At 48.9% G+C, this 144,179-nt stretch overlaps 1 protein-coding gene across 1 annotated transcript; it reads left to right on the top strand.

Moving 5' to 3' along the window:
- The first annotated feature begins 38,041 nt into the window (after positions 1-38,041).
- On the top strand, positions 38,042-110,125 carry LOC119953642 (cyclic AMP-responsive element-binding protein 3-like protein 3). The gene is made up of 10 exons (XM_038778115.1): positions 38,042-38,300; positions 64,933-65,079; positions 68,528-68,816; positions 90,054-90,172; positions 93,728-93,841; positions 97,557-97,663; positions 101,235-101,303; positions 105,051-105,135; positions 108,231-108,327; positions 109,234-110,125. The coding sequence occupies exons 1-10, from the start codon at positions 38,244-38,246 to the stop codon at positions 109,590-109,592; spliced, it is 1,443 nt and encodes a 480-aa protein (XP_038634043.1). The 5' UTR covers positions 38,042-38,243; the 3' UTR covers positions 109,593-110,125.
- Positions 110,126-144,179: the final 34,054 nt, after the last annotated feature.

Here is a 144,179-nt window from a genome sequence, read left to right as displayed (position 1 = left end):
GTCCAGGCCAATAAAAATGTTTCTGGATTTTAGCTTGAGTTTTCCTTATTACCAAATGACCTCCCACTGGTACCTCATGTGCAAATCGCAACACCTCCTTTCTATACCCGACTGGCAATACTACTTGATGAACTTCTGCCAACTTTTCATCCGCCTGCATATGTAAAGGTCTCCATTTTCTCATCAAGACATCACTTTTACGGTAATAACACTCTAGTGTACACACAGATTCCTCTTCTGTGTATGCTTTCTGATACATCCGTTTTATTTCTATATCTTTTTTTTGTAACTCCGCCAATTTTCCTAAACTAAAAATATCCGCCTCATCCTCCACCTGTTCTTGTTCTTTTTCAACCATCTGATCAAAAATCGTTTCTGGGAAAGGGCAGCATGGTAGCCTTGTGGATAGCACAATTGCTTCACAGCTCCAGGGTCCCAGGTTCGATTCCGGCTTGGGTCACTGTCTGTGTGGAGTCTGCACATCCTCCCTGTGTATGCGTGGGTTTCCTCCGGGTGTTCTGGTTTCCTCCCACAGTCCAAAGATGTGTAGGTTAGGTGGATTGGCCATGATAAATTGCCCTTAGTGTCCAAAATTGCCTTTAGTGTTGGGTGGGGTTACTGGGTTATGGGGATAAGGTGGAGGTGTTGACCTTGGGTAGGGTGCTCTTTCCAAGAGCTGGTGCAGACTCGATGGGCCGAATGGCCTCCTTCTGCACTGTAAATTCTATGATAAATTGTACTTCAACATCACCTTCACTCTTTGATTTCTCCTCTTGTCTTAACCTGTGACTTTGCGACATTGTCACTACCCTATCCGGAAAAATCCCAGGATATTCGTCCTTCAACACTTCAGTTATCTGATTTTCCACTGGCTTATCAACCTCAGTAGGTATCACTCCCACCTGTGATCCAGCTATATAATTACCCAAGACAACTGTATTCCTGGACAAGATAATTTCTCTATTACTCCTGCTACCACTTCAGCACTCTTCACTTGACTTTCCAACCTTACCATATATAATGGAACGCTACTCCTCTCTCCCTGAATTCCACATATTACCACCTTTTCTGGCAACATTCTTCCCAAACTACATAACTCCTCATCTCTTACCATTAAAGATTGACTAGCTCCTGTATCTCTTAAAATTGTGACTTCTTTACCTGCTCCTCCTGATACACATGAGTAAACTTTACCCACACAAGTAAATTATTTAAAGAGATCTGGCACCTTCTTATCAATCACCTCTTTACCAGGCTGTACAATCTCTCGCACCTCCTTCGCTTCACTTGGGCTTTCCTTTCCCACTTTAACAAACCCCACTGTCTTATCCTGTTTTACCACATCAGCCTTCCCAGTGCTTTTCTTCAACCACCAACACTGTGACTTTACATGGCCTAGTTTATTACAGTGAAAACATTTGAAACTTTTCATTTCTTTTCCACCCTCCTGGATTTCTTTTTTAATCTGAGGTACACTCTCCTTATTATCTCCCATCAGATCACCTTTACCTTTACCACTTGAGTATTTCTCATGTCCCCAGTTTCTATCCCTCACCGACTGAAACTGATGTCGGAAACCAAGCTTTGATTTAGGAACTAATTCAGAATCATCTGCCATTTCTGCTGCTAAAATCGCAGTTTTAACCCTCTGCTCTTCCACATGAGTTCTCACTATATCAGGATTGAACTTTTAAACTACTCCAAAAGTATAATTTCTCTGAAGAGCTTCATACATTTGGTATATTTTCAAAGCCCTTATCCACTTGTCAAAATTACTCTGTTTGAGCCTTTCAAGCAAGTACATAACCAAGTATGTTTGAACAAATTATTTCCTTAAATTTCTAAACCTTTGTCTGTAGGCTTCAGGCACTAGTTCATATGCACCCAAGATGGATTTTTTAATCTCCTCATATGTCCCAGATACCTCCTCTGGTAGTGATGCAAAGACTTCACTAGCTCTACGTACCAGCTTTGTTTCAATCAGTAATGCCCACGTATCCTGTTGCCATTTTATTTGTTTAGCTACCTTCTCACATGAAATGAAAAAGGCATCTACCTCCTTCTTGTCAAACCTTGGCAATGCTTGGACATATTTAAATAGATTCCCACCAAGCCTTCGACTTTGACGCCCTTTCTCACTATCCTCATCACTATCATCCAATTGTACGTTTCCCTTTACGTCTGCCAATTTTAACTGACTGTCATATTTCATGGCCATTTCCTGAAGTTCAAACTCTCTCTCTTTATCTTTTTCCCTGATCTGTATCTCCGTTTCTCTTTCTTTTTGTACTGCTAGGGCTATTCTTTCCTTTCTCCTTTCTTCTCTCTCCTTTTCTTTTTCCTCTCTCTCTTTTTCTTTTTCCTCTCTCTCTTTTTCGTATTCAAGCTGCTTTAATTCTATTTCATGTTCAAGTTGCGTAATCTGCAACTGGATGTTTGCCATTTCTAATGAGTCAGACTGTATCTCAGGCAACTTTAAATGCTTAACCACCTCCATAATTACCTCATCTTTTTGCATTTTGTCAGGTCATGTCAACTGCAATGTTTTTGCCAAATCTAACAGTCTGCTTTTAGTCTCTGTCCGTAAGTTACTGCGTGTGACTGTCTCCACCTCCAAAACCTTTGGAGCCTTTGAAAGAGCCATTGTCCACAACACACTCCCCACTTAAACTAAAATACCACACCTGAAAAGCAACCACAATATTCTCACGCCTCACTGTCTTTAAATTCACTAAGCCAATCCAATAGATAGACTTTTATCCCCCTCGAGCCCCCAGTTGTTATGGGCCAGGGTTTAGAGAATCCCAAAGTGTATCATGGAATTCACCTGACCCAAAACTTTTAGAAGATTGTGGTATGGGGAACACACAGCTCACTCTACAGGTATGGTACAGCAGAAAATGGACCAGTGTTTTTTAAAAACAAAACAATGTTTATTCTAGGAACTCAAGTTAACCTTTTTCAAACAAACAGTGAATAGCTTATCAACCAGTAAATCAAATACACCCCCCAAAGAATACAACATTAAGTAATCTGTATGCTGTCCTTTTAGCATCTAAAAGACTTAACAAACCTTAAAACAGGAGCACAATACTGAGACCATTTTACAATTCTGAGTTCACCCAAATGATCCATAGATAGTCTTTTGATGGTAGAGATCAACAGCAGTGCAGCTCACTTTTAACTTCAGATTCAGCTCACTGAAAAACACAGACACACCCAAGCTTTCTCAAATTGAAACTAAAAAAAAGCAGAAATAGAGCTCAGCTCCACCCACACTCTGACATCACTGCAGTAACATGAGCAGCTCCATTTCTTAAAGGTACATTTCTTAAACACCCATTTCTTAAAGGGTACTCTCACATGACATTAGTTCCAGGGGCGTCTAAAGAAACTTTATGATAACTTGCTTGGTATCTGATCGTTACCTTACCATGTGCGCATTAATAAAAATTCTGATTGGACAAGCCACCAGCAATTCTGTGGATTCCTTGCGAGATATCGAACACCGGACACAAGGATGATCCGAGAGAGCAAGCTGGCAATCTCAATAGAAGTAGAAGTCCTCGTGACCAAGAGATTTTAGTAGCTGCTAATAAATTGGAAAATAAGTTAACAAAGGAAGCCAAACAGAGATTTTAAAAGTTGGAATGAATTTGGAGTGTGTACGGAAATACCTGACAAGGGACAGTCAGCTTTATCTCACTGATGGATGTGTGCAGAAAAGGTACTCCCAGATGGCACGTATAAGGCCAAAGCAAGATTAGTAGTCTGAGACTTGGAAGAGAGATTAAGGGATCAGGATGTCAGGTTGGACTCACCTATTGTAGGAAAAGTGTGTTTGAAGGTTTTTGTGGGCTATTTTGGCATCGTACTCCTGAGAATGCAAATCTAATGACATAAAACTTGCATTTTTACAAGGGGAGAAGTTTCAAAGAAAGGTTTTTTAGAAACCACCCAAAGAAGCTAGTAATATAGAAGAAAAACAATGGAAATTGAACAAGTGTGTTTACGGATTGAACGATGCGTCATAGAGTATGATATTTTTCTGTGAGGTCTGTCCTGTTGAAAATAGATTGCGTTCAGTTGAAAGTGAACCCACAATTTTGTACTGGTACCATAGTAAGAAAATAGCTGGAATTTTCATCATGCATGTTAATTTCCGATGGGGAGACTGTTGAATTTCAGCAATGTGTAATCGAGAAGATAAAGAAGGAATTCAAAGTGGGAAGTCAGGCTTCAGGGCCTTTAAATATATAGATTTAGATATTATTCAAAATGAGTCGGGAGTGACACTGAATCAGCAATCTTATCTAGAAAGTATTCATCATATCCCATAACTCTGGTTAGGTCGTCACAAAAACAAGGATCCAGCTACCAAGGAAAAAACAACTGAAGTTTGGTTGGGCACTCAAACAAGATCTGATGCGAGCGATGATATGTTAGAGCTAAATATCATGATGAAACGTGCTTCAGTTGAGGAAATTCTGAAAGCAAATAAAGTGCTATTACATTTGGAAAGTCATGTGCTCAGATTTCCAGCTTTGGCTGGGCCAGAAGATACGAGGTTGATCATTATTGGTGATGCTTCACACGCCAACCTCCCAGGTGGGTAATCTAGCAGGACAATATTCTTGGTGGGGAAAAATGAGAAGTGTTGTCCATTGGCTTGTGAGGGCAAGAAAATAAGAGTTGTAAAAAGCACATTAGCTACGGAAACATTGGCCTTGGTCGAAGTGGCTTATGGTGGTTTATTTGTCCAATATATTGTCATAAATGTTGTATAGGAGGCAATGTGAAAAAAGTTTACCCATAGTCTTTCCAGTTGACAACTGGTGTCTTTGGGACGATGTTCATTCAACAAAGAATGTAATTGAGGAAATGTTAAGAATTGACCTATCCTGCATAAAAGAAAAGTTTGAAAGGAGATCTCTAAAATACAATGGGTTGACACAAGCCACCAGTTATTGGACTGTTTTCCAAAATGAAGTGCCTGCTCTAAGAAATTACTAAATGTATTAGAAGAGGGGTGTTGCATATTATAAAGATGAAAAGAAAAATAATTTATATTTCTCTTTACAATGGCTTATTAATATTTGATAAAGAAATTGTGGGATTAATAGGTGTAGAAATATGGCATCTTTTATTTCTGTTCAGATTCACAAGAATGTTCTTTAATTTTTTTATTTCCGAAACTTGAGGAAAATAGGGGAATCTGTCAATGTACTATTAATCAATGTACGTCAATGACCTTGTTAAGTGAATTGCTTCTTAAATATATGACATTGATTATCTTAGAAATACAGACAGGTGAAACACTTTGGTCAAGTTCAGGCAGTGGGTGACCGACGGAGCCATCCGGCCTGGTTGTCTGTCCCTCTACGGTGATGTCATTTGTGTTTAGGTGACCCAGGAGAGGGAGATGCGGTATCCACAGGCACAATTGAGGCCTTCCATGCCCACTGGGCACCACAGGGACTACTAAGGTGCCTTATTCATTCTTTACATTACATTTTAGTTTGATGTTTTCAAGTTACATTTACAATTTATTTTTGTTTAAGGCTGTCTCGCTTTAAGGCCATGTTTTTCAAACACATCTTCCCGGGTCCCACTTTTGCCAACTGGCTGAACTTTCACGACACAGGCCATGTCCGCTTACCTTTAATGCGAAAAGGGAGTCTGCTTGGTCCTCATGATCTCACTTGAATCAATTCAAAGGAGGAGAGGGCAGTGCACATATCAGATGCAGACTTCATCCAGTTCCTTTACGCCATCTTCATCTTTATGAAAACTGAAAATCCAACCTCGCATGTCTACGTCATTGTGAAGGGCAATAGCAACAAAATGCTTTTACTCAGCACTAGATACTTCTGGAAGATGCTACTCCAGAATAATGACAGCCTCATGGGCTTTTGGCGTGTTTTTAATGTGGTATCATAGGTCAGCTACAGCAGCGTAATCTTTTCATTTGGAGTCAGCTGTAAGCTAATACCCAACTCTGGGGTCTCAAGCTCAAAAGGAATTTCGCACCCACCCCTTCTCTTTCAAAATCTGAATCCAGTACTTCCCTGCGTATAACACACATGGGTTTTGCATCCTTATTTGCATTGGCACAATTGATGAAACCATACCTCAAGAAATCATCTTTACACAGCTTTGTTCCTGAGTTTCTTCTTTGTAGGCTGTTAACAAGAGGCCTACATTTCTGTACATAGTTAACACTAGTACTGCTGTGTCCTGCCCCGGACCCTCTTGAGCAACTCTCTCCAGCAGATTTTGTTGTGAGATTCTGCTGGTACACTGCCCATTTGTGTCCCTGGCCATGCCTTACTTGGAAGAAAATCATCCATCTTCACAGCCATCTTGCCTTGCTTTCCAGCATCTAGAAAATGGAAGAAGCTCTCCTCCATGATTTGGCAGCAAAAACATGTATATCGAGGACACTTGATGTCCAGTGTACATGCAGAGCATGTGACCAATTACTGCTGCCACTTCTGGCCAACCCACTGAATACAGCCTCATTTCTTTCTCTTCATTTAAAAGATAGCAGTCGCAATTCTCAATTTAAAAGCCGATAGCTGCCGTTGGGTGCTTTCCCTGCGATTGGGACCACTGTGGAAAGAGCGCGGCTGGTGGCTCTGCGACGCTCACGACACCCACCCGCGGATCGCGACTGGCATTTTGAAAACCCTGCTTTAAGGGGCTGCTCCTTTTTCATTTGCCCCTCAGTTTGTTTAATTTAGTTACTTTGGTTTAATCAAAATAGTTGGAACCCTTTTTGGTGTGAGAACTTCTTGTGGTTTACCTGGGATGAGGAAATGTCTTACGATACACCTGGTCGAACCTAAAAGACCAGACTGGAGTGATTCTTCCACCGTAATTCCTGATTGTGAGTAACGGTGCTTGCTAACTTACATTTACTCTTTGTCGAGCAATGCCTTGATGGGGTCCCGCTTACCTCCCCTTGGTCTTCCCTCTGCTTTCCATTGTTCACCTCTCCACCTTTTTTCCTTTGGTTCACAACCAACCAGTCTCTTGGAAAGTTTGTTTTTCTCATGAGGGTTCCAATCTCCACATTTGAAGAACTTGCCTCTGAATTCTCTTTGAACGTTCTCCCATTGCATGACTTCAACAAGGATCCACCTCTAGCGTTTCGATCTTGCCTTCTGAGACTTCTTTCCTCTGGATCTCCTCGAGTACACTCATCTTCCAAGTACAATTTCAGATTCTTGGTCATGCCAAGCAAAACACCACGGCTTCAAAAAACCCACTGAAAGGAGTCACCAACCTTTGGCTTAAGATCTATTGGATCTGAAGCCCGCTTTGCTTCAACCCTGTACCTTGCAGCTCTCTAACTTTGAAACTATAGCTCTGTTCCTGTCTTTTAATGTGATTACTGGGACTTCTTTCTGATTCTTGGGTTATTGTTGCCTGGGATTTTCTTCAGGGACCTCCTCCCTGTCTCCCTCCCCTTACTCCTTGGCACAGCTTCCTCGATAATGACACTTAGGTTCAGGTCACCTGACCTGCAGTCTTGCGATGTTTCACTATTTTGCTCCTGTGCAGGTGTAATCCCCCCCCCCCCCCCCCCGCCACCTACTTGTGCAACTTAAAATCCAGCCACATTTGTTTCAATTGTTTTTGGGTTGTTTTCATTTCAGAATTTCCCTTTATTAGACTCCATGCCAAAATGATGTCATTGCTCAAGTAGGTTAATCATAAACAACTAATTCTTATGTTTACAGCCTGTGTGCTGACTTAATTGGACTGATTTTTGACCATTGGACTTTGTGCTTCCAAAACCTCCAACTCCCACTCCTACCCTTCCCGGCCTATCAAAGATAAACATAGGCTTATCTGTTAGGATCCTCTTGTTCCTTGCTGCCACAATATTGCATTCTTCAGAGGTACTACTTACCTCTCAGACACACCTCACTACTCTTCAGCTATGTGAGGCATCACACACACAAACACACGTGTCAATAGACACACTCTTTCACTTCCAGAACACAAAAGCACACAACAGGCAGTAGCAGGACTTGGCTGGAGGAGGCTAACTCCAGAAGATCATTCACCTTGCGGAGGCAGGGTTAAAAGGGATGGGGAATCACTGAATCCCTGCAGTGAAGAAGGAGGCAATTCAATCCATAGAATCTGCACTGACCCTCCGAAAGAGCACCTTACTCTGGTCCACTCCCCCACCCCATTCCTGTAACCTAACCTACACATCTTTGAACACTAAGGGGCAAAGTAGCATGGCCAATCCACCTAACCTACACATCTTTGGATAGGCAGACGTGGTGGCCACAGGCAGAACAGACAACACGTTGCCTCGAGGTAGGTGGAATGCCCAGCTTACTTACAGGTGCTCAACTATTTCTCATTTTCAATCTTCCAAACCTGTTCTCACTTTCAATTTCTATATGGTCACATCACACACGTGCTGCTGTCACACTGCACACAAAGGGCGGAATTCTCCTCTCAGCGGGTTTGGTGGCAGGTGGGAGTGGAGAATCCAGCAGGAGCGGAACAATCGGAAATCTGCCGGCAGGAAAACTGTTTGCAATTCTCCCAGCGGTGAGTTTTTCGGTAGGTTCTCCTGGTGGCATGAATGCCATCTGAATTCATTTGCATCTCATGAATGTTCACTAAAATAGCTGCTCACTGAAATCTCATCAGGCCTTCCAATTTATTTTTATAAGGGGTGATGTGTTGGGTGCTCTGGATCCGTGAAACACATACACTTAAAGTAATACAATACTATTTTATTAAACTATGAACTGCTGAACATACTATTACTGTGGGTTACACGATGTTAGATTAACTAAAGACATGTGCCTGTTCTAACCAGTCGAATCACTCAGCACGTGGTGAGAATCTGTGCTGTAAACTATAAGCTCTTGTACTTCTGAAAGGCTGCATCCCGAATGAACGGGAAAAGTGATGCCCTCTGTCTTTATCGTGAGTGTGCTCTAACTATTGATTGGCTGCGGTGTTTGTGCATGTTCATTGGTCCTATTGTATGTCCATCAGATTGTGTGTCTGCACCATGATATACTGGTATATATTATGACATCCTCCCCTTTTTAAAAAAATTGTATGTATGTGTCAATAAATAGTGTGAGTATGTGGGCAATGTTCCTAACTACATGTATGGTGCGAAGACGAATTTACAGGACTATGTACAGGAAAACTAAGCTATATACAAGGGGAGGTGCCTGGTGCAGAGAACTAGTATGCAACAAAATGAACGAGAACAATACTACATACAAAACAAGAAAAACGATCAAACAAGGCAGGGAAACAACTCAGAGAGTCCATAAATTTGTAAAGTTCATAAATTCAATCTCTGAAGTGGGCAATGAATTCTGGTTGACCGCCTCAAAGGTGGGTTGAGAGCCGCCATGTCAGGAGCTGGTTGGACTGCATCACAGTCAGGAGGAGGTAGAGTGACCAGAATCTCTGCACAGTCCATTGCAGGGTCAGCAGGGGAGCGATCCAGAGGATCCCGTGTCGATCGTGGAACAAAGCGAAGGGTATGCCGATTGCGGCGCAGAATGGATCCATCTGGTAGCCGAACCAGAAACGGGCGGGAGGCCACCTGCCTAAAGACAACAGCAGTTGCAGACCAGCCACCATCCGGGAGATGGACGCGAACATTGTTGTCCGGAGTGAGAGCGGGGAGATCAGTAGCACGGGAGTCATGTGTCGCCTTGTGCTGTGCCCGAGACATCTGCATTTTGCGAAGAACTGGAACATGGTTGAGATTTGGTACATGGGTGGACGGCACTGTCGTCCTCAGGGTGCGATTCATTAACAACTGTGCGGGCGACAGACCAGTGGACAGTGGGGCTGAGCGATAGGCCACCAAGGCTAGATAGAAGTCAGACCCAGCATCGGCAGCCTTGCATAGGAGCCTCTTGACTATGTGAACCCCCTTTTCTGCTTTGCCATTGGACTGGGGGCACAGGGGACTGGAGGTCACATGGGCGAAATTGTACCGCCGGGCAAAGCTAGCCCATTCCTGGCTGGTGAAGCAGGGGCCATTGTCCGACATTACCGTGAGCGGGATGCCGTGCCGCGCAAATGTTTCTTTGCACGCCCGAATGACTGCGGACGAAGTGAGGTTGTACAATCTTATCACCTCCGGGTAGTTTGAAAAGTAGTCGACCTATAAAATTTACCATCCCCAAGAACCGGAGGACCGCTTTCTTATCTTCTGGCGTCTTCATGGCAGTGATGGCAGCAACTTTGTCCTCATCCGGCCGCACACCCAAATGGGAGATGTGGTCCCCTAGGAATTTGATATCTGACTGACCAAAAGAGCATTTAGCTCCATTTGAGGTGGAGGCCATGTTCGTGGATGCGTCTAAAAACGCGCTTGAGGTGATTGATGTGCTACTGAGGGGTGGTGGACCAGATTATTATGTCATCGACGTAGACGCGAACCCCTTCAATTCCCTCCATCATTTGTTCCATGATTCTATGAAACACCTCGGATGCCGAGATGATCTCAAATGGCATTCTGTTGTAGCAATCTCTTCCAAAGGGGGTATTGAATGTGCATGGCTTTCTGCTAGATTCATCAAGCTGGATTTGCCAGTGCCTTTTGAGGCGTCGAGCTTTCTGAAGAGCTTGGCGTGAGCCATTTCACATGTGAGTTCTTCACGCTTGGGAATTGGGTAGTTCTCCCTCATGATATTGCGATTAAGATCCTTGGGATCTAGACAAATTCTTAATTTGCTGGACGGCTTCTTTACACATGGAACTGACACAGTCGGTTGGTTCTGTGACCCTGGAGATCACTCCTTGGTCCTGGAGGTCTTGGAGCTGTTGCTTGGGGCGGTCCTTAAGGGGCGCTGGGACCCTGCGAGGTGAGTGTACCACAGGCGTGGCATTCGGCTTTAGTAGAATCTTGTATGTATACAGGAGCATGCCCATGCCCTCGAAGACGTCGTGGTACTGCTGGATCATGGCGTTGAGTTGCGCCCTGAAGTCGGTGTCTGGATAGGCAGACGCATGAATAGGAGAGAGAGAGTGAACCCTCTGCACTAGGTTCAACAGCTTGCATGCCTGCGCGCCAAGCAAGGAGGCTTTCGAGGAACCTACGATTTCAAACGACAAGTTGGCTCTGTGTGCACGATGCGTCACCTCCAGTTCGCATGAGCTGCTGGCAGCAATGGCATTTCCATTGTAATCAAGTAGTTGGCATGCTGATGGCAGGATGACTGGTTTGACACGAAGGCTTTGGAGGTCAGACCGCGCAATGAGATTGGCGGAGGCACCGGTGTCCAGGCGGAATCGTATTTGGGACCGGTTGGCCATGAGGGTGGCACACCACTCATCATCCGGATCGATGCTGTGTATCAGAATGGGCTTGATTCTGTGCTTTGGAGACATCCTATTCTTTGTTATGATGCCAACTTGAAAAGGCGCCTTCGGGTCATCGCTGTCAAAATTGGGGGACAGGTCTGGATCAGGCTCGGTGACTGTGGGCTGAATGGCCCAGACATCCCTGCGAGGCTGGCTGGAGTGACGAAAGCTAGCAGGCTGAGTTGATCTGCATAAAGCAGCATAGTGGCCACGTTTGCCACACTGCAAACATCGTCGGGACTTGGCAGGACAAATGGGCAGAGCCACAGTTGCCGCATGCCATTGTGTCAGTGCGTTCGTTGCGCCACCGCACATGCGCGGTGCAATCCGGTGTGGTGCGCGCCTGTGCATTACTTTCGTCTATGTCGCCGTCCCCTCGTTCGGTGCGCCCAAGCGCAGGAGCCCGCGAAAAGCACGCAAAATGGCCGCCCTCATCCAGGCTGAGGCCCTGGAGTGATTTGATGACTTGGACCCGTTCTGCCTTGTGGGGAGCTTGCCGCGACGTTTCAGCTGCCTGGATGTGGGAATACCGACTGGTGGCGTGCTCGTGGAGCACGCAGGTCTCAATGGCAATCGCTAGGGTGAGCTGCTTGACCTTAAGAAGCTGCTGGCGAAGGGGGTCCGACTGAACACCGAAAACGATCTGGTCGCGTATCATGGAGTCGGAGGTGGACCCGTAGTTGCAGGACTGCGCAAGGATACGGAGGTGGGTGATAAAGGATTGGAAAGGTTCGTCCTTACCCTTTATGCGCTGCTGGAAGATATACCGCTTGAAGCTTTCATTCACCTCGACTTTGCAGTGACTGTCAAACTTGAGGAGGAACGTCTTGAATTTAGATTTATCTTCCTCATCGGCGAAGGTGAGAGAATTAAAGATGTGGATGGCGTGGTCCCCGGCTGTGGAGAGGAAGAGAGCAATCTTCCTGGCGTCCGAGGCAGCTTCCAGGTCCATGGCCTCAAGGTATAGCTGGAAGCGCTGTTTAAATATCTTCCAGTTGGACCCCAGGTTGCCGGTAATGCGGAGCGGCGGGCGGACACTGTCCATGTTGCAGGATGGCTGGTGGAAGGCAGATCACTTGCAGGTAGGTCTAAGAAGTTCTAACATCCCTCACCTACTGGTACCATGATGTGTTGGGTGCTCTGTATCCGTGAAACACATACAGGCCACCAACACTTAAAATAGTATAACACTATTTTATTAAAGTATGAACTGCTGAACATACTATTACTGTGGGTTACACAATGTTAGATTAACTAAAGACCTGTGCCTGTCCTAACCAGTCGAATCACTCAGCACGTGGTGAGAATCTGTGCTGTAAACTATAAGCTCTTGTACTTCTGAAAGGTTGCATCTCGAATGAGCGGGAAAAGTGATGCCCTCCTTTATAGTAAGAAGTCTTACAACACCAGGTTAAAGTCACCTGAGGAAGGAGCCGTGCTCCGAAAGCTCGTGTTTGCAACAAACCTGTTGGACTTTGACCTGGTGTTGTAAGACTTCTTACTGTGCTCACCCCAGTCCAACGCCGGCATCTCCACATCATGTCTTTATAGTGAGTGTGCTCTAACTGGTGATTGGCTGCGGTGTTTATGCATATTGATTGGTCCTATTGTATGTCCATCAGAGTGTGTGTCTGCACCATGATATACTGGTGTATATTTTGACAAGGGGCAATTTAGCATGGTCAATCCACCTAACCTGCATATCTTGGGACTGTAGGAGGAAATTGGAGAACCCGGAGGAAATCCACGCAGACATGGGGAGAATGCACAAACTCCACACAGTCTTCTAAAGTCGGAATCGAACCTGAGGCCCTGGCGCTGTTGGAATCGAACCTAGGTCCCTTCGAATCTTGCATCACACCAACGGGAAATCACGTCAACATCAAACCCGTTTGATAAAGAATGAAGTGCACAATGCAGACCTCAGTTTTCTGGAGATCTCGAGTTGTGTGCAACATATGGTTCAGCACACGGCTAAAGAGCTGGCTTTTAAAGCAGACCAAGGCAGGCCAGCAGCATGGTTCAATTCCCGTACCAGCCTCCCCGAACAGGCGCCGGAATGTGGAGACTAGGGGCTTTTCACAGTAACTTCATTTGAAGCTTACTTGTGACAATAAGCAATTTTCATTTAATTTCTTTAATTTTATTTCATATGTAGCCTACCAGCCATAAACCGCTTTGTGCCCTCCAGCTCCTTGCCATACCACTGGACTCATGGACCCTCCATTCTAATGGACCAAAGTTTGACCGGGGGTAGCGTGTGAGGTGAGGAGGGGTGCTGATGAAGACCAGAGAGGCAATTGCAAGGAGGACTGTGCAAGGGGGAGGGGAGGGCAAGAGTGCGTGGTCGCAGGCAGAGATGCAAAGAGAGGGCGGCATGTGGCGCAGCGGTTAGCACCGGGATTGCAGCACTGAGGACCCGGGTTCAAATCCCAGCCCTGGGTCACTGTCCGTGTGGGTTTCTCCCCGTGTCTGTGTGGGTTTCACCCCCACAACCCAAAGATGTGCAGGTTAGGTGGATTGGTCACGCTAAATTACCCCTTAATTGTGAAAAAAAAAATAATTGGGTACTCTAAATTTATAAAACAAAGGAGATGCAAAGAGGTTGGTAAGGATGATGAACAATGGAAGGCAGAGAACAGACCAAGGGGAGGGAAGCTGGACCCCGACAAGGCTGCACAAAGTGCTCATAAACAAGCGGACAAAAGCTATACCTCATTGTTTACTGGAAAGGAATGCATGCAGATAGTAGATGAGGTGAGTGGAAATCCTTGCAGGGCTTGGGTGCCTTGTAGGTGATGGAAGAGGATGAGAATGTCCACCACAACAACAGCTGGATCCAGAATGTTTGCAGGGAACGTCTGGCGGATAAAGGCTACCCCATTGAATAATGGCTGATGCCACCAGTGTGTTACCATTGATACGTGCTGAAATGAGATTCAATGCGGTGCGCAGTTCCACATGCTCCGTCATAGAGCAGGTCATGGGACATCTTGATACGATTCAGAACCACTCAGGTGGTTCTCTGCCATGTGCACTGGAGAGGATTTCCGGCATTATGACAGTTTGCTGTGCACTTCACAACTTGATTATACAAAGAGGTAAGCTCTTTCCAGAAGGACCAGAAGCTGGAGTGTGAATTACATGACAGATGGATTCGCAGTGATCGGGAAGTGTCCGTGAGAGAATCTATGTCCTTCGTTAATGGATGTGTGAGATCCGTGAAGAGAGTAGCTATTTTTTTTTTAAAAATCATTTTTTTGGGATGTGGCCAGCATTTCTTGCCCATCCCGATTGCCCTTGAGAAGGTGTTGATGAGCTGCCTTCTTGATCTGATGCAGTCCATGTGGTGTAGGCACACCCACTGTGCTATTAGGGAGGGAGTTACAGGATTTTGACCCAACGGCAGTGAAGGAACGGCAAGTCAGGATGGTGGGTGACTTGGAGGGGAACTTCCAAGTTGGAGTTCCCATATATGTGTTGCCCTTGTCTTTTTAGATGGTAGTGGTCGTGGGTTTGGAAGGTGCTGATAATGAGCCTTCGTGAGTTCCTGCCGTGCATCTTGTAGATGGTACACACTGCTATTACAGTGCATCAGTGGTGGAGGGAATGAATGTTTGTGGAAGGGGTGCCAGTCGAGCGGGTTGCTTTGTCTTGGATGGTGTCGAGCTTCTTGAGTGTTGTTGGAACTGCACTCATCCAGGCAAGTGGGGAATATTCTATTGCACTCCTGATTTGTGCCTTGTAGATGGTGGACAGGCTTTGGGGAGTCAGGAGGTGAGTTACTTGCCACTGGATTCCTAGCCTCTGACCTGCTCTTGTAGCCACAGTATTAATATGGCCAGTCCAGTTCAGTTTCTGGTCAACGGTAACCCTCAGGATGTTGATAGTGAGGGATTCTGTGATGGTAATGCCAGTGAATGTCAAGGAGCGATGGTTTGATTCTCTCTTGTTGGAGATTGTCATTGCCTGGCACTTGTGTGACGCAAATGTTACTTGTAACTTGTCAGCCCAAGCCTGATATTGTCCAGGTCTTGCTGCATTTGTATGTGGACCGCTTCAGTGTCTGAGAAGTCGAGAACGGTGTTGAATATGGTGCAACCATCAGCGAACATCCCCACATCTGACGTTATGTTGGAAGGAAGATCATTGGTGAAGCAGTTGAAGATGGATGGGCCTAGGACAGTACTCTGAGGAATTCCTGCAGTGATGTCCCAGGACTGAGATGACTAACCTTCAATCACCACAACTATCTTCCTTTGTGCTGGGTATGACTCCGACCAGAGTTTTCCCATTGACTCCAGTTTTGGCTAGGGATCCTTGATGCTATACTCGATCAAACATTGCCTTGATGTCCAGGGCACTCTCACCTCACCTCTGGCGTTAAACTCTTATGTCCATGTTTGAACCAAGGTTGTAATGAGGTCAGGATCTGAGTGACCCTGGCAGGGCTCAAATTGAACTTCAGTGAGCAGGTTATTGCTAATTAAATGCCGATTGATAGTATAATTGATGACCCTTTCCATAATTTACTGATGATGGAGAGTAGACTGATAGGGCAGTAATTGGCCGTGCTGGATTTGTGTACAGGACTCAGCTGGACAATTTTCTACATTGCTGGGTAGATGCCAATGTCGTTGCTGTACAGGGACAGCTTGGCTAGGGGTGTGGCAATTTCTCGAGCACAGGCCTTCAGTACTGTTGTTGGAATATTGTCAGGGCCCATAACCTTTGCAGTATCCAGTGCCTTCAGCAGTTTCTTGATGTCACCTAGGGTGAATCAATTTGGCTGAAGACTGTCATCTGTGATACGTACATACATAAATACATAGAAGATAGGAGCAGGAGGAGGCCTTCGAGCCTGCTCCGCCATTCATCACGATCATGGCTGATCATCCAACTCAATAGCCTAATCCTGCTTTCTCCCCATATCCTTTGACCCCATTCTCCTCAAGTGCTATATCCAGCCGCCTCTTGAATATTTTCAAAGTTTTAGCATCAACTACTTCCTGTGGTAATGAATTCCACACGCTCACCACTCTTTGTGTGAAGAAGTTTCTCCTTATCTCTGTCCGAAAAGGTTTACTCTGAATCCTCGGGCTGTGACCCCTGGTTCTGGACACATCTATCATTGATAACATCTTCCCTGCATCTACCCTGTCTAGTCCTGTTAGAATTTTATAAGTCTCTATGCGATCCCCCCTCATTCTTCTGAACACCAGCGAGAACAATCTCAACCTAGTCAATCTCTCCTCATATGACAGTCCCGCCATTCCTGGGCCGGGATTCTCCCATACCCGGCGGGGGATCCCGGAGTAGCGGAGTGGCGCCAACCACTCCGGAGTGGGGCCTCCCCAAATGTGCGGAATTCTCCGCACATTTGGCGTCGGGGCTGGCTGAAAGGCCTTCGCCGGTTCGCGCATGTGCCGGTGCGTCAGCGGGCGCTCACGTCACCACCGGCGCATGCGCGGTAGGGGGGGGTCTCTTCCGCTTCCGCCATGGTGGAGGCCGTGGCGGCGGCGGAAGAAAAAGAGTGCCTCCACGGCACTGGCCCGCCCGCCGATCGGTGGGCCCCGATCGCGGGCCAGGCCACCGTGGGGGCACCTCCCGGGGTCCGATCGCCGCGCCTCCCCCCCCCCCCCCCAGGGGCCCGCTCGCGCCGCCACTCCCGCCGGCACCAGAGGTGCTCCAATTCCCGCCAGCGGGAGAGGCCTGTCAGTGGCGGGATTTCGGCTCATCGCGGGCCGGAGAATCGCCGCGGGGGGAACGCTGATCGGCGTGGGGGGCACGGCGATTGGCGGGGCGTGATTCCCGCTCCCGCCGATTCCCGGGTGGCGGAGAATTCCGGCCACGGCGGGGGCGGGATTCACGCCGGCCCCGGGCGATTCCCCGACCGTGCCGGGGGGTCGGAGAATTCCGCCCCTGGAATCAGTCTGGTAAACCTTCGCTGCACTCCCTCGAGAGCAAGATCATCCTTCCTCAGAGAAGGAGACCAAAACTGCACACAGTTTTGCACCAAGGCACTGTACAATTGCAGCAACACATCCCTGCTTCAATACTCGAAACCTCTTGCAATGAAGGCCAACATACCATTAGCCTTCTTTACTGCCTGCTGCACCTGCATGCTTACCTTCAGTGAATGGTGCGCAAGGACACCCAGGCCCCGCTGCACACTCCCCTCTCTCAATTTACACCAATCAGGTAGTAATCTGCCTTCCTGTTTTTGCTTCCAAAATGAATAACCTCGTACTTATCCAAATTATACTGCATCTGCCATTGATTTTCCCACTCGCCCAACCTGTCCAGATCTTGCTGTAGGATCCCTGCATTCTCATCACAATTCACTCTCCCACCTAATTTGGTATCATCTGCAAACTTTGAGACGTTACATTTTGTTCCCTCATCCAAATCATTCATCTATATTGTGAATAGCTGCACCGATCCCTGTGGTACCCCACTGGTTACTGCCTGCCAATTTGAAAAGGACCCATTAATCCCTAATCTTTGTTTATCTCTGCCAACCAGTTTTCTATCCACCTCAATACATTTCCCCCAATCCCATGCGCTTTAATTTTGCACAATAATCTCTTATGCAGGACTTTGTCAAACGTCTTCTGAAAGTCCAAATATACCACATCGACTGGCTCCCCCTTGTCGACTGTATTGGTTACCTCTTCAAAGAATTCCAACAGATTTGTCAAGCATGATTTTCTCTTCATAAATCCATGCTGACTCTGACTGATCTTTCCACTGCTTTCTAAAATGTTCCGCTATAAAGTTTTTGATAATGTGTTCAAGCATTTTCCCCACTACCGATGTTAGGCTTACTGGTCTATAATTCCCTGCTTTCTCTCTACCTCCCTTTTTGAATATCGGAGTGACAGTTCCAGAGTCTATAGAATCCCGGAAGATGACCACCAATGCATCCACTATTTCCAGAGCCACCTCCTTAAGCACTCTGGGATGCAGATTCTCAGGCCCTGGGGATTTATCCGCCTTCAATCCCATCAGTTTTCCCAGCACCATTTCTCTACTAATGTGATGCTGGGGACCTCGAGAGGAGATCAATTTGGATCATCCACTCGGCACTTCTGGCTGAAGATTGTTGCGAATGCTTCAGCCTTATGTTTGGCACAGATGTGCTGGGCTCCTCCATCATTGAGGATGGGGATATTTGTGTAACGTCCTCCTCCAATGAGTTGTTTAATTGTTCATCACCATTCACAACTGGACCTGGCAGGACTTTGATATGATCCGACGGTTGTGGGATCGCTTAGCTTTGTCTGTCACTTACTGCTTATGTTGTTTGGCACAGTAATCCTGCATTGTAGCTTCACCAGGTTGATACCTGTTTAGGTACATGATGCCATGATCAGAGTGTGATAGTGGAGGGAAATGAGAGGGGACTTACCCTGGTGGAGCAGATGAGATAATGTACCTGCTTCCTGCACTGCATGATGCTTCTTGCACAGTGCCCAGTTCCCTTGACCTCCTGGGAACAGCATCCCAAACTGGAGAGGTGAGTTTGGTGTGATTTCAGGAGCCTTCCCTTGGAAAGTGGACATGACTTTGCATCCAGACTCCTATAATTAAAGACTCGAGGGCATGGTGTTGGGTTGGGTCACAGACATCTTGAGGCTGCCAGCCTCTGGATTCTGGACTTCCTGCACGGCCTTGTGAAGACTCGTGGGCTGGAGGGAGTAATATGAGTGTGTTGAACAGACATTTACATATAGTTCCCAAATCTTTGAACCTGCTCGCTGATGGTTGCTGGATGAATCGGCTCCCAATCCTCCAGGTGATTCAGAGAGAGATGCTCGCTTGTGCATAATTAATCAGACAGCAAATATGGAATCGGGCATGTTTTCACACCGTTCTGGCAAGTGAGAGCAGCATTGCCGGAACTGCCTGCCACCGCATTTAGAGTGGAACGCCATTTTGTTTTCAAGGTCTTCTTATGGTATCATATGTGAACTCCCTAAAACAAGATCCATCAGCTGCTAAAGGTGCTGACTTTACTGTGGTGCAGTTCCTGGGGGTGGTGACTCTTACGATACAGCTCCTGGTGTTGCTGGTGCTCACAGGGGTGGTGCTGACTCTCACTGGGGGGGGGGGGGGGGGGTTCCTGATGGTGCTGACTCACTGGGGGGGGGGGGGGGGGGGGGGGGTTCCTGATGGTGCTGACTCTCACTGGGGGGGGGGGGGGTTCCTGATGGTGCTGACTCTCACTGTGGGGGTGGTGGGTTCCTGATGGTGCTGACTCTCACTGGGGGGGGGGGGGTTCCTGATGGTGCTGACTCTCACTGTGGGGGGGGGGGGGAGTTCCTGATGGTGCTGACTCTCACTGGGGGGGGGGGGGGGGGGGGTTCCTGATGGTGCTGACTCACTGGGGGGGGGGGTTCCTGATGGTGCTGACTCTCACTGGGGGGGGGGGTTCCTGATGGTGATGACTCTCACTGTGGGGGGGGGGGGGGGTGGTTCCTGATGGTGCTGACTCTCACTAAGGGGGGGTGGGTTCCTGATGGTGCTGACTCTCACTGGGGGGGGGGGGGGGTTCCTGATGGTGCTGACTCTCACTGTGGGGGGGGGGGGGGGGTTCCTGATGGTGCTGACTCTCACTGGGGGGGGGGGTTCCTGATGGTGATGACTCTCACTGTGGGGGTGGGGGGGGGCGGTGGTTCCTGATGGTGCTGACTCTCACTAAGGGGGGGGGGGGGGGAGTTCCTGATGGTGCTGACTCTCACTGGGGGTTGGGGGGGGGGGGTTCCTGATGGTGCTGACTCTCACTAAGGGGGGGGGGGGAGGAGTTCCTGATGGTGCTGACTCTCACAGGGGGGATGGTTCCTGATGGTGCTGGCTCTCACTGGGGGGGGGGGGGGTTCCTGATGGTGCTGACTCTCACTGGGGGGGGGGGGGGGGTGCTCACTGGCCACCCTGTGTGTCAATCACTGCCTGTCTGCACTCCATCATATACATGGATGTATATTATGACAAGGAATGCTTCCCCCCAGTGAGAGTCATCACATCACCATCAGGAACACCCCGCCCACCGCAATGAATGTCAGCACCATCAAGAACCCCCCCCCCCCCCCCCCACTGTGAGAGTCAGCAGATCAGGAACCCCCCCCCAGTGAGAGTCATCACCATCAGGAACCCCCCCCCCCCCACTGTGAGTCAGTACCATCAGGAACCACCCCACTCCCCAGTGAGAGTCAGCACCATCAGGAACCCCACCCCACTGTGAGAGTCAGCACCATCAGGAACCCCCCCCCCCCCCCAGTGAGAGTCAGCACCATCAGGAACCCCCCCCCCCCACAGTGAGAGTCAGCACCATCAGGAACCACCCCGCCCCCCAGTGAGAGTCAGCACCATCAGGAACCCCCCCCCCCCCCCACTGTGAGAGTCAGCACCATCAGGAACCCCCCCCCAGTGAGAGTCAGCACCATCAGGAACCCCCCCCCCCCCCCCACTGTGAGAGTCAGCACCATCAGGAACCCCCCCCCCCCCCCCAGTGAGAGTCAGCACCATCAGGAACACCCCCCCCCCCCGCCCAGTGAGAGTCAGGTAATAGACCTGACTCTCACTGGGGGGGGGGGGGGGGCGGTTCCTGATGGTGCTGACTCTCACTGTGGGGGGGGGGGGGGGGGGGGGGAGAGAGTTCCTGATGGTGAAATGAATGAAAATCGCTTATTGTCATGAGTAGGCTTCAATGAAGTTACTGTGAAAAGCCCCTGCTGACTCTCACTGGGGGTTGGGGGGGGGGGGGGGTGGGTGGGTTCCTGATGGTGCTGACTCTCACTGGGAGGGATTCCTGATGGTGCTGACTCTCACTAAGGGGGGGGGGGGAAATTTCCTGATGGAGCTGACTCTCACTGGGGGGTGGGGAATTCCTGATGGTGCTGATTCTCACTAAGGGTGGGGGAGTTCTGATGGTGCTGACTCTCACTGGGGGGTGGGGAATTCCTGATGGTGCTGACTCTCACTGGGGGGGTGGGGGGGGGGGGGGGGGTGGTTCCTGATGGTGCTGACTCTCACTAAGGGGGGGGGGGGGGGGAGTTCCTGATGGTGCTGACTCTCACTGGGGGTTGGGGGGGGGGGGGGGGGTTCCTGATGGTGCTGACTCTCACTAAGGGGGGGGGGGGGGAGTTCCTGATGGTGCTGACTCTCACAGGGGGGATGGTTCCTGATGGTGCTGGCTCTCACTGGGGGGGGGGGGGGTTCCTGATGGTGCTGACTCTCACTGGGGGGGGGGGGGGGTTCCTGATGGTGCTGACTCTCACTGGGGGGGGGGGGTGGGGGTTCCTGATGGTGCTGACTCTCACTGGGGGGGGGGGGGGGGTCCTGATGGTGCTGACTCTCACTGGGGGGGGGGGGGGGGGGTCCTGATGGTGCTGACTCTCACTGGGGGGGGGGGGGTTCCTGATGGTGCTGACTCTCACGGGGGGGGGGGGGTTCCTGATGGTGCTGACTCTCACTGGGGGGGGGGGGGGTTCCTGATGGTGCTGACTTTCCACTGGGGGGGGGGGGGGTTCTTGATGGTGCTGACTCTCACTGGGGGGAGGGTTCCTGATGGTGCTGACTCTCACTGGGGGGGTGGGTTCCTCATGGTGCTGACTCTCACTGGGGGGAGGGTTCCTGATGGTGCTGACTCTCACTGGGGGGGGGGGGGTTCCTGATGGTGCTGACTCTCACTGGGGGGGGGGGTTCCTGATGGTGCTGACTTTCACTGGGGGGGGGGGGGGGTTCTTGATGGTGCTGACTCTCACTGGGGGGAGGGTTCCTGATGGTGCTGACTCTCACTGGGGGGTGGGTTCCTCATGGTGCTGACTCTCACTGGGGGGAGGGTTCCTGATGGTGCTGACTCTCACTGGGGGGTGGGTTCCTCATGGTGCTGACTCTCACTGGGGGGGGGGGGGGGGGGGGGGTTCCTGACTCTCACTGCGGGGGAGGATTCCTGATGGTGCTGACTCTCACTGGGGGTGGGTTCCTGACGGTGCTGACCCTCACTGCAGTACAATTCCTTGCAAGTGCTCATCCTGAGTGGGATACAGTGAGGTCTAACACAGGCATCCAGCTACAGCTTCACTCATCTTTAATCCTGTACTCAAATTCCTATTTCTGTCTAAGCTAACTTGCCTGTTGCATTCTTGTGGGCAGCTTCGCTTGCGTTTTAGCTCAATTACAAATCACCAAAGGCCATTAATGATTGGACGTGTCTACCACAGCTTTCCCCAGATGTTCAGGGGAGCCTGTGGTTTTCTACTGTTAAGAAGACACTCTCAACCCTGAAACTATCTGCAGTGTTTTTGCCACTCACATTACCAATTTAACTTCCCTTAAGTACTCATAGGATAAATACACATCACACATCAGGGGAACAGCATCAGGAACTGCAATGACTTTGCTGAACACATTTTCAGAGATCATATCACAGTGAGCTGCAGGTAATTACTTGCATGATGTGTGCCCAAGCAGTACACTCTGCTAATCTTGTGTATGTAGGATTATTGAGCAATCACTATGGTGATAACGTGTGAAAACTAAATCTATAGGAGTTCGTTATCCGACTGATGGGGCACAAATCCACACCCTTAAATGCCCATGACCATTGAAACAGCTAGCAGCAAGATAGAATTCGGGGAAACTTCCAAATAGTGTGAGTGAACAGAATTGTACAAGTGCCCAAACTGGACACAATGATTGTACACCAGTGTCATGTGTGCCTTCAAAACTTCATTATCTTCCCACTGTCTAGGTGCAGACCCATCATTCACAGCTGAGGTGGAGGCTGGATGCTGACAGTTATGCTTTGGTTTTTTTTAAATTTAGAGAACCCAATTATTTTTTTTCCCAATTAAGGGGTAATTTAGCGTGGCCAATCCACCTACCCTGCACATCTTTAAGTTGTGGAGGTATGATTAGCATAGCTTCCTGCCATTGGTGCAGAACACCGGATTACCATTGGCCCTGGTCGGTCATATGCCTCTTGACCGGTTGATTGAGACCAGTCATGTGACGGCTCCCCGATTGGTCGAGAGGCTGAGTTAACCCCGCCTCCAGGGCGGGCTATAAATACCCAGTACTCCCGGCGGTCGTCCTTATACTGTAATCGACCGCAGGGCTAACATCTAGCTGATTAAAGCCATACTTTTGTCCAGCAACTCGTCTCGCGTTCAATTGATGGTACATCAATTTAATCAGCTAGAAATTTGAAGATGGAGCTCCGGATCAAGCCCGAATGCCTCTGCATCAGCCCGCAAACTCCGAACGCATCGGAAATCTTCAAGCATTGGCTGGCGTGTTTCGATGGCTACCTGGCGACCGCAAGCAACCCCCCCCCACCATGGCACAGAAGCTTCATATTCTCCATTCCAGCGTGGGCATGGCGGCCTACGCGATGATAGGGGAAGAAAAAGAGTACGACGTGGCCATGGATAAGCTGAAAGGACAGTTTCTTAAGCCGGTAAACCGAGTGTTCGCTCGACATCTGCTGGCTACCAGAACAGTTCCCCGGTGAGTCCTTAGATGATTTTTACCAGGCTCTCGCTGTCCTGGGGAGGAATTGCTCCTGCCTCCAAGTTTCAGCCACTGAGCATATGGAACTTTTGATCAGAGATGCTTACGTGGCTGGGATGCAGTCCGCCGCTATCTGCCAGCGGATGCTGGAAAAAGACGACCTCAGCCTAACTGAGGCACGGTCTCTCTCAACCTCCCTGGAGGTCGCCGACTTAAACGCCCGCGCCTGTGTCCCCAGCCGCGCTGCAGCGCCCTGGGCCTCCTGGCACGCTTCCCAACCGCCATCCGCCTCTCCCGACCCCCCTCAGGCCTGCGCCGCGGGACGCCCAGCCAAGTCCGCGGGGCCTCGCTGCTATTTCTGTGGGTTCGCCAAACACCCCCGCCCGCGCTGCCCGGCCCACTCCGCCCTTTGTAAGAGCTTTTTTCGTCGGTCTGCCAGGCCAAATCGGTCGCTGCTGTGCCGCGCAGCGACTGGGGATCTCCTCCTCCGGGCCCTTCCAGCGCACCGCGCCAATCTCTCCCCCCCCGCCCCCCGGGCCCCTGCGCCCGGCCTGCGCGCCTCTCTGCCCCCGCTCTCAGCCGCTCCGATCGGCCTGCCGGCAGCGCTAACCCCGCCCCCAGCAACCATGAGGGTCCTGCGGGCACCGCCATCTTGGGCCCCGGACGCCACGTGCGGGTCCTGCCCCTTCGAACGACTCAGCATTGACTTCAATGCTTCCCCTTCCCCTTCCCTCTAGCAACCGCAACATTTACTTCCTGACGGTGATCGATGAATACTCCCGCTTCCCCTTCACCAGTCCCTGCCCCGACATGACCACATCGACCGTCATTAAGGCCCTTCTCTCCATCTTCTCCCTGTTCGACTACCCCGCGTACATACATAGCGATCGGGGGTCCTCCCTTATGAGCGACGAGCTGCGTCAATTCCTGCTCAGCAGGGGCATTGCCTCTAGCAGGACGACCAGCTATAAACCCCAGGGTAACGGACAGGTCGAGCGGGAGAATGGTCCCATCTGGAAGACCATACTACTGGCCCTCCGGTCCAGAGATCTCCCTATTTCCCGATGGCAAGAGGTTCTCCCCGATGCCCTACATTCTATCCGCTCCCTCCTCTGTACCACAACAAATCAGACACCTCATGAACGTCTTCTTGTTGTCCCCAGGAAGTCGGCCTCCGGATCCCCTCTCCCGACGTGGCTGGCCGCCCCTGGACCCACCTTGCTCCGGAAGCATGTGCGGGTGCACAAGTCCGACCCGTTGGTGGAACAAGTCCAGTTACTCCACGCTAACCCGCAGTATGCGTACGTGGAGTACCCCGACGGTCGGCAGGACACGGTCTCCCTCCGAGACCTGGCACCCGCCAGCGTGCGGCCCTCCCCCCCTTCATCACAGACCCCCCCCCTGTTCTTTTTCCCCCAGCGCCCCACCCAGGCCACCCCTCCCCCATCCATGGCGTCTCCACCACCAGCCCGGGTTACGGAGACAGTTCAAGGACCATCGCTCCCGAAGTCCAGGACATCAGCTGAACCACCACCATCGGCTGAACCAACGTCACCAACTCCACTGCGGCGGTCTGCCAGGACGTCACGGGCAACAAAAAGGCTGATCGAGTCCATTTAACTTTCAACACCACCACGGACCTTGTATCGACACTATGTACTGTTGTTAAATGTCTGGGCCAGTGGGAAGCCAAGGATACATTTTTTTTCCTTCTCTCCTTACTACTCATACCACCAGTTCTCCCCCCCTCCCCCCCCCCAGCTCTCGTTAACACCCCCCGCCCCTCCCCCCACCGGCTTCTTTCTCCGCAAGGGGTGAATGTGGTGGTATGATTAGCATAGCTGCCTGCCATTGGTGCAGAACACCGGCTCACCATTGGCCCTGGTTGGTCATGTGCCTCTCGACCGGTTGGTTGAGACCAGTCATGTGACGGCTCCCCGATTGGTCGAGAGGCTGAGTTAACCCCGCCTCCAGGGCGGGCTATAAATACCCAGTACTCCCGGCGGTCGTCCTTATACTGTAATCAACCGCAGGGCTAACATCTAGCTAATTAAAGCCATACTTTTGTCCAGCAACTCGTCTCGCGTTCAATTGATGGTACATCAGAGGTGAAACCCACGCAGACATGGGGAGAATGTGCAAACTCCACACGGACAGTGACCCAAGGCCGGGATTCGAACCATGTCCTCAGCGCCGTAGCCCCATTGCTAACCACTGCGCCACTGTGCTGCCCCTGTTATGCCTTGTTGACTGTGAAGAGTTTGGCATGCATCCTCTGGCGGCTCAAGGCCGAGTGGGCCCCAGCCGGCTAATGATCTCCTGCTCAGGAGCATGCTGGAGATGAGTGCGTCACTGTCAGAGAGAGGAAGGTTGCAGTACGTTCTGCTGGACTTTGGTCTCCAAGATGGCGGCCACCCAAGCATTGGTAGTTGGAGCCAGAACGGCAGACAGACCATGGATTGACTCCTCAGCATATGGTCCAGTTTGTGCGTGGCCTCTGGCATCTCTGTCTGATGTTCCCCTGCCTGTCTCTGCATCTCAAACAGGCGTCCTAGGGCTGAGTCCAGAGGCTTGTCAGGAGCAGAAGTAGGCCATTTGTTCCATCGAGTCTGCTGCACCATTCATTGAGATCATTACTGAGTGCCCTTTAAATGTAGTGCCCGGATCTATGGCTCCACGAGGTAATGGTAGGGACGGTGACTTCCTGTCTGTCCTCAGTGTGAGACTCAGCAAATTCCTCACAGATATATAAGCAATGAGCTGGACAGCACATGATCATGCGCAGTCAACCCTCCCTCCCCACAGTGGGCAACACTTCTATGCCCACGTCTGAACTTCGTCTCCAGAATGGACGATTCCACCCATTATCTCCTGCAAGCTGTTCATCCGCTCGCTCTTGTGGAGCAGCAGGGGTGTAGGAATAAGGCTGAAGTTGGTGGTGCTGGAGCTACTACTCGTCATGTTGGCCCTCATCTGAAATCCAAACTGAAACACCAAAGCAGCATCCATGCTGACACAGGTGGCAAATCAGGGTCAGATGCACAAACCTTCAAAGTAATGAAAGTCCCCTCCAAAGTTGCAGAAATCTCCTGCAAAATAACCTCATTAAACTCTCAGAACAAATTCTGTGAGGACAATAATATACAAGCTAAATACTGCGGATGTTGGAAATCTGAAATAAAAACAAATGCTGGATAAACTCAGCAGGTCTGGCGATATCTGTGGAGAGAGTAACAGTTAATGTTTTGAGTCCAATATGACTCCTCTTCAGAACTGAGAACCAGCCTATTGCACAATTAGGCATGAAGCAGGTGTGAAGTCTCACCCCTTACCGACATTTTGCTTGTTGTTTCTTTCACTCCTTCAGTTATTGGAGTTCTCCACTCTTGCTTTTGTTGATTGAATTCTGGGAAACCCGTGCACCACAGTTCACCTTTTAAAAAAAGTTATTAATCACCTATTAACACATTTAAATTGGCAATTTACCTCTCCTGAAGTGGTCTCTTGGATCAGCCTACAGTTAAATGTAGAGATGGCTTTCTAACAAACTACCAATTTCAGTGCTTTTAATCCCAAGCCATTCCCAAGCCCTTGTGCTCTTAAAGTTCAAATTTAAAGTTATAAATGTTTAAAGGCAGGGAAAAAGGAGCTGGACGAAAAGGATGAAAGGGAACGTCTGTGATATTGTCCCCTTCCATGGATGAGTGCAGCTCCGACACGCAAGAAGCCCAGCACTATCCAGGACAATGTCGGCTGGTTGATGAGCACACCGAATACCACCTTTAAACATTCATTTGTTCCACTGACACAATGACATCTATGTGCCGACCACTGTACAAGATGCACCACAGCAACTAACCAAGTCTCTTTTGTCCGACCGTACCACTTTGAAGGACAAGGGCAGCAGATGTAGGGAGACACCACCACGTACAAGGTCCCCTCTGTGGTGAATTATAAACCGAATAATTCACACTGTGTTGTATTATATGTATTGTGTCCTTGTGGGCTCTGTATACGAGCCGTTGTGCGGCTCTGCCCATAGGGGGAGATGAGGAGTTTATACTGGGCTCCACCCTTGGCTCCGCCCATGGCCCCTCCCACTAACCGGAAGTATAAAGCTCTGCAGTCATGAGCCTGCTGCCAGTTCATCTCATCGCAGGCAGGCTCAGTTGTAAGACTATTAAAATCACTGTTCACTTCCAATCACGTGTCTTGTGAATTGATGGTCTCATCAATTTAATAGTCTTAGGAAACGTGAAGAAAACTACTATGGAATCAGCCCTCAAACCTGACCGACTAGAACTCGACCCGCAGGCTGCAGAGGCGAAAGAAATCTTTCTACACTGGCTCAGATGTTTCAAGGCCTACCTGGCTGAATCAAGCACTTCAGAAACTACGGAGGAGCAGAAACTCAGCCTACTGCACGCAAGGGTGAGCCACCGTATCTCTACTCAACTTAACAGTACCACCTCGTATACGGAGGCCCTGGACATGCTCCATCGAATGTACGTGAGGCCCATCAACGAGGTCTACGCGCGCCACATTTTTACGACCTGCCGCCAGCGCCCCGCGGAGTCGCTAGACGAATTCCTGCGTGATTTAAAAGCTTTAGCTCGGGACTGCAATTATCAAGCTGTATCAACCGCCCAACATATGGAGCTCTCTGTCCGAGATGTATACGTGGCAGGGCTCAGGTCCAACTATGTGCGCCAGTGATTGCTTGAGAAAAGGGGCCAGAACTTGGAAAACACTGTAAAGTTAGCTACAACCATGGGGGTCTCGTTCCGCAGCCTCACCTCGTTCCCCGCGGACCAAGCGACCCCATCATGGGCCCCCGACCAGCGACCCCAGGCCTGCGCTGCGCAGCCACCCACCCACTACGCAGCCCCAGTGTGCCATTTTTGTGGGCAGCCTCAACACCCACGGCAGCACTGCCCGGCCCGCAACGCGACCTGCAGCAGCTGCGGTCGCAAAGGACACTATGCCCGGGTCTGCCTGACGAAGAAAACTCCTACCCCAAACTCTCCCGCAGCCCAGAGCACTCACTTACCAAACTCACAGGCCTGCAGGCCCCGTAATGTTGAAGCCTGTATGCCGACTCCGCCCCCACCCGACATGTGCGACTCATGGGGGCCACCATCTTGGCAACCCTCCTCCACATGGCTGGCCACGTGCGACTCATGGGGGCCGCCATCTTGGACGCTATCTTCCTCTCCGCCCGCCACGTGCGATCCACTGGGGCGGCCATCTTGGGCTCCATCCTCTTCAACCTCTGAAACTCATCTCGAAGACTACGACCTCCGCGGACAGTCATCACGGGGCCACTCCAGCACAGCTGATCAAGCCGCCGACTACCCGCAACTCAGCACGGTCACGTTGGACCAGTTGCGTCCGAAACACCTCCGCAACTCGATGATGACCGTTAAAATCAACAGGTACAGTACACCGTGCCTCTTCGACTCCAGGAGCACCGAGAGCTTCGTACACCCTGATCTGGTAAGACACTGTTCGCTCCCTATTTCCCCTGCACGGCAAACTATCTCCCTCGCTTCAGGCACACACTCTGTTCACCTCCAAGGGCGCACCGTCGCGACCCTAACGATTCAGGGCGCCAGCTACTCGGACTTCCAGCTGTACGTACTCCCCGAACTCTGCGCCCCACTCTTACTGGGACTCGACTTCCAGTGCAACCTCAAAAGCCTCACACTCAGCTTCGGTGGGCCCCTACCCCCACTCACTATCTGCAGTCTAGTGACGCTAAAAATCGACCCCCCTCCACTCTTTGCAAACCTCAGTCTGGACTGCAAACCCGTAGCCACTCGCAGCAGGCGGTACAGCCTGCAGGACAGGGTGTTTATCAGAACCGAGGTCCATAGGCTCCTACGTGAGGGGGTCATAGAGGCCAGTAACAGCCCCTGGAGAGCTCAGATGGTGGTTGTCAAGACCGGGGAAAAATTCCGAATGGTAGTGGACTATAACCAAACCATTAATCGGTTCACGCTCCTCGATGCGTACCCCCTTCCCAGGATTGCAGACATGGTGAATCAGATCGCCCATATCGCGTTTCCCCACGGTGGATCTGAAGTCTGCATACCACCAGCTCCCAATCCGCCCGGAGGACCGCCACTACACGGCATTCGAGGCAGATGGCCGTCTCTTCCATTTCCTCCGGGTTCCCTTTGGCGTCACGAATGGGGTCTCGGAGTTCCAACGAGCAATGGACCGAATGGTGGACCAGTACGGGCTGCGGGCCACATTTCCGTACTTGGACAACGTCACCATCTGAGGCCATGATCAGCAGGACCACAACGCTAACCTCCATCAATTTCTCCAAACTGCCCAGAAACTTAACCTCACGTTGTGGTGGTATGATTTGCATAGCTGTCTGCCATTGGGGCAGAACACTGGCTTACCACTGGCCCTGGTCGGTCATGTGCCTCTTGACTGATTGGTTGAGACCAGTCATGTGACGGCTCTCCGATTGGTCGAGAGGCTGAGTTAACCCCGCCTCCAGAGCGAGGTATAAATAACCAGAACGCCCGGCGGCCGTCCATTTACTGTAGTCGACCGCGGGGCTAACTTCTAGCTTATTAAAGCCTAACTTTTGTACAGCAACTCGTCTCGCGTTCGATTGATGGCTCATCAGACGTATAACACGGAGAAATGCGTTTTCCGCACGACCAGGCTAGCCATCCTTGGCTATGTCGTGGAAAACGGAGTGCTGGGCCCCGACCCAGACTGTATGCGCCCCCTCTTACAACTCCCTCTCCCTCATTGTCCCAGGGCTCTCAAGAGGTGCCTGGGATTCTTCTCGTATTATGCCCAGTGGGTCCCTCAGTATGCGGACAAAGCCCGCCCACTATTTAAGGCTCGCCAGGCCTTCACCTGCATCAAGGAGGACATCGCCAAAGCGGCCATGTGGGTGGTGGATGAATCCGTCCCCTTCCAGGTGGAGAGCGACACCTCAGTAGTCGCTCTCGCATAACTCTAAATCAGGCAGGGAGACCAGTTGCCTTTTTCTCCCGAACCATCTCCGCTTTGGAACTTCGACACTCCTCAGTCGAAAAGGAAGCACAAGCCATCGTGGAAGCTATACGACACTGGAGGCACTACCTCGCAGGTTGGAGGTTCACCCTCATCACCGACCAAAGATTGGGTGCATTCATGTTTGACAACAAACAAAGGGGCAAAATTAAAAATGATAAAATCCTGCGGTGGAGGATCGAACTCTCCACCTACAAGTACAATATTATGTATCGACCGGGGAAGCTCAACGAGCCCCCAGATGCCCTGTGCGCCAGCGCACAAGACGACCGCCTGAAAGCTATCCACAATGACCTCTGCCACCCGGGGGTCACCCGGCTCGCCCACTACATCAAAGCCCGAAATCTGCCTTTCTCCACCGAGGAGGTAAAAGCCATCACCAGGGATTGCCCGATCTGCGCGGAGTGCAAACCGCAGTTCTACAGACCAGACAAGGCCCACCTGGTAAAGGCATCCCGGCCCTTTGAACACCTGAGCATCGATTTCAAAGAGCCACTCCCCTCGACCAATCAAAATGTGTACTTCCTGAACGTCATCGACGAGTTCTCCCGCTTCCCCTTTGCTATCCCGTGCCCCAATGTGACCTCCCACACAGTCATCAGAGCTCTGCACAGTATCTTCACCCTGTTTGGGTTCCCCAGCTACGTACACAGCGACAGGGGTTCGTCCTTTATGAGCGATGAGCTGCGTCAGTACCTGCTCGACAAGGGCATTGCCTCCAGCAGGACTACCAGCTACAACCCCAGGGGCAACGGGCAGGTGGAGAGGGAGAACGCGACGGTCTGGAAGACCGTCCTACTGACCCTCCAGTCCAGGAATCTCCCGACCTCCCATTGGGAGGAGGTCCTGCCCGACGCGCTCCAGGCTATTAGGTCCCTCCTATGCACAGCCACCAACCAGACCCCTCACGAACGGCTATTTGTTTTTTCTAGGGGCGCTACCACGGGGGTTTCACTTTCAGCATGGTTGAAGACACCGGGCCCGGTTCTCCTCCGGAAGCACGTCCGGGCACACAAAACTGACCCACTCATAGAAAGAGTGCTCCTACTCCACTCGAACCCCCAGTACGCTTTCATCGAATACCCTGACGGCCGTCAGGACACTGTTTCCCTCCGGGACCTGGCGCCTGCAGGATCCAACTCCACCACCACTACCGCCGAGGTACCCTCACACTACACCCCACCCAACCCTCCGCGCCCTGCGCCCCCCGCACCTACAGGTTCACTGCCCGAGCTCCACGCCCCCGCGCCTATAGGTTTCCTGCGCTCCCCGTCGCCCGTCGAAACAGTCGGGTACGAAGCTCGGACCGAATCACCCTCGGAGTCTACTATCGTACACTCGCCGACCGCCCCCACCCAGCCACCCGAAGAGGCTGCAACCCCGGTGCTCCGCCGATCCCAAAGGACGACTCGGCCGCCGGACCGGCTCAATTTGTAGACCCATCACCCCCGCCGGACTTGATTTTTTAACAGGGGGTGAATGTGGTGAATTATAAACCTAGTAATTCACACTGTGTTGTATTATATGTATTGTGTCCTTGTGGGCTCTGTATACGAGCCGTTGCGCGGCTCTGCCCATCGGGGAGATGAGGAGTTTGTACTGGGCTCCACCCTTGGCTCCCTTCCACTAACCGGAAGTATAAATCTCTGCAGTCGTGAGCCTGCTGCCAGTTCATCTCGTCGCAGGCAGGCTCAGTTGTAAGACTATTAAAACCACTGTTCACTTCCATCACGTGTCTTGTGAATTGATGGTCTCATCACCCTCCAAGTCAGACGAGAAACACAGGATGGTCGTGGACTATAGCCAGATCATCAATCGGTACACGCAGCTCGAAGTGTACCCCCTCCCACAGATATCTGATATGGTCAATCGGATTGCACAGTACCGGGTCTTCTCAACTCTGGACCTGAAATCCGCCTACCACCAGTTCCCCATCCGCAAGGTGGACAGCCCATACACTGCCTTTGAGGCAGATGGCCGCCTCTACCATTTTCTCATTGTTCCCTTCGGCGTCACCAATGAAATGAAAAATGAAAATCGCTTATTGTCACGAGTAGGCTTCAAATGAAGTTACTGTTAAAAGCCCCTAGTCGCCACATTCCGGCGCCTGTTCGGGGAGGCTGTTACGGGAATCGAACTGTGCTGCTGGCTTGCCTTGGTCTGCTTTCAAAGCCAGCGATTTAGCCCAGTGAGCTAAACAGCCCCTTTGTGGGGCAAACCCAATGGGGTCTCGGTCTTCCAAAGGGAGATGGACCGAATGGTTGACCAGTACGGGCTGCGGGCCATTTTCCAGTACCTAGATGTCACCATCTGCAGCCATGATCAGCAGGACCACGATACTAATCTTGCCAAATTTCTCCACACCGCCTCTCTCCTAAACCTCACCTATAACAAGGAGCAGTGCGTATTTAGCACAAACCGCTTAGCCATCCTTGGCTATGTGGTCCAGAACGGAGTTCTGGGGCCCTATCCCCACCGCATGCACCCCCATATGGAGCTCCCCCTTCCCCACTGCCCGAAGGCCCTCAAGCGCTGCCTGAGGTTCTTTTCTTACTACGCCCAGTGGGTCCCACACTAGGCGGACAAGGACCGCCCACTCATCCAGTCCACCCTTTTTCCCCTGACGGCCGAGGCTCAATAGGCCTTCAACCGTATTAGAGCCGACATCACCAAGGCCGCGGTGCACGCAATCAATGAGACCTTGCCCTTTCAAGTGGTGAGCGACGCATCAGACGTTGCTCTAGCCGCCACGCTCAATCAGGCAGGCAGGCCCGCACCCTTCATGCCTCAGAAATTCGGCAGTCGTCCGTCGAAAAAGAGGCCCAAGCCATCGTACAAGCTGTGCGATATTGGCGGCATTACCTGGCCGGCAGGAGATTCACTCTCCTCACTGACCAACGGTCGGTAGCCTTTATGTTTAACAACGCACAACGGGGCAAGATCGAGAACGGTAAAATCTTGAGGTGGAGGTTCGAGCTCTCCACCTACAACTATGAGATTTTGTATTGCCCCGGTAAGCTCAACGAGCCCCCAGATACCCTATCCCGAGGTACATGTGCCAGCGCACAATTAGACCGACTCCGGACCCTGCACGACAACCTTTGTCACCTGGGAGTCACACGGTTGTACCACTTCATCAAGGCCCGCAATTGGCCCTACTCCGTTGAGGAAGTCAGGAAAATCACCAGGGACTGCCAAGTCTGTGCGGAGTGCAATCCGCACTTCTACCAGCCGGACCGCGCATGCCTGGTGAAGGTCTCCCACCCCTCTGAACGCCTCAGCGTGGACTTCAAAGGGCCCCTCCCCTCCACCGACCGGAACACGTATTACCTCAGTGTGGTCGATGAGTACTCCAGATTCCCCTTCGCCATCCCATGCCCCGACATGACGTCTGCCACCGTCATCAAAGCCCGCAACACCATCTTTACTCTGTTCGGCTTCCCCGCCTACATCCACAGTGACAGGGGATCTTCATTCATGAGCGATGAGCTGCGTCAGTTCCTGCTCAGCAGGGGTATCGCCTCCAGCAGGATGACCGGTTATAACCCCCTCGGAAAGGAAAAGGTGCAGAAGGAGAATAGGATGGTCTGGAGGGCCGTCCAGCTAGCCCTACGGTCGAGAAATCTCCCGGCCTCCCGCTGGCAGGAGGACCTCCCCGATGCACTGCACTCCATTCGGTTGCTCCTATGCACTGCGGCTAACGACACACTCCACGAACGCCTCTTTGCCTTCCCCAGGAAGTCCACAGAAGTCCGGGTGTGGCTCCCGACTTGGCTCACAGCTCCAAGATCCGTACTCCTCCGTAAGCATGTCCGACTCCACAAGGCGGACCTGTTGGTGGAAAGGGTGCAGTTACTCCACGCTAACCCCAGTACGCCTATGTAGCATACCCCGACGGCCGCCAGGATACTGTCTCCCACAGGGACCTGGCACCAGCAGGTTCCACACACATACACCCCTCCGGCCCGGCGCCACCATCCCCTCCCCCCGCGCACCCAGCAGCACCTCCCCCCCCCCCCCCACCCCCACCCCCAAGGACCATCCGTCCTTCCCCTGCCCACGCCCGAGGATGAAGAGGATTTCGGCATACTCCCGGAGGCACCGAGGATCAGACCACCACCGGAATCGCTGCTACCACTGCGTCGCTCCCAACGTCACATCAAGGCCTCGGACCAGCTAAACCTGTAATTGGTTCAGGACTGTTGATCTACCCTGAAGCACCTTGAACTGGACGTCAAAAAAATAAATACATTTTTTTTTTGCCTGTGTATACTAAACATGTTCTGTATATTGTTCTCCACCACCCCCGTCGGACTCAATTTTAACAGGGGGTGAATGTGGTAATCACCACTGTTGTATATATTAGGAGGTGTGTGGTAAGGCCCTGTACTGCAGGTCCGGGAGTAGTCCCTGCCTGCTAGCTCCGCCCAGTAGGTGGAGTATAAATATGTGTGCTCCCCATACAGCAGCCATTTCGCCAGCTGCTGAAAGAGGCCACACATCTTAGTGTAATAAAGCTTCAGTTGTATTCAACTCTCATCTTTGTGCAATTGATCGTGCATCAACCATCTTGACTTTGAACTATATTGCTGCTTCTGCATCCCAGCTGGTTCTAAATCCTAACTGCCTACCTATTGTGAGAGTAGCTTCACGGATCACAGCAGTTCAAGAAGATAGTTTACCTTCTCAAAGGCAATTAAGGATGGGCCCTAAATGCTGGCCTTGCCAGAGATGCTCAGAAACCATGAATGAATCAATTGTCATATGCTAGCTGAGCAGTTTAGCAGTTTTACTAGACAACAGAAACATCTCTCTGTGCTAACCCTGCAAAATCTGTGATCTGGGCTTCCCTCTGGTTTTTCACCTCTTGTTTACATTGCAGGGGGAGCAGGAAGAATTTAACCATGATGCTTCACATCAATAATGTGAGGGAAGCTTGATGGATGAACTTCAGGCATTAAGTTATGGGGAGATATTATGGACTGGATTCTCCGCTGGCGGAATGCTCCATTTTGCCGAAAGCCTTGGGGTTTCCTGATGGCGTGGGGCTGCCCCACAATGGGAAACCCCATTGATAAGCCAGCGTGACGGAACATCCCGCCGGCAGGGTGAAACAGAAATGTGGCGCGGAGGGGCGAAGAATCAACCCTATACTAATTAGGCCGGTTTTCTCCAAAATTTAGAAGGTTAAGGGATGATCTGATTGAAGTCTTCAAGATTTTAACAGGAAAGGACAGGGTAGATAAAGATAAACTGTTGTCGCTGATTGGAGATGTTGTGTTTGGTCTTTTATACCTTACGCAGGAATCCACCAAACACCTCGACTTGTCCAAACCAGAATTTTTATTGAGTCTCATGTGGTAAGATAACAATCTGTTACAGTGCACATTATCATGGAGTCTGCTTATTAATCTTCTGGAATCTGCGCCTAGCACCGACCATTCGCTTGTCTGTCTTATTACCCTCGCAAACTTCTTCTGAAGATGACCAGATGTGTCTCCCCTTATATGAGAGTCACTGGTCACATGACCTTGGTCTTGAGACTGCATGGTGTGTCTGCACTGCCACCTGCTGGTTGGAGGTCACACACCATCCATCTATGACATAGCCATAGGCATATCACCACAGGAGATTCAAGAACCAAGGGGCACAAATTTGTGAGACGTGATTTTCCACTCACTGTTCCTAACCAGTCCTTGTTTCTCTAAATGCCTGTAGGTCCTATCTCTCTCGCTCTCTCTCTAACAAACTTACCCACCACAGATGTTAGGCTCACCGGTCTGTAGTTCCCAGGCTTTTCCCTGTGGCCCTTCTTAAACAGAAGCACAACATTTGCTACCCTCCAATCTTCAGGCACCTCACCTGTGGCTGTTGGCGATTCAAATATTACTGCTCGGGCCCCGCAATTTCCTCCTTTGTCTCCCAGAACTTCCTGGGATACATTTCATCAGGTCCCGGGGATTTATCTACCTTGATGCACTTTGAGACTTCCAGCACCTCCTTCTCTGTAATATGTACACTCTTCAAGACTATCATTTTTGTATGTTGATATAATCTTTGCGGTAGATTTGGTACATTTTTGGGACCTATAAAGCTCAGGAGACCCAAAAAGGCGATTCAAAATGGAAGTTTATTTCCAACCAAAAGAAAAGGCCGCAGCACAGCATACAGCACATACGTCCCGACCGGGACTACCGATCATACCAATCCCAATCCTGGCTGGATTTTAAGGGTTGATTCCATGAACCCCAGCTGATAGGCCTCCGCCCATCAGTGGGGAAGCTTGTATTCCACTAGTCCCATGAGGAGATCAATCGTGTCATCCCTGTGGGTCTCGTGAGTGCTATAACAGGACCATTTTATCCTCGGTCTCTGGATCTGTTTTAAAGCTGGAGAGATGATGCTTACCAGCTCAAATGATAGACGCATGGCTACCCGTCATATAGTTGTTACTGGTCACAAAGATAAACTGGCAAAATCTAAATATACATATGGCATCATGTGGAGACCAAAGGGCAAAAACTGTGGCTTATTATTTTCCCATCTCTTGGTCGGCCTGTGGATTGATGTGTGACATTGTCTGATATCGGGCCACACAGACCATAGAGCGTCAGATTTGATTCTTAGCCTCCACTGAATTAGCCAATGACACCATTGACTTACAGTGCCTATCGAAAGGCATTGATTGTGTGTGGATGCTGGTGGAGGAAACAATCAGGTTTGGTATTGACATGGCAATGACTACTTGGGTGAGATACTGTTGAACCGTTGCCTCCTGTGAAATGATAGATCAGTGTGAGCTACCTGAGAGGAAAATGACTAATGAGTGACAGGCTAACGAAAATCTAATGCCCTATTATCATACTTCATCAATAAATGAGAGTTATCAGCAATCAAGCTAATAAAGAATGTCTGCTGCAATCGTGATACAATATTCAAGTGATTAATGAAGCATGTATTTTCTTTGGTAAGTTGAAATGGTTTAAAGTTCACCCCGATTAACAGTCTGTACTTTGTTTTAAGGTACAGTAAAAGTACAGCTGAGGAACCCTCCCCTATTTATTACATGGCTGCCAATTCTGACCGTCCGTCCTGGTGCTCTCCACAATCTGTGCGGGCTTCTGATAGCAATCACTGCCTTTCCTTGCACATTGGCCTCGTTAACAGCCAGTTCGCAGCCTATCAGATGGGCAGCTGATGTCGCAAGGACTGAACCTATTTTTGCTTTGTTCGACTTCAACTTAGTCACTGATCACATCAGGGAGGGTGCACCAGTGAATGGGAACGAAAAACTTTCGAGATCCAGGAAAATGGAAGGGAAAATAATTTCACCAGAATTTCAGGAAATTACGCTGGTCACGGGAAAGGTATGTATATTTTGACTGAATAGGTTTTTTTTTCAACAAATTAAGTCATTTTGGAATTTACTTATCAGCTTTGTTCAAACACGATCTCTAAAACAGAACAAAGTTCAGACAGGGTTTCAAGCTTAGAACTCGATGGCTGATTCCAACCTTTGTGGATGTTACAGTAACTTGGGGTTCATTTCTTTCGCAAATTTCACTGTTAGAAAATGGTGTGCGCTAAAATAGAGCATTTCAAAAGCTCGATGTCCCCCAACATTTTACAGTCAATTAAGTACTTTAGGAAGTTCAATCACTATTGCACTATTGTGCAGCACAGTAGCATTGTGGATAGCACAATAGCTTCACAGCTCCAGGGTCCCAGGTTCGATTCCGGCTTGGGTCACTGTTTGTGCGGAGTCTGCACATCCTCCCCGTGTGTGCGTGGGTTTCCTCCGGGTGCTCCGGTTTCCCCCCACAGTCCAAAGATGTGCAGGTTAGGTGGATTGGCCGTGCAAAATTGCCCTTAGTGTCCAAAATTGCCCTTAGTGTTGGGTGAGGTTACTGGGTTATGGGGATAGGGTGGAGGTGTTGACCTTGGGTAGGGTGCTCTTTCCAAGAGCCGGTGCAGACCCGATGGGCCGAATGGCCTCCTTCTGCACTGTAAATTCTATGAAATCTATCTATTATTAGGAAATGCAACAGACAATGCTTTTGCGGCAAGGTCTCACAAAAAGCAATAATGGCCAGATAATCTATATTAATGATGTTGGTTGGGGGATGTGAACGAGAGGTAAAAAAACAGATAGAAACCCAGATCACAGATTTGGAGAGCTTGAATTTTCTTTCCTTTGAACAAAATCATAGAATCGTTTGCATCCATTTTAGATCCAGTTAAGTTTACATCTGAAACACAGTACTCCCTCATTTTCAGCCGAGATTTATATGTCTACGGGTAGGATTTTCCAGCCCTTCCTGCTGGTGAAATCTTCCGGTGCTGCCGAAGGCGGCCACCACATGGGGTATTCCCTGGCGATAGGATGGGCGAGCCATACAAAACGCCATAGACACCGGTTGGACTGAACGGTCCAGCCAGCGGCCATGGTGAACCGCCTCTGCCAGAACGCACGCTGTGTAGAGGGCGAAAATCCCGCCATCAGTGTCGGAAGGGAAAGGGCAAAAATCCCGCCATCAGTCTGGGAACGGAAAGGGCAAAAATCCCACCATCGGTCTGGGAAGGGGAAGGCCAAAAATCGCGGCATCAGTCTGTGTGGGCGGGGGTGGGTTGGGGTGGGGGGGGGGGGGGTGCAGAAAATTCCGGCATCAGTCTGGGCGGGGGGGGGGGGGGGGGGGTGGCAGGGGGGAGTGTCTGGGGGGTGGGTACAGAAAATCCTGACATCAGTCGGGGGGGGGGCAGAAAATCCCACCATCAGTCTGGGAAGGGGAAGGCCAAAAATCGCGGCATCAGTCTGTGTGGGCGGGGGTGGGTTGGGGTGGGGGGGGTGCAGAAAATTCCGGCATCAGTCTGGGGGGGGGGGGGGGGGGGTGGCAGGGGGGAGTGTCTGGGGGGTGGGTACAGAAAATCCTGACATCAGTCGGGGGGGGGGGGGGGGGGGCAGAAAATCCCACCATCAGTCTGGGGGGTGGGGCATCTGGGGGGTGTACAGAAAATCTCTCCATCAGTCTGGGGGAGCGGGTGTACAGAAAATCTCTCCATCAGTCTTGGGGGGGGGGGTACAGAAAATCTTGCCATCAGTCTGGGGCTTCAATCCACAACTTCTGATTTAGATGTTAGAATGCTCTGTTTGAGCCAAGGCAAATGCCTTTAACTTGTTATGATACTCTTGTGCGAATATAGCAAAATAATCCTGGCTTATTTTCTAAAATATGTAAATACTGAAATGCAAGGCCTGTTGTTAATATGGGTAGTGTTTAAGATGGCACTTGGCCGCTATTCAGTGCTTACTGACAGGTTCATGCCCCCTGCCATTTTAGCCACTCTGTTTCTGGTTGTGGGCACGGTGACTGACACGGTTCAATGGGGTCTCATAGAACATAGAACAGTACAGCACAGAACAGGCCCTTCGGCCCTCGATGTTGTGCCGAGCTTTGTCCGAAACCAAGATCATAGAATTTACAGTGCAGAAGGAGGCCATTAGGCCCATCGAGTCTGCACCGGCTCCTGGAAAGAGCACCCTACCCAAGGTCAACACCTCCACCCTATTCCCATAACCCAGTAACCCCACCCAACACTAAGGGCAATTTTGAACACTAAGGGCAATTTATCATGTCCAATCCACCTAACTTGCACATCTTTGGACTGTGGGAGAAAACCGGAGCACCCGGAGGAAACCCATGCACACATGGGGAGGATGTGCAGACTCCGCACAGACAGTGACCCAAGCCGGAATCGAACCTGGGACCCTGGAGCTGTGAAGCGATTGTGCTATCCACAATGCTACCGTGCTGCCCACAAAAAGAGGTGCGATGCATTGGCCGGGAATGATCAAGCTATGATAAAGATCAAGCTATCCCACTCCTTATAGAACATAGAACAGGAATTAATATAAGAGTCGGTATCCAATGTTGTAATTCTGCCCCTCACACCATTTTAACACCAGTCCCACAATTTGTAGCCGGTGAAGCCCAAAATCATAAATCTTTTCAGGTATTATTACGAAGGCTTTATTGTAGACCAAGTGGAGCAGGAATGTGCCTCTAGGCTCCACATGCCTCTCTTATCCCTTTCCCCTTCCACTAACTCCGAGCCAATTCACACAATCCGCCCTCCTGAATGCTGAGGACCAGTCTCTCAGCTGACAGCGTCCAGCTGGGTCAAACCCTGCTTTACAACACCCGTTGTAAATCCCACCCAAGTTGGGGGACGCTGCAGCTCAAGTGGATGATCTTTCACCTAGTACTGAGGCACAGGGGTTAGAATAACTGATCTCAGTCAGCACTGTTATCAGCTGGTCTCAAACCTGACTTATCACTCACCTATCCACATATCCCCACCCAACGGCATGGGAAGAGCAAAAACTGGGAACAATAATATAACCAGTGATGAAGTAGTTTGTAAGTTTGAAATTCCAAGAATTGTTATAGATATTGTACAATTCTTGAACAAACTTAAGCTCAAAATTTAACAGGAACTCATAGTAGACTTTTGAACTTGGCACTGTTTCAAATTAATGCTTTGATTACTTTGGCTTTTAATGCCCTGGATCCAGAAATATTCTGGTTCTGCCTTGATATGCCAGAAGCAGAATTCATGTTTCTACTCATTTATAAAATGATTAGACGTTGGGGCGGATTAATTCCGAATAAATTACAAATTCAAAATTTCAGGCAGATCAGAACATGATTACTCCTTGTTCTCCTCAGGCTGGTTTAATTCTCGCATTGTAAAGCCGTGAAAGTAAAGCTTGTGTCCTCTGTCAAGACTCTTCTTATTTGCTCTTCTGAATCTTCTAATATAACACCCCACTCCTCCCAACACTTACATAGAGGAAGTACATGCATTTATACAGCAACTCATCACACCTCTCTCAAACATCTCAAAGTGATTCACATTTATTCAAATTCAAATGCAGTGACTTGTTATTTAAGTATAGGTGGTACCCATTTTGAGCAGAGGAAAGCCCCATAAACAGCCATTAAATGTGCTTTTGGTAGTGTTGATTGAGAGAGGAATGTTACAGGACATCTTGACAACTTTTACTCCTCTTCAAAATGTGTCAAAGTTGGGCAGCACGGTGGCCTAGTGGTTAGCACAACCGCCTCACGGCGCTGAGGTCCCAGGTTCGATCCCGGCTCTGGGTCACTGTCCGTGTGGAGTTTGCACATTCTCCCCGTGTCTGCGTGGGTTTCGCCCCCACAACCCAAAAATGTGCAGAGTAGATGGATTGGCCACGCTAAATTGCCCCTTAATTGGAAAAAATAATTGGGTAATCTAAATTTTTTAAAAAAATGTGTCAAAGTTGCTCCCATATCTGGAGAAGCTCTGCTAGAAACATGGATTATACTCCCGTTGATACTGGGAAAAAAACATGACTGACAGGTGATACTCTCTCCTCTACTCCCCCTCTCGGTGTCACATTCATCGCTTTCCTCTAATTCATTGTTCCTCTTCATTGACTTCACCAAACTTCCGTAACCTTTGGCAGTTTGGGTTCGAGTGTATGTGTAATCTGAGACATGGGGCGGAATTTTCCTAAATTTGCACAGAGTGCCCGATCAAACAGGAAAAGCTAACTGAAAGTCGCCTGCTTCATAGATGCCTTTTCTCGCCAGATTAAACGGGCGAGGGACCTATAGACACCGGCAATGCCAGGCATCTGTGACCATGGTGCTATTTTTAAAGAGTGCCCAAATCTCAAAATTACATGAATTTTGCCCATTCGGGATCGGGACCCCACCACAGAGATGGGGGCCGTCTGGCAGACAAGCGGAGCACCCCCAACCCCCACATGCAGAAGGACAATTCCCCCCACACACAAGCGTCAAAGTGACCTGACCACTGCCTGTCCCCTCCCACCCCGGGTGGCAATGGGGCACTCTCTTCCCTCACTGGCACTGCCGCCGCACCCCCCGACAGTCTCCACTCCCCCCCGCCCCGCCCACATATAAGGGAGACACCCCAATGGGGCTCCCCAGAGGGCCTGCACCCAGCAGTGCCGGATAGGCACACCTGAAAGGTGAACTAGATGGCCTTTGGTCTTTCTGCATATCAATTCCTTTGTTTCTATCTAGTCTCGAGGTGCTAAGCCTTACCTTCCTCTGCACATTAATTTGCATTGCCAAAACTGCCTTTAACAATCACAAGGCCTCAGGCCTACTTGCCCTAAATCACCTTGAGGCTTCCCTTCTCAAATACTCTCTTTTCATTGGCCTCTCCTCTCCATGAACTACTTTATAATGAGAATACGGGACGGGATTCTCCCATAACCGGTGGGGCGGGGGGTCCCAGCGGGACGGAGTGGCGTCAACCACACCGGCGTCGGGCCGGCCAAAGGTGCGGAATTCTCCGCACCTTCAGGGTCTAGGCTGGCGCAGGAGTGATTTGCGCCCCGCCGGCCGGCGTGGGAGGCCTTTGGTGCCGCGCCAGCTGGGGCCGAAGGGACTCTGCCGGCCGGCGCGGGTCCGCGCATGCACCGGAGCGTCAGCGGCTGTTGACGTCATCCCCGCGAATGCAAAGGGGGAGGGGGGTTCTCCTTCGCACCGGCCATCGTGGAGGCCTACATGGCCGGCGCGTAGGAAAAGAGTGCCCCCAAGGGGCGTGGATCGGTGGGCCCCGACCGCGGGCCAGGCCACCGTGGGGCCATCCCCCAGGGCCAGATCATCCCGCGGCCCCCCCAGGACCCCGGAGCCCGCCCGCGCCGCCAGGTCCCGCCGGTAAGGGACCTAGTCCAATTTACGGCGGTGTGACTTGAATAGAACTAGCGGGACTTAGGCCCATCGGCCCATCGTGGGTCAGAGAATCGCCAGGGGGACCGCTGCGAGCAGCCGCCGACCGGCGCGGCGCGATTCTAGCCCCTGCCAATTCTCCGGCGCCGGAGAATTCGGCGACCTGCGGGACGGGATTCATGCCACCCTCCGGCGAATTTCTAACCCGGCGGGGGGTCGGAGAATGCCGCCCACGGACACCACTTCCACACAGTCTTGCATCCTTGAAACACCTGGGGCGTGATTCTCTGACCCGCCAGGGGGGAGTGGCATAAATCTCACCCGGCCTCCCAAAAATCCCGTCGACGTGAATCGCTCCGTGCGCCTCGGAGAATGTCGAGGACTGGCGCGACGCAATAGGCCCCGGGGTCACCCCAATTCTCCGGGCCAGATGGGCCGAAGTCCCGCTGACGTAAATCAAACCACCCATTTACCAGTGTCAACCAGTCGTGCTGGTTGACGCTGGCCAGCACAGAGGTAGGGGTCGGCTTGGGGCGGCCACCGGAGAAGTGACAGCACGGCTGCAGATGGTGGGGGTCCCAGGAGCCGTTGGAGTGTGCGTGCTGAGGGGGAGGGGCCGGGGGGCCGGGGAGGGCGAGTGATGGAGAGGGTGCGTACTGGGGAGGAGAGGGGTGGAGTTGGGGAGGGTGCATGCCGGGGAGGAGGGGGGGAGGCTGGGGAGGGTGCATGCCGGGGAGGAGGGGGGGGGGGGGTGTTGGGGAGGGTGCGTGCCGGGGAGGAGGGGGGGGGGGGGGGTGTTGGGGAGGGTGCGTGCCAGGGAGGAGGGGGGGGGTGGGTTTGGGGACGGTGCGTGCTGGGGAGGGGGGGGTGTCCGCCTGGCCATGTGGCAGCTGGCAACAGTGCGACCATGCAGCCAATGGCACCTGGCTGCGGAAAGGGGGGATGTGCAATGATGGCATGTCGTCTATCCCCCCCCACTGCTAACCCCCACCTTCCGCCTCTACATCCTCCCCAACCTCTGCGCTGCCCTGCTACTCGGCCTGGACTTCCAGTGCAACCTCCAGAGCCTAACACTGAAATTCGGCGGGCCCCTACCATTCCTTACTGTGTGCGGCCTCGCGACCCTAAAGGTCGACGGGGACGCGGATATGAAACGGTTCCTCGATGGACTGGACATTCCAGTCGTGGGTGACGATAGATGGGGGGAGCTGGAAACACCAATAGGTCTGGGAGAGATCATGGAGAGAATCAGCTCCATGCAGGCAGGGAAGGCACTGGGACCCGACGGGTCCCCGGCAGATTTCTATAAGAAATTCGCACCAGCACTGGCCCCGCATCTACGAGACATGTTCGCAGACTCGCTAGCAAGGATCAACCTGCGTCCTACGCTAATACAGGCTACGACATCGATGATCAATTACACAAAGACGAGAGTTGGATGCAATCAAGGCTTTATTACACTGAGATGTGTGGCCTCCTACAGCAGCTGGCGAAGTGCCTGCTGTACTGGGAGCACACATATTTATATTCCGCCTACTGGGCGGAGTCAGCAGGCAGGGAACTACCCCCATACCTGTAGTACAGGGCATTACTACAAAACACCTACACCGACATCCTCTATATACAATATATACATCAGTGGTGACTACCACATTCATCCCCTGTTAAGATTGAGTCCGGCGGGGGTGGTGGAGAACTATATACAGGTAGACTTTTCAAAGTACAGAGAGCAAAAAAAATTGAGTCCAGCGGAGTGGAGGGGAAAATTATGTACAGAGGGATGGTGTTTTAAAAGTCCAGGTCATGTTACAGATTCAGTCAGTCTGGAGCCTTGATCTGCCTTTGGGAGCGCCGCAGCGCTGGCGGTGATTCCGGTGTCGGTTTGGTCTTCAGTGGCTCTGGGAGCGTGTCAAAATCCTCTTCATCCTCGGGTGTGGGCAAGGGAAGGATGGATTGTCCCAGAGTGGGGGCTGCGGTGGGGCTTTGCCAGCTGCTGTAGGAGGCCACACACCTTAGTGTAATAAATTGATGCACGATCAATTACACAAAGACGAGAGTTGGATGCAATCGAGGCTTTATTACACTGAGATGTGTGACCTCCTACAGCAGCTGTGAAGTGGCTGCTGTACTGGGAGCACACATATTTATACTCCGCCTACTGGGCGGAGCCAGCAGGCAGGAAACTACCCCCGTACCTGTAGTACAGGGGCCTTACCACAAAACACCTACACCGACATCCTCCATATACAATATATACATCAGTGGTGACTACCATAGTCGCTGACACCTAAAAAAAACAAAGACCTGACGGAATGTGGATCATATGGACCCATTTCGCTGCTCCACATAGACGCGAAGATATTTGTGAAAGTTCTGGCCAAGAGATAGTTGAACTGCATACTGGGGGTGGTCGCAGAGGACCTGACGGTCTTTGTTAAGAGTAGGCAGCTAACTACGAACATCAGGCGGCTGTTGAATGTAATAATAACCCCATCTGGGGAGAGAACACGAGGGATGATCATCTCCCTGGACGCAGTAAAGGCCTTCGACAAAGTCGAATGGAAGTACCTTTGGTTTGGGTTGGGGACGGGGTTCACTCGTGAGTGAAACTCCAGTATAATGCCCGCAAGGCGAGCATTTGGACCAACACCACAAGCTCTGAATAATTCCAACTACACAGGAGCACCTGGCACGGATGCCCACTATCTCTGTTTCTGTTCAGAGAGCCCACGACTGGACACGGATCCACAAGTGGAATTTGGCCAGTCTGGCAGAGGAAGTTTAAAAGGACCTACAGAGAGGGGATGTGCTCCCGCTTTCCCTGGCGGGGAGAGTGCAGACGATCAAAATGAACCTACTGACCAGGTTCCTCTTTCTGTTTAGATCTATACCGATCTCAATCCCCAAGGCCTTTTTCCACAAAGTGAACAAAATGATCATGGCGTTTGTTTGGGGGAGGGGGGGGGGGGGGGGGGGCAGGAACCCAAGAATCCCCAAGACACCACTGCACAAGAGGAAAAACATGGGCGGTCTGGAAAGAAATAGTCTTGGTGATGGAGAGGATATGAAGTTGGGAACTCTGCTCAGGGTCAAGTAGGACATCAAGTTTGTAAATGACCAGGGGTGTCCTGGATCCATAATCCTGCAGTTTTATTTAACTGTTGCCAGGAGGCTTTATGATTCAAATTTGAACTCCATAATAGGGAGGAGACCTATTAAGAATACATGTGTATTGGTCCCGAGATTAGTTGCAAAACTGCATTGGAGACAATTTTGGGTGGGAGTTTCCGGCTGTTCCCGCTGGCGGGATCTTCTGCTCCAGCTGACCACAACCCCACCCACAGAGACCAAAGTATTTAGTTTACATTTGCACTGGAAAGGCAGTTTGACTTAGAATTTAAAGAGCAGAAAGAGGCCATTCGGCCCATTGAGTCTGCTCCAGCCCTTGGAAAGAGCACCCTACTTAAGACGACGCTTCCACTCTATTCCCGTAACCCAGGACTTCAGAACAAAATGGATTGATTCCTGAGTCATTAGGAGGTAGGTAGTCACAAATTAAGGACTGAGACAAGACAGGTGTAAGTAATCCATTGAAGTCCTGAATAGGGATAATACAATCTGATGTGAAACTAAACCTTGAACTCATTTATAAAGAGCAAGCTATAAATTATATTACAAGTAGAGCACAGATAAATCCTTCCCCATGTGAGATAAATGGGAGCAATAACTATCTCTCACAATGCCTGGAAATGACAAAGCTGATATCAGTAAATGTGACTGTTACACTGCTAGACTCTCAGCTCTTTAGGGTTGGAAATCTGCTGTGCTTATTCAATATGGCCGATATGTGGCTGTATAGACGGAATCTTGTTGAGGCGTTGTATTGAGGAGAGCCAGCCTGCTGGCTGGAAGCTCGGTGAGAGACCAATGATGCCTATTTTTGGGAAGACACGGCAAACATGCCAATCGGCTATCGGTGGGCCTTCCACTGAAATCAAGAGCCTGGGGACAAATGTCTTGCCTGCAGAGAACTGTTGGCATCCAGAGCCCGGCAGCTTCTGTGCTCAACAGTGCCACTGGGTAGGTGGAGGCTGCTGCCAGGACAGGACTGGAGCCCCCAAGGTCTTGAAGAAACCCAGGCCACAGGTAAACAATGTAGTGTGGGATGGTTTTCCAGGGTTAAAGTCACGGGGACAAGGGTGTAGGGGGTCAGCAGCAAGGGCTGGTGTTGGTTCTCAGAGGGACGCTCCCATCCCAGTGCCTTTGATCGATGGGTTTCCTCCCAGGAAGTGACAAGCTAGCAGCGTAGTTTTAGCTGCCATGCACTCTGCAAGTTGACAAGCCCACCTGCTGCTGGGATTATTACCAGCGGTAGCGGGATGATGCCCTCAAGTGGACATTAATTAGCCACTTAAGGGCCTCAATAGGTGGTGGGGTGGAAATGTTGACCATAGCCCTTCCCACCCAGATTTTAATTCAGGTAGAGGTGGGAAGGTGGCAGGCGGTTCTGGTATGCCACCATTCCACCTAATTACTTACCCTTCCTGCCTCCAAGCTTGCCACCACCAAGAGCAGAGGATTCCTCCCTATTTATGAATGTGAATGACTCTTGACCTCTCTTTTGAATTGGGTACACATACTGAAGGGCAACTAGCAATAGGTACTAAAATGCTAATTTTGCCAATGATACACACATCTCGAGAAGGAATAAAATGCAACATTTTTGTGTTCTTTTCACCCCAGTGATAAAGAACACAAATTAAGTGTTATGGTATGAAGTTGGTCACCAGTCGGAGAAAACTTGAATCTGATGGAAATGAGAAGAAACAATTGATGTAGCTGATTTTGACGTATTTAGTACTGTTGCGGTCCAATTATTTAAAGGTTAGATCAGGGTTTCCGAAACTTTTCTGTCCACAGAATCCTTTCGACCTCCCAAGACTAATGACGGAACCCATGAGAAACATTCTTATTATGTTGAAGGATTGAGTGTTTTTGCGTAAAAGACACAAACATACAAGAATAAATTTCTAAACATCTGTTCTATTTGTATATGTACACATCTGTTATAAATAAAAAGCCCCAAAAGTACTTAAGTCTTAGCTTTTTGTCATTTTTTATGGCAGGAATGATGCTATTTATTTTAATCACATTCTTTCAATATTAGGAGCGCTACAGGAGAGCTGGTTTCTCATATCAGACACACTCACAAACTCACTCTCCCTCACATGCATACTCACACTCTCTCACACACTCACCTCTCTTTCCCACACAAACACAGACACACTCATACTCTCGCATCTCTCTCTCTCTATATATATATATGTCTCTCATACACACTGTCTTTCCTATTTATTCCCCTTATTTCCCCTTTTATTTATTTTGCCATTTTTATTTTGATGAATAATGGACATGTCTCTTGAAGGCAAGCAGCCTGTATCTTTAATTCAAGCAGAATAATCCAGAAGGCACGGAGAGATCACATTGCTAGCTTGTGCTGGTTTGAACAGGAGACCACAGACATGCTGGCACCAGTGAGAGAGATGGGTTGAGACTCAGTTTGATTGATTTGTTGGTGGCCAATAAATTGGCCCAAAAGGCCATACTTTGTCTGGTAACAGGTGATGATTGGATTATGTTCCCGTGGGATGCTTTTCAGAGTCCTAAGCAGTTTCAATTTTGATTCTGGCAGCACAGAGGGAGAACCGACTATCTCTCTCCAGAAAACTTGCTGTGAGTGCTGTATTTCCCCAGAAAACCCGTGAGTCCTATTTCTCTCCAGAAAGCCTGTGAGTGCTCCATTTCTAAACTACAGAGAATCTGGATGAATGAATCTACAGAGAAGATCATTCCAGGCTGCAAACAAACAGGTTAACCTGCAAGCTTGCTGTGAGGAAAGGTGTGCTAAAAACCAGCATCTAAAACAAAGACTCTTTCTCCTTTTGCTTATTATTTTTTTCAACCTCTTGCCACCCCTCTGTGTTTGTCTGTCTTGTGTGTGTAGAGGGTGGGGGTGGGGGGGGGGGGGGGGGGGGGGGGAAGTTAAAGTGGGGAATTAGGAATTAGTTAATAGTTAACCAGGTGTATTTGCTTCATTGTTCATTGTAGCTCTCGTTATAAATAAACAGTAATTGTGTTTAAACGTACAAACCTGGTGACTGTAATTATTGGGCATCCACAGACCAAAGACGTAAGGTATTTGTGTAAGAATTATTGGTTAATTCCTTTATGTTGTGACTCCAGGAGCAGTGGGGCTGGAATTGACTGCACACTTGCCCAGGGTGTTGTAACAACATACACAGTCATATTCTCTTTCACACACATACTCCTCTCTCTCATACACACTCACTCCCACTCTCTATGTGCCTCTCTCACACATACACATACACACTCTCACCTCTCTCACAATCACACACTTTCACATTCACAGTCGAACACTCACCTCCCCCTCTCTCACACTCAAACTCACACTTTCACCACTATCTCCTGCCCCATGGCAACTTGCCCTTGTTCCCCATGGACGCTGCCTACCTTGTTCCGCCATCTGCTCTCTTTTTCAATCTTGCTGTGTCCTGGACCATTTTTTAAAATTTAGAATACACAAGTAATTTTTTCCAATTGAGGGACAATTTTAGTATGACCAATCCACCTAGCCTGCACATCTTTGGGTTGTGGGGGCGAAACCCATGCAAACATGGGGAAAATGTGCAAACCCCACATGGACAGTGACCTAGAGCCGGGATTGAACCTAGGACCTCAGCTCCATGAGGCTGCAGGGCTAACCCACTGGAACACTGTGCTGCCCTCTCCCTGACCTTCTGAGGACTTACTTTCATGCTGTTTCCAGCTTGTCCGATTAGAGGCTGTCATTGGCTGTTTGTAGACTCATTGGTGAGCTCATCAGCAGCCAAATGCAGATCGAAAAGACCTGCATTTGCTTTGTTACAGACTCAGGTGAATCTCACCTTCATAAACCTTGCTTCTTATTACCCTTGATGATTTCAATAGCTATTTGGTGTGATATTGAGTCATATGGACTCAGGCCTACTCCTTGGCTAGGCAGGGCTACAAAGACTGAAGAAATTAGCCAGTGTGGGATTCAGTAATCCTTGCTGGAGGTGCTCATTTATGGACATGGGCCAAGAACATTTTAAGATACTTGTCAAAAGAATGAGGAGAGAGATGAGAATTTTTTTAACAGAGTGAGCAGAGTGGGTAGCAAGGTAGCACAGTGGTTAGCATAGTTGCTTCACAGCTCCAGAGTCTCAAATTCGATTCCTACTTGGTCACTGTCCGGAGTCTGCACATTCTCCCCGTGTCTGCGTGGGTTTCTTCCGAGTGCTCTTGTTTGTTCCCACAGTCCAAAGATGTGTGGGTTAGGTGGATTGGCCATGCTAAATTGCCCTTAGTGTCCAAAAAGGTTAAGTGTGGGTTACTGGGTTACGGGGATAGGGTAGAGACGTGGGTTTGAGTAGGGTGCTCTTTGTAAGGGCCGGTGCAGACTCGATGGGCCGAATGGCCTCCTTCTACACTGTAAATTCTATGATTCTATGATATGATCTGGAGTGCACTGTGGAAAATGGTGGCGGTAGATTCACTGGTAACTTTCAAATTGGGAACCTGGAATGGAAAACTTTTCAGAGCTATGGGAAAAGAGCAGGGAGTGAGAATAATTGGATAGGCCTTTCAGGGAACTGGGACAGGCATTGTGGGCAGAATGGCCTTCTATGCTGTGGGATTAAGCAATAGGATTTAACTTGCCAAGTGTGTCTGTCAATGTGGCATGGAGAATGGTATTTCAGAAGATGCCAAAGGGCCTTCAACATCCACAAGCTATAGATTCCAGCTGTGTTTTTACAGGAAATAACGCACAGCAATGGGTATTATATCCCTGTGAATACATAGAAAATAAACTCAGGAGGTGTCCATTCCACCCTTCAACACTGCTAAGCCATTCATTATGATCATGGTTGGTGATCAAGTTCAATACCCTGATCTTGTCTTCCCCTCCAATATCCCAAGTGCTATTTCTAATTTCTTCTTGAAATTATTCTGTGAACGTGAGCATTATTTTGAGTCTTTGAACTTGCACATCTTTTGAACAGGCCCTGTAAAGACTTAATTACCTGCAAAGACTCGCATTCAAAGTATCGTGTTGCATCATTGACTTTGTCTGTATATGTATTTCTGGAACCTGCCTCTTCATTCATCTGATGAAGGAGCTTTGCTCTAAAAGCTAGTGATTTGAAACAAACCTGTTGGACTTTAACCTGGTGTCAGATTTCTTACTGTGCCCACCCCAGTCCAACGCCGGCATCTCCACATCAAAGCAAAGTGTGTAATGTCTTCAGCCTCATTGCTAAGTTAGGATCAAATTTGGCACAATATTTAACAATACTAAAAATGACGTCGAACCCTGCTGCCAATGGCTTTGAGCCTCATCTCCAATTACATCACTGCACTCCTGACCCCACCCACCCTCAGTTCACATAATCCAAGGCACAGAAGCCCCAAGTCACTGCTTGATAGACTGACTGCCGCAGTGCTCTTTAATCTATGACAACAACATGCCTGCACTGTAATTGATAAATTGAAATCCAACACTACCTGCTGTCATCGTGATGGTAGAGATGTTCAATGTTGCGACCTGTGTGTGAGGAGAGAAACCATGAACTGGCTGAGGAGCAACGGGATGGAGAAATCAGCCAATGACATGACTGCAACACAGCACAGGCCAGTGCAGGACAGAATATGCCAAAAAAAGCCAGTGCAGGAGCAAATACTCCAATGAAGTGGGGTATCCAGTCCAAGTCTAACATCAGTGGCTCTGCTGGCAGCTGTCTGGTTGTATTTTGTTCTTTAATTGTCCAGAAGAGTAAGAAGAGACTTTCTGAAGGCCAGCCAAGAACAATGGGGGATGTTTTTTTACTCACTGGTTATAACTGTCTTCATGTGACCACCAGCCAGTATATCAGACCAGCACATGTTCTCTCCTGAAGAACAGAAATTTAGACTGGAGAACATGATAGAGGGACAGATTTTTTTTAGATTTCTTTGCTAAAACAGATGTTTGCAATCCATGGCAATTGAGATGGCTTTTCTTCTGCACTTTCTCTTCACAAAAAACTCATCAATCATATCATCGTAGGTAAAGTCTTGTAAGGATCCATTTTCAATTGTCAGTATTGTTGAACATGAAAAATGTTCCTGGCTCATTTCATTTCACAGGTAATTTTTCACTCTTTTCAATACAGAGAAAGAACGCTCACCAGAGCATTTCTGACATTTCCAGAAGGGTTTTCACATTTGAAAAGGTTACCTGCAAGCCATCATGTTTAAGTCTGTACAAATGAGCTGGTGACCTTGAAGTACAGAGCTCATCATTATTGATGAATGAATGAACTGTTTCACTTCAACTTCAAAAATATTTGTGTCTATATCCTCCCAATTTACCCCTTACTGCAGTGACTCACAGCATTCACATCCAAACTTTTGTCAATAAATACACAAAATAATTCATCACTCTTCTTCAGAGATTCACTTCTACTCTGCATTTGCACCATTATTGTGTCACAAAGTACACTGACAGTCGGAACAATGATCTTTTCCCCTTCTAAAGTGATTTAATTATCTCAAGTTTCATCAAATAATAACTTCCTAGCTTGAGGATTATGAATTAGCTTTGTTAAGACTACTGCCTCTGCTTCCACTGGGATATAGTTATTTTGAACTTCCATGACTAAACTTTTAACTGAGGCTACCAATTTTGAACATTTAATAAAGTTCTATTAACATTTTGCAGTGATTTGCTGACAGTATTAACTGTTGAAGTAAATGGTTCCACAAAACAATAAACACTGCAATGTTGTATATTTCCAACTTCTCTGTTAAAGTTTTCCTTTCAGCTTTCATACCGGGGCGGGATTCTCCCCTACCCAGTTTGACGGGGGGTCCTGGCGTAGGGGAGTGGCGCCAACCACTCCGGGGTCGGGCCTCCCCAAAGGTGGGGAATTCTCCGCACCTTTGGGGGCTAGCCCCGCGTCGGAGCGGTTGGCACCAGAAGACTGGCGCAAAAAACCGGCGCCCCCGGCAGCGGGGCTGGCCGAAAGGCTTTCGCCGGTCGGCGCATGCGCCGGCGGTGACGTCAGCGGCCAACTGCCGCTGACATCACCACCGGCGCATGTGCGATGTGGGTTTCTCTTCCGCTTCCGCCATGGCGGAGGCCGTGGTGGCCGCGGAAAAGAAAGAGTGCACCCAGGGCACTGGCCCGGAGTCTGAGTGGGGGGCCCCGATCGCGAGCCTGGCCACCGTGGGGGCACCCCCCGGGGTCCGATCGCCCCCCGCCCCCCCAGGACCCAGGGGGCCCGCTCGCGCCGCTGATCCCGCCGTTACCAGAGGTGGTTCAAACCTCGGCGGCGGGAGAGGCCTCCCAGCGGTGGGACTTCGGCCCATCGCGGGCCGGAGAACCGCCGCAGGGGCCTCTCCGATCGGAGTGGCGAGATTCCCACCGGCGCCACCTCCCAGGTGGCGGAGAATCTCTGCCACGGCGGGGGCCGGATTTTCGGCGGCCCCAGGTGAATCTCCGACCCTGCTGGGGGTCGGAGAATTTCACCCCTGGTTTCTCTGATTTTGATGTGGCCATGTCTGATTAGCATTCCTTTGCATTGACAAAGTTCAGTCTCAAAGCCAGAAGGGCATCTGTACGAGTGGACTACCTGGTGTCACAAATTCTTTTCACCAACAAATGTTTTCCATGTGCCTGCTCCAATCATGATTGCAGCATATTTCTCTGATACGTGGAACCGAAAAGAAGGCATACAAGTCTTGAACAAAGTCAAAAAAAGTATGTCTGCCTCAAATGATTCAGCTGCTGTGTTGCAAATTAAATTCAAGGAGTGACTGGAACGTGGGATGAATAATGTTGAATCTTGATTATAGACCTGAATATTGTCGTGTCATATTTGTGGCATTATCGAAGTTCTGCCCATGATAATTTTTGATGTCCAAACCTGAATTTGCAATGATTTCCTCCAGGCATTCAGATGTGTAGGATAGTTGTGTCTATATCCTCCAGGAAATTTTCTAACGCTCTTCAGGAGGGTTTAAAGTAATTCAGCAGGGGGTTGAGAACCTGAATTATAGCTCTAGTATACAGGAGGTTGAGAGTAGCAAGGTCATGAGTAAGGTTTCAAGGTTGCAGGAGTGTACCGGCAGGCAGGAAGGTGGTTTAGAGTGTGTCTACTTCAACGCCAGGAGCATCCGGAATAAGGTGGATGAACTTGCAGCATGGGTTGGTACCTGGGACTTCGATATTGTGGCCATTTCGGAGACATGGATAGAGCAGGGACAGGAATGGTTGTTGCAGGTTCCGGGGTTTAGATATTTCAGTAAACTCAGGGAAGGTGGTAAAAGAGGGGGAGGGATGGCATTGTTAGTCAAGGACAGTATTACGCTGGCAGAAAGGGCATTTGATGAGGACTCGTCTATTGAGGTAGTATGGGCTGAGGTTAGAAACAGGAAAGGAGAGGTCACCCTGTTGGGAGTTTTCTATAGGCTTCCGAAATGTTACAGAGATGTAGAGGAAAGGATTGCAAAGATGATTCTGGATAGGAGCGAAAGTAACAGGGTAGTTGTTATGGGGGACTTTAACTTTCCAAATATTAACTGGAAACGCTATAGATCGAGTACTTTAGATGGGTCCGTTTTTGTCCAATGTGTGCAGGAGGGTTTCCTGACACAGTATGTAGATAGGCAAACGAGAGATTTGGTACTGGGTAATGAACCAGGACAGGTGCTAGATTTGGAGGTAGGTGAGCACTTTGGTGATAGTAACCACAATTCAGTTACGTTTACTTTAGTAATAGAAAGGGATAGGTATACACCGCAGGGCAAGAGTTATGGACAGGGGAAAGTCAATTATGATGTGATGAGGCAAGACTTAGAATGCATAGGATGGGGAAGGAAGCTTCAGGGGATGGGCACAATTGAAATATGGAGCCCGTTCAAGGAACAGCTACTGCGTGTCCTTGATAAGTATGTACCTGTCAGGCAGGGAGGAAGTGGTTGAGGGAGGAAACCATGGTTTACTAAGTAGTTGAATCACTTGTCAAGAGGAAGAAGGAGGATAATGTAAAGATGAGACGTGAAGGTTCAGTTAGGGCGCTCGAGAGTTACAAGTTAGTTAGGAAGGACCTAAAGAGAGAGCTAAGAAGAGCCAGGAGGGGACATGAGAAGTCTTTGGCAGGTAGGATCAAGGATAACACTAAAGCTTTCTATAGGTATGTTAGGAATAAAAGAATGACTAGGGTAAGAGTAGGGCCAGTCAAGGACTGTAATGGGAAGTTGTGCATGGAGTCCGAGAGATAGGAGAGGTGCTAAATTAATATTTTTCGTCAGTATTCACGCAGGAAATAGACAATGTTATCGAGGAGAATGCTGAGATACAGGTTACTAGACTAGAAGGGCTTGAGGTTCAGAAGGAGGAGATGTCAACAATTCTGGAAAGTGTGAAAATAGATAAGTCCCTGGGCCGGATGGGATTTGAAAATGAAATGAAAATCGCTTATTGTCACAAGTAGGCTTCAAATGAAGTTACTGTGAAAAGCCCCTAGTCGCCATATTCCAGCGCCTGTTCAGGGAGGCTGTTACAGGAATTGAACTGTGCTGCTGGCCTGCCTTGATCTGCTTTCAAAGCCAGTGATTTAGCCCTGTGCTAAACAGCCCCTACGGTTTATCCTAGGGAAACAGGGATAGGGAAACAGGGATAGAGAAACAGGATTTATCCTAGGATTCTCTGGGAAGCTAGGGAGGAGATTGCTGAGTCTTTGGCTTTGATCTTGATGATATTATTGTCTACATGAATAGTGCCAGAAGACTGGAGGATAGCAAATGTTGTCCCCTTGTTCAAGAAGGGGAGTAGAGACAACTCCGATAACTATAGACTAGTGAGCCTTACTTCTGTTGTGGGCAAAGTCTTGGAAAGGTTTATAAGAGATAGGATTTATAATCATCTAGAAAGGAATCATTTGATTAGGGATAGTCAACACGGTTTTGTGAAGGGTAGGTCGTGCCTCACAAACCTTATTCAGTTCTTTGAGAAGGTGACCAAACAGGTGGGCGAGGGTAAAGCAGTTGATGTGGTGTATATGGATTTCAGTAAAGCATTTGATAAGGTTTCTCACGGTAGGCTATTGCAGAAAATACGGAGGCATGGGATTCAGGGTGATTTAGCAGTTTGGATCAGAAATTGGCTCGTTGTAAGAAGACAGAGGGTGGTGGTTGATGGGAAATGTTCTGACTGGTGTCCAGTTACTAGTGGTGTACCACAAGGATCTGTTTTGGGTCTACTGCTGCTTATCATTTTTATAAATGTCCTGGAGGAGGGCGTAGAAGGATGGGTGAGTAAATTTGCAGATGACACTAAAGTCGGTGGAATTGTGGACAGTGTGGAAGGATGTTGCATGTTACAGAGGGACATAGATAAGCTGCAGAGCTGGGCTGAGAGGTGGCAAATGGAGTTTAATGCAGGAAAGTGTGAGGTGATTCATTTTGGAAGGAGTAACAGGAAGACAGAGTACTGGGCTAATGGTAAGATTCTTGGTAGTGTGGATGAGCAGAGAGATCTTGGTGTCCATGTACATAGATCCCTGAAAGTTGCCACCCAGGTTGATAGGGTTGTTAAGAAGGCGTACAGTTAGCTTTTATTGGTAGAGGGATTGAGTTTCGGAGCCATGTGGTCATGTTGCAGCTGTACAAAACTCTGGTGTGGCCGCATTTGGAGTATTGCGTGCAGGTCTGGTCGCCGCATTATAGGAAGGATGTGGAAGCAATGGAAAGGGTGCAGAGGAGATTTACCAGGATGTTGCCTGGTATGGAGGGAAGATCTTATGAGGAAAGGCTGAGGGACTTAAGGCTGTTTCCGTTAGAGAGAGGAAGGTTAAGAGGTGACTTAATAGAGGCATACAAGATGATCAGAGGATTAGATAGGGTGGACAGTGAGAGCCTTTTTCCTCAGATGGTGATGTCTAACACGAGGGGACATAGCTTTAAATTGAGGGGAGATAGATATAGGCCAGATGTCAGAGGTAGGTTCTGTACTCAGAGAGTAGTAAGGGCGTGGAATGCCCTGCCTGCAACAGTAGTGGGCTCGCCAACATTAAGGGCATTTAAATGGTCATTGGGTAGACATATGGACGATAAGGGAATAGTGTAGATGGGCTTTAGAGTGGTTTCACAGGTCGGCACAACATCGAGGGCCGAAGGGCCTTTACTGCGCTATAATGTTCTATGTTCTATAGTAGCTGGACAAAACAGAGAAGTCTCTTCACCATCGCTGGTCACATATCTAAACATAATGTTAATTGGTCCACACGACTCACATCTAGTATTGAATCAACTATTATGGGATAGTAGTTGGCATCTTTGACTTCATTAGTGAATTGGTTTCTGAGCTGCTCTGTCATTATAGTAATGAAATCATCATAGGTTCTGTGCATCTAAAGGTTGGTCTTCCCTGAGCCACAATATTGGTGACTTTTCAAGTGATCTTTGAGAAGCTCATCAAATTCGCTGAGATATTCAATGCAAGCTAAAAGAATTACTTCTTCGACTCGAAATTAATGACTTATTATGTCCTCTTGGAGGTAGTCCCAAAGAAGACAGCAGTGTGACCATGGCAACAACATGTCTCAGCACTTCCCGTACCAGGCTCCCCGAACAGGCGCCGGAATGTGGCGACTAGGGGCTTTTCACAGTAACTTCATTTGAAACCTACTTGTGACAATAAGCGATTTTCATTTCATTTCACTTTCCTCCCGTCAGAACACTCCTTTTCAAACTCAGCCAAGAACGCAGAATCAATTTTTCCAGATAATTTACATCTTTGAACAAAAGCACACGCAGCTTTAATATGACTTTTGGAAGTTTAATGATTAGTAACATCTCTTCCAACATTTCCCCAGTTAGAGTGCCCGTTGATAAATGCTTTGTTTCCCTTTACAAGAGTCAGGGAACAATTTACAAATATAACAGTAGACTGTCTTTGAGGTTTCCAAAGAAATTCGATTAATTCTTCTTTTCCGTCATGCTATTTCTCTTCACCCTCAGAAAATGGGACTCATGAAGACTCTAAACTGCTTTTGGCCTTGAACCTCAATCACAAATTTTCCATATTACCCGTGTTTTCTTGTTTATTTGGAACTAAATATTCAATCATACCCAGTGGATTTTGGTCTTAAGGCAATGTGTTCAGGGTGGGTTTCTTCCCCCACATCAGCAACAGAACAATGCGCTTGAGCAGTATATTGTAGTTCCATTCCCATTTCAGAGTTCACTTGCCCCTTTTGTTCAAGTTTTTTAGGCAGTGTGTTGTCTCCCTGGAGGTTGGCAGATCAAAATCTTCAGACAAGTCACCAAAACCTCTGGTGGATGTTGCTGTTGAGGATGAATGTGCAGTTTGGGCACCGCTCAATATTTCAAACTGTTTAAAGTGCCAAACTGTCCTTTTGCTTAGCTTTGTCCTCTTGCCTTGCCTTCATGTGTTTTTGACTGCCAGATCACATTGACCGATCTGCCTTAATTTCAATGACTATGAATCTTCAAAATCTTCTGCCAAGTGAAGCCTCCTTCAGCAAAAGCAGCCGATTGTCTAAGCTTCTCAAAAACAGTGGTGAATTAAACAGAGTGAATGATAGAGTTGGTAGTCTTCAGAAATTGTGAAAAGAATTGGTGTGAGCATTAGGTGGAGTTCACTGCCAAAATCCTACCAGGGTAATTGCAATGATTTTTGGGAAGGCTGCGATGTCAATTGTCAAGAGTATCTTAAAAGGCGATCAGAGGGAGTCATTTTTGCAAAAAGACAGTAAATGTTGGTTGCTGCCCACTCTCTCACTCAGCTCTGGCTGGCCTCTGGCTCGGGTGAGTCACCCTGCTGCCATTGGTCACTGCTCTCCGAAAACCACGATGCCAGTGCTTGCCTGGCCTTCGCACCTCTCATGATTGCTGGCCTGCTCACCTCTCTGCCTCGCTCATGTGTCTGGGCCTCGAGCCTTGACAACCATGTGTGTTCCTGGCTGACTGCCTGGCTGCTGCTGCAGGCTATCTGGCATGGCCTCTGTTCTGTGGTTGATTGATTGGTTGGTCGCCTACCCATCCTCCTCAGCCCTGGCCTGGACGTTGAGAGTTGCCCCTTTGCTCCACTCGCTGGCCATTGACTAGCGCCTCTTCCTCACCTTGCTGAAGGCTTCGCAGGCTCACATCCTGATGTTAGGCCAACGACCTCACTTTTGCCTCAGGCTGTCCATCAGACCGAATACCAGAAACCTGGGCCTGGATTCTCCGTCCCGGCCAGCCACTTTTCTGCCCCGACTGGCTGGCGGGATTCTCTGTTATGCCGGCAGGTGAATGGGGTTTCCCATTGTGGGGCAGCCACATGCCGTCGGGAAACCCCCGGGTGCCGGCATAACGGAGAATCACGCCGACGGAGAATCCCGGCTCTGGTTGCTGCTTTGCACCTTTACTGAATGAAAGCTCTGAAACTTCACACCGATTCCAGAGGTCCGTGTCTGAACTGCTTTAAGTCTCCTCCACCTCTCAATGTCTGGCAAACTATTTTCCCACCCTAAAGGGGAGTCCACCAATCAGAGCTTGATGTTGTTCTGTATTGCCTGCTGCTATGAGTCTATCGGGAAATTCAGAGCTACCAGGATTGATTGGTATTGACACACAACAGTCACCTCTCAGTTTGGCCCAGAATTCCATGCCTCGTCAAATGCATCCATGGCGCCACTTTTTCCTGCCAATTTTCAGATCCTGTTTCCCTGATTTGTGCTTCTTTAGCTTTCAGCCTTTCTCCCTTCAGTTTGTTTCCTGAAAGCAAGCAATCTCCAAGCCCACAAGCAAACTAGTTCTTCCGTTGCCTGGACTGTGAGTTCCCGATCGGTAGGTTGCAGAGTCAGCAGCCTTCCAGGTTCCCATTCCTGCATCCCGTTTACAGTGTCATGTGTGCGGTCTCCGCAGCTTCCACCCACTACAAGTAGTAAGTACACCTGAAACTTTGATTATTAAAATGAAAAAGCATGTTCCAGTCACTCTCAGTTGTGTCCCGATTAATTTTCAAAGTCCTTATTTTGCATTAGCGGCTGTTGCGATTGATTGCCTGACTCACCAACGTCTCTCTATGATCTGAAGTTTTTTTCCAACTTGTCATAAGCACGGCGATGATTTTCAGCCTGAGTGACGATGGTTTTTTCAGACCTCCAAATCTTCGGCGACGGTTGTTTATTGCCCGAATCCTAATAGATGGCTTTTGTTTATGCCCAAATCCTCGTCACCAGTTTCCTCTGGCGGAAATCCTCATCGCCAATTTTCTCTTCTGCTATATATTTGCTGTTACCGCAAAGAGAAAAAAAAGTAGAAGTGCCGCGCTTTAAGTTTGTAAAAACATAGTGCACGGTTTTAAGAGATGTTGCTCTGGCAAAATGCTCCGCTGATGTCACTACATATCTCATTACATGAGCCAATAGTATTACTTGAATACATAACAATTTACGGGATTTAAAGATTTTCAAGGTGATATGTGTAAAGATGTGAATCCCTCTCTGTAAAGCTTGGTATTTTCAGCCTCACTGTCTAACACAGAGATCTGTTGATGATGGCTCACTGAGAAATGAAGTCAATGGAAATAAAAATTGTGGCAGATGAGCCGCACATTGCCAATTTGCTATCTCCTCCCCACCTTATACAGACATCCTAAATCAAAACTGCCCCCACTTGCTTAAAGCCTTTCCAAAAAAGGTTATGTCCCTGGATCAAGTACTTATTGAACTGAACTCTCAACATTATGATCTAATGACACCATCTGATTAATTTAATTATGTTATTTATCTAAGTTATTTATTATTGTTAATCAATGGAGCCATGGTTGTATTTCTTGTTGCTTGTACATAGCACAAAGTAAAAGACGCTGATATGTGATGGTTGGTACTTGCACGTGTTGTCACCAGTACTTGTGACACCTTCTGAAGAGATGGACTTTGGCCAACTCTACATGTACTAATCCAAACACCATCTAGAGAATGAGAACACTCTGTACCTTTGACACAATTGTTTGTTAAAAACCCAACACATTTTATCAATAGTTCTTTCGGCCCACTGTCAGCACACATTTGAGTCAGCAGAAATTGCATCACAATATGATTTGAGGTTGATGTGACCATCAATTCACTCAAGACACGAGAGGAAGTAAACTGTGGCTTTAATAGACCTACAACTGAGCCTGCTTCCCCTCGACCAATCGTAATGTGTACTTCCTCAACGTCATAGATGAATTCTCCCGTTTTCCGTTTGCTATCCCGTGCCCTGATATGACCTCCCATACCGTCATCAGAGCCCTGCACAGTGTCTTCGCCCTGTACGGCTTCCCCAGCCACTCCCCTCGGCTAACCGGAATGTATACTTCCTAAATGTCATCGATGAGTTCTCCCGATTCCCTTTTGCTATCCCGTGCCCCAACATGACCTCCCACACAGTCATCAGAGCCCTGCATAGTGTCTTCACCCTGTTTGGTTTCCCCAGCTATGTACACAGCGACCGGGGTTCGTCTTCATGAGCGACGAGCTGCGTCAGTACCTGCTCGACAAGGGCAGGACTACCAGCTATAACCCCAGGATGGCAGGAAGTTAGAATAGTTGGCGCCCTGTATTGTTAATGTTGCAACGGTGCACCCTTGTATTTGAACCGAGTGCGATCCCGAGGCGAGGGAGATAGTTTGCCGTGCTGGGAAGATAGGGAGCGAACAGCGTCTTACCAGGTCTGGATGAACGAAGCTCTCAGTACTCCCGGAGTCGAAGAGGCATGGTGTCTTGTATCCGTTGACCTGAATGGACATCATTGAGCTTCTGAGGTGCTTTGGCCGCGACTGGTCCAAAGTGACTGCGTTGAGTTGCGGGTAGTCGGTGGCTTGATCAGCAGTGCTGGAGTGGCCCCGTGATGACTGTCCGCGGAGGTCGTAGTCGTCGATATGAACATCGGGTGATGGCCAAGATGGTGGCCCCCGTTGATCGCACGTGGCGGGTGATGAAGAAAGTGGCGTCCAAGATGGCCGCCCCCGTGGATCGCACGTGGCGGGAGGCGAGGAAGATGGCGCCCAAGATGGTGGCCCCCATGACTCGCACATGGCCGGCTGCGTGGGGGAGGATTGCCAAGATGGCGGCCCCCCTGAGTCGCACATATCGGGCGGAGGCGGAGTCAGCAGACACGCTGCAACATTGCGGGGTCTGCGGGCCTGCGAGTTGGGGGAGCGATTTCTCTGGATAGCGGGAGAGTTAGAGGGTTTAGAGTTAGACAGGCATACCTTAGCAAAATGTCCTTTTCGACCGCAACTGCTGCAGGTTGCGTTGCGGGCCGGACAGTGCTGCCGTGGGTGTTGGGGCTGACCGCAGAAATGGCACGATGGCTCTCCATGATGGGCGGGTGGCCGCGCGGCGCAGGCCAGAGGCAGTCTCTGGTCGGGGGCACACGATGTGGTGGCGTTGTCGGCGGGGAACGAGTTCAATCTTTGAAACGTGACCTCCAGCGAGGTTGCTATCGTTACAGTGTCCTCCAAGTTCTGGGCACCTTTTCTGAGGAGATGCTGGCGCACGTAGTTAGACCGGACCCCTGCAACATACACATCACGGACAGCGAGTTCCATATGCTGGGAGGTAGTTACAGCCTGAAAGTTACATTCCCGTGCAAGAACTTTTCGGTCGCGCAGGTAGTCCTCTAGCGACTCTGTGCCATGGCTTAAGCTCAGTTACATGATCCATATAACTCTTCTTTACGTACCAGGCCCAAGAGTGACGAGAAGTTGAGTTTACAGCTCTGTTGAGTTGTTGAAGCAGACAACATTGATGCATTGGGGGTGGGGGGGGGTGAAGGGTGGTTGGCCTGAGGAAGAAGGGAATAAGGGGCTGTGAGGCACAAGGAAGGAGGAAGGAATTAAAATAAGAAGAGGTGTCTGTGGAGCAAGAACACGGACATGGGCCAGGTGGACTGAGTGGCATCCAGAACCCTCTAAAATAGTCAATTCCGAAGATTCACAGTTCTCTCAGCGAAGAAGTTTCACCTCACTTGATTCTACATTGTCAACCCCTTATCCTGAGAATGCAACCCATAGATCAATATTCTCCAGCTGCTGAGCTCTCAAAGACTTTTAGGTATTTCAATGAAATCGCCTGTCATTTTATTAAACCAGAAAATATAGGCCTAGTGTGCTCAATCACTACTCACTGGACAAACTCTCATGTCAGGCATCTGCACCTTCTAAGGCAAGTATATTTTTCCTTAGGTACAGAGATAAAACTTCATAGTGCTCAATGTGGTCTCACCAAAGGCCCGATGTAATTGCAACAAGACGTCCTTCCTCTTATACTCCAATCCTCTTGCAAAGTAGACAATTTTCCTTCCTAGTTGCTTGCTGTACCTACATGGGATTTGTGTACAAAGATCCCCAATCCCTCTAAAAGCCTAGATTTACTTGTCTTTCACTTTAAAAAAAAATTCTGCTTTTCCATTCTTGCTAGCAAAGTGTGTAATTTCACACTTCTTCACACTGTTCTCCATCTGCCCATTTCTCACCCAATCATTTATCACTTTACATCCTCTATGAGTCCTCCTCACAGCTTACATTCCCAGCTGGTATGGACATCAGCAAATTTTAGTACATTGCACCTGGGTCCTCTCATCTTACTCACTGATATGGATCATAATAAACTGCAGCCCAAGCTTGAACCTTTGCAGCAATCCACTGGTAACACCCTGTCAACCTGGAAATAACCTGTTCATTCCTACTCCTGTTTTCTGTCAATCAATTCATTATAATGAGTTACCCAAGTCCCAGGAGCCTTAATTTTGGATACCAATCTCTTCTAGGGCTGGTTTAGCTCAGTGGGCTAGACAGCTACTTTGCAGAACAAGGCCATCAGCGTGGGTTCAATTCCCGTACCAGCTTAGAATTCTGAATTCTCCCTCTGTGTACCTGAACAGGTGCTGGAATGTGGCGACTAGGGGCTTTTCACAGTAATTTTATTGCGCTGTTAATATAAGCCTACTTGTGACAATAAAGATTCTTTACCTTTACCTTCTGTGACACTTTATCAAAGGCTTTACGGGAGTTTTTGATTGACTACCTGTGTAAACCACTCTACTGGGCTAATATTGGTCCTGTTCCCTTGGATTTGAGGTGAAATATTGTTTGTTTTTGTTTTTCTAGCTGCCAGCAGATGGCTTGCCTCATGATCTGGACAGCGTGGAACTCCTGGATCTACTGTTTGACCAACAGGATGGGATACTTCGCCACGAGGGCTTCCATGCAGATGGCAGGGGGACTGCAGGGAGCTGGGGCATGACACAACCGAGTGTAAGAAACATCAAAATGTCGAACGCCCCCACGTACATGGAATATATATGACATAGAGTCATCCACGCACATATAGGGCACTGCAACTCAGTCATCCCGACACGTACAGGCATCGTAATCCAGAATAATCCTCAAACAGGGCATTGTAACCCTGATTTATGCTTACATAGAGCATCATAACCCCAACTCAATGGCACATAGGGCAATGTAATCACAATTCAACATCACCACATGGGGTATCATAACCCTGACTCACCCCACAAGTACAAGATAGCATAATCCCAAATCACCCCCACGCAGGGCATCGGAACCTTGACTCACTCCTCCACAGGGCATCATCACCCCAATTCAACCCCACACAAGGCATGGTCACCCCAATTCAACCCTCTCCTACATACAGGGCAAAACCTTGACTCACCCCTCCGCAAATGCATTTAAATACATTTTATTCTAAATATGTGTAAAAAAAGGAAACATATACAATAACACACTTCACAATCCCATTGTCCACAGTTTGTGAAATTTTAACCCTTTTTACCCCCTGCCCTCCCCAACCCCCACGACAAACAGTTCCTCAAACATTGTCATGAGCAAACCCCACCATGTCTCAAAACCCAACGTCAACCCCCTCAACTCAAATTTAATCTTTTCAAACCAGAGAAAGTTGTACAGGTGCCCCAGCCAGGCTGCCACCCCTGGCGGCGTATCCGACCTCCAATTCAGCAAGATCCTTCACTGGGCAATTAGAGAGGTGAAGGCCATTGCCCCTTCCCCTCAAGTAGCTCCGCCATTTCTGATACCCCAAAAATCACCACCATTGGGCCTGGCCTGGCCTCCACCTCCACAATTTTAGATAACTGCTTCCCAGTAACTCTCCAGTAACTAAAAAAAGTCACTTTTTAAAATAAATTTACAGTACCCAATTCATTTTTTCCAATTAGGGGCAATTTACCACGGCCAATCCACCTAGCTTGCGCATCTTTGGGTTGTGGGGGCAAAACCCATGCAATGACGGGGAGAATATGCAAACCCCACATGGACAGTGACCCAGAACTGGGATCGAACCTGGGACCTCGGCGCCGTGAGGCAAACTCTCCAACTTCTTGCAACCCCAGAACATGTGCGCATGATTCGCCGGCCCTCGTCCGCACTTCTCGCACTCATTGGCCACCCCTTGAAAGAACCCACTCATCCTCGCCTGGGCATATGTACCCTATGCACCACCTTGAACTGAATCAAGGTCATCCTTGTGCAAGAGGAAGTTGAATTCACCCTACACGTCGACTCGCAGCACAGTCCCCAGCCTATTTCCCTCCTCCCAACTCCTCCTCTCATTTGCTCTTGATCCTCACCATTTGCACCCCGCCTCCCGCTCTCCCAACCACCCATATGTGTCCCCAATCCTACTGACCCTCAACTCATCTGGCAGCAGCCTTTCCTCCAACCAGGTGTACCCGGCAACCTGGGAAACATCCTCCACTTCATTCTTGCAAAGAACCTCTCCTGCATGGACCTAAAATCACTCCCCCTCGGCAACCCAAACCTCTCCCACAACTCATCCAGACCTGAAAACTGTCCTTCCAGATACAACCCTCACCCTCACCAGTTCCCGTTCACTTCCCCCCCCGGAAGAAGGCCTTTGGAGAAAAATTGGGAGAGTCTGGAAAACAAACAAGAATCTTGGCAGGACATTCATTTTCACAACTTGCATCCTCCCCGCCAGTGTCAGGTGCAGTGTGTCCCATCTCTTAAAATCCCCCCTAATCTCCTCCACCAACGTTGTCAAATTCAACTTGTGCATCGTAGCCCATCGCCCGTCACCTGAATCCCCAAATACCTGAACCTTTCCCCAGCAAGTTTAAATGGTAACACCCCCAGGTTGGCCTCCCCCACCGCATTCACTGAAAATACCTGGCCCTTCCCGATATTTAACTTATACCTTGAGACGGCCCCAAAATTCTCCAATATTCCCATGATCCTACCCTACTCTCCAACAGGTCCAACATGAACAACAGGTCGTCTGTGTACAATGACATCTGGTGCTCCCTACTCCTCCTCACAATCCCCTGCCACTCCACAGACCCCTTCAGCCAATGCCAAGGGCTCAATTGCGAGCGTGAACAACAATAGCGACGGCGGAGACCCTGTCTCATACCTCTATGCAGCCCAAATCTCCATACCACATCCCATTTATACATCGACTTGCCGACGAAGTTACATATAACAAACGCATCCACGTCACAAACTTCGGGCCAAACCCAAACCTTTCCAAGATCTCAAATAAATACCTCAACTCCACCTGACCAAAAGCCTACTCTGCATCCATAGAGCCAATGACCTCTGGCACCCGCCCCACTGATGGAGTCATAACCTCATTTAACAGCCTCCTGACGTCACTGGAGAGCTGCCTGCCCTTTACAAATCCGTTTGATCCTCAGCGACCACCCCGCACACATCCCTCTATCCTCCCCACCACCAACTAAGCCAGCACTTACATGTCTGTATTCAACAGTGAAATGGGCCTATACAACTCCAAGAATCCTTCCCCTTCTTCGGGATTAGTAATTGACGCCTGCGTCAGTGGCTCTGGCAGGTCCCCCTTCTCCATTGCCTCACTAAACATCCCCAACAAGTGCGGTGCCAATTCCGTTGCGAATGTCTTATAAAATAGCGCCGGATAGCCATCCGGCTCTGGAGCCTTCCCCGACTTCATCCTCCTAATACTGTCAGTCACCTCTCTCAGCCCCAGTGGCTCCTCCAATGCTTGCCTCCTCTCTTCTGCCAACCTTAGGAACTCCAATCTGTTCAGGAACCATCCCATATACCCGGCCCAACCCTGTACAGCTTCTCGTAGTAATCCCTGAACATCTAATTTATTCTCCTCGGCTCTGACACTACCTGCCCCTTCTCAGTTTGCACGTTTAATATTTCCCTGGACGCAACCTGCCTCCTCATCTGGTGGGCCAGCATGCAGCTCACCTTCTCCCCATATTCATATTGCACCCCTCTCGCCCTCCGTAACTGCCCCACCGTCCTGCCTGTCGTCAACCTATCGCACTGCCCCTGCAACCTCTTTCTCTTCACCAACAACTCTTCAGTGGGCGCCCCCGCATATCTTCTGTTCACCTCGACTATCTCCTCCAACAACCATCCATGCTCATCCTCCTCCTGTCCCTCTGTGCCTTGAACAAGATAATCTCACCTTGGACCACCACCTTCAACGCCTCCCAAAACATGGCCGTTGATACCTCCCCGTTCTGATTAATCTCCACATACTTCCCAATCACCAACCTCACTTCTTCACTCCGCAGAGAATCATAACTCTTGGTTGTCCTCACAGACACACACCACTGTAAGCCCCCGAGATCCTCCCCAATTTTGGTTAGTAAAGTATTGGTGGGATTCTTCCGGGCTGTCACTAACCCAACCCCCTGTTGTTGGCCCTCAGATTCACGATGGTAGCAGCAACGAGGAGTTTCTGTCTTCGATCCTCGGTGAAGCGGTCCCTGCCTCCCCACTCTGGTCCTCGGCTGGCAGTGACAGCGGGATATCTGAAGACCACCTCTCTGACCAGCTGGACAGTCCCCAGCACTGTGTGCCATCCAACAGCCCCCAGAACATTGAAGGGGGACATGTCGAGCCAACCTTTCACACTGGGCCCGAGTCCAGCTGCTGGGCTACTGGTCGAAGAGCGCTAGAGACGGATATCCCAGATGCAGAAATCTCCATCGGTTTTGGTAAGAATTTGTGTTTCTTTCTGACCACCGTCTCCTAGGGGTTGGAGTAAATAATTAATTTCTTTCTCCTTAATTTCCCAGCAGTTAGTCCTTATGTCTGTGAGAATGCAGCATGTTCAGCATTTTATGTTTAATGCACAGAAGTAATCACATGGCGTCAAACGTGGAACTCTTTCAATGCAACTCAGTAACTCGAGTAAATTCTCATGCCACATAACTTTGTTCCTCCCAAAGATCCCAAGAATTTTTCAGCACTCACTCAAAGGATTGTTCTTCATGCTTGAGTTTAGGCAGATGTCTACAGGTTAGTTGACCCTGTTGGGCATCACAGGGGAACGTGATCCTCATCATCGCCACATTCATACTTCCCAGCAGCTGCCACTGGATGGCAATCGGGAGTGGCCATCCTGCCTGTCCTCCCCTCCCAACATAAGGGGGAATAAACCCAATTGTGCTATCCAACTGCTGTTGTCTGCAGGGGTAGGGGATTTCTGACGCTCATGTTATAGCCTTATGACATTGCAATCAAGCAAAGTGCTTTACGCAATGGATTACCGGTACAAGCGCCACCTTCTACCAGCAGAAGGTGTTATCTATGACTCAATGGAAGCAATCTCGCCTCTGAGTCAGAAGGTCGTTCAAGACTTGAGCACATATGTCCAATTCACACTCCAGCGTAGTGTCGAGGGAACGCTGCGCTGCCAAAACTTTGACTGGCTTTTGAGCAAAATGGATGTAATAAATTGCACAGCCTGATTTGGTGGAGTTCTCTCTGGTGTCCAGCACGTTTACCCCCTACTGATATTGGTCATTTTCTGATTGCTGCTTGAGGGAGCTTGCTGTGCACAACATAAGAACATAAGAACTAGGAGCAGGAGTAGGCCATCTGGCCCCTCGAGCCTGCTCCGCCATTCAATGAGATTATGGCTGATCTTTTGTGGACTCAGCTCCACTTTCCGGCCCGAACACCATAACCCTTAATCCCTTTATTCTTCAAAAAACTATCTATCTTTACCTTAAAAACATGTAATGAAGGAGCCTCAACTGCTTCACTGGGCAAGGAATTCCATAGATTCACAACCCTTTGGGTGAAGAAGTTCCTCCTAAACTCAGTCCTAAATTTACTTCCCCTTATTTTGAGGCTATGTCCCCGAGTTCTGCTTTCACCCGCCAGTGGAAACAACCTGCCCGCATCTATCTTATCTATTCCCTTCATAATTTTAAATGTTTCTATAAGATCCCCCCTCATCCTTCTAAATTCCAACGAGTACAGTCCCAGTCTACTCAACCTCTCCTCATAATCCAACCCCTTCAGCTCTGGGATTAACCTAGTGAATCTCCTCTGCACACCCTCCAGTGCCAGTACGTCCTTTCTCAAGTAAGGAGACCAAAACTGAACACAATGCTCCAGGTGTGGCCTCACTAACACCTTATACAATTGCAACATAACCTCCCTAGTCTTAAACTCCATCCCTCTAGCAATGAAGGACAAAATTCCATTTGCCTTCTTAATCACCCGTTGCACCTGTAAACCAACCTTCTGTGACTCATGCACTAGCACACCCAAGTCTCTCTGCACAGCGGCATGCTTTAATATTTTATCGTTTAAATAATAATCCCGTTTGCTGTTATTCCTACCAAAATGGATAACCTCACATTTGTCAACATTGTATTCCATCTGCCAGACCCTAGCCCATTCACTTAACCTATCCAAATCCCTCTGCAGACTTCCAGTATCCTCTGCACTTTTTGCTTTACCACTCATCTTTGTGTCATCTGCAAACTTGGATACATTGCCCTTGGTCCCCAACTCCAAATCATCTATGTAAATTGTGAACTATTATGTTCCTCCTACGTTATGACAAGGGCGGCATGGTAGCACAGTGGTTAGCATTGTAGCTTCACAGTGCCAGGATCCCAGGTTCGATTCCTGGCTTGGGTCACTGTCTGTGCGGAGTCTGCACGTTCGCTCTGTGTCTGCGAGGGTTTCCTCCGGGTGCTCTGGTTTCCTCCTACAAGTCCCGAAAGAGGTGCTGTTAGGTAAGTTGGACATTCTGAATTCTCCGTCTGTGTACCTGAACAGGTGCCAGAATGTGGCGACTCGGGGATTTTTCACAGTAACTTCCATTGCAGTGGTAATGTAAGCCTACTTGTTACAATAAAGATTATTATTATACAAGAAATACTATTCGAAAGTAGATCATTGGCTGTAGTAATTGTGAAAGTCACTGAGAGGAGCTGCTCCTGATTTTTCTCTTATACACAGTATGGGGAGAAGATCCAAAGTATTCAAAATAATTGAACAAAGGGTGACAGGTCCAATAGCCTGTAAACATACCTTACCTGAAAGTGACCATTAGAGGGCAGCAGATATACATTTCACTAAATATTTCCTCTCAGTTTGAACAACGAAAGCAGTCGAGTAAAATATCAGAAATAAGTGAGAAATATCGATTCTGGTTTTTGCTGGATGTCATAACCCATGTTTGGGACTTACGGGGTGGGAATGATGTCTCTTTCTGAGTACGAGCTCCTTTACTAAGAGGGCGGGGGAAACTCAATCTATGTTGTATATAAGGTTGGCCAGTTCGGTACTGACCGTTATGACCCGTTTGGGAATTTCTTTCAAGAAGTATTTTTATTCAACAAATTTACAACTGTTTTACAATACAAAACAAACCCATAACCCCCCCACCCCCAGCCCACCCAACGGCCCCCTCCCTCAACAGTCAACGGTAACCAACTCCCGAAAATTCATGATGAACAAACCCCAACAATCGTAGAACCCATCACTCGCCCCCCTCACTTCGAACTTCACCTTTTCTAGGGTCAGAGACTCCAGTAGGTCTCCTGCCATGCCAAGGCATAGGGAGGAGAAGCTGACCTCTACCCCAACAAGACCTGCCGACAAGCAATCAGTGAGGCCAAGGCTAAAACATTTGCCCCGCTCCTACCTGCAGCTCTGGCCGGTCCAACACCCAGAATATGGCTTCTAGGGGACCGGGCTCCACGTCCAGGAGTAAAACCTCCAAAACGGTGCTGAACACCATCCTCCAAAACCTTTCCAGCTTTGGGCATGACCAAAACATATGTAGGTGATTCACAGGGCCCCTCCCACATCGCTCACCAGGCATACACCATCCCCTCAAATATCCGGCTTGTGAGGTAGACCCTGTACAATGTCTTCAGCCCTATCAGCCCAGTCTCATGATGAGGTTGATACCCTCTGCAGCATCTCACACCACAGAAGGCCCTCCAGCGTCACCCACAGCTCCTCCTCCCACTTCACCTTAATCCCCTCCATGGACATCCTGTCCTCCTTAAAGATTCACCTGTAAATCGTTGAGACAACCCCCTCTCCAACCCCCACTGCTGACAGCACCGCCTGCAACAGCGAGGAGGCAGGGGCTATCGAGAAGGTTGCAAAGTCCCGAACCTGCATATACCTAGAGCTTTCGCCTTGTGCCAGCCCAAACTCGCAGTCCAGACTCACAAATCGCACCCCCCCAGGAGCAAATCCTTCATTTCCTTAATCCCCTTGTCTTCCCATCCCCAAAATCTTGCATCCATTCTCCCCGGCTCGGACCGATGGCTCCCCTTGATCGGCATCTCAACCTGAAATTTTGCCTAAACTGCCTCTAACACTGGACTCACTGAATACTTCCCTGGGGCCATCAGGAGCGGCGCCGTTGCCAGCACCCACAACCTGTTAATCCTGCTATAGCTACTCAGACTGACGAACCAGTCTGCTACAATCCAGGTGGTGGGTGTGATGTGTTTCAAATCAACCCTGTGTACACACTGAGTGTCTCCACTGGAAAGAGGAAGATCATGTGTGCTGTGTTCTTATATATGGGTTGGTGTAATGCCCCCCTGTGGTAGTGTCACTTCTGTGTGTATCGTGAATGCCCATTGGTTGTGTCCTATCTTACTGGCCTATTGGTTGATTGTCTGTGTGTCATGTCTCTGGTGCTCCCTCTAGTGTTTAGCTAGTCTATGTGTATCTACATTCACCCCTTGTGCATTTACAGTGATGCATAGCACCACATCCCCCCTTTTTTGTGTTACATATTTTCTGTACAGTGTTAAAGAAAATTGAACAAACTAGGTAGATAAGTGATGATATACACAAAGTATGATAATGGTGATCATTAAACAAGAAGTCCAAATCATATGCATGAGTCCAAAATTCATTAATTATTATGGTCGAGTGTCTTTCTTGTTTGGTTGGTGAGGTGGTGATGTTGATGGTGCCATGCCCTTGTGAACGCCATCAGTGTCCCTGTGCATAAGGAACCAAGAAGTGGTAAAATCACTTCATTGTTTGATTTGGAGTCTTTCTTTTTTCTTCCGATGCTTGTGGTAGCGATGTATGCAATCTGTCCTGAAAGACAGGTTGCCTGTTGGTAGTGCAGCAAACGAGAATTGGTAAGATGCATCGTCCTGCCATGGTATGTCATTGTACTGAGCTGAGCAGTAACATTGTGCAGAGTTGTACCATGTCGTACCAGTCGTAGTTCCATTGTTGCTGTTTTTGTCGTGCTTGTTATCGACGTTGCTGCCTTTGGTACGCTTCTCGTTATTGTCTTTGACGTTGTTGTTGTGTTGGCTTTGCTGCCGTGTTTGCTGCGCTCAAGGACCACACTCTGTGGATAATTTGAGTCCTTCACACAGTTACTCGTGCCAGTGTCCTTTGTGGCATCTGCTGTTTTCTTGAGCGTGCCGTCACTGAGTTTGCGGCGCTCCCCGTCTGGAGTCATGTCCAGCTTACTTGAATCAGCTTTGGCTTGTAGATGCTCCCCGTCTGGAGTCTGGTCTCTTTCACCTGTGTCAGTTTTGGCTTGTCAATGCTCCCTGTCTGGAGCCCTTTCTGGTTCACCTGAATCAGCTTTGGTTTCTTGCCGCTCCCCATCCAGAGTCATTGCAGGTTCACTTGAGTCAGCTGAGATTTCTTGATACCCCACGTCCTGAGTAAAAACATTCAGGAATTCAGGTTTGAAGTAACGTGGTGTCACCGGAGTCACCAGTAGTCTCACTGTGATTGTCGAGTGCCTCTGTACATTCTGGCTGAGGTCTGTCACATTGCACATCTTGGGCGAAATTCTCCGAAGACCTGCGTGACGCCCATTACCGGCGGGCAAAAGCGGTGCGGATGACTCCGGCGTCGGGGTCTTCTTTTAAGCCGTTAATCTCCGTTCCTGAAAGGGCCAGCAGCGGACTGACACGATACGCGTCAGTTTCACCCGCTGCGGAAGTGGCGCGTTGAGAGAGAGAGAAAGAGGGGACGGGTACCGGCGTTGAGAGGAGAGGAGAGGGGGGTGGGTACCGACGTTGAGAGAGAGGGGACGGGTACCGGCGTTGAGAGAGGGGGGTGGATACCGACGTTGAGAGAGAGGGGACGGGTACCGGCGTTGAGAGAGGGGGGTGGGTACCGACGTTGAGAGAGAGGGGACGGGTACCAGCGTTGAGAGAGAGGGGGGGGGTGGGTACTGGTGTTGAGAGAGAGGGGGGGTGGGTACCGGCATTGAGAGAGGGGGGGGGGGGTGGGTACCGGCGTTGAGAGGGGGGGGGGGTGGGTACCGGCGTTGAGAGAGAGGGGGGGGGTACCGGCGTTGAGAGAGAGGGGACGGGTACCGGCGTTGAGAGAGAGGGGGGGTGGGTACTGGCGTTGAGAGAGAGGGGGGGGTGGGTACCGGCGTTGAGAGAGAGGGAGGGGTACCGGCGTTGAGAGAGAGGGGGGGTGGTGGGTACTGGCGTTGAGAGAGAGGGGGGGCAGTGGGTACCGGCGTTGAGAGAGGGGGGGGGGTGGGTACCGGCGTTGAGAGAGAGGGGGGGGGGGTGGGTACCGGCGTTGAGAGAGAGGGGGGGGGGGTGGGTACCGGCGTTGAGAGAGAGGGGGAGGGGGGTGGGTACCGGCGTTGAGAGAGAGGCGGGGGGTACCGGCGTTGAGAGAGAGGGGACGGGTACCGGCGTTGAGAGGAGAGGAGAGGGGGGGCGGCGTTGGAGGGGGGTAGGGGTGGTGGGGAGGGGGGTAGGGGTGGTGAGGGGGTAGGGGTGGTGAGGGGGGTAGGGGTGGTGAGGGGGGTAGGGGCGTTGGAGGGGGGTATGGGTGGTGAGGGGGGGGTTGGGGTAGGGGGCAGCGGCATGAAGAGGGGGGGCGACGGATGCCCGGGGCCAACGCACCATCATGCATGCCGTTGGGGGGAAATATAGTTTCTGGGAAGCGGCACACATGTGAATGATCCGATGGCAGGGGTGGTCATACACAAGTTGAACATTCAGGGAATGGAACCCCCACTTGTTAATGAAGGGCATTCCCTGATGCCCTGGTTTGCGCAAGGCGACATACATGTCATCAATTACCCCTGGACCTGGGGCATCCCGGCAATGGCAGAGAATCCTGCTGTCCAGGCATCTTAATAGCTCTGTCCAGCTCAAAGTTTATATAGTCCACTGTCCGGACAAACGAGGCATCTGTGGGCTGTAGCTAGTGGCATGCTGCTCAGGTCCCCGCTCGAGCCCTGGAATGATCCAGTGACATAGAGGTTAAGAGCTACGGTGACTTCCATGGCCACCGTAAGCAGGCTTCCTCCTCCTCCATGGAGTGCCAAGTCAACAAGGACATGGCACAGGTGCCGTACCTTGTTGAGACGGAGCCTCCTGCAGCAGATTCTGTCTGTCATCTCCATGAACAACCAATCACGCCTATACACGTTGGGTTGTCTCCGCCATCCGCTCTGGGTTTCTGCTCGGCCTGATGGGCTGGGTTGACTACAGGGTATGTGGTGGCCCCCTGCACGTGGGGTGCCACCTCTAGCCTGCGTCAACACTGCTGCTGTCTTCTCCAGCATCTGGCCGCCTGGGCTTGCACCAGCACCAGCACCGTGAGAGCTGCTGCTGCAGGGTCAACAACACCATCCATCATGTTAGAAGGAATTAGAGAAGGACCCTCAAATCCCCCACACCTCCTCCAGCCTTACGTGTCCCGCTTTCTCTCAGTGCACCGTCCACCGAGCTGGTTGTGCTGTAGAATCGCACTCTGCGCGTTCACCTCCGGCCAGAGCATTGGTCCTTAGACCCCAGACCCCAGTCGGGAACATTAAGAGGATTGAGCTCAGGTACCCTCTCCTATTCCACACACTCACCCTTTGGTCATAGAATTTACAGTGCAGAAGGAGGATATTCGGCCCATCGAGTCTGCACCGGCCCTTGGAAAGAGGACCCTACTTTAGCCCATCCTCCACCCTATCCCCGTAACCCAGTAACCCCACCTATCCTTTTTGGATATCAAGGGCAATTTATCATGGCCAATCCACCTTATCTGCACACCTTTGGACTGTGGGAGGAAACCGGAGCACCCAGAGGAAACCCATGCAGACACGGGGAGAACATGCAGACTCCGCACAGACAGTGACCCAAGCCGGGAATCGAACCTGGGATCCTGGAGCTGTGAAGCAACTGTGCTAACCACTGTGCTATACTGCTGCCTCATGTTCCAGCACCCAGGTATCTTAGAAAACATTGTACTTCTTTCTGGTTACAGAAAAGTAAGGACGCAGCAACAGCAGCCTCCAGACATTTGCAGCCACCAGCAGGAGCAAGCAGTTAACACAACATGCAGCTGTGAAGTGCGTTCATAACTAACAAAGCCAATTCCTTATGAGAAATAGCCCTCAGCTGTGCAGCCAGAGGCTGTTCACAGCCAAACGGTGTTAAAGTGAGTGTCAGCATCAGACCAGGAACAGGGCTCTGTCCTGGAAAATATTTGGTCAGATAGACAGGAAGCAGCTGAAATTTCCCCTGTATGCATTATATTGGAGGATGGCTTGTAGGCCCTGCAGATGCCCCTCAGCCCCCAGCCCAGGGGCAACCCCCATCTTATGATGCCCAGCCCTCCCCACTCAGGCTCAACCCCCCCTGGATGAGATGGAGATTGGTCTTAATTGGTGTCAACTGGTGCCTTCCCACATTTGGTGGGATCTGGAAGCCACCACTGGGAGCAGCCTGGTTAGATTGTGAACTAATTCATGCCTGACGGGAATCCCGATTTTGTCTTCTTCTGCTTTTTCACCCGGATCCCTGCCGGGCGCCATGCGGCTGTTAAACCGCGCCCTTGATGTCGGAGCTCAGCGGAAAGCTGAGAGGTGTACAGACAGTGTCAGGGTGAAGTTTGAAAGGAAATTGGGAAAGCAAAAAGAAGATATGAGAAAATATTGCCAAGTAAAACCACAGGGGCGGTATTCTCCGCTCCCGATAATAATCGGGATGGCCATCATGAAATCGGCCGAGGTTCACGACGGCCTCGGGGCCCACTCCCCACACCTAATTCACCCCCACCCAGGGGGCTAGGAGCGGGCCTCCGTCTTTCCCGGCCGCGACCTCGTTGCGCCGGAAATGGCGCGCAAGACGGTGCATTTGTGAGGTCATCCGCGCATGCGCGGGTTGCCGGTGCCAACCCGCACATGCGCGGATGACTTCTTCGCGCAGATGGCGCGAACCGCGCATGCGCGGTGGCCGTCTTTCCCCTCAGTCGCCCGGCAAGACGTGGCGGCTTGATCTTGCCGGGCGGCGGAGGGGAAAGAGTGCGTCTGTTTTGGACCCTGGCCCGACGATCGGTGGGCACCGATCGCGGGCCTGTCCCCTCCCGAGCACAGTCGTGGTGCTCCCGTGCCAATCGGGCCCCTAGATGCCCCAAATGGGCATCTGCCGCACGTTTCACGAATGCAGCGATCAGGTGTGGTTGCTGCCGTGGTGAAACGGGCGTGAAGGGCCGGCCGCTCGGCCCATCGTGCTCGGAGAATCTCCGTTCGCCGTGAAAAACGGCGAGCGGCAATTTTTCCGAGCGTGTGAGGGAGAATCGCTGGGGTCGCCAGGGGGCCGTAGAAAATGTCGGGAGGCCCTCCCGCGATTCTCACACGCCGCGTAGGGAGTGGAGAATTACAAAGAATTGGGCCCATTAGAGACCAAAAAGACAGCTTGTGTGTGGAGGTGGATGACGTGGGTATGATTCTTAATGAAAATTCTGCATCTGTCTGACGAAAGAGGTCAATGGAGGGGGAGGATGCAGACATTGTAGCAAAGGAGGAGAAGGAAGAAACATTGAGTAGGATAAACAAAGCGAGGGAGGAAATACTGAAGTGTATTGCATCCTTGAAAGCGGATAACTCGTGAGGCTGGGACTAAATATATCCCACTCTGCTGACGAAAGAATTAGTGAAGGATCCAAAGATCATTTTCCAATCCTCACTGGCTACAGGCATCATGCGGAGTGACTGGAGGACTATTAATATTGTACTGTCGTTTCAAAAGCGAGGAAGGGGATAGCTTGGGTTAATCCAACCTTAGAGGTGGGCAAAACACAAGTTTAAAAAGTTTGATAAATTATCATTTATAGCGGTGTCTCAATCAAGCAGAGTCAGCATGGAGTTGTTAAGGAAGGGAAGGCTGTGTCTGACTAATCTGATTAGATTTTTTGAGAGTTTTGGTGGGGGTTGGGGGCGGGGGGGTTCGATGCATTTCATTTAACCTGCTTAAATTTTAGCAAGGCCCAACATGACAGACGTATCAGAAAATTAAAAGGTCACAGGATCCAAGGGTAAATGGCAAGTTTGATCCAAAATTGGCTGAGTGGCCGGAAGCAAAGACTGCCGGGTGCTTTTGTGACGGGAAGGTGGTTTGCAGTGGAATTCTGCTGGATTCCGTACTTGCCCACTGTGTTTGTGGATAATATCAATGATGTAGACTTACATGTAGGGGCTGTGATTAAGAAGTTTGCAGATGATACAAAAATAGGCTGATAGTGACAAAAATAGTTATCGGACTGCAGATAGATACTAGTGTTCTCATCAGCTGGGCAGAAAAGTAAATAGAATCAATCTGGAAAAATATGAGGCAGTGCATTTGAGGATTAAAGCAAAGCAAGGCAATACAGCTTGAATTGTATGAGAAGTGGAAAGGGACTGAAGAACCTTGGAGCATATGTCTGCCCCTGAAGATTGTAAGACAGGTGGGTGAGGTGGCCAAGAAGGAATACAAGATACTTCCCTTTAGTAGCCGCAGTTTAAGGTATAAAAGCAGGGAACTGCGAGAACTGTATTAAAAAAAATTAGACTGCAGCTAGAGTACTGCGGAATTCCCCACAATCAACATCCTGGGGGTTACCATTGACCAGAAACTGAACTGGACTAGCCATGTAAATACCGTGGCTACTAGAGCATGTCAAAGGCGAGGAATTCTGCAGCGAGTAACTCACCTCTTGACTTCCCAATATTCTCTATGTGTCTGGTTGAGCCCAGTTCCATCAACACTTGAGAAACTCAACACCATCCAGACAAGGCAGCCCACTTAATTTTGTAATGAATGTAAAAAATTGATATATATTATATTTCATGGGCGGGATTCTCCCCTACCCGGATGACGGAGGGTCCCGGCGTAGGGGAGTGGCGCCAACCACTCAGGGGTCGAGCCTCCCCAAAGGTGGGGAATTCTCCCCACCTTTGGGGGCCAGCCCCGCGCCGGAGCGGTTGGCACCAGAAGACTGGCACAAAAATCCGGCGCCCCCGGCAGCGGGGCTGGCCGAAAGGCTTTCGCCGGTCGGCGCATGCACCGGCAGTGACGTCAGCGGCAGCTGGCCGCTGATGTCACTGCCGGCGCATGCGCGATGTGGGGTTCTCTTCCGCTTCCGCCATGGCGAAGGCCGTGGCGGCCGCGGAGGAGAAGGAGTGCACCCAGGGCACTGGCCCGGAGTCTGAGCGGGGGGCCCCGATCGCGGGCCAGGCCACTGTGGGGGCACCCCCCAGGGTTCGATCGCCCCCCGCCCCCCCCCAGGACCCCGGGGCCCGCACGCGCCGCTGATCCCGCCATTCCAGAGGTGGTTCAAACCTCGGCGGCGGGAGAGGCCTCCCAGCGGCGGGACTTCGGCCCATGCGGGCCGGAGAATCACCGCAAGGGCCTCTCCGATCGGAGTTGCGAGATTCCCGCCACCGCCACTTCCCGGGTGGCGGGGAATCTCTGCCACGGCGGGGGCGGGATTTTCGGCGGCCCCAGGCGATTCTCCGACCCTGCTGGGTGTCGGAGAATTTCGCCCCATATTTGTGGCAGTAAAGGTGCTAGAAATCCTGGTTTGAAATACATACAGGCAGTATGTCTGCTAAACCTGTCATTACAGAGTCATAAAAGATGAGTTAATGATTGATTCCAATCACTTACCTGATTGCATGTAAAGAACTAATGGAATTGTGTTTGGATTGCTGGAGATTCCCTGGGGCGTTGACAGTTTATTAGGGAGTGGTGATTAATTCTAGCTCAGCAGGTCATGGAACTTAGTGGGATACAGATGATGAAATTATTGGGTGGAGCCAGGTCTGTCTGTAGTTTTGCAGTCTGTTATAAAATTTTAAGTTGAACAGCAGTTGCTCACCAAACTTCTTAAGGCAGCACCTTCCAAAGCCACAACCACTATCATCTCGAAGGACAAGAGCATCACCTGAAAGTTTCCATCCAAGTTCACTAACCAGCCTGACTTGGAAATATATTGCCGCTGATTGTGCAATGCTCTTTGAGTGTTGTGCTTGCCATTGCTAAATAGCTGGAGATATGTGGTGGCAACGCAGGGTGGGGGTGAGGCTGGCATCATTGGTGTGTGTTGAGGGTGAAGCTGAATGGATGGTTGGCCTGTCAGGGAGTGGTGGTAGGTGAGTGATGGAATTGTGGTGCATTAAGAACTGTGAAAGGTTGGTGGTATGGTAGGCTTGAGATGTAATTTGAAAATGGAGGCACTGACGTTGATTACCCATGTGAGGTCATTAAACTTCTTGTGGCGCTGCCAGGTTGTGTGTCCAGGCCCTGTAAATTAACCTCCATGGTCAGCGATGGGCCGAAGTCCCGCCGGTGGGAAATGGAGCACCTCTGGTGCCGGCGGGAGCAGGCGGCGGGAGTGGGCTCCAGGGTCCTGGAGCGATCGGACCCCGGGGGGTGCCCCCACAATGGCCTGGCCCGTGATCGGGGCCCACCATTTGGCAGGCGGGCCAGTGCCGTGGGGCACTCTTTTTCTTCCGCCGCTGCCACGGCCTCTACCATGGCGGAGGCGGAAGAGACCCCCCCTACTGCGCATGCGCCGGGATGACGCCAGAGGCTGCTAACGTCCGGTGCATGCGCGGCCTCACGCCGGCCGGCGAAGGCCTTTCGTCCAGCTGTTCGCGCCGGCAGGCAGGGCGGAAAGGCCGCTCACACCGGTCGGCGGGGCGTCAACCCCTCCGGCGCGTGTCTAGCCCCTAAAGGTGTGGAGAATTCCGCACCTTTTGGGGAGGCCTGACGCCGGAGTGGTTGGCGCCACTCCGGTACGCCGGGACCCTCCGCCCCGCCGGGTAGGGGAGAATACCGCCCCTGGTCTCTTTTCCTGTATGCCTCACCGCTCACTGACCAGAGGTATCCTGACTGTGGAGACCAGGGGCATGATTTTCCGAAATGGAGACTAAGTCCCGACGCCGGAGTGAAAACCGGAGTGTTTCACTCCGGCGTTGGAGCCCGCTCCCAGCCCCCTATTCTGCCACCCCCGGGGGGCTGGGAGCGGCATCATGTATTTTACGTGCGCTGGGCCTTGGCGGCGCTTAAAAAGCGGCGCTGCGTAAATGACGCGGCTGGTGTCGCATAAATGAAGTCACCCGCACTTGCGCAGTTGCCGTCCTCCCCGAGGCCGTCCCGCAAGAAGATGGCAGATGGATCTTGCGGGGCGGCAGAGGAAAGGAGGTCCTCCTTTAGAGAGGTCGGCCTGCCGATCGGTGGGCCCCGATCGCGGGCCAGATCCCATCGGAGGCCCCCCCCCGGTGCAGGAACACCCCCCCCCCCAACAGGCCGCCACCCCTAGCGTTCCCGCGCAGTTCCCGCCGGCAGCGACTAGCTGTGGACGGTGCCGGCGGGAACCTAGCGTGTTGGGGCGGCTGCTCGGCCCATTCGGGCTGGAGAATCGCTGTGATTCTCACCGCACTGTTTTGGCCGGGGGGGGGGGGGGGGGGGGGGGGGGAGAGAATCGTGTGCATGTGCCAGGGTGACGTGACGAGACTCGCGTGGCGCCCGGCGATTCTCCCACCCGGCGTGGGGGGCGAGGGGGAGAATTCCGCCCCACGTTCAGTTCTTAGGATTGCTACAATAGTATTTTGTGGCAGGCTTTTGGCACTCAGTGTAGCTTCCCTTTAAGAGGAACAGGCTACCTTTAAGAAGAGAAGACTGGTTGCACCATGTGCTAGCAGTGAATGCTGCTCAGCACCCTGCTGAGAATGAAGAAAGCCAGCAGTGTGTGAGACATTTAGCCCTACTCTATAATCAGATAAATGAGACGGCAGCACTAAGACTGCTGTTCACACCATCGGAACTGGCATATGGCAGGTTGTGAAACATGACCTCGTGTCAGTATAACAGTGCAAACCAATATTTGACCGTTAACTTTTTATCTGGTTATGTCATTTGGTTATATTCTAACCTTTGCCTCAACCATGTTCAATTCTACATTGTAAATAATTTCTCTAATTTTATTATCCTAACCCCTGCTTCTGATTGCCAACCCTCCAAGACTGATCTGGAGATTTCAGGAATAGGAGATCAATCTCCAGGACACTGCTGTGTGCAACCCTGGAGATAAAACATCTGGACATTGTTTTCTTTTCCGATTTCCTTTTACCAGATATAAAAATATTGAAAATGGGTGAAAAAAGGCTGATTAGATGACAGTCAAGCATCATCCAATTTGATAATGAGTCTTTTTGTTTTCTAATTGGCGTAGGAAGGCAGTACGTCACAAGGATTGCATGTATCAGCTGGCTAATGGGTAGGAGTGTGTGGCAAGTCACGTAATGAAACCTCTGGGATACATTTTAATCATGTGTACCCTCATTACTAGATCATGAACCTGCTTAACATGAAAAACCCTTTCAGAAATTTGGAAACCGCACAACGTTCGTTGAATATGTAACCATAAATTTGCAACCTTGTCACCCTTCATTCTGTACCTCAGATTGCGTCTGTCAGAAATTAGACTTGAGAAGTTAAAGCTCGTGGAAACATTGAATATTGTTTTTCTGGATGAGTTATCCAGGTAATGTAAAAACAAATTAAAGGGGAAGGATTGTCTCAGTGAAGTAATCTGTGAAAGGAAAGTTGGAGAATATCAGAGAACCTCCAGATACTGGAACATTGCAGAATGTTCGTCAGCATGTGTGTTTAGAATCAATTACCATTTCACAGTGTATTTATTTGCAGTTCCATTTCTGGGGCGAAATTCACCGAAGACTTACGTGACGCCCATTACCGGCGGGCAAAAGCGGCGCTGGTGACTCCGGCATCGGGGCCTGCTTTTAAGGCCTAAATCTGCCGTCCCGAAAGGGCCAGCAGCGGAGTGACGCTGTACGCGTCAGTTTCAGCCGCTGCGGAAGTGGCGTGTTGGAGGGGGGAAGGGAAGGGAAGGGAAGGGAAGGGTAGCGGCACTGGAGGGGGGGAGGGGGGGTGGGGGATAGTGGCGCTGGAGGGGGGGTAGCGGCGCTGGAGGGGGGTGTAGCGGCGCTGGAGGGGGGTAGCGGCGCTGGAGGGGGGTAGCGGCGCTGGAGGGGGGGGTAGCGGCGCTGGAGGGGGGTAGCGGCGCTGGAGGGGGGGTAGCGGCGCTGGGGGGGGGTAGCGGCGCTGGAGGGGGGTAGCGGTGCTGGAGGGGGGTTAGCGGCGCTGGAGGGGGGGTAGCGGCGCTGGAAGGGGGGGAGTGACGCTGGAGGGGGTAGTGGCGCTGGAGGGGGTAGTGGCGCTGGAGGGGGGTAGCAGCACTGGGGGGGTGTAGCGGCGCTGGAGGGGGGGTAGCGGCGCTGGAGGGGGGGGTAGCAGCGCTGGAGGGGGGTAGCGGCACTGGAGGGGGGGGTAGCGGCGCTGGAGGGTGGCTAGCGGCGCTGGAAGGGGGATAGTGGCGCTGGAGGGGGTAGTGGCGCTGGAGGGGGGGTAGCGGCGCTGGAGGGGGGTAGCGACGCTGGAGGGGGGAAAGGGGGGTAGAGGCGTTGGAGGGGGAAGGGGAAGGGGGGAAGGGGGAGGGGGGTAGCGGCGCTGGAGGGGGGGGTAGCGGCGTTGGATGGGGTAGCGGCGTTGGGGGTTGGGGGGTGGGTTGCGTCGTTGGGGGGGGTGGGTTGCGGCATTGGGTGGGGAAGGGGGGGAGCATCATCCTTTCCCCCCGTCATCGCCACACCCACAGCAGGGTTCCTGAGAGGCCCTGCCCATGAGCCTCCCTTGCACCACCAACCTAACCCCACCTCTTGCACATCAAACCTGATACTGCTCCAGCACTGCCCTTTGATTGGCACTGCCAGGGTGCCATGGGGCTGTGCCAGGGCATTGCCGGGCCATGTCCCTCAAAGCCCGGATGTTACCCTCACCTCCGAGTCCCTGACGCTGGCAGGTGAAACTTCCTTCGACCCCAGAAACAACAGCGTTAAGCTATTTAAATTTAGTCAATATGGTTATCAGATTCACGCCCTTGTGCTTCCCATGGCATTAAACCCCTCACTTAATATTCTTACCTCACTGACGTGACATGCATGAATCAGTCGAGGGGATCCCCCCCAGGGGAGCAATGGTAAATATGAGAACCCAGCCCGGGAGTGGGGCGGGGGGGGGGGGGGCGGGCAACATGACCGGGCTGTGCCATGGACTACCCACTGTGCCATGGGTTGGCTTGCCCCGGCCATGCCAAACTGGCAGTATCAACCTGTGCCGGCGAAGTGCAGGTGCGGATCATCTGGGGAGCCCCGTTTAGGGTGGGTGGTGGGGGGGGTTCCCATTATGTTTTCTGGTGGTGGGGAGCCCCTGATGATTGTGACGTGGTGGGGCGGGGGGGGGGAGGGGTGGGGGGTGTGAAGAGAGGGAATTGAGTCCCTCTGATGCTTGTGCGGTGGGGGTGGAGGGGTGGGGGGCAGAGACCCTGATGCTTGTCCTCTGTATCCATTGGAGGGTGAGGGTGGGCAGTTACTTCTAGTTCAGATCGCTGTGCCCATTAAAGGTGGCACCCTGTGGAGCCATCCTTTCTGGCTCTGTCACACTGCATGCCCCACCACGCTGCAACCCACCCCCCCATGCCGCAACCCACCCCCCAACCCCCCAACCCCCCCAACGCCGCTACCCCCCCTTCCCCCTTCAACGCCGCTACCCCCTCCCCATCCCTCTCCAACGCCACGACCCCTCCTCCCCACCCCTCTCCAACGCCGCGACCCCCCCCTCCCCACCCCTCTCCAATGCCGCTACCCCCCCCTCCCCACCCCTCTCCCCACCCCTCTCCAACGCCGCTACCCACCCCCCCGCGCACTCGATGTAGGTTACTGAACGGCGTCAACCATCATCAATGGTTGACGCCGTTATAAACCTACTTTGATTTTCGCCGACGTGACCCGTGGCCACGTCGGCGGGACTTCTGCCCATCCGGGCCGGAGAATTATTCACCCTAAAAATAACATGACATCCCGCCGGCGCCAGCTGTTCTCCTTGGCGGCCGGCGGGATTTGAACAACGCCGTTTTATGGCGGGTCGGATAATTCCTTACATGGCGGGAGCGGGAATAACGCCGCCGCCGGCCGATTCTCGGACCCTGCGTGGGTGGGAGAATTTCGCCCCTGTTGTCTGTCTACTTGCATCGTTTTCTGTTTTTTGCTTCCTACATTGTGACTAATTTAATGGTCTCTTGGTAACCCTGCTGTCTCCCACCCGGAGTAAGCTTTAGCTCATCCATAATTCTGCTGCCTTTACGTTTGTTAACACTTTGTATTTAAAATAATCATCCTTTTATTCATAATAGTAATAATGTTTATTGTCACAAGTAGGCTTACATTAACACTGCAATGAAGTTACTGTGCAAAGCCCCGAGTCGTCACATTCCGGCGCTTGTTCGGGTACACGGAGGGAGAATTCAGAATGTCCAAATGACCTAACAGTACGTCTTTTGGGACTTGTGGGAGGAAACCGGAGCTGCTGGAGGAAACCCACGCAAACACGGGGACAACCTGCAGACTCCGCACAGAGACCCAAGCTGCTCAACACCATCCAGTACAAGGCAGCCCACTTAATTTTGTAATGAATGTAAAAAATTGATATATATTATATTTCATATTTGTGGCAGTAAAGGTGCTAAAAATCCTGGTTTGAAATGCATACAGGCAGTATGTTTTTTTCTAAAGCTGTCATTACAGAGTCATAAAAGATGAGTTAATGATTGATTCCAATCACTTACTTGATTGCATATAAAGAGCTAATAGAATTGTGTTTGGATTGCTGGAGATTCCCTGGGGCGTAGACAGTTTATGAGGGAGTCGTGATTAATTCTAGCTCAGCAGGTCATGGAACTTACTGGGATACAGATGATGTAATTATTGGGTGGAGCCAGGTCTGTCTGTAGTTTTGCACAGTAAGAAGTCTTACAACACCAGGTTAAAGTCCAACAGGTTTGTTTCAAACACGAGCTTTCGGAGCACGGCTCCTTCTTCAGGTGATTCACCTGAAGAAGGAGCCGTGCTCCGAAAGCTCGTGTTTGAAACAAACCTGTTGGACTTTAACCTGGTGTTGTAAGACTTCTTACTGTGCTCACCCCAGTCCAACGCCGGCATCTCCACATCGTAGTTTTGCAGTCTCTTATAAAATTTTAAGTTGAACTGCCGTTGCTCATCAAAGTTCTTAAGGCAGCACCTTCCAAAGCCACAACCACTATCATCTCGAAGGACAAGAGCACCACCTGAAAGTTCCCATCCACGTTCACTAACCAGCCTGACTTGGAAATATATTACCGCTGATTGTGTAATACTCTATGAGTGTTGTGCTTGCCATTGCTAAATAGCTGGAGATATGTGGTGGCAACGCAGGGTGGGGGTGAGGCTGGCATCATTGGTGGGTGTTGAGGGTGAAGCTGAATGGATGGTTGGCCTGTCAGGGAGTGGTGGTAGGTGAGTGATGGAATTGTGGTGCATTAAGAACTGTGAAAGATTGGTGGTACGGTAGGCTTGAGATGTAATTTGAAAATGGAGGCACTGACGTTGATTACCCATGTGAGGTTATTAGACTTCTTGTGGCACTGTCAGGTTTTGTGTCCAGGCCCTGTAAATTAACCTCCATGGTCAACTGTTCCCACTCCATTTTGGGTGTGGTTCATGAGGCGCCCCTGGCCTCTTGCAGAACCATGGTTTCTCTTCCTGTATGCCTCACCGCTCAATGACCAGAGGTATCCTGACTGTGGAGAACACGGGCGCGATTCTCCAAAATGGAGACAAAGTCCCGATGCCGGAGTGAAAACCGGAATGTTTCACTCCGGCATTGGAGCCACACGCATGCGCGGTTGCCGTCTTCCCCGAGGCTGCCCCGCAAGAAGATGGCGGATGGATCTTGCCGGGCGGCGGAGGAAAGGAGGTCCTCCTTTAGAGAGGTCGGCCCGCCGATCGTTGCGCCTCGATCGCGGGCCAGATCCCATCGGAGACCCCCCCGGTGCAGGAACCCCCCCTCCCCCTCACAGGCCGCCCCCTAGGTTGTGAAACATGACCTCGTGTCCGTATAACAGTGAAAACAATATTTGGCCGCTAACTTTTTATCTAGTTATGTCATTGGTTATATTCTAACCCTTGCCTCAACCATGTTCAGTTCTACATTTTAAATAATTTCTCTAATTTTATTATCCTAACCCCTGCTTCTGATTGCCAACCCTCCAAGACTGAACTGGAGATTTCAGTAAGAAGTCTTCCAACTTCCAACTTACGCATTCCAAGCATTGTCCAGCATCTCTGACTTTGTCTATATAAATGTTTCTGGAACATACCTCGCCATTCACCTGAGGAAGGAGCTGCGCTCCGAAAGCTCGTGTTTGAAACAAACCTGTTGGACTTTAACCTGGTGTAACTGTGCTCACCCCAGTCCAACGCCGGCAGCTCCACATCATGGAGATTTCAGGAATTGGAGATCAATCTCCAGGACACTGCTGTGTGCAACCCTGGAGATAAAACATCTGGACATTGTTTTCTTTTCCATTTTCGTTGAACATTTCCTTTTACAAGATATAGAAATATTGAAAATGGGGAAAAAAAGGCTGATTAGATGACAGTCAAGCATCATCCAATTTGATAATGAGTCTTTTTGTTTTCTAATTGGCGTAGGAAGGCAGTACGTCACAAGGATTGCATGTATCAGCTGGCTAATGGGTAGGAGTGTGTGGCAAGTCACGTAATGAAACCTCCGGGATACATTTTAATCATGTGTACCCTCATTACTAGATCATGAACCTGCTTAACATGAAAAACCCTTTCAGAATTTTGGAAACCGCACAACGTTCGTTGAATATGTAACCATAAATTTGCAACCTTGTCACCCTTCATTCTGTACCTCAGATTGCGTCTGTCAGAAATTAGACTTGAGAAATTAAAGCTCGTGGAAACATTGAATATTGTTTTTCTGGATGAGTTATCCAGGTAATGTAAAAACAAATTAAAGGGGAAGGATTGTCTCAGTGAAGTAATCTGTGAAAGGAAAGTTGGAGAATATCAGAGAACCTCCAGATACTGGAACATTGCAGAATGTTCGTCAGCATGTGTGTTTAGAATCAATTACCATTTCACAGTGTATTTATTTGCAGTTCCATTTCTGTTGTCTGTCTACTTGCATCATTTTCTGTTTTTTGCTTCCTACATTGTGACTAATTTAATGGTCTCTTGGTAACCCTGCTGTCTCCCACCCGGAGTAAGCTTTAGCTCATCCATAATTCTGCTGCCTTTACGTTTGTTAACACTTTGGGCGAAATTCTCCGCACTCACGACCGTGCGGAGAATAGCGGAGGTCGTAAATTTTTACAGCCACGCTAGTCTGACGCCCTCCCGCTATTCTCCCCCCCCACGCCCGACTCCCGACACGAATCGCTGCCGCCGTTTTTTTACGGCGAGCAGCGATTCTCAGCTGGCCGATGGGCCGAAGTCCAAGCCCTTTACGGCCGTTTTTACGAACGGCAAACACACCTGGTCTGGCCATTCGTAAAAACGGCCGTAAAGTTCGGATCTTGGCAACCATGGCACCGATTGGCACGGCAGTACAACGGCCGTGCCAAGGGTGCCATGGGCCCGCGATCGGTGCCCACCGATTCCCGCGCACTCTTTGTCCTTCCGCCGCCCCGCTGTATCAATTCGCGGGGCGGCTGAGGGGCATCCCGGCCCACGCATGCGCGGGTTTCGCGCAAATGCGCGATGACGTCATCCGCGCATGCGCGGGTTAGAGTCTTCCAATCCGCGCATGAGCGGCTGACGTCATGTGACGCGTTAGCCGTCGCAAACTCTGGCAAGCGGGCTTAACGAAATTTGTTAAGCCCGCAATGCCGGAGTTCACGGCCGCGGCATGCTAGCCCCGACCGGGGACCAGAATCGGTTCCCGGTCGGGGAGGGGGAGGCTGGCGTCAAACCCGCCCGTTTTTGACGCCAGCCTTACGATTTCTCCCTGTTCGTATTTAAAATGATCATCCTTTTATTCATAATAGTAATAATCTTTATTGTCACAAGTAGGCTTACATTAACACTGCAATGAAGTTACTGTGCAAAGCCCCGAGTCGCCACATTCCGGCGCTTGTTCGGGTACACGGAGGGAGAATTCAGAATGTCCAAATTACCTAACATCACGTCTTTTGGGACTTGTGGGAGGAAATCAGAGCTGCTGGAGGAAACCCACGCAAACACGGGGAGACCCTGCAGACTCCGCACAATGACCCAAGCTGGGAAGCGAACCCGGGACCCTGGAGCTGTGAAGCAACAGTGCTAACCACTATGCTACTGTGCCGCCCATATAAATCCCTTCCCTGCCTTTCTCCTCCCCACCTCTGTAACGTCTTCCAACCCTAAAATATTCTGCGATCTCAGCATTCCTTCGATTATAGCCTCTTGCGCATCCCCGACTCACTTTGTTCCACCAACATGGTCTAAGCTTTGGATTTCCTCCCTAAACCACTTTGCCTCTCCCCCTCTATTTCCCGTGTTATGACCCCCTTAACACTTACCTCTTTGAGCAACCATAATATTCAAATATATCTATATGAGACTTGGCATCAAACCTAGTTTTATAACTCTCCTACGAGCTGTCTGTGAACACTTTACTACATTAAAGGGGCTATATAAATGCAAGTTGTTGTGATGTCTTAATTTACAGCCTGGTTAATAGAAATCCTGAGGTAAATGTTAACAGATTATCATGCTGTTTTTAATCGCTTAGATGACTGGAACTCTGAACTTTTTGAGGAAGAGAGACAGAACATTCCGGCACAATCAGCTCCCAATAATTTCCTCGCACTCACTGTCAAGGATTTACTGCTTTTGAACACAAGTGAAATGGTGAGGTTCTGTCCAACATGGTTAAGTTGCTCTGAATGAATTTCTCTAATCTGGGAGTCGTGCCTTTTCTTATGTTCAGCTTTAAATCGGGGTTGAGTGCGAAATTAATCACAGCCTGTTGGTTAAAACAACTCCTCAGACAGAGGTACTCAGTGAGACAGGCTATCAGGAGCGATACTCTAGCAATGGACTAGCCCAGAGCCTGCACAGACATGATGGGCTGAATGGCCTTTATCCAGGCTGTAATGTACGATTATAATAGCCCCTGCTATTTCACAACCATCAATTGAACACTTGTTCATTTTGGATCTAGCTCATTATCTAATTAATACATTGTGAAGTACTTGTTACTTAGGACTGTTAACAAATGTTTATAATTAAACTGAGGTGAAATATTGATATCCAATGAAAGGAAAGAAAAGTTATAAATCGTTCCTGCTAGTCAATGACAGTCCCTGGTTTTGAATTTATTAACTATGCTCTTGTTAAAGCCAGCCTGGATCAGTAGCAATCTTGTCTCTTGACTTACAAGATTGTGCACCCAAACCTCACTCCAACGATTGAGCACATATATTATGCTGACCCATCAGCGCAGCACTGAGGAAGTGCTGCATTGTCAGAGGTGTCGGACGTAATTCTCCGACCCCCACGCCGGGTGGGAGAATCGCGGGAGTGCCGGGCGATTCCCGCCACGCTGCCCTGGCACCCGCATGCGATTCTCCCACCCCCCCCAAAACAGGGTGCCGAGTTTTACGACAGGCCGCTCGGAGAATTGCCGCTCGCCGTTTCTAATGGTCGAGCGGCGATTCTCCGGCCCGGATGGGCTGAGCGGCTGTCCAATCCGACCGGTTCATGTCAGCGCCAACCACACCTGGTCGCTGCCGACGTGAACAGTGCGCGAACGCTGCGTGTGCGGCCCGTGGGGGGTGAAGGGAGGATCGAGCACCAGAGGGGTGCTCAGGAGGGGTCTGGCCCGCGATCGGTGCCCACCTTCGGGGGGCCAGCGTCTCTAAAGGACACACTCTTTTTCCTCCGCCGCCCCGCAAGATCAATCCTCCATGTCTTGCAGGGCGCCCGCGGGGAGGACGGCAATCGCGCATGCGTGGGTGACGTCATTTAAGCGCCGCCGGCCGTATCATTTAGGCGGCACCGCTTTGACGCGGGTGCCAATGCCCGGGACGCGAAATTAACGCGGTGCCGCTCCTAGCCCCCTGGGGGTGGGAGAATAGGGGGCAAGGAGCGGCCTCCGACGCCGAAGTGAAACACTCCAGTTTTCACTCCGGCATCGGAACTTAGTCTCCCGTTGGGAGAATCGCATCCGTCATCTTTCAGATGAGATAATGAATGGGTGATTCAATTGCCCTCTCAGGTGGATGTAAAAGATCCCACCGTGACACTATTTGAAGAGCAAAGAAGTTCTTCTTGGTGTCCTGGCCAATATTTATCGCTTAGACCCTAAAACCATTAGAAATAGGAACAGGAGTAGGCCGCCTGGTCCCTTGAGCCTGTTCCACCATCTAATAGGAGCAGGGCTGATCCGACATTCCTCACATCCAATTTCCTGCCCTTTCCCCGTAACCCTGGATTCCCTTATTGATTAAGAATCTATTTAAGTTTGGGCGGCATGATGGCACAGTGGTTAGCACTGCTGCCTTACAGCTCCAGGGACCCGGATTCAATTCCAGCCTCGTGTGACTGTCTGTGCGGAGTCTGCATGTTCTCCCCGTGTCCGCATGGGTTTCCTCCGGGGGCTCCGGTTTCCTCCACAGTCCAAAGATGTGCAGGGTAGGTGAATTGGCCATGCTAAATTGCCCTTGGTGTCCACAAAGTTAGCGGGGTTACTGGGTTTATGGAGATAGGGATAGGCAAGATAGGCGTGGGCTTAAGTAGGGCGCTCTTTTCAAGAGCCGGTGCAGACTTGATGGGCCGAATGGCTCCCTTCTGCTCTTTAAATTGTGTGATTCTATGAATCTGTGATATATCTCAACCTTCAATATACACAAGAGGCGGGATTCTCTGACCCCCGCCGGGTCGGAGAATCCCCTGGTGGCGGCGCAAATCCCGCCCCACCGCCCCGATGCCGGCTGCTGTATCCTCCGCCACCATTTTTTGGATGGGGGCAGGAGTCACACCATGCCGGTTGGGGGCCGTTGGCAGCGCCCCCCCCCCCCTGCAATTCTCTGGGCCCCGATGGGCTGAGCAGCCGTCCGTTTTTGGCCAGTCCCGCTGGCATGGGTTACATATGGTCCCACACAGCAGGACCTGGTAGGTAAGTCGACGGGGACGGTCCTTGGGGGGACGCGGGGGGGTCTAACGCCGGGGAGTCCCCCCACAGTGGCCTGGCCCACTAATCGCAGCCCACCGATCTGTGGGCGGGCCTATTCCGTGGGGGCACTTGTTCCTTCCGCGCGGGCGCCTCAAGGTCTCCAGAGAAGAGAACCTCCCGCGCATGCGCCAAAATATGACGGCTGGTCCCGTGCTTGCGTGGAATCACGGCAGCGGTTCCGCGCACGTGCGATATCACGTCGGCCGTTCTGCTCATGCACCAACTCGCATTCCCTTCGGCACCAATCCCTCCGGCGTCCACCTAGCCCCTGAGACAGGTGAGAATTCCTCACCTTAGGGACTAGTTGACGCCGAAGTCATTGGCACTGGTTTTCCCGCCGGTGTGGGTACTTCGTCCCCAGAAGGGAGAATCCCGGCCAACGACTCTGCCCCCACAGCTCTCTGTGGCCAGGAGTTCCGAAGACTCACAACCCACTGTGAGAAGAAATTCCTCCTCATTAAATTGGTACCCCTTTTTTCTGAGACTTTGCCCTCTGGCCCTAGACTCGCCTATGAAGGGATACATCCTCTCAGAACCTACCCTGTCAAACCTCTTAAGAATCCAATGTGTTTCAATGAGGTCACTTGTCATTCTTCTAAATTCCAATGAGTAGAGTCCCAACCTGTTTAACCTTTGCTCATTAAACAGTCCTTCCATACCAGGGATAATCCGAGTGAACCTGCTCTGAACCAACATCCCTCAAATAAAAAAAGATGATCAAATTACTGTGTGTGGCAGTTTCTCGTGATTGGCTGCTGCATTTCCTACATAATAATAGTAATCTTCATTGTCACAAGTAGGCTTATGCTAACATTGTAATGAAGTTACTGTGAAAAGGCCCTAGTTGCCACATTCCGGCGCCTGTTCAGGTACACAGAGGGAGAATTCAGAATGTCCAAATTACCTAACAGCATGTCTTTTTGGGACATGTGGGAGGAAACCTGAGTACCCGGAGGAAACCCACGCTGATATGGGGAGAATGTGCAGACTCCGTACAGACAGTGACCCAAGCCAGGAATCGAACCTGGGACCCTGGTGTTGTGAACAATGATCAAACTTCAGAAATACCAACATTGGGCGTGAAGTGCTCTGAGATGGCCTGAGATTGTGAAAGGTGCTATATAAATGTAAATCTTTCCATTTGCCCTTTGCTACAGTAACTCTGCCGTTCCCTCTTTGTGTTATATATTTATCAAAGACTCTCGTTTCCTTTTTTTTTGCAACACCAGAACAAGCCGCAACTGCAGCCGCACCAGGTCCGGGAGCTCGTGCTCAACGAAGATGAGAAGAAGTTGTTGGTGAAAGAAGGGGTCACGCTTCCATCACAGCTGCCGCTGACTAAAGTACATTAACATCTAATTGCCGCTTGCGTGGTTAAAACCAATGCAGGGATACTGCTAACCGGAGCAGGCCAGTGCTAACCAGTGCTAACTGGAGCAGGGACACTGCTAACCGGAGCAGGCCAGTGCTAACCAGTGCTAACTGGAGCAGGGACACTGCTAACCAGAGCAGGCCAGTGCTAACCAGTGCTAACTGGAGCAGGGACACTGCTAACCAGAGCAGGCCGGTGCTAACCAGTGCTAACTGGAGCAGGGACACTGCTAACCAGAGCAGGCCAGTGCTAACCAGTGCTAACTGGAGCAGGGACACTGCTAACCAGAGCAGGCCGGTGCTAACCAGTGCTAACTGGAGCAGGGGCACCGCTAAACAGGGAAGGCCACTGCTGGTAGCACCTGGAGCAAGCCAGTGCTCTCCGCAATAGGCTGGTAACAACTGAAGCAGGCTGGTAGTAACTGGAGCAGAATAAAGCTAACTGGACCCGTGTGAGTCAGGGGACGTGCATCGTTTGTTATTTTGGAAATGTTATCCTTTGTCTTAAGTGTTGTGGAATACAAGGAGTGTAAGTTATGTTACAGTTAGTGCTCTGGTTAGGAGCCACCTTGAGCATTCAGTTTTGAACATCGCGCCTCTGGAAGGGTATAGTGGCTGTACTGAGTCACCAGAATGATACTGCCACTAAAATGGTTAAATTATGAGGAAAGGTTGCTTCCCTTCAGTACAGAAGGTTAAGGGCAATTGAGGTGCTTAAGGATTGATGGGGTAGATACAGAGAGGTTATTTCCTCTGGTTGGGGCAGGAGTGGCGGTGGTGATAGTAGTGGGGACATCTCAGAACAATGGGGCATAAATTAAAATTAGAGCTTAGCTATTCAGGGGAGATGCTGGGAAGCAATGGGTGGAGGCAATTCTCTCCCCCACAAAAGCTGCTGAGGAGGGGGGGGGGGTCAATTGAAATGTCAAATCTGAGGTTGCTACGTTTTAGTTAGTCAAGGGTATTAAAGGTTACAGAACCAAGGTGTGGTGATATGATTTGCATACCTGTCTGCCATTGGGGCAGAACACCGGCTTACCATTGGCCCTGGTCGGTCATGTGCCTCTCGACCGATTGGTCGAGGGGCTGAGTTAACCACGCCTCCTTGCCGAGGTATAAATAGTCAAACGCCCGGCGGTCGTCCATTTTATTGTAGACAACCGCAGGGCTAAGTTCTAGTTTATTAAAACCTAACTTTTGTAAAGCAACTCGTCTCTCGTGCAATTGATGGCACATCACAAGGCAGGTAAATAGAATTAAAGCACAGCTTAGTCATGATCTAATTTAATGGCAAACAGGCTCAGGGCCAATCCCTGTTTCGGTAAATGGCCAATTCCAGTTTTAGTAAATTCCTTATCTCAGTTATGCCGTACCAGTCTTCCCGTACCAGCAGACAACAGAACGATTTCCTTCACAGCCCGTGGTGTCAGAAGGTGCCCTAGCAGAGATGAAATGAAACAAAATGAAAATCGCTTACTGTCACAAGTCGGCTTCAAATAAAGTCACTGTGAAAAGCCCCTAGTTGCCACATTCCGGTGCCTGTTCGGGGAGGCTGTTATGGGAATTGAGCCGTGCTGCTGGCCTGCCTTGGTCTGCCTTCAAAGCCAGCGATTTAGCCCTGTGCTAAACCAGCCCCATGATAGATAGTGTTTGTTAGTGAGATGGGAAAGGACAGTCAGCCCTTTGAGTACTCACTGGTATAAATCCAGGACCAAAATCACTCCCGTAGATTCTAAAATCAGACCTTCCGTTCCTTGTTGCCTTGGCAGGGAAACATTTTCTGAAGCTCCCAACCTTTTACAAAAAATAAAGTGGATTTTTATTTAAGGGATTTCTTTTTTAGCTGTCTGTAATGTTATGGGCCAAGGTTTAGAGCTGTGTTTTTCAAACTTGTTTTCCCATGACCCATTTTTACCAACCGGCCAACCTTTGGGATCCAACCCGGCCGACCTTCGCGACCCATGCCGGCTGACCATCACGACCCACACCGGCCGACCTTTGCGGGCCACGCCGGCCAACCTGCGCGACCCATCATTTTCTCTTACCTTGTTTGTTGCTGACAAAAATGGAGGAAATGGTTTTAGTTCCCTTTTGCTCCAATGGTCATTTTGTCCTTTTGGTCCCTTTGCCCCCCCCAAACTTGAAAAAAGGCTGTGACCATATAAAAAAATGCAGCCGCACAGCGCAAGCATGCCCGATCATCGGTGCAGTTTTGCGCATGCGCATCGATGATCGGGCACGCATGCGCAGTGCGGTCAAATTTTAAAATCTGTTCCTAGCCATTTTGAAGGCCGCTCGCAGCCGGCATTATTAAAAGCCGGCTGCTGCGCGTGCATTTGCGCGATTGGGAGTGCCACAACGGACAGCTCAGCGACTCCCCCTGACACCCGCCTGCGACCCACCTGCGGGTTGCGCCCCTGAGTTTGACAATGCCTGGTTTAGAGGCCCTTAAGTGTATCATGGAGTTCACCTGACCCACAACATTTAATAGATTGTGGTTATGGGGAGAACACGGGCCTACTTTACAGGTGGGATGCACCAGAGAACTAAAGCACTTTTAAATTAAAACTCTGTTTATTTATGAAACCAGTTAACACTTTATAAACCCACAGTAAACATCTTAACAACTATCAACACCAATCATCCCCACATATGCAATATTCTATAAGTAACCCTTAATCTTTCCTTGCAACATCCATAAGACCAAAGACCCCTTTTAACACAGAGATCAGGTTTAAATTCTCTATTGAGAACAGTTATCACTTTGAAATCACCCAAATGATCTGGAGACAGTCTTTAGATTGCAGAAAGATCCTTATACAGCTGCTTGCTTTTTTTGCAACTATCCAGCACTCAAAACAAAACTAAAAAATACCCTGCAGCTGCCTGCTCAAAAATGAAAGTGAAAGACAAACAGCCGAGCTCCACCCACACTCTGACATCACTGGAGCTATTCGATAAACACTCATTTCTTAAAGGTACATCCACTACAGTTATTTAATAAACACCCAGTACTTAAAGGTTCTCTCACATGACAGTAGATACAACGTACACAAAATCTCAGCCATCATTTCACCAAATACTCATCTGCCCACCCCACACCTAAAAGATCTACTGAATTTCAGGCACATGTTCTGTCTTAGTTGGTGGGTTAATCTCCTTACCTGGATACTGAGAGTGTGACAGCCAGGAATGGGGCGAGAGAGGATTGTTACACAAAAGTGTCTGTGGTTTCATTACCACCTTTGCTGCTCCCTCTGAAGGTATCCATTGCCTGATTTTTCTTTCTGTCCCTTCCTTAAAATCTAGCAGCCAATTCCAGGTTGATTGTTTGCAGTTTTGTGTGTCACCCTTTCCCCCTCCCCCATGCTCTTCCCACCCCCTCGCTCTCTCTCACACAAATAGACTCCTTCTCTATCTTCCCTTTCTATCTATCCCCTGCACACTCTATGGTTTTCCTTCTTTATTTCTCCTTTTATCTGTATCTATCTCATACATGCTCTCTCCCTTTGTCTCTCAAACCTTCTTTCTCTTTCTTTCCCGTTCCATCTCCCGCGTGCATATTCCCTCTGTTTTTCTCTTTTCTCCTCCCTCTCGCTCCCTCTCTATCAGCTGGAGCCTGTTGTCAAGAATAATTGAATCAGAATGTGAGCAGATTGGATGAGTTAAGTTCTTTCCCCTTTTCAGCAAGAAGAACGAGTTTTAAAGAAGATCAGGAGAAAGATCCGCAATAAACAGTCTGCCCAAGAGAGCCGCAAGAAGAAAAAGGAGTACATTGATGGCCTGGAAAACAGGTGAGGGATGATGGTTATAATGACACATGGTAGAGTGGTACTGGGGCCTACCACTGGCTCTGTGCTAACGGATTAATCTCAGGTAACGAGGTGGGAGAAGGGCTGCAATTGGGGCAAAGGAAAAGGAAATAAGATGTGATGGTGAGGGTGAGGGGTGGAGGAAAGGGCACGGCAAGACTATGTTATCATCTGGGCGCATCATTCAATGCTTATCATTGGAATGCCAGGACAGAAAATGGAGCAGCAATTCAACAGTGAGCAGAGTGGCGCTCCCCTTCCCCACACACCCTCTCAGCCCCCAATCCACATCTACCATTTTTAAAGGCAGGGGATGAGGATTTCAGAGGGTTTGGGGCAAGGGCAACGATGTAACCTGCCCCCACTTTACCCAATCTCAGTCCATGCCAACTCAACATTTAATCATTAGCACAGGACCGTTAAGGCTGGTGGAGGAAGATCATTGCGGGGCCAATAACCTTGTTTCTCAATGGAGAAGCTTGCTCTCTCCATCCTACCCAGCACCCTGCATGATGATAGCAGTTCGTCTGAATATTTAAATGTCATCAATGTGCTGAGAGGCGGTGAGTGTTGATGGGGAATGGAGACAGAGCTCCCTGGGCCAGCAGCAAATGATCATTATGGGAAATATTTTATGAGGGAAGGTGAATATTGGCCAAGTAAAAGAGGCTCTTTGAGGCTAAGAAATGTGGCTGCAAGTCAGAATATTCAGCTTTGGTGGCCCTCACTGGATGGTCAGATTCACCTGCAATAACAGCAGAAACTGGCATTTATACATCAGCTTGAACATATGAAAGCCTCCCAAGGCTCATCGCAAGAATATTATCAGAAAAAATTAACACCGAGCCACTTAAGAAGATTAGGACAACAAAGGCTTGGTCTGACCTCTTGGTCAAAGAGGTAAATTTCAGGAGTTCCCACCTGAAAGGAGGAAATAGAGATAGTGGCTGAGAGAGAGAGGTAGAAGTGGAGAGAGAGGTGAGGATGGAGAGGTAGTGAATGGGTGGCTTAGGGCCTAGGCAGTGAACGAAATGCCTCAGCTGTTGTGGGGTGCAGGAAAACTGGAGTTTCATCAGAGGACAGATTTGAAAGATTAGTTAGATCTCAGAGGATTATAGGTGACCCAGGAAGTCATTGAGGGAGGGAAGGGCAAGGCAATGAAAGGATCTTTCAACACAAGAAAGAAAATTTTTAATTTGAGACATTTCCACATTGAATCAATGCAGATCAGTAAGCACAGTGATGGGTGGACCATAATGAGATCATGGGGTGAATTCTCCGCCTCCCCAGCCTGGTGTTCCGAGGTGGCTTGCTGTCGCCGGCAGCGGGATTCTCTGTTCCTGCCACTGGCCTATGGGATTCCCCATTGTAACCACCCCACGCAGCTGGGAAACCCGTGGGGAGGCGTGGGCTGCTGGTGGAACAGAGAATCCCGCCGGCGGAGAATTCGTCCAATCTGATGTAATTATCCTCAATTCCATTTTTCCGCCTTATCCTCATACCCTTGATTCCCTTGCTGATTAAAATCTGTGAATCTCAGTCTTGAACACGCTTCATGACCCAACCTCTGCTGCTCTCTGCGGTAAAGAATTCCATAGGTTTTCTATAAACGATGGCAGCCTTTTCTGGACTTCCTGGCTCAGAGATAGGTAACTGGGTCAATAGCAGCAGCAACCCGGGGCGGGGGGGGGGGGGGGGGGGGGGGGGGGGGTGGGGGGGGGTGGGGGGGGGCATTATTGTAGTGTTTATTCTGTAACTTTATAGTGTGTTAATTTGCGTTGTTGTTAAAATGCTGGGTTGTTCATGGGGATGGGGCGAATGTATATGATTGTTAATATTATTGTTATTTTCGGTATTTTACTAAGGTGCATCAATGTTGTATAAAATCAAAATTTCTCAATAAAAATTATTTAAAAAAAAAAGAATTCCATAGGTTCACTATCCTCTCAGATCTGTAAATCCTCCTCATCACTGTCTTAAATGGGTGACCCGTTACTCTGAGATTCTGTCCTCTGGTCCTAGACCCTGCCACAAGGGGAAACAACCTCTCAGCATCTACTCTGTCAAGCCCCCTGAGAATCCAAATGCCTCAATGAGGTCGCCGCTCATTCTTCTAACCCCAATAAGTACAGTCCTAACGTACCCAACCTCTCCTCATAAAAAAAATCCCTCCACACCTGAGATCAACCTAGTGAACCTACAATGCCAGTATATCTTTCCTTAGATAAAGGGGACCAAATAGTGCCTTGTATAGTTTTCGCAAGAGAACCCTATTTTTATATCCGTTTCCTTTTATTCCAATCGCCTTCCCAATTACCTATTGAAATTGCATGCAGCTTTTTATGATTTATGCACAAAGACTTCCAAATCCCTCTGTGCTGCAGTTTATTGTAGTCTTTCTCCATTTAAATGATATTCAGCTCCTTTATTTTTTCTACCAAAGTGCATAGCTTCCCATTTTCCAACATTATGGGCGGGATTCTCTCAGCCTGGGACCAGGCTGGAGAACCCTGAGACCGGCGTGAATCGTGCCATGCCGCCCCGACGCTGGCATGCGATTCTCCGCAGAGCGGAGAATCAGCGCCATTGGCACCAGTGTGGTTGGCGTGGCGCAGGTCGGGGGCCGCTCTACGCAGCTGGCTCGCTGATTCTCGGCCCGGGATGGGCCGAGTGGCCGTCGTAAAACCGGCGAGTCCCGCCGACGCCATTCACACCTGTTCTCAGCCGGCGGGAACTTGGCGTGGAAGGACGGGGGGGGGGGGGGGGGGGGGCCTGTGGGGAGGGAGGGGGGTCCGTCCGCGGGGGGGGCCTCAGTTGTGGCCTGGCCTGCGATTGGGGCCCACCGATCAGCGGACCGGCCTCTCTGGCTGGCGGCCTCCTTTCTTCCGCGCTGGCCCCTGTAGTCCTGCGCCATGTTGCGTTGGGGCCGGCGCGTTGAAGGAAACCACTGCGCATGCGCACGTTGGTGCCGGTGCACGCCAGGATCAGCAGCTGGAGTGGCGTGAACCGCTCCAGTGTTGTGCTGGCCCTCTGTAGGGGCCAGAATTGCTGATCCTGAGGCCGTGTTGATGCCGTCGAGAAACACAACGCCCTTTCCCGAAGGCGTCAACACTTAGCCTCAGGATCACAGAATCCCGCCCTATGTTCCATCTGTCAAGTTTTTGTCCACTCACCTAATCTGCCCGTATCCCTCTTTGTGTCATCCTCACCACTTACTTTCCAACCTATTTTTGCGTCATCCGCAAACGTGACCATAGTACATTCACTTCCCTCATCCAAGTAATTATTATATTGTAAATATTTGTGGGCCCGGCATTGATCCCTGTGGCACTCCACTAGTTACAGGTTGCCATCCTAAAATGCCTCCTCTCATCTCAACTCCCAATTCTTCTGAGGTTGATGCTTAGGCACGTCGTCGGGCAAAATAGACAAAGTTCATGTGCGCTCAGACCTCTGCGACATTCTGGTTACAGTCCTTTCTATTATACTGCAGTTGCTCAGTGTTCTCTATTATATTTAGCATACTCTTGTGTCATTTCTGATTCACCTTCAGGATGGCAGCCTGCACGGCCCAGAACTACGAGCTGCAGAGAAAAGTCATCCGTCTGGAGAAGCAGAATACGTAAGTGATATCCTCTGTTAATACCTTGTTAATTACATTGTTAAGAAAAACAGGTAATAGGCATTATTGAGCACATGTCAATGGGGGATAGCTGGGACACTGGGTTGTGTGGGAGGGGAGCTGTGAGACTGAACAAGTCAATAAAGTTTCTCAGTAAAGAAAAGGTATGTCTTGGTTTCGGCTTCAACAATCGGTTTGGATCCTAAAAACATCCTCTGTGGAAGTTAATTACAGCATTGAATTATGGCTTCAGTACATTTGGAGAGAGTGTGACAGTGTAGTCCAGCTATTGGCATTCCATCAAATCCCAAGCTGATCTTCAGTAAGATCGAGATTGTTGTGTTATGCTTCTGACAAAGGAAGGTTCAGACTTGGAGATAGGTTTAAAACAGTTATTGAACTGTTAACAATTCTCCTACTTGAGTTTGACTCTCCTGCTAATCTTGCAATAGTAACTCAATCTAACTAACCAGTCTGCTCTAAGCCATGCGGTGGGTGTGATGCGTCCGATCTGCCCCTGTCCTTCATTCTTGGTGTCGCCTGTGGAAAGAGAGATAGAGCATGTGTGCCTTGTTCTTTTATATGGGTAGCCCCCTTGTGGTAGTGGTCACCCCTGGGTGTCTTGACTGCCCATTGGTCGTGTCCTATTCAAAGTGTTCGTTAGCTGTATGTCTGCATGTCATGATGTCTCTGGTGCTACCTCTAGTGTTGACATGGTCTTATTGTATTTATATTAACCCCTTGTGCATTTACAGTGATGCATATCACCACAGAGGTCATCTTACTTCGTGGTAATCACCAGAAAAATAATGAGGGCCAAATGTGATATTGAAAAATTTTGATTGAGTTACACAAGAGTTGGTGAGGGTTGGGAAGAGTTGTGAGAAAGGGAAGGTGGAACGGGTTCTGTGAGGAGGCTCTGATGGTGGCAGTGCTGGTGCCTCAGAGCTCAGTCCCTTAGGCCACTCCCTCAAAACCATAACAAGAAACAAATCATGAGTGTGCGCCTTATGGAGACTAAGAGCCAATCCTGGTGTTGCCCCGCCAGAGCCTTTGCTATATAGTCAGTACAGTTGCCTCGGAGGACGAGAAACATGCCACAACATCCTGTTGCAAATAAAATAGGAATATCCAGTTCCAATCCCTGGAGAAAATATTATTAATCCCCTGAGTTATGTTCTTGCTCCATTTGACATGGAGATGCTCAGGCATACTGTAACATTTGAGGATTATGGGTAAAGAGCTCAGGCATGGGACTAATTGAATTGCTCTTTCAAAGAGTTGGCACAAGCGTGGTGGCATGGTGGGCTGAATGGCCTTCTTTGTGCAATATGATTCTGTAACTCCAATTGTTTGTGCAGTCGCGAGCCACAGTTTGGGAGCTGCTAGATTCGGCAGTCAGTTCATCATCGTACTATGGTACAAAACACAGCCTGGGGTGACGTTGTCAGATGGGGCTCAGGAAAGATGAACGCAGGCAGCACAGTGAATACCAGTGACCTAACTGCAGTTCAAATTGCCTTACATCCTCTGTTATTTTATTCTTGCTGGTTAGATTAGTCCTTTAGTGGGTTTTATTAAAACCAATTTTCACCAGGTGTAAATGCCTAATAGGTAAACCAACAATAACTTGCATTTATACAATACTTTTAACATCCACAAACAAAAAGGTACTTTACTAGTAGCCAAAAATGGACTCCAAGACAAGGAAGGTGTTAGAAGGCCTTAACACCTTGACCAAAGAGACGGGTTTTAAGGAGGATCTTAAAGGTAGAGGGAGATAATGATGTGTAGGGATTTAGGAAGAGAATTCTGGATTGTGGGATGTGAACAGCTGGAGGCACAGAATCGGATAGTGAGGTGATGAAAGAGAGGAGGGATTCCAAATTTAGATGGGCACCGAGTTTGGAGGGCCGGGGAATTGTAGGGTTGTGAGGAGTGAGACCGTGAAGAGGGTAAGGTGTTGGGGGTGTGGGGGAATTGGGAGCTGATATAAGTCATTGAGGACTAGGGTGATGTGTGAAAGGGACTTAGGGAAGGATGGCAGTGAACAACAGAGATTTGAATGAGCTGATGTTTATGGCGAATGGGAGGTTAGCTGGAAGAGGATTCAAATAATAGAGTTTGGAGGTGACAAAGGTATGAATGAGAGTTTCAGCCACAGTTGCTTGGAGGCAGGGGCAGCGGTGGGAAATATGGATATAGGTTTTTTGTGATTCAGATGATATGGAGTATGGAGCTTGATGTGTCTGGAGAATGGGTGGATTCAGTGCCAAGTGCAGGGAGCTTGTGGTGGGGCCAAAGCAATGGCTTCAGTCAAACAACACAGCGGTTGCGGAGAGGTCATGGAAGTGGTTGAGATGTAGAACTGGGTGTCCATCACGTAACATGTGGAAGCTGAGCCCATGCCGACAGGTGATAACACTAAGGAGCAGCATGTGAATGGGGACCTGGGGGGTTGTAGCCAAGAACAGATCCTTGGGGCAGGTGGGGTGCCGAGAAGAGAAGTAATTACTGGAGATGCTCTAACCAGGACTGAATAGTAAGTTTGGAACAATGTGAGTGAGTTCCTACTGAACTGGGTAGTAATTGGAGGAAATCGGTGAGTGGTCAAAGACTCCAGAAGGGTCACTAGGGAGGTTAAAATTTGTTAATTTGACTGGATTGAGCTGGTGAGGTAACGTATATTTAAATCAAATGGGGGCTAAGGGGATGCACAACAATTATCTTTCCCTGTTATAGACATTTTCCTGTATCACTGGCCCTAGATCTTTCCCTGAATATAGTCATGTCCCGGTCTATTGCTCAGCCATATATTCCCAACCTTTGTTTGCCCTCAGTAGAGGGTTTCTGGTTCAGAATATAACCTTCTGTGCAATTGTGCAACAGATGCTGTGGGTTCTACAGTGCAGAAAATGTTGAGATAAGTATAGCTGCAGGTTTAAAATACAAAGGCTGAACACATCAGCAAGCTTGACAAGACAGCTGTGTTCCCTGGTTCAGTGCATCTGTGCCCGATTTTAATACTGTACAAGTATGTGTACTTTGAATGGGTTCCGATCAGATCTGGGGCGGGATTCTCCGACCCCCCGCCGGGTCGGAGAATCGCCCGGGACTGGCGTCAATCCCGCCCCCGCCGTGTCCCGAATTCTCCGCCACCCGAGATTCGGCAGGGGCGGGAATCGCGCTGCACCGGTCGACGGGCCCCCCGCAGCAATTCTCCGGCCCGCGATGGGCTGAAGTCCAGTCGCTGACAAGCCTCTCCCGCCGGCGTGGATTAAACCACCTACCTTACCGGCAGGATTGGCGGCGCGTGCGGGCGCCAGGGTCCTGGGGTGGGGGGCGCGGGGCGATCTGACCCCGGGAGGGTGCCCCCATGGTGGCCTGGCCCACGATCGTGGCCCACCGATCGGTGGGTGGGCCTGTGCCGTGGAGGCACTCTTTTTTTCCGCCTTCGCCATGGTCTTCATCATGGCAGAGGCGGAAGAGATCTCTCCCCTGCGCATGCGCCGGTATGACATCAGCTCCGGCGCATGTGCGGATTTATGCCGGCTGGCGAAGTCCTTTCGGCCCCGGCTTGCGTGGTGCCAAAGGCCGTTCACGCCAGCCGGCGGAGCGGGAACCACTCTGGTGTGGGCCTAGTCCCTCAATGTGAGGGCAAAGACTTCCGCACCTTTGGGGTGGCCCGACGCCGGAGTGGTCTAAAAACTAAACTAAAATTTTCTGCACACTGCTTCCTTCTCATAGGACATTAATTCAGCAACTGAGAAAACTCCAAACGCTGGTCATGCATTCAACAGGCAAGACTGCTCAAACTGGCACCTGCATCATGGTATGTTACTGGGCACGTCATTGCAATATTCATACTCACAAGGCACGTGCATGCAAACCTTAACCTATTGGTGTGTATATCAGTAAAAGGGAAAGACTGAAGGCTGAGGCAGTGAAATTGGACATGGTGATGATGCAAAACAAACTGAATCACATTTGGCGCCTATTCTACCCTCAGCCCAAAAATGAGTTCCATTCACTTCAACAGATAGAATATCAGTCGGTCATATTAACAAGCGACCAACGTGCTTCTGCCTATTTTGTGGTCCAGGCCCATGTCCAATTTCATCCTTGTTGCCAATCACAGCAGCTGATTTGCTTCTATTGTTACCAAACTGTGGTATTAATTAACTAAATACATTCACAGCTGGAGAAAAGTTACTTCTATTGTATGTCAGCACATGTGGCTAAAATGGTGTCACCATAGTCACACCTGTGGCTAGGCAGCAGTTTCTAATGGTTGGCATTGCATTATCAATGGGGTGATAGCATCATGAAATTGAGATGTTGCAACCATGCCCCCCCCCCCCCCCACCTCTCTGTGGGGAACCAGCAGTTTTAAGGAGGCCAGCGGAGAAAGGAAAATGGTACCTCTTAATTCTGCCGTTACTGTGTGCCGTTGCAACAGGGATACAGGCTGGGATTTTATGATTTCAAATCGGGACCACTGCCATCCCACATACACACATAAAACCCAGTGTGATGGCTTGGGTTCAAAATGATTGTTTTCCATAATATGGTAGGCAGATGAGCCCCAAAGTCTACTCGCCCTTTAAAAAAAAATCATTAACAAGAATGTGAGCTTGCTAACAAACTGATTGATCTGAATATTATGCTGCCCACATCGTAATACGTTTGACATGGAGAATCCACTGTTAGAAATAGTGGATGATGAGGAGATGCCGTCGTTGGACTGGGGTGAGCACAGTAAGAAGTCTTACAACACCAGGTTAAAGTCCAACATGTTTGTTTCAAACACTAGCTTTCGGAACACTGCTTCTTCCTCGTGTGCAGAAATAGTGGATCCATTGGTGGTCATCTTCCAAAATTCTATAGACTCTGGAACAATTCCCACAGATTGGAGGGCAGCTTATTTAACCCCACTATTTCAAAAGGGGGGTAGAGAGAAACCAGGGAATTAGAGACCAGTCAGCCTGACGTCGGTAGTGGAGAAAATTCTAGAATTCATGATCTAAGATTTTATCGCACTTAGAGAACTTGGAAAACAGTGGCAGGATCGGACAGAGTCAGTATGGTTTATAAAAGGGAAATCATGCTTGACAAGTCTACTGGAATTCTTTGAGGATGTAACTAGGAGAGTTGATGAGAGGGAGCTAGTGGATTTAGTTTATTTGGACTTTCAGAAGGCATTCGGCAATGTCCCATAAAGATTAGCGTGTAAAGTAAAACACATGGGATTAAGGGTAGTGTATTGAGATGGATAGAAACATTGGTGGCAGATAGGAAACAAAGAGAAGGATTAAACGGGTCTTTTTCCAAATGGCAGTAAGTGATTAGTGGGGCACTGCAAGGATCAGTGCTAGGACTCCAGCAAGTCACAATATATATTAAAGATTTAGATGAGGGAACTAAATGTAATATCTTCAAATTTGCAGATGACACATAGCTGGGTTGGAGGGTGAGCTGTGAGGAGAATGCAGATTTGGACAAGTTGCATAATTAGGCAAATGAATGGTAGATGCAGTATAAATTGGATAAATGCGAGGATATCCACTAAGGTAACAGAAACGGGAAGGCAGATTATTATCTGAATGGCCATAAATTAGGAGAGGGCAATGAGACCTGGGTGTCCTCGTACACCAGTCACTGAAGATAAGCATGCAGGTGCAGCAGACCGTAAAGAAGTCAAACGGTATGTTGGCCTTCATAGCAAGAGGAACCAAATACTGGAGCAGGGACGTCTTGCTGCAATTATACAGGGGCTTGGTTGAGACTGCACCCAGTATACTGTGTGCAGTTTTGATCACCTTATCTGAGGAAGGATGTTCTTGCTCCAGAGAGAATGCAGAGATTTACCAGACTGATTCCTGGGATGGCAGAACTGATGTGTGAGGAGAGATTGAATGGGTTAGGATTGTATTCGCTGGAGTTCAGAAGAATGAGGGGGGATCTCATAGAAATGTATAAAATTCTAACATGGCTAGACAGGGTAAATGCAAGAAGGTAGTACCCAATAGTGGGTGTGTCCAGAACCAAGGGTCACAGTCTGAGGATACGGGGATAGACCATTTAGGACAGAAATGAGGGGAAATTTCTTCACCCAGAGAGTGGTGAGCCTGTGGAATTCATTGCCACAGAAAGTCGTTGAGACTAAAACATTGTATGTTTTAAAATGCAGTTAGATATAGCACTTCGGGCGAAGGAGATCAAATGATATGGGGGGAAGGCGGGATCAGATTATTGGGTTGGATGATGAGATATGATCATAATAACTGGCGGAGCAGGCTCGAAGGGCTAAATGGCCTCCTCTGTGCTCCTGTTTTCTATGTTTCACCATCTGAAATAAAACATTTGTGAGAGGGGGTGCCCCTTGCACATCTGGGGCTCCTTTTCCCTCCCCCAAGACAAAGTCACCCTTTGTGTCTCCCAGCTGGACTCCAAAATCTGACACCCTCATGCCCACTTGATACCCCTCTTTATGGTGCCCGATCCTTACGCACCCAAAGTCCCAGCCTTACCCATGTCTGGGACCCATTGTTCCTTTCACCATGAGACTACTTGTGGTTCTGGGTTCTGGTGCTGTTGAGTCTGTTAGAGCTGCCAGCCATTCAGATTGGCCGGCAGCTCTCAAAGACGCAGCTACCTCCCACTGAGGGATGGACTTCCCGCTCTCTGCTTGGGTAGTCACCAGCAGCATGATATCACTATGGAGTTACCTTTTTGAAGGTTGGTTGCTTTGTTAATAACTTTTCTAATGGCAAGCAAGCACTATCTTCCCAACCCCCCCTTTCCCACATTAAATTTGCCCCACTGACTCTTTAAGAAACTGTCCCTTGAAAACACTGTTCCTTTAAGGCGAAGAACATCGTGAGTGTCAAAGTGAGCTGTGTGACTTTTGGTCTTTTCTCTTTCCAGGTGCTGATGTTATCATTTGCCCTGATTATTTTCCCCAGCTTCAGTTCGTTCGGCACCAGTAAAGGTGCAAAGGAAGATGACTTCACTCCCGTACGAGGTTAGTATTTATATCCAGATTAGCTTAACATCGGGTGGTTAGGATAATACTCCAACACCAGACACTCATGAAGAGCAAAAGACAGAACTCTCAATTTGATTTATGTCCTTGGGAAAAAGCCTGATCACTTGGCATATCACTTTTTAAAAAAGGTACACGATAGTAGGCTTCCCCTTGTAAACCTAACCTGCTATTGTGCCATGGTGATGTGCTCCAAGGTGGGAAGGGGACAGAAGAAATCATTGTGAAGCTGTCATAAGATATCATTGAATATCACAGGCAGGCTAGTCTGCCATGTCTTGGGACTTAGCTGAAGGTGAAAGTCTCTATGGTTCACTGCATTGGAATTTTGGATGGGAACCCACACTCAGAATCAGAAGAACAAATTTGTGAGGAGTTAAAATGAAGCTGGAAGATTTGCCTAGCTTGAGTGAGATGGAAGATCTCCAGTAATACTGTCATGGTGAAGGACAGTTCTGGGGCTAGAAATTACCAAGCTGAGACAGTAAGCCGTCAGGAGCTTTGGTCTGATTTCTGGAGAATTGAATATCTACTTAAGGAATGGGTAATATATATCTGTAAAATGGGCTTTTTCAGTTGTGCTAAAAATAAGAAGATGGGGGTATTCTGTTCCATGGTTTAAAATATAAGTTGCTTCCAAAAATAATGAATAGCCAATAATTCTTTTAGCCTTTTGTTACAGTAAACACCTTAAAACCTGACATTCTGTTGTGTCATCCTTTCAGCTATTAACTGGAAATTTATATTTCTTTTTAAAAAGCTATCGGTCTCCCTACATGTTGGGGTCACAGTGGAATCAGTAACTCCACTGATCCTTTTAAACTAAACAGCTACTGTATCTCTCTCTGAAGAGTTCAAAAACTATAACACTGATTGTCTTTGCAGTATTTTCCAGGTCTCTGCATGATCTGGGATCATCCCGGGTGCTTCACATGTTGGCCAGTCCTCATGACCATGCTGCAGGAGAGGAGAATTTAGATTGGAGTGACCAGCTTACTTTGGAGAGCAGTGGCACATCTAACAAAGAAGACCAAACAGTGGATGGCAAAGAACTCACTGGTGATATTGAGAGTCTCTTGCCAAACAGGTCCCACTCTTCATTGAGGACTGATGCCATTGCCAAGAATATCACAGTCCTTGAAGATCTCAAACCTGAAGACCATATTGCAGAACATGGACTCGGACATTCACCATGGACTGAATTGATCCCTGACCATGGAGATGAAATGGAGGGGCTTTTATAATTTGGAACTTTTCTTGTTGATGTTTAAAGGGGGAAAGAACCATGACTGATTAAGCACTGAAGATTGGAATAAGATTTACATTGTTCCATCCGAATACATTGTACCAGTTTTCCCTTGCACATTAGAAACAGCCCCATTCTCTCAAATTAGCTGTATTGTACAGTCAGGATCGCCCGATCTGCCGTATCTTGGCTTTAACTGGGTACAATGTACATTTTTTAATTTTTTAAAACATAAATATCAGTTTTAATTAGATTAATATGAACAGTCCCTGCTCCATAGTATTAATACGCAGTATATTCATTGACACTTTTCAAAAATTATCACAGCGTTGACAACAGTTAGTCGAGCCAAATGAGTACAATTACACTTTATAGAATTTAGAGTGCAGAAGGAGGCCACCCGGCCCATCGAGTTTGCACCAGCCCTTGGAAAGAGCACCCTACTTAAGCCCACATCTCCATCCCTATCCCCGTAACCCAGTAACCCCACCTAACCATTTTGGACACTAAGGGCAATTAAGAATGCCCAATCCATCTTTGGACCGTGGCAGGAAACCCACGAAGACATGGGGAGAATGTGCAAACTCCGCACAGGCAGTGACCCAAGCCGGGAATCAAACCTGGGACCTTGGTGCTGTGAAGCAACAGTGCTAACCACTGTGCTACCTGCCGCCCCGGTGTAATGAGAATGATCTTGTTTTCCTTTTCTTGAGACTGGATCAGCGGTGGGATCCAGAGTTCTGGACCAACATGGTGACGCTGCATTGGTGAATTAGCTTCTCTCCCTGGTTCACGTATCTGAGCTTTGCATTTTCTGAGCCTGTCCACCCCACGTGTTTCAATTCTTTTCTAATTGTTGTTGTTGCTTCCCCAAAAGATGGTGATGTTATGGCACACGTTTGGATGGATAAGGGTTGCCCTCCAGGCATCTTACTCCATTTTTAACTTGAGCACCTAAGCTATGAGAGAAAGGTGGCTGAGGTTGGAACCTGCGATGGGAAGCGCAAGAGGTTTCTCCAGAATGGGTTGAATGAGCTCTCCTCACCCGATCCCCTCATGTGAGATGACTGTTTCCTCTCCTCTGACCAAGGATTGCAAATCCAATTATCGACCCCAGTCCCTTTTGCCATCCCCCTCACCACTTCCCACTCAACATATCACCAACTTTTGCCATTCTCAGCCTTTGTCGTCCATCCTGTCTTGCTAACTACTGCCTTGCCTCTTCACCATTGCCCTCTGCTTCTTCACCCTGCAGCTCTCATATCACGTTTTCATGTTATGGTCACTGCTTTTATACACTGACTTTCCACAATATTATTTAGTTGATGTTCATTGAACTGATTTTTTTTGTAAAGATTTCACTGCAACAAACAGAATGAATGCAAATGATTAAAATTTCATAGATCTATAAAAATACATTTGTGGATTTATTTCACACCCTTCTGACCCCCTTTTAGCACTTCCACCTCAGTGGAAACCATAAGATAATTAACAATCTTGACATTTTTACCTCATAATCTCCAAAATGGCTATTGGTGGTATTATCATGTTGCTTCATATGACATTACTCAATTTTATGGAGGATTATATTCATTGTGTTATTGCCTGCAGTAGAATAGTAGAACATCATTCAAAATATGCAAAACATTTGCCAACTAATACTCTTAATATTTCCAACAATAATTTCCAGACAGTAGTTCTGTCATACTCAAAACATAGGAACACAGATAACCAAGGAAGAGACAAATTTCCTCGATGTGTTGTTACGAACACATGAAATATGAAGAAAAAGTAAATTGGATCATCTGATCTGTCCAACACAGATGTGGTCCATCATGTGACGCTCCCCACCCTTCCCAGACTGATGCGATCTCTGGAAAGAGGCAAAAAAATGGATAAATTGTGGGTCAATTTGGGGAACAAATGATTTCACTTAGGCTCCCTCGGGTGACCAGGAGTTCACTCAGGCTCTGACAGTTCTGTGAAGTACCCACATCTTTTATGAGTTGAGATCCACTCCAGCCAGAAACAAGTCCTGCTCTCTCTTAAAGGAACTCAGTCAATTGATGCTCACCACATGAACTGATGGGTTTCACAGGTCTGTTATGCTCAGGGGGAGGGGGGAGGAACTGCCTCCAAAGATAAAGAAAGAGCCAACATTTACATGGTGGTTTTCCGTCTGTTACAAAGTATTTTGCAGCCAACAAGGTTCTTGTTGTAACGTAGGAAATGAGACAGGTAAACAAGATCCCATGATTAACAATGAGATAACGATAGGGTCTTCTGGAAGGATAAATATTCACGAGGAAACTGGAGGACAGCCCTGCTCTTCTTTTGAAATAGTGCCATGACATCTTTTACGTTCGCTTGAGAGGACAGACGGGTCCTCAATTCAATGCCTCATCTGACTGGTGATGCACTGAAAAGGCAGCCTAGAGTCTGCACTTTAGTCTCTGGAATGAGGTTTAAACACCCTACTTTCTAACTCAGAGCTGCTAGTGCTGCCCAGTGAGCCAACTGAAAAAACAGATTTAGAGAAGAAATGGGTGGGAAGTGGACTGGAGGAGATTGATATCAATAGAAGCAGGTTAGGAAAGGTAATTGGAGAAAAATATAATGGAAAGTCAATGAGAGAACATTTTTTTCATGAGCAGTTGAGGAGTGGCGAAGGGTCCCTTTCTTCCCTTTCTTTAAGGGTCCTGTGGTGGTATGATTAACATAGCTGCCTGCCATTGGTGCAGAACACCGGCTTACCATTGGCCCTGGTCGGTCATGTGCCTCTCGACCGATTGGTTGAGACCAGTCAATGACGGCTCCCTGATTGGTTGAGAGGCTGAGTTAACCCCGCCTCCAGGGCGAGGTATAAATACCCAGCACGGCCTGCGGTCGGCCATTTACTGTAGTCGACCGCAGGGCTAACATCTAGCTTATTAAAACCTACTTTTGTACAGCAACTCGTCTCGCATTCAATTGATGGTTCATCAGGTCCCTCTCCATGAAATTGTTTTTTTTGGAGCAGCTTGTGGCAGAGCCCACTAGGGAACAGGTAACCCTGGATTTGGTGATGTGCAATGAGGCAGACTTGATTAGGGAACTTAAGGTGAAGGAACAGTTAGCAGGCAGTGACCACAATATGATAGAATTTTAACCTGCAATTTGAGAGGGAGACGTTGGAGTCAGATGTAACAGTTTTATAATTGAGTAAAGGTACCTACAAAGACATGAGGGAGGAGCTGGCCAGAGTTGATTGGAAAGGGAGCCTAGCAGGGAAGACAGTTGAACAGCAATGGTAGGAGTTTTGGGGGTCATTCGGGAGACAAATGAAATTCATCCCAAGGTGGAGGAAACGTGCTAAGGAAAGGACAAGGTAACATTGACTGACAAAGGAAGTCAAAGACAGCATTAAAAGCAAAAGAAAAAGCATACAAAGTGGCAAGGATTAGTGGGAAACCAGAGGATTGGGAAGCCTTTAAAAACAAGCAGAGAACTAAAAAAGCAATAAGGGAGGAGAAGATGAAATATGAGTGTAAGCTAGCTAATAATATAAAAGAAGATTACAAGAGTTTTTTGTCAATATTTAAAAGGAAAGAGAGGCAAGAATGGACATTGGACCACTGGACAATGAAGCTGGAGAATTAATAATAGGGAACAAAGAAATGGCAGAGGAAATGAATAGGTACTTTGCATAAGACTTCACAGTGGAAGACACAAATGTGATACCAGAACTTCATGAGAGTCAAGAGGCAGAAGTGAGTGTCGTGGCCATCACTGTGAGGAAAGTGCTGGGATTTCAAAATGTTGCAGTTGTATAGAAATTTGGTGAGGCCACAGCTGGGGTACTGTGTGTAATTCTGGTTGACACATTGTAGGAAGGATGTAATTGTGCTGGACAGGGTGCAGAGGCAATTCTCCAGGATGTTGCCTGGGATGGAACATTTAAGTTATGAAGAGAGGTTGGATAGGCTTGTGTTGTTTTTGCTCGAGCAGGGTGACCTGATTGAGGTGTACAAGATTCTGAGGGGCATGGACAGGGTGGATAGTGAGCAGCTCTTCCTCTTAGTTGAAGGGGACACAAGTTCAAGGTGAGGGCCATGAGGTTTAGGGGGATTTGAGTAAAACCTTTTTTACCCAGAGGTTGTGACGGTCTAAATGCACTGCCTGGGAGGATGCCTCAAATCCTTTTAAAAGTACTTGGACGAGCACTTGGCACGTCATAATATTCAAGGCTATAGGTCAAGTGCTGGCAAATGGGATTAAGTAGGCAGATCAGGTGTTTTTCATGCGTCAGTGCAGACCTGATGGGCCGAAGGGCCTCTTTGTGATGTATTATTCTGTGATTCTGAAAGGTGTGTAGGTGGATAAATAACCCAGCCGGGATGGACTACACCCTAGGGTTCAGATGGAGATAGCTGAGGAGATTGTGAAGGCGTTTGTGGTGATATTTCACGAATCACTGGAGGCAGGGAGGGTCCCAGAGGACTGGAAAATGGCTCAGATAACACCCCTGTTTAAGAATGGAGGGAGGCAGAAGATGGGAAATTATGGGCCAGTTAGCCTGCCTTCGGTTGTTGGTAAGATTTTAGAGTCTATTATTAAGGATGTGATTGCAGAGTACTTGGAAGTGCATGATGAAATAGGAGGGAGTCAGCAAGGATTCATCAAGGGGAGATCATGCCTGACAAATCTGTTAGAGTTCTTTATGGGAGTATCAAGGAAGTTAGACAAAGGGGAGCCAGTGGATGTGATCTGTTTGGATTTCCAGAGGGCCTTTGACAAGGTGCCGCATAGGAGGCTGTTAAATAAGATAAGAGCTCATGGTGTTCGGGGCAAGGTACTGACATGGATAGAGGATTAGCTGACTGGAAAAAAGCAGAGAGTGGGAATAAAGGGGACTTTTTCAAGATGGCAGCCGGTGACCTGTGGTGTTCCACAGAGGTCTGTGTTGGAACCATAACTATTCACGATATACATTAACGATATGGAAGAAGGAACTGAGGGAATCGTTGCTAAATTTGCAGATGATACGAAGATATGTAAAGGGACGGGGCAGCACGGTGGCACAGTGGTTAGCATTGTTGCCTATGGCGCTGAGGACCCGGGTTTGAATCCCGGCCCTGGGTCACTGTCCGTGTGGAGTTTGCACATTCTCCCCGTGTCTGCGTGGGTTTCGCCCCCACAACCCAAAAGATGTGCAGGGTAGGTGGATTGGCCACACTAAATTGCCTCTTAATTGGAAAAAATAATTGGGTACGCTAAATTTATAAAAAAAAACAAAAAAAAAGATATGTAAAGGGACAAGTATTGTTGAGGAAGCAGTGAGGCTGTAGAAGGACTTGGTCAGGCTAGGCGAGCCGGAAGTGGCAGATGGGATACAATGTGGAAAAGTGTGAGGTTATGCACTTTAGTAGGGTGAATAGAGGCATAGACAGTAAGTTGCCTTAGATGCTCAAGTTGTACAATTGAAGTCTTTCTTTTAAAAAAATTCTCTGGGGGCAATTCTGGGGGCCGCTCACCTCAGGCGGGAATCACGATGGTCCGTTGAATTGGGTGTGAGAAACACGATAATCTCAGCAAGTGTCAAACCCATTGCAAGTCCTCAGGCCCAGTCCACTGGCCCAATCAGGTTCTCGCCCATATTTAGAATAATAATCGCTTATTGTCACAAGTAGGCTCCAATGAAGTTACTGTGAAAAGCCCCTAGTCGCCACATTCCGGCACCTGTTCGGGGAGGCTGGTACGGGAATTGAACCCACGCTGCTTGCATTGTTCTGCATTGCAAGCCAGCTATTTAGCCCACTGTGCTAAACCAGTCCCTGTGACAGGCTAACTCCTTAGCTATATTCACTTGAATGCAATTACTGGGCAGGGAACCTCATTCACTGGCCTCCTGGGATACTCCCACCACCCCATCCTCCCCCCCTCCCCCTTCACTGGGAGCCATGTGGGTATGAATTAGTGCCCTGAGAAGCAAGCACCTGGCTCCTTTGACTCTGAGGTGGGGGGGGAGGGGGGTCGGTGGGTAGGTACCCTAGCCTCTGCATTTAGTTCCAGGGTGCAAAGGGGTACCTCTCCTCTGAGGAATCCCCTTGGCACCCTGTAGGTTGGTGCGGAGACAATACTTATCCCCTTGCCCCCGCTGGGGTCCAAGGTGTAATCTAAGTACATCACATCAAAGGAAACAGCGTCAAAATGTAATATACCTTCCATAGCTGTCCATAGATTCAATGGGGATTTGTAAACAACCCTCCTCCTGTTTTATCAAAGATATCTATGGGGGCATCCACAGGATTGCAGACTGGAAAATGAACCATTGAACAGTAAGTTGCTTGGACAAAAACTCTTTGCCTGGGTAGCTCCCCAGACGAGAGAAGCAAGTTATCATTGGAACATACAATTATTTTTTGGAGTACTGGCAATTGGAGAGAAGTCACGTAACCAATCAAGATTTTTGTTTATGTTGGACACAAGTTCTTGGGATAGAACAACACCTGCAGTTAAGTTAAGGAAAACCAGCTACTCTCTTTCTCCTCATGTAAAGACTGAGTCCTGCCGACTAAATTTAATTGTACCTTCATTGCTACAGTAGACATGGGCTGCAATTCTCCCAAACCAGAGTGTTTCGGCTTACAGCACTGCTGAGGTGCTACTCAATGTTTCTTTGAATTTTCTTTGGAGAGAGGCAAGTTTAGCCCTGGCCTTAGGCAGCACGGTAGCGCAGTGATTAGCACTGCTGCCATACGGCGGCGAGGTCCGAGATGCGATCCCAGCTCTGGGTCACTGTCCGTGTGGAGTTTGCACATTCCCCAGTCTCACCCCCACAACCCAAAGATGTGCAGGGTAGGTGAATTAGCCATGATAAATTGTCCCTTAATTGAAATTTGAATTTATTTAAAAATGGAAACATGAACAAACTGCCAGATTAATATTATTCCAACCTCTAATTCGCAGCTAATTTTGAATAAAATTCACAGAACCAGTCAGATAATTACAAAATTAGTTTCATATTCTCTAACACTTCACTTGTACATTAATTATAAGGGCTCAGATTGTTCCTTGATAAAATACCACAAAGGGGCATAACAAGTTTTTTAATTACTCCACGGCTGGCTTGATTCAATTATCCTCTTATCTTGATTGTCACAATCTGGCTGTTTGGTCTTGAGAGAGAAGGCCATTTGCTTGTTAATTATACCAATTTCCTCTCCACCTCGCCTCCAAATATAGCTTGAGGTTGAGACAGAGTTTCACAGAAAATGTCTTGTCTCTCTGGACCATGACTGAAACTTTGGACAGATTTTCCAGCACTTCTTGCCAGCAGAGTCTTCTGGTCTCGCTGATGGTGAGCTCGTGGCGGGTTCCCCGGTTGCGGGGTGGCCAATCCATGCAAAATGGTACAGACATTGGTGGGACCGGAAGGTCCTGCCGGCAAGCCGTCGCTGCCACCAGAAAACACATTGCTGGGTTGGCCGGACGGTAGTGGGAAATCTCGCTCCATAAGTTTTAAAAATCATTTTCAGAATTTGGGCATTGCTGGCAAGGCCAACATTTGTTATCCATCCCGAAGTTGTCCTGGAAAAAGTGGTGGTAAGCCTTCTTAAACTGTTGCCTGTCCATATGATGCAGGGATTCTCACAAGGCAATCAGATGGGCAGTTTCAAGATTTTGACCTTGTGATGATGAAGGAACAAATGATATATTTCTGAGTCATTATGGTGCGTGACTTGGAGGGGAACTTGGAGTTAATGATGCTCCCATGCATCTGCCCTTGTCCTCCTAGGTGCGGAAGTCACTCTTTGTAAAAGTACTTGTGGCCTGTGACTTGGAACCCAGAATGCCTACATGGTGTTAGGAGTTGGCAGTATGGCACAAGGACTTTGCTGCATTGACCCACTCAACGTTGATAAAGATATTGCAGATAGCTGGAAAAAGCACGAGGATGGGTATTAACTGTGGTGCTGCCTTTTCTCACAAGCCAGACCGCCATAAAATTTGAGTAGCTTGCTTTTCAAACAGAGGAGGAAAATGAGGACACCAAAATAATACTAAAGAACCTTGAGACTATTTGTCTTCCGGTAAAAAATATAATCCTCGGCAGTTATTCATTCAATTCAACAAACCAAAGAACAGATCAATGAATACAGTCAGACACAGCCCCCTGAAATAGTAGCAAAGAAATGTGCTTTTGGAACTCTCACTGATGAACTAATCAGGGATCGAATAGTTTGTGGTATCCATAAGAATTTAGCCTGCAAGCAGTTTCTGCGAGAGAGAGGTCTAAGATTAGAAGCAGCCATTAGTATTTGCCTGTTAAACGAACAATCAGAAAAGAGGGGTAGAGATTTTAGGTAGGTGTTATGTATCCGAGTGGACATCCCTGCTGATGGAACGTCTCGTGATCTGTAGTAACATCAGCAGAGTGTTTTGCATGGCTTCCAGTTCTCTATTTTAGATTGTATCAGCAGCATCTCCTAATAACCCTCGCATTGTGTTTGTAAGAAATCCAAGCCAGTGGCACCTCCATACCCTTTCTCTTTGTGGCACTTGGATATGTAACAAAAGAGAAAGCTGGCGATATGAGGATTGAGGCAAGAAAGCAGAATTGTTGAAGAAAAAAAAAATCGGCGACAAGAAAAGTGAAGACGGTGTCGAGAGTGGAGAAAAGATTCTTGGGACCGAACTCACACGTCAGGCGAAGCAAAAGCTGCCAATGTTGAAAGCTTAAAAGAAATCGTAACACAACCAGAAAAACATCATGAAAACTTCCTTGCCATTGAAGTGGATAGAGTCGAGGCTGCAGGGATCACGCATGTGGCAAAGCGAACCAGGTTGCGGGAACAGGGATTCAGAAACCTTCTGGCTCTCTACATGCCAGTACTTGGGGGGGGGGGGGGGGGGGGGGGAGAAATCAAACCACAGTCAGGCAAATAGAAAATTTCAAAGTTGCATTGTGCTTGTTCTTTGCATCATAAATAAATAAAGAGAGGAAGTTGATTAAAGTATAGACCCTGGAAGCCAGTATCCAGAATGGTGGGGAAAGCAGGTGCTTTGGAAGCATTTGATGAAGACTGTGAGACTTGGAACTCATGCAAAGAGAGGTTTCAACTCTATCTCTTAGCAAATCAAACACAGGAAGACCTAAATGTTGCAACATTTCCCTCTTCCCAAATATGACACAACTGAGGTTGTTTTTATGATTAATCAATTATTCTGGAAAATTTATTCCGAATTTAGCGACATGATTGAAGCCGTTATATACTTTGTTATTTGCCAAGCAAGTATGGCACTGGTCAGAGGAAAGTGAGAGTTCATATAATGAGGTAAAAGATGCATTAAAGCAGTCAGAGTCAATGGTTCACTTTGATCCCAAGCGGAAGTTACAACTTGTTGTGAAGCGTCACCCTATGTGTTTGGCCTAGTTGTCTCGCACATAATGCCTTTAGGAGAGGAACGTCCAATAGCATTTGCTTCATGAACTCTTGCTAGCTCAGAAATGAATTACACTCAGCTAGTAAAAGAGGCTTTGGAGCATCATTTTCGGGGTAAGAAGGTTTCATCATTATCTCTACGGACATAATTTTACTCTTCTGGTGGGTCATTGACCCTTGACAACAATCTTCGGGCTGTATAAAAGTATTCCTTCTTCAGCAGCGAGCAAGTTACAAAGTTGATCTTTGATATTATCAACACACACATAGACTATGCTGGTCCTGTGGAGGGACACATGTTCCTAGTGATTGTCGATGTACATTCTAAATGGCTGAAAGCGTGATTATGAAATCCACGATGACAGAACAAACTATTGAAAAGTTGAACAAAATATTCGCAAGATTTGGAATACGGGAGCAGGTTGTAAGTGACAATGGAGCTCAGTTCACTTCTAAAGAGTTCGAGGACTCGTTAAGAGGGAAGGGTGTACAGCACATAAAGTCAGCTCGTACCAGCCTGCAACAAATGGATTGGCAGAACGATTTGTACAGTCACTTAAACAGTCCATCACGGCATTAAAGGATCAAGGTACATTGGCAAGATGAGTGAACAAATTCTTGATGTCTCACCGGAACACTGCACACAGCAATGCTGCTGTTCAAAAGGAAACTGAGTACACAGTTTGCTATGTTGATCCCACCTGACACTTCAGAGACTGTCAAAAAACAACAACAAGCACAGTTTGCCGAGAGGGAACAAAACTCTAAAAAGCGAGTGTTGAATCAATGAGAAATGTGTACCTGCTGTGATCCCAGCAAAGACAAGTCCAAAGTCATACACTGTACAGATGGATGATGAAAGTGTTTTGCGACGTCGTACTGACAAACTATTAACTTCACAAAATGAAATCACTGAGAGTTCTCCAGAATTATTTCACCAGGAAATTGAAACAATGACACTTCTGAGCAGAGCCTGAACACAGACACATTCAGGTCCTGTTTCTGACGACTTTCCAATATCTATCGAGACGGACACTGGAGTAACTTCCCAGGGGGTACCACCTACTGAATGAACAGAGGACACTTCCAAGGTCTTGAGTAGCCAGGTTCCAGAATGTCGAGTACAACCCAAATAGACATCCGCCTGAGAGGCTGTCTTATTAAGTTGTATATATGCATAGAGATAGTGCTAAGTGGGTCTGTTGTAATAATGTTGAGAAAGTTGACATCATACTAAAGAAGTAAAGAGGGAGGGATGTTATGTATCAGAGAATACATTCCTGCTGGTGAAACATCACAACATCTGTAGTAACATCAGCAGAGTGTTTTGCGGGGGCTTCAGTTCTCCATTTTACATTGTATGAGCAACATCTAATAAACCTCTCATCATGTTTGTCAGAAGTCCAAGTGTGTGGCACCTCAATACCTTTTCTCATTGCGGCACTTTGAGAAATAAGAGTAGGGAACCACATTTGCTGTACAGGGGATGCCCTGTTCCAATTACAATGGCCATCACTCTCAGAAACGAACAGCTTGTTTTGCATATGGTTAAAGATGCAACAAATGTGGGAAATGGGATCACTTCGCTAAGTGCTGCAGATTGAAACCACAGCAGCCCTCCTCTGCCATCAGTAACATGGCAGCTGGACAGCCCCTCCATGGGCAGGAGCATTAGGAAGGTGAATGGACTGGAGCTCAACCAAAGCAGCAAAGCTACTGAGCCTCCAACAGCAATCTATTGTGAGAGTGTCGACACCGTCACAGAGATCTTCATCTCCCGCAAAATGATCTGCAGTGACCTATGACCGAACGTAAATATTGACACTGGATCTAAGTGTAACATATTGCCCAGTTGAACGTTATGGGAACTAGACCCATATGCAGCATCGGACTCCAGCACTCAGGTGGATCCCATGGCTTATGGCATACAAACCATCCACATCCAAAGTGTAGTCACTCTCCACTGCACACAGAGCAGTTCCAGGTTTCATATAGTTGACCAGAATGTAAGGTCATGAGTAGGTCTTCGGGAAAGCATTACATGGGGCTCATTCCATTTGTTTCAGGTGTACATGCTCTACAACAGCAGGCCCCAGAAATGACAGCACATAGAGACCTTATCAACTGTGACTTCATTGGCAAACTACTAGTTGTATACCGAGACCAGATGATCCGGTACCACCAACAGTCTGTGCTCCTAGAAGAGTACCAGTAGCTATGAAGCAGAAAGTAGTTAATGAGCTGTATCGGATGACAACACTGGGTGTCTAAACTCCAGTAGATGAGGCCATGGAATGGGTTTCAGCAATGATAGTAACAAAATAAATTGCGGTCAGGATACATGTACCCAGTGCACTTGAACAAGGTGCTGCTCAGACCGCAACACCCTATGAAGACATTTGAACAGGTGATAGCTGATATACCAAATGTCAAGATGTTCAACATCCTTGATGCAAAATGTGGGTTCTGGCAGATCCCGATAGATGGAGAATCTCAAAACTAACCACATTCATGCTTCCTATAGGCAGATAGAATTTTCTTTCTATGTACTATGGGATCTTCACTGGCAGTGAGGTCTTCCAAAGGTGCATGGAGCAACTCTTTGCAGGCCAACCTTATGAGATTATTGTTGATGACATCTTGGTTTGGGGTCGGACAACACAAGAACATGATGCACCTCTTTGTCACATCCTCGACAGAATCAGGACCATACAACTGAAGCGTAACCCTGTGAAATGTAGTTTAGGGTCAATCATGTTCCTTATGCGGACCAGTTACTTACAGCCGATGGTGTAAATCCCAATCCGCACAAGACAATGGCTGTAGGACAAATGGCTATTCCTGAGGACAAGTACGCATTGCAGCATTTTCTTGGTATGACAAATTATCTTTCTTTCTAAGTTCATTTTGTGCTATAGTGCCATCCCTGGACCTCTGCATCAACTTCTCCACCAGGATATTGCATGATGCTGGCAAGAGCACCACACAGCGGCCTTCAACAGACTCAGACAGGCACTCACAGCCCCACCGGTGCTACAATACTTTGATGTTTGAACACCAGTATTTACATCAGCTGATGCCTACCAGCATGGGCTTGGAATAGTCTGTATCTAGAATGGCAGACCAATAGCCCTTGTTTTAAAAGCCTGCACTGACACTGAGACCTGTTGTGCACAAATTATAAGGGAACTCCTCTCTTTAGTCTTCACCAGTCAGAAATTTCATGACTTCATTTATGGTCGACCTGCAACTATTGAAACAGATTACCAGCCATTCATAACAATCTTAAAAAATCCTCTCCGAGCTGAGTGTGCACGGCTGCAATGAATGGGAGTAAAGCCGCAATGGTACAATCTCAGCATCATCTAGAAACATAGTAAGGACCTGATCTTGGCTGATGCCCTCTCCAGAGCCTGCATACGACCACAGACCAGGTAGATCGTGAGGAAGACACAGACATCATGACAACAGAGGTGCTGACCTCTTGCCAAAATCAGGAACTCAAGCAGGCTTCATAAGTGGACATCACATACAGACAATTGCACAACGTCTTCGTGAGTGGCTGGCCAGAATCCTCAAGGGAGCTTCCCACAAGCTCCGCACAGTCTTCACCAACAGAGATGAACTAACTGTATGGGATGTGCTAATACTGCATGGCCAACGATTTGTCATCCCTCCTGCCCTCCAGAGGTTCTACACACTACAAATGTCCCAAGGGAACCCCAGGTTGGAAGCAACTAGATGCAGGGCCAAGGAATCACTGTACTGGCCCCCATGTAGATAGATATGGAAAGGAAAATCTCCAGATATGCACCGTGCAATACACTCAAGCCACACCAAGCAAAGGAAACATTGCATTTACATGAGGTTCCAGACCACCCATGTCATTCACAGCAGCTGACATCTTCAAATGGAATAGTAAACAACATTTAGTCTTAGTTGGGACTTCCGCTTGTGATCATGGAGTGATTGGTCACATAAAGGGCTGTTCCTGGCCACAGAAAATGGCTCTTTTCATCCAGATCCGGGTGGAATTTTGATGAAAAGGCACAGGTGAATGTTAGAGGAGTAGTTTACCCCTGGAATGGTCTGTCATCTTATCACCGGACCTGTCAGAAAACAGAGAGAGGTTTGGCTGGAGAGTTGAAACAGTTTTGTGCTTCACATACAGTCTGTTCCAGCATGCAGGCGGGGGAGGGGCAAGCTGTAAGGCCCCAGATACAGGAACTGATGACTTTTATCAAGGAGGAATTCCATAAACAGAGGAAAGAAATGCATGAGGATCGTGCAAAGGCCATTGCGGAAACTGTGGAACCCCTTAAGAGTAGTTTGGAGCGGATGGAGAGGTGTTTGGAGGTGCAGGAGTCACAGATTCGGGAGACTGAAGGAGGGATCTCGGACCACAGCGATCGTGTGGTGGCTCTGGAGGCAGAGGTGGGCTCCCAGGAGATCTTTGTAAAACGCTGAGGGCAAAGGTTGAGGAGCAGGAGAAGACAGAACCTGCAGATAGTGGGCCTGTCTGAAGGAGTGGAAGGTGTGAGTGCCACGAGGTACACCTCGAAGATGCTAGTGGGGCTGGATAAGGCACCTGAAGTGGACCGAGCGCATAGGTCTCTGAGGCAAAAGCCTAGAGCTGGGGAGCCGCCGTGGGCAGTGATCGTGAGACTGATCGAGAGAAAAGTCTACAGTGGGCCAAGGAGAAGCGTAGCTGTGACTGGGAGGGAAATAATGTCCGGATTTATCAGGACATCGGAGCCGAGTTGGCTAAACGGCGGGCAGGTTTCAACAAGGCCAACTAGGCCAACCGGCGGCAGATCAGGTTTGGGGTGCTCTACCTGGCAAAATTATGGGTGCGTTCGGAGGGCTGGATTATTTTGAGACCCCAGAAGCGGCCGAAGACTTCATTAAGGAGCATAAACTGGGGGAGAACTGAGTGGCCAATGCTTGGGAACCGGGGTGCTGGCACTACATAATAGTCGGGGGCATGTTTGAAGTGGGTGTAGGGATTGGAGGATTTTCGCCTTTTTTTGTAGAGGGGGTGGTTTCTGTTCAATGTTGAGATTGTAAGGGGTTGTGGGGGTGAAACGTTTATGTGGGGATGAACGTTCCCATCCCCCCTCCTGTTTTATGGGACTATTTGTGTTTCACATCTGATTGTTTGTTTTTGTAGAAAGCTACCTGGAGTTCTGGAGTAGTCCTTGTTTGGGTGGGGGAGGGTAAGGCCAGCAGGAGGCCTTCTTCTTCGAGCTGAGGAGTGGGGTAGGGGAGAGGGAGGGGGAGGTCATTAGGATGTGCCTTTGGGCAGGGGCTGCCGCACTAGCAGATTATGCTGGTGAACGGAAATGAGGTGGTGGGGGAGAAGGCCAAGAGGGGTGGCCGGGGGGTGGGGGGAAAGGGGAAGTGGGGGGGAAAGAAGGGGAAGGGAAAAGTGGGGGGGGGGGGGGTTTCTGCAACGTGGCGGGGTTGAGAAATGACATGGTCAAGGGCAAAGAAAGAGGCCATCTGGGATGGGCTAGGTACAGAGTGGAATTAAAGGGGCAGGAGTTAAGTGGGGAAGATGACGGACGGTAGAGGGGATTGGAGGCACAAGCCTCCGGTAAGGTTGGTTACGTGGAACGTCCGGGGACTAAATGGGCCGGTTAAAAGGTCGCGGGTGTTCGTGCACCTCAGGAGCTTGAAAGCGGGGTTGACTTTTTGCAGGAGACAAACCTCCGTGTGAGGGACCAGGTTAGGTTAAGGAAGGGGTGGGTCGGGCAGGTTTTTCACTCGGGGTTTGATTTGAAATTGAGGGGTGTGGCGATTTTAACGAGCAAACAAATGGGATTTGTGAGTGTGAAGGAGGTGAGGGATCCAGGTGGGAGATATGTGATTGTGAGTGGGGTATTGGAAGGGGCACCGGTAGTGTTGGTAAATGTGTATGCCCCAAATTGGGATGATGTAGGTTTAATGAGGGGGTTGCTGACAGCAATCCCGGATTTGGCCACGTACCAGTTGATCATGGGAGGAGATTTTAACTGTGTCCTGGAGCCGAGGGTAGATAGATCGAGCCCCAGGTCGATGGGTAGGGTACGAATGGCATGGGAGCTGAGGGGGGGGGTTATGGAAAGGATGGGTATGGTGGATCCATGGCGCTTTCAGAACCCAGGGGAAGGGAGTATTCCTTCTTTTCACACGCCTGTAAGGTGAATTCGAGGATTGATTACTTTGTAGTGAGTCGGGAGATTTTGGTTGGGGTGGAGGGGGCAGAGTATGTGGGGATAGTTATTTCGGACCATGCACCCCACTGGCTGGATATTCAGTTCAGTACGGGGCGAGAACAGAGGCCGGGGTGGAGGTTTGACTCGGGGTTGTTGGCGGATGGAGGTTTTTGTGATAAGGTGCGGTTAGCGATTAGAGATTATGTGGAGTTCAATTAGAATGGGGAGGTGTCGGCGGGCATTTTTTGGGAAGCACTGAAGGCAGTGATCTAGGGAGAAATGATCTCATTTACGATTCATGTGAATAAGGAAAGGAGGGCGGAACATGACCGTCTAGTTAACGAGATAGTGATGGCGGACAGGGAATATTCGAGGGTGCCCACCGTGGAGGGATTGGCGATGAGGAAAACGTTGCAGGGGCAATTTGACAGGCTGACAATGGGGAAGGCGGTAGGGCAACTACGTAGGGCAAGAGGGGTGCAATATGAGCATGGGGAGAAGGCGAGCCGCATGCTGGCGCACCAGCTGCGGAGGCAGGCTGTGTCCAGGGAACTGTTCAAGATCCGGACTGGGGCTGGGAATGTGGTGTCAGAGCCAGGCAAGATAAATGAGGCATTTAGAGAGTATTACCAGGTACTTTATGAGGCAGACCCAGGAGGAGAGGAGGGGGGTCATGGGGTGGTTTCTGGACGAGCTGGAATTCCCCCAGGTGGAGGAAGCAAAGAGGCAGGCGTTGGAGGTGCCCCTGGGGCTGAGGGGAGTTCTGGAAAGTATCAGGGGTATGAAGTCGGGGAAGGCCCCTGGGCCGGATGGGTACCCGGCAGAATTTTATAAGGAATTTGAGCGGACCTGACACCACATCTGTTGGGGGCGTTTAATGAAGAACTGGAGAAGGGGGTGTTGCCGGAGACTTTGAAGCAGGCAGCAATCACACGAATCCCAAAAAAAGGGAAGGATCCGGTGGAATGTGCGTCGTATAGACCCATATCACTACTGAACACGGATGTGAAAGTATTGGCTAAGTTGTTGGCGAGGAGGATGGCGGATTGTGTCCCGGGAGTAGTTGCAGAAGATCAAACAGGCTCCGTGAAGGGCAGGCAGCTCGTGAGTAATAAAAGATGGCCGTTGAATGTGGTGATAAATCCGTCGAGAACTCTGGTACCGGAGGTCGTCGTGTCCATGGATGCGGAGAAAGCATTTGATCGGGTGGAGTGGCGGTACTTGTTCGAAGTATTGGGAAGGTTTGGGTTTGGGCCGATATTTGTGGCATGGGTGCGGTTGCTGTATGTGGCACCAAGAGTGAGTGTGAGGATGAATAATATGAGCTCACGAAGCTTTGGCTTACACAGTGGTACGAGGCAGGGGTGCCCCGCTGCTGTTTGCGCTGGCCATAGAGCCATTGGTGATGGCGCTCAGGGGGTTGGCAGAGTGGCGGGGGATAATGAGGGGACAGAGGGAGCATCATGTGTCGCTCTATGCCAATGTCTTGCTGTATGTTTCAGATCCGTTGGAGAGTGTGGGAAGGATTATGGGCCTGTTGGGAAGGTTTGGAGGGTTCTCGGGATACAGGCTGAATGGATGGAAAAGCGAGGTATTCCCGGTGAATGAGCTGCCACAGCGGGCTAATTTTGGGGGGGTTGCCATTTACAGTAGCGAGGATTGTTAGACGTATTAGATGCTGTGGTATGAAGGGACAAAGGTTCTGTTCCTTTTTCACCAACACACTTTTATTTCTTCCAACAGACTCTGCACAAAACTCTAAACATCACCAGACCCAGAGGCCACCTGAAGCCCGTTTACATATCAGTGTCAATTATTGGACACTCAACATAAATGAGATAACTAATTGCAAAGTCTCTTAACCCATTACTTAACAGTCTCCCCTTCCTTGGAGAAAAAAAACCAATTAGGTGAAAACAAAATTTCAAAAAACTAAAACACACACGTGATTTCTCCCCTTTTTCCCCCAGTTTTTTTTTGTTTGGAAGAGAAAAAAAACCGTCACAGAAACAGGCGCCCTTCTTTAACAATATCCAAAAGTTTCTGTGAACTAGCCCCTCTTTTCGTAAAGCAGTCTGATAGTTGATAGCTACTGTCGACCCATTTGCTTCAAACTTGCGATGACTATCCGTAACCTCTTTTCATTGACACTTTTTGTAGAGTGCACATTTTCCCACAGGGATTTATTGTCAATGTGACAGTCAATAGGTATATTACCCAAATCCCCTAATCCCAAAATTTCTGTCAATATCTGATTTATGTAAAAGGCCATATCCACCGCTTCCACTAAGCTTAACGTCTCAGCAGCCAAAGTGCTTTTGACCACTCTCCTTATTTTCTTTGTTTCCCACACAAGAGGGCAACATTTACCATTGTTCCCCAAAAGAAAAATTATAAAACCTCCTACGCTTGAAACCCCATCACATAAATTTGCATAGGACGCATCACTATAAACTATGAGTTTCAAGTGCCTAAGGTCACCTAAAACCGGGAACTTCAAAACACACTCCTGCATTTTTAGTTTGGCCAATGCTTTATTTGCTCTTATTATGTCTTCCACTTTGGGATCATTCACCTTTGTACTCAACTCTAAGCTATCAAAACTCACGTCCGGTCTAGTCTGTCTTCCTAACCAGTTCAGTTGCCCAATTAAACTTCGCAGTTGCTCTTTTTCTATCTTTGAAACCATTGCGTCTTTTTGTGAAACCCGGCAATGACTAATTGCTATTGGGCTGTTGCTTTCCAAATAAGATTGCTGTAAAGTTACCCCTAACTTAGTCTGTCCGATTTCCAGTCCAATATATTACCGGAAGCCTGACTTCCAACCCTGAATTCTTTTCTCAAACCAGAGATTACAATAGATTCAAAATCACTAGTCCCACCCCACAAAAAATCATCGACATGCATCATAAAGATGCCAGAAAGATTTCTTTATAGTGCCAGTAAAACATTGCCGGATCTGCTTTCAACTGGCAACAGCCTAACTTTAACAAAACTGACCTTACTGAAAAATACCAGACTCTAGAGGCATCATTTAATCCATATACACATTTATTCAACTTCCAGAGTACCCTTTCTGTGTTAGCTGCTTCTTTAGGAGGATGGAGAAAAATGTCTCCTTGGAGCTGATGCCCCTGCAAAAAGGCAGCTTTTATATCTATTGATTTGCATTCCCATGCCTTTGTGGCTAATAGAGCCAAGAAAATCTTTAAAATAACCTTTCCTGTTGTAGGTGAATCTACCCTTAAATCCTGATCTTCTAAGTTTTCTTCAAACCCCCTTGCCACAAGCCTGGCCTTTGCCTTATAAGTTCCATCTGGAAGAACCTTTTCTGTACAAATCCATCTGTGGGATAGAGCTCTTTGTCCCCTAACCGGTACTTCCGTGTATACCCCAAATTCACTCCAACTATGCAATTCTTGCTGTTTGGCATCTTTGATAACTTTTTCATCTAAGTTATTTGAAGCCAGCAAAATCTCACGTGCATGTAGGCTTCTACTCCTATTAGTATTCGTAGTCTTACTCATAGAACATAGAACATAGAAAAATACGGCACAGAATTGACCCTTCAGCCCACGATGACGTGCCGAACCTTTGTCCTAGATTAATCATAGATTATCATAGAATTTACAGTGCAGAAGGAGGCCACTCGGCCCATAGAGTCTGCACCGGCCTCTGGAAAGAGCACCCCATCCAATGTCAACACCTTCACCCTATCCCCATAAACCAGTAACCCCACCCAACACTAAAGGCAATTTTGGACACTAAGGGTAATTTATCATGGCCAATCCACCAAACCTGCACATCTTTGGACTGTGGGAGGAAACCGGAGAACCCCGGAGGAAACCCACGCACAAACGGGGGGGGCGTGCAGACTCCGCACAGACAGCGACCCAAGCCGGAATCAAACTTGGGATCCTGGAGCTGTGAAGCAACTGTGCTATCCACAATGCTACCGTGCTGCCCTTAAGAACAAATTAATCTACACTCCATTATTCTACCGTAATCTATGTACCTATCCAATAGCCGCTTGAAGGTCCCTAATGTTTCCGACTCAACTACTTCCACAGGCAGTGCATTCCATGCCCCCACTACTCTCTGGGTAAAGAACCTACCTCTGACATCTCCCCTATATCTTCCACCATTCACCTTAAATTTATGTCCCCTTGTAATGGTTTGTTCCACCCGGGGAAAAAGTCTCTGACTGTCTACTCTATCTATTCCCCTGATCATCTCATAAACCTCTATCAAGTCGCCCCTCACCCTTCTCCGTTCTAATGAGAAAAGGCCTAACACCCTCAACCTTTCCTCGTAAGACCTACTCTCCATTCCAGGCAACATCCTGGTAAATCTCCCTTGCACCTTTTCCAAAGCTTCCACACCTTTCCTAAAATGAGGCGACCAGAACTGCACACAGTACTCCAAATGTGGCCTTACCCAAGGTTTTGTACAGCTGCATCATCACCTCACGGCTCTTAAATTCAATCCCTCTGCTAATGAATGCTAGCACACCATAGGCCTTCTTCACAGCTCTATCCACTTGAGTGGCAACTTTCAAAGATCTATGAACATAGACCCCAAGATCTCTCTGCTCCTCCACATTGCCAGGAACCCTACCGTTAACCCTGTATTCCGCATTTATATTTGTCCTTCCAAAATGGACAACCACACACTTTTCAGGGTGAAACTCCATCTGCCACTTCTCAGCCCAGCTCTGCATCCTATCTCTGTCTCTTTGCAGCCGACAACAGCCCTCATCACTATCCACAACTCCACCAATCTTCTTATCGTCTGAAAATTTACTGACCTACCCTTCAACTCCCTCATCCAAGTCATTAATGAAAATCACAAACAGCAGAGGACCCAGAACTGATCCCTGCAGTACGCCACTGATAACTGGGCTCCAGGCTGAATATTTGCCATCCACCACCACTCTCTGACTTCTATTGGTTAGCCAGTTCGTTATCCAACTGGCCACATTTCCCACTATCCCATGCCTCCTTACTTTCTGCATAAGCCTACCATGGGGAACCTTATCAAATGCCTTAGTAAAATCCATGTTCACTACATCCACAGCTTTACCTTCATCCACATGCTTGGTCACCTCCTCAAAGAATTCAATAAGACTTGTAAGGCAAGACCTACCCCTCACAAATCCGTGCTGACTATCCCTAATCAAGCAGTGTCTTTCCAGATGCTCAGAAATACTATCCCTCAGTACCATTTCCATTACTTTGCCTACCACCGAAGTAAGACTAACTGGCCTGTAATTCCCAGGGTTATCGCTATCCTCTTTTTTGAACAGGAGCACGACATTCGCCACTCTCCAATCCCCTGGTACCACCCCTGTTGTCAGTGAGGACAAAAAGATCATTGCCAACGGCTCTGCAATTTCATCTCTTGCTTCCCATAGAATCCTTGGATATATCCCGTCAGGCCCGGGGGACTTGTCTATCCTCAAGTTTTTCAAAATGCCCAACACATCTTCCTTCTTAACAAGTATCTCCTCGAGCTTACCAGTCTGTTTCACACTGTCCTCTCCAACAATATGGCCCCTCTCATTTGTAAATACTGAAGAAAAGTACTCGTTCAAGACCTCTCCTATCATGTTGCGAGACCTTGATAAACGACGTCCCCTATCCCGCCTGGTATCTCGTTCTGTATTGCTACTGCTTGATCTTTCCCTTCTGTTGTCGGATGTCCTTTCAATAGTTCTCAACCTTTTCCTGTGAACCTGTTCACTATCCGATGTACTATCTGAACTGGCACTGCGTTTTTGTGCCCTCCATTTTTGAACTTCATTTTCCAAACACATTGTCTTGACTCCCTCCCCTGAATACTGTACATTCAACCAATGTTTATACTTTCCAGTGGCCTTCCCTACTCTACTAATAACAGTTGCATCCTTCCATTGACTAGACCCTTCAGGCAAGTTTGTCACTTTTGTACCAACTTTTGGCAGTTGCACTTTTGGGAAAATGGCCTGTTCTTAGTTATCAGAAGTGTCGTGTTCCTCGACAGAAACCCTGTCTATATCTATTAACTGGTCCTCATAGTTCTGTAACACGTGCATACCAGATGACTCTGGTTCCTCGTCCTGTCTGTCTGCTGTGTCTAAATTTGAAAATTTGTAATCGGTACCCATTATCCTTGATGAATGTACCCTAACAATTACCACGTTGCAAAATAATTGTTTTGCCATCTATGCCTATGATCTTCCCTGGGCCTTTCCAGTCATTAGAATTGTCTCTCTTATAGTATACCATGTCCCCTTGCTGAAAAACGGCATCTGATGGCCGTACATTATGTCTTAAAGCTCTGTGGATTCTTTCAGAGACTTCTGCTTCCAAAAAAAGCTTTTCTACTGCTATGTAATGCATTTAAATGTTCAGCAAAACCAGAGCCAATTGTAGTCCCTTCCCAAGCTGGAGTGTGGTCATCCAAAATGGACGGAATTTTAGGATTTCTACCAAACACTAATTGATAAGGATTATAGCCCCAACCATCTGCAATGAATTCTTTGCATGTACCGCCCATGCTAAAGCTGAATGGAGCCTACAGTTTGGTCGATCTGCCAAAATTTCCGAAGCATGTCATCGATGACAGCATGATTTCTTTCGCAGACACCATTACTAAATGGGCTTTCTGCAGCCGTGTTTAGAACACTGATATTCATGTTTTCACACATATCCCTAAACTCATCATTAGCAAATTCTCTCCCATTGTCCATAAGGAATTTTGCAGGTGGACCCATTCCTGTCCCGATCCATTTTCCAGGATTTGATCCAGAGTTACTCTCGTTTCTTTACTTCGTACAGTCGTTGATTGACTAAATCTGGTTGCTAAATCTACAAAATGCAAAATCAATATATTATTTGCATTATCCCAGATCTTAAGGTCCATGGCCACAATGTCGTTAAAATCCCTGGCCAAAGGTAGGGTTACTATCGGTCGTGCTGGTGTCCTTCTGCACTTCCTACAATCTTCAAAGCGATCACTAACCTGTTCTATCAGTTTAGTATTGTCGTCATCCCTTACCCTTACATCCTTTAATAAATTTTTCAGCCTCCGAGGAGACGGATGTGCAAATTGCCTATGCAGTTTTACTTCAACAAGCTTTTTTATTAGCTCAAGTCCCGTTTTCAACTGCCATTAACACATCCTTAACCACTCTACTTGAAATGTTATTTGTCAGTAATGGAATACAATAGTGTACCGACTGTGCAAATTGTAAGTCCACCGTCTTTCCAAAAACTGTTGCCTTATCCTGTTCCATATCCAGCTTCATGTGTGCTTTCTTCATCAACGGTCTGCTCAGAAGCAAAGGTATCTCACTTGATACAACATCCGTGCTAATGAAATGATTCACTCCAGCAATATTGCAAGGGATCACCACTCTTTTCAGCAACTTCAGAGTATTATCATCCCCAAACCTGAAACTTGTGTAACTTTCAAATTCCTTAACCTTGTTACGATTTTCAGCATTCAAGGAGTCCAGATAACATTTTAACCAGTCAATCCCACACACAGTAGATGTGCAGCCACTGTCCAATATAACACAGTTAAAAGATTCTGCAACCATCACCCTCATTACCGGCGTAGAACAGCTTGTTAATAGGACAATGGCTTCTTTCTGGTCACTATCTTTTTCCTCTTCTGACTCTTCCGTGTCGTCTGTCGCTTCAAACACTCTATAATAACGAGTTGAACATTTGAAAGCATAATGGTATTGAGAGTCACATCGAAAACATCGATTTTTCATGCCCCGTGCATTTCTGGGGTTCATCTTCCTATTGTAGGTTCTAACTGGGTTTCTGTCTTCATAATTTCCTTGTCTCAGTCTCCTTTTATAGTCTTGAGGCCTGTTCGTAGCCATACGATTTCGCCATCCTGTTAGTAGTGTATCTTCCATACTCTGCCTTATTGCAGGCTGACCTATTTGGGTCATCAGAGCCATCGGAATCGAATGTTTTCCCCAGAAACTTTTGTAAAGATTTTGTCATCTGTTGGAATAAGGTATCCTTATCCGTAAACTGAACTCCTGTCAAAACCAGGAGTCTATCCATGTTGCTCACAGTCAAGAAATTTAAAGGCCAACACAGACTGTGGATATTCCAGGTTGTGTTTCTGCAGCCTTTTATATAGTCTGCCAAATTCCATTGTATAGTCTTCCATGGATAAATCCTCCATTTTACGGAACTTATCAAAATCCGACCATGCTCCATACACACTTAACAAGTCATCTTTCTTATAAATCTTATCCATATAATGTAATAAAGTCGCCAGACCTTCTTCTGAGTCTAACTCTTCCAATTCCAGCTCAGAAAGCACTTTGTTTCGGATTTTACTGCCATATGGTAAAGAAAGAGCCAATGCCATACCTTGTTTTCTCTTTCCCAAAGCAGTTACCTTAGTCCACATAACTACCGCACTTCTCCATTGGTCATACGATTCCCTTTCAGAAAATAAGGGAGGATAGTCATATCCAGCCATCTTTATCCTTGGTTCAGCCATATATCCCGTTTTCTTTTCACTCATTCCTTGCTTTGATCTGGAAAACTTGTGTCTTTCACCCCTTCACATTTACACAGCAACCATCCTCTGCTACCAATTGTTAGACTATTAGATGCTGTGGTATGAAGAGACAAAAGTTCTGATCCTTTTTCACCAACACACTTTTATTTCTTCCAACAGACTCTGCACAAAACGCGACACATCACCAGACCCAGAGGCCACCTGTCGCCCCTTTACATATCAGTGTAAATTATTGGACACTTAACATAAATGAGATAACTAATTGCAAAGTCTCTTAACCCATTACTTAACAAGGATTAGGTTTAGGTACTTGGGGATTCAGTTAGTGAGGGAATGGACGGGGCTCCATAAGTAGAACTTAACGAAGCTGGTGGAGGAGGCCAGGGAGGATCTTAAGAGGTGGGATACACTGCACTTAACGTTGGCGGGGAGGGTTCAAGTGGTGAAAATTAATATTCTGCTGAGGTTCTTGTTTATGTTTCCGGCTCTCCCGATCTTTATACCAAAGGCCTTTTTTCGGAAAGTGGACACAATCATCTCCGACTTTGTATGGGCGGGGAAGGTGCCGAGGGTGGGGAGGACCCTGCTACAGAGGCAGAGGCAGCAGGGGGGGTTGGCATTGCCAAACTTGCTTCATTATTATTGGGTGGCGAATGTGCACAAGGTGTGGCGGTGGTGGGAAGGAAAAGGAGAAGTAGAGTGGGTTAGGATGGAGGAGGAATTTTGTAAGGGGTCTAATTTGAGGGCTATGGTGACGGCAGCATTGCCAATGGCTCCGAGTAAGTATTCAGGGAGCCCAGTGGTGCAGTCCACGGTGAAGTTATGGAATCAGCTGAGGAGGCATTTTAGGGTGGAAGGGATGTCGGTGCTAATGCCGCTGTGCGAGAATCATGGGTTTGAGCTGGGGGGGATGGATAGTGTATACAAGAGGTGGAGGGAAATGGGACTGGTCAAGGTGAGGGATTTGTATTTGGAGGAAGGGTTCGCCAGTCTGGAGGAGCTAAGGGAGAGGGTAGAGCTGCCAATGGGTAATGAGTTCAGGTATCTACAGGTTAGGGACTTTGCACGAAAGGTCTGGAAGGGGTTCCCTAGATTGCCGTGATACACCCTGCTGGAGCGACTGCTGCTTACGGATGTGGAAGGGGAGGAAAGAATTGGGGATATATACATAAGTGGCTGGGGGAGCAGGGAGGCGAGCGGTGGTGAAGATCAAGGAGAAATGGGAAGCGGAGTTGGGAATGGAGATCAATTGGGGAGTATGGAGTGAGGCACTGCGAAGGGTAAACGGGACCTCCTCTTGTGCAAGGATGAGCTAATACAGTTTATGGCGGTGCACAATGTGCATATGACTCGGGCGAGAATAGTTGGTTCTTTCAGGGGGTAGCAGATGAGTATGAGAGATATGGGTGGGGGCCAGCGAATCATGCGCACGTGTGTTGGGATTGTGAAAAATTGGGAAGTTTCTGGGCGGGAGTGTTTGTGGTCTTAGCCAGGATAGTGGAGGAGGGAGTGGACCCGGACCCTTTGGTGGCAATATTTGGGGTTTTAGAGAAGTCGGAGCTCATGGAGAGGAGGAAGGCCGATGTCTTGGCTTTCGCCTCTCTGATTGCCCGGCGACGGACTTTGCTGGAGTGGCGGTCAGCATCGCCACTGGGGGTAGCAGCATGGTCGGGTGACCTGTATGACTTTCTGCGATTAGAGAAGATAAAGTATGAGTTAAGGGGCTCAGCAGGGGAGTTTGAGTAAAGGTGAGGGATGTTTGTGACCGCGTTTGAGGAGCTGTTTGTCGCGGGGGGGGGGGGTAAAAAAGGAGGAAGATCTGTACAAACTTTTATAGCGGATTGTTGGGAAGAATGTTTACCGGGGTGTTTATTTGCTGTAACCTACTTTGATACAAGTTTGAATAAATTGCGTTTAAAAAAACCCCAAAAAAACATTTAGTCTTCGTTGATTCATATTCCGGGTGGTTTGAAGTTGACTACCTACCAAAAATGACGAGTAACACTGTCATCATTAATCTTTAGAGATACTTCGCCACACACAGCATCCCTCAGAGACTCATGACAGGCAACGCCTATCAATTTGTCTCCATGGAATTGCGTAACTTTGCACACACAGGGGCCTTTGACCATATCACCAGCAGCCCCCTATAACCTCAGTCAAGCAGTGTGGTGGATCGCTCAGCTAAACATCTTCTGGAGAAATGTGTGTCGGATCGCACAGAGTACTATGCTGCACTCCTCAGCCTGTGAAATCTACCACAACAGGGCCTGCTTCTTCAGCACAATGACCCTCATGCAACGTAGACTTTGGAACAAAATAAATTATGGTTGAGATACCTATAGTCTCGGCCTTCTAGTACCTGGTCAAAGGGTCAGGATTCTGACTGCATGTGGCCATGACCACTTGGCACTGGTAACACGGCCATGTCCTGTGGTAGCCTAAGATGGTACCCATTATGTACGCAAACACTGTCACTTCCTACAGGTCTCAGAATCAGAAGCAACAGATGATATAGGTCCTTAGTGATCTAGACAATGGCACAGGCCCACTGCACCAGTCAACATGCAGACTCCTCCAGAACCCAACACAGGGAACCCTGCACCCACAAAACAAGCTGAAGGAATGCTCCAGGTCATCCACACTAAAGGCATCGGCCAGAGAAAGACTCCAACATCACCATCGGCATAGCTGCACACTCAGGGCACCTGAGCAAACCGAACACAAGGTTCTAGGGATTTATTACTACCTAGTCTAGTACTGGCTTTCAGATATCATATTTCTATAAGGAAAAAGGGAGGAAGGATGGGCAATGCACCAGTTACGTTCGGATAGTGGAACTGACCCTAATATTTTTTAGGATACCAGACAAGAACCAAACAGTTTTTTGCAATTTGTAAATCTGTGAGGAAAGGATACTTCACCCGAGGAGCAAAGTCTCTGACCAATAGATACCTTTTATATTAAAATTTTAATTTAAACACAGAATCAGCCATATCAGCATCAAAGAAAATAGCTTCACAATTATCAGTTAAGCAGTTCTTCAACACATGGAAAAACTTGAACTTACTATCTATACCTGCTACTAACTCTAATTAAACAAACCAATACAGTTCAAATACCACTTATAAATAAAGTTAACAAAACAGGTTTACTTGCTCAGCTGTGCAGACCTTTGGAGAGTTCCTTTCCGCAGCAGATTCAGTACAGTTCTGCTTAACCTAGCAGCATTTGACAAAATTGCTGCTCAATTTAAAACCCTCCTGTCTTATCGGACTCAAATCCTATGGGTAACTGCAAAACTAGTGACAGACCTGGCTCCTTCCATTAATTACATCATCCAAATCCCACTAAGATGTCACATGACCTGCTTGGCTAGGACTAAATACAACTCCTCATAAAGTATCTACTTTCCAGGGAATCTCCAGCAATCATAACACAATACTCTATTTTCCCTCTTTAGGTAAACATGTAAATGGCTGGAATCAATCATGACCACACCTTTAATGACTCCTTAATTAGAGCTTCAGCAGACATACTGCCTGTGTGCATTTTAAACAAGGATTTTTTAATAACATTACTGCCACAAATATAAAATATATGTAACAATTTCTACATTCATCATCACAGGTGCAACATCTTAATCCGTGTCTCACTGGATGTGCAAATAGTTGTACAATCTCAGTTTCTTCAAATTGTGTATTAAACAATGGTCTGTACATCGTTTTCTAAGGCACACACTGTTACAGCTCATGCCACTGGGTGTCCCAAGTAAACAGGGAAGATCTGTCGGGGCTGCATGGTGGCACAGTGGTTTGCACTGCTGCCTCACAGCGCCAGGGACACGGGTTCAATTTCGGCCTTTGGTGTGGAGTTTGCACACTCTCCCTGTGTCTGCGTGGGTTTCCTCCTGGTTCTTTGGTTTCCTCCCACAGCCCAAAGATGTGCAGGTTAGGTGGATTGGCCATGCTAAATGTTCCCTTCGTGTCTTGGGATATGCAGGTTAAGTGTGATTATAGGGTTGCAGGGGTAGGTTGTGAGCCTGGTTAGGGTGCTCTTTCAGAGGGCTGGTGCAGACTTGATAGGCCGAATGGCTTTCTTCTGCATTGTAGGGTTTCTATGATTCCATGAGGTGGACTGAATGGCCAAGTGATGATACAGCTACGTAAAAAGTCACGCGTTGGGTGCGTGGGACACGGTTAGCTCCAGGCGCCCGAGCAGAGCACAAGTGTTGAAGTAGTTGCTGAGCTCTGGAGTAAACCACTCTTTGTTATAGTCGCAGTGGTCTGAGACTTGGAACCCAACACATTTACAACTATACACTGCAGCCAAGGTGTGTCAGTGATGCAAGGAGCGAATGCTGATATTATACCTTGATTTGTATCCACTGCAAATGAGTTCCTGTTGTGGATTTTGAAGAAACATATTCCATTCTTGAGAACTAAATCCTTCACTTTGCTGAATAAATGACAAATCAGCTGCTCCTCTGTCAATTCAAGTTTTAAAATGGCTATGGTGCGATTTGAAGTCACATTTGCTCGATTACTTTCTCATGGAGTTACTATTTTAATTTGCTATCTGCCCATTCGTTGGGGGGGGGGGATTCTCTGCCATCCGCCACTGGTAGTGGAGTTCTCGATGCGGTGGAGAATCCCATGTTGGGGGGATGTTGATTCATTTGTGATTTTTCAACCCCATAATGACCCATTTGCATCCAATTTATAAAATGGACACCTGATTCTCCCTGTGTCCATGATTCCGGGATACCGATGAGCGTGGATTGGTGTAAGTGTTTGCCAGCATAGCCCTGGCGTTGTTGGCCTTGGGTGGGCCAAGGGGTAAGTATTTAAAGTAGGTGCCCCAAAGTCCATTGGAGCACCCCACACAACGCAAATCCTTCCAACCACAACCTCCAGCACCCCCCTTGAGAGACGCCATCAGATACTCCATCAGAGAACTCCTGATAAAAGAGGCCCTTCATATCAGAGGACCCGCATAACAGAGAACCATGCATATCAGAGAATCCCGCCATAACAGAGTTCTCATGATATTAGAGAACCCCCCCCCCCATATCAGACCACCCTCTTATCAGAGGACCACCCCCCATATCAAAGAACCTCCCATAGAAGAAATCCCTTCATAACAGAGAACATGCATATCAGAGAACCGCCCATAAGAGAGAGCCCCTCCCCCAAGAACAAAGACCAACCTCTATCAGTCAAACCTGCCTGGAAGCTAAAGAGCAGTCCAGGCAGGAACAGTGAAAAAAATCACAGCCATTTCACTCACCTGTCACTTACACCTGCTGCCTCAGATAGATGTCTAGAAAACAGCAGCTGTGAATCTGTTGCTTCATAGAAATTCCAAACCACATCACAAGGCTTAAACCCCCAAAGATCCTTTGATCTGAAAGACCTCTATATGCTTCAAAGATAAATAGCCAGATGCCTGGATGTTCATTTTCATTTCCCATCACGCTTGAATGCATCTTAACTATCCTGCTTTGGGACTTCCGGTTCTGTAGCTCCCGCTATTTTCGGTCTTTTGGTCTCTTTTAAGGGCCCGTAGTGGTATTGGTTGGACTTTTCCCCATGGGGGAACACATCCTCTAAGATTCTCCACCGGTGGATAGCCTGGACCTGGAGCGGAGCAGTCAAAAAATTGGCTTTGGAGCAGAGAAAGGTGTGAGGCAGGAAAGGCAAGATGGCGGTGGGCGGGGACTCAGCAGCGTGGCAGCAGTGGGCACGGGAGCAGCAGGAGCTACTTCAGCGCTCCTTCAGGGAGCTGAAGGCAGAGATGCTGGAACCGCTTAAGGCCTCCCTGGACAAGCTCATGGCGACCCAGACGGCTCAGGGTGCGGAGATCCTAGAGCTTCGGCAAAAGGCTTTGGAGAGCGAGGACGAACTCCTGGGCCTGGCAGTGAAGGTGGAGTCGCATGAGGCGCTCCACAAGAAGTGGTCAGCGAGGATGGAGGAGATGGAGAACCGCGCCCGTCGGAAGAACCTGCGGATTCTAGGCCTCCCAGAGCGGCTGGAAGGTCCGGATTTGGGGGCCTATGTGTCTATGATGCTGAACTCGCTAATGGGCGCGGGGTCGTTCCAGGGACCCTTGGAGCTGGAGGGTGCCCATCGGGTGCTGCTGAGGAAACCCAAGCAAAACGAGCCGCCTCGGTTTGGTGCTGGTCCGTTTTCCCCGCTTCATCGACCGTGAGTGTGTGCTGAGATGGACGAAGAAGGAGAGGAGTAGTAAGTGGGAGAATGAGGAGATCAAGATCTAGCAGGACTGGAGTGCGGAGGTGGCAAAGAGAAGGGCTGGCTTTAATCGGACGAAGGCAGTGCTCCACAAGAAGGGGGTCAAGTTTGGCCTGTTACAGCCGGCACACCTGTGGGTCACTTATAAGGACCGCCAGCTCTACTTTGACTCCCTGGAGGAGGCCTGGGCTTTCGTCCAGGCAGAGAAACTGGACTTGAACTGAGGACTGGGGGCTGGGGAACGGTGTACACAGCCTGGAGGTTCTGTCCTCCTTGGTATCCTTTTGCTTTTATCGGCTCTATTTGATGATATCTTTTTGCTGTTCTGCTTTTTCACTTTTTGGGACTGTTATCTGTTTACTTGGGCGTTTTGTCATATCTGTTTTTTTCCCCACTGGTTGAGAGTTTAGGAGTGGTTCGCAGTCCTGTTGGGTCATGTCGTCTTTCCTCGCGTGTTGGGTCGGGGGGGCGGGGCTTGGGATGGCAGCGTGGGCTTCTCTCCCACACTGGAGGAGCAATGGGCGGGGCCGGCACTGGGGGGGAGAGGGAGCGGTGGTTGTGTTGCACTGGGGAGGGTTATTGGGGTGGCAGGAGCAGCCGGGGTCAGCAGGAGTCGGCTGACTTACGGAAGTGCAATGGAAGGGGTTACGCAGCTAGGGGGGGCCCTAGCTTGGGGCTGGGGAGGCTTGGGAGGGGGGGGGGGGAATGGGGGGGGGGGGTTACCGGGTTGCTGCTGGAATGGCCGAGAAGGAGCTGGAGTATGTAGAAGGGGTCGGGATGGGGGTCTATCGCCGTGGGGAACGGGCTGAGCGGGGGACGCGGGCACGTGGCAGACTGAGGAAGGGTAATGGCTAGTCGACGGGGGAGGGAGGCAGGTAGCCCCCGGATCCGGCTGATAACCTGGAATGTGAGGGGACTGAATGGGCCGGTCAAATGGGCCTGCGTTTTTGCGCATCTGAAGAGTCTGAAGGCGGATGTGGCCATGATTCAGGAGACGCACCTGAAGGTGGCGGATCAGGTTCGATTGAGGAAGGGATGGGTAGGCCAAGTGTTTCATTCGGGGCTGGATGCAAAAAATCGGGGTTGGCGATTCTGGTGGGGAAGAGGGTGTCGTTTGAGACGTCGAATGTGGTGGCAGACAGCGGCTGGAGGAATGTGATGGTGAGCGGCAAGCTGCAAGTGGGAGCGGGTGGTGCTGGTCAATGTATACGCCCCGAATTGGGACGATGCGGGTTTCATGCGGCGCATGTTGGGCCGGATTCCAGATTTGGAGGCGGGGGGGGGGGGGGGGGGGGGGGGGGGGGGGGGGGGGGGAGATTTCAACATGGTGCTAGATCTGCCACTGGATCGATCCAGATCCAGGACGGGTAGGAGGCCTACGGCGGCTAAGGTGTTGAGGGGGTTTATGGACCAGATGGAGGGGTGGATCCATGGAGGTTTGCGAGGCCGAGGGCCAGGGAATTTTCATACTTCTCCCATGTGCATAAGGCCTATTCCCGGATTGATTTTGTCATTATGAATAGGGCGCTGATTACGAGGGTGGAGGATGCTGAGTATTCGGCGATAGCCATTTCTGACCATGCCCCACACTGGGTGAACCTCGAGCTGGGGGAGGAGAGAGACCAGCGCCCACTTTGGTGCTTGGAGGTGGGGCTGCTGGCGGACGAGGAGGTGGGCGGGCGGGTTCGAGAATGTATCGAGAGATACCTGGAGGCCAATGACAATGGGGAGGTCCGACTGGGGACAGTCTGGGAGGCGCTGAAGGCGGTGGTTAGGGGGGAGTTGATCTCCATTCGAGCCCACAGGGAGAGGAGAGAGCAAAGAGAGAGGGAGAGACTGATAGGGGAGATGGTGAGGGTGGACAGGAGATACGCGGAGGCTCCGGTGGAGGGATTGCTGAGGGAGTGGCATAGTCTCCAGGCTGAGTTCGACTTGTTGACCACCAGTAAGGATGAAGCTCAGTGGAGGAAGGCACAGGGAGCGGTGTATGAATATGGGGAGAAGGCGAGCAGGATGCTGGCACACCAGCTCCACAAGCGGGATGCGGCCAGGGGGATTGGTGGAGTTAAGGATCGGGGAGGAAATGTGGTGCGAAGGGGGGTAGACATTAATAGGGTCTTCAGGGAGTTTTATGAGGAACTGCATCGGTCCGAACCCCCAGCGGAGGAGGGGGGGGGATGGGGCGCTTTTTGGACCGGCTGAGATTCCCGAGGGTGGAGGAGGGACAGATGGAGGGACTGGGGGTGCCAGTTGAGCTGGAGGAGCTGGTCAAAGGGATAGGGAACATGCAGTCAGAGAAGGCGCCGGGGCCGGATGGGTTCCCGGTCGAATTTTATAAGGTGTATGCAGACCTGTTGGGCCCCCTGTTGGTTAAGACCTTCAACGAGGCAAGGGAAGGAGGGGCTCTGCATCCGACGACGTCTCGGGCGCTGATTTCCTTGATAAAAGGTACTTTGAAAGGGAAGGAGAGAAAAAGGAGGTTTTAATGATTCTAACTCAAAGTGACGAACCAAATCCAGATGACTGAATTTGACATACCTCAAATTAAATTGGAAAACGAGGATGTTCTTAAAAATTGGGATAAATTGTTGAGTTACCTTGCAGAGGAAAAACGGACTGACCTGAAAGAATTATTGATGTCACATGGGCAAGTTTGTGGAGATAAATTGGGAAGTACTAAAATGGCTATACATGATGTAGATGTGGGAAATGCTGTTCCAATCAAACAACATCCATATACACTTAACCCTTTAAAATTGGCACAGGTTAACAAAGAGATTGAGAGTATGCTTAAAAATGGCATACTTGAAGTGGGTTGCAGCCAATGGAGCTCACCCATAGTGATGGTACAAAAACCAGATGGGACCCAACGGTTGTGTGTGGACTATAGAAAGGTTAATGCAGTTACAAGAATGGGCTCTTATCCTATCCCACGTTTGCCGGATTGCATTGAGAAAGTGTGACAATCAGCTTTTATTGCCAATCTGGATTTATTTAAAGGTTACTGGCAGGTACCTTTATCCAAAAGGGTGAAGGAGATTTCAGCTTTTGTGACTCCAGATGGCATGTACCAATTCAAAGTTATGCCATTTGGCATGAAAAATGCCCCAGCCACATTTCAACGGTTAACAAATTTGTTTCAGGATTACCCAATTGTGCGGTATACATCGACGATCTGGTAATTTTCAGCCAGTCATGGAAAGAACATTTAAAACATCTGATGGGGTTATTCGATCGACTTCAGGAGGTGGGTTTGGTGATAAACCTAGCCAAAAGTGAAGTTGGAAATGCCCAAGTCACTTTCCTTGAGGAGTTTCCAATACCCTCAAGACGAAGGGAAATAATACGATTTTTTGACATGAGTGAAATGAAACGAAAATCGCTTATTGTCACAAGTAGGCTTCAAATGAAGTTATTGTTAAAAGCCCCTAGTCACCACATTCCGACGCCTGTTCAGTGAGGCTGGTATGGGAATTGACCCGTGCTGCTGTCCTGCCTTGGTCTACTTTCAAAGCCAGTAATTTAGCCCTGTGCTAAACCAGCCCCTGATAGGATTTGAACGAAAATTTGTGCAAACGTTTTGTAGTGTGATTGCTCCACTGATGGACTTGCTGAAAGCTGTAATAACCAATGCTCCTGTGTTGGAGAATTACAAGGGACTCTGCGATCAGATTGAACTAAAGTATCTGACTTTAAAGAGACATGCCGAGGCATAGAGAAATGGACGGATCATGCAGAGGCCTTCTTGTTCAAAGAGACTTTCAATCGAGAAGGATTTCAGTTGGAGGAAGAAAACAAAAATGGACTATATTATTGTACCTGTTTGCATGTGATGTTTTTTGAAACGGATAAGTATATTTACCGTGTGCATTTCTTAAACAATGGTGAAAAGGTGAAAAATGAAAGCATCTTGAAGTTGATGGTTTATTTTTTTTGCGGGGTGGCGTCATGTGAGAGTACCTTTAAGAAATGGGTGTTTATAAATGGGTGTGTATATAAATATCTATAGTGAGACTACCTTTAAGAAATGGGTGTTTATTACTGCAGTGATGTCAGAGAGTGGGTGGAGCTGGGCTGTCTGTCAGCTTTTAACTTTCTTTTTTGAGCAGGCTGCAGGGTGTGTTTTTGTTTCGTTATCAGTGTTGGAGCTGAAGCCAGACCAAGCAGGTGTACTGCT

Source organism: Scyliorhinus canicula, chromosome 18 (genome assembly GCF_902713615.1).
Source record: "Scyliorhinus canicula chromosome 18, sScyCan1.1, whole genome shotgun sequence".
In the NCBI taxonomy this organism is placed as follows: Eukaryota; Metazoa; Chordata; class Chondrichthyes; order Carcharhiniformes; family Scyliorhinidae; genus Scyliorhinus; species Scyliorhinus canicula.
The sequence above is the reverse complement of the archived record's forward strand: the minus strand, read 5'-3'. Positions and strand labels throughout refer to the sequence as shown.

Bases quoted from the DNA above. Each gene is read 5' to 3' on its own strand.
- LOC119953642 (XM_038778115.1), top strand. From the start codon at position 38,244: ATGGAAGGGAAAATAATTTCACCAGAATTTCAGGAAATTACGCTGGTC. The intron at 93,842-97,556 runs GTACATTAACAT...TCCCCTTTTCAG, and splicing joins CACAGCTGCCGCTGACTAAA to CAAGAAGAACGAGTTTTAAA. The intron at 101,304-105,050 runs GTAAGTGATATC...TCCTTCTCATAG, and splicing joins CGTCTGGAGAAGCAGAATAC to GACATTAATTCAGCAACTGA.